At 46.0% G+C, this 129,450-nt stretch overlaps 1 protein-coding gene across 1 annotated transcript; it reads left to right on the top strand.

Annotated features, from left to right (window-relative positions):
- The first annotated feature begins 64,230 nt into the window (after positions 1 to 64,230).
- On the top strand, positions 64,231 to 108,600 carry LOC136573561 (uncharacterized). Its single transcript, XM_066574830.1, has 9 exons — positions 64,231 to 64,316; positions 64,469 to 64,537; positions 70,874 to 70,930; positions 71,401 to 71,481; positions 83,050 to 83,109; positions 85,650 to 85,709; positions 89,724 to 89,753; positions 91,617 to 91,652; positions 108,079 to 108,600. Exons 2-9 carry the CDS (start codon positions 64,481 to 64,483, stop codon positions 108,598 to 108,600), a joined length of 903 nt encoding a protein of 300 aa, XP_066430927.1. The 5' UTR covers positions 64,231 to 64,316; positions 64,469 to 64,480.
- The last annotated feature ends 20,850 nt before the right edge of the window (positions 108,601 to 129,450 follow it).

The following is a 129,450-nucleotide window of genomic DNA, read 5'->3' as shown; positions in this document are numbered from 1 at the left end:
ATTATACAAGATAATTAATACAAAAGAGGACAATATGCGGCTACAAAAAGGACCTAGATGAGCTCGGGGCTTGGGCAGAAAAATGGCGAATGAAGTTCAATATTGATAAATGTAAGGTTATGCACATGGGCAGGAGAAACGGATGTCACCAATATACACTAAATGGAGTACTGCTAGGGAAAAGTGATATGGAAAAAAAACTGGTGGTACTAGTGGACTGTAAACTTAACTGGAGCAATCAATGCCAGTCAGCTGTTGCAAAAGCAAATAAAGTCTTGGCTGCATTAACCCCTTCATGACATGGCCTATTTTGGGCTTAAGGACGCAACAATTTTTGGCGGATTTTCTTCTCCGTTTATCAAAAGCCATAACTTTTTTATTTTTCCGTCGACGCGGCCGTATGAGGGCGTGTTTTTTGCGTGGCGAACTGTAGTTTTTATCGGTGCCACTTTTGGGTACATAGACTATATTGTAAAACTTTTTTTTTTTATGATAGCAGGGAGAGAAAACGCATCAATTCTGCCATAGATTTTTTTTTACAGCGTTAATCATGCAGCATAAATGACACAATCCATTTTTTCTGCGGACCGGTACGGTTACAACGATACCAAAATTCTTATATTTTTTTTAGGTTTTCCCACTTTTCTGCAAAAACCCTTTTTTTGGAAATCTTTTTTCTATTCTAAATCGCTGCATTCAAAGTCCTGTACCTTTTTTATTTTTTGATGTACGGCACTCTGTGAGGGCTAATTTTTTTGCGAGACGAGCTGTAGTTTTTACTGGTACCATTTTGGGGTACATACGGCTTTTTTGATCACTTTTATTGCGTTTTTAGTGAGGCAAAATGCTAAAAAAAATTTCCATGCAGTCAAAAGCATGCACAACTTATTGTACGCGTCGTTACGGACGCGACAATACCCAATATGTGGGGTTTTATTTTTTTTTTAACCTTTCTTATGCTTATCTGAGAAAAAGCATAAAAAAATGGTTTTTAAACTCTTTTTTTTACATTTTTAAATTTTTTAAATTCATTTTTTTAATCTTTGTTTTTTTTACAACATTTGTGTCCCTCTGAGGGACTTTAAAGGGGTTGTCCCGCGAAACAAAGTGGGGGTATACACTTCTGTATGGCCATATTAATGCACTTTGTAATGTTCATTGTGCATTAATTATGAGCCATACAGAAGTTATTCACTTACCTGTTCCGTTGCTAGCATCCCCGTCTCCATGGTGCCGTCTAATCTTCAGCGTCTAATCGCCCGATTAGACGAGCTTGTGCAGTCCGGTCTTCTCCCTTCTGAATGGGGCCGCTCGTGCCGGAGAGCGGCTCCTCGTAGCTCCGCCCCGTCACGTGTGCCGATTCCAGCCAATCAGGAGGCTGGAATCGGCAATGGACCGCACAGAAGACCTGCGGTCCACCGAGGGTGAAGATCCCGGCGGCCATCTTCACAAGGTAAGTCAGAAGTCGCTGGAGCGCGGGGATTCGGGTAAGTACTGGACGGTTTGTTTTTTTTATGCCTGCATCGGGTTTGTCTCGCGCCGAACGGGGGGGGGGGGGCTATTGAAAAAAAAAAAAAACCTTTTCGGCGTGGGACAACCCCTTTAACCACTGCCCTGATGATCACTGTCATAAGGCATGGCAGAGCTACTGCTCTGCCATGCCTTATCGCTTATACAGCAATCATAGGCATAGGCAATACAGGACGCCAGTGTCTAGCGTCCTGTTGCCATGGTGACAGGTCGGGCTCTCGCGATGACATCGCGAGTGCCGGCCGGAGACACAGAGGGAGTCCGCTCCCTCTGTGAACTCTTTCCCTGCCGCGATCTACTTAGATCGCGGCAGGGAAGGGGTTAACAGCGGGGGGCGCATCTGACAGCCGGCTCCCGCTGCGGGATAGCGCGGGATCATATGTGATCCCGCGCTATCTCCAGGATGTAAGTTTATGTCCTGTTGCGGGAAGTACCCTGCTGCCAGGACGTAAACTTACGCCCTGCAGCGGGAAGGTGTTAAAAGAGGCATAGGGGTGAGGGACGAGAACATTATTCTTCCATAAAATAAGGCACTCGTCAGGCCCCACATGGAATACTATGTACAGTTCTGGACACCGGTGCTCAGGAAGGATGTTGCAGTGCTTGAGGTGGTTCAAAAAAGGGCAACTAAATTAATAAACGGAATAAGAGGACTAGAATACCCAGAGAGGCTATTGAAATCGGGTTTATTTACCCTGGAAAAAAGACAGTTAAGGGGCAATCAAATAACTATGTATAAATACATGAGGGGACAATACAAGGATCTCTCCCATGATCTGTTTATTCCTACGACTGCAACGTAACAAGAGGGCATCCGCTATGTCTAGAAGAAAGCAGGTTTCATCGCCAACACAGAAAAGGGTTCTTTACTGTAAGAGCAGTGAGACTGTGGAACTCTCTGCCTGAGGATATTGTGATGGCAAAATCGATAGATAAACTGGCTGAACTACATGGACATTCTAGTCTTTCCTTGTTCAAATGAGAATAGGGGCTGATCCCTCTGCAGTGTGATAATCCTTCAGATATTTGTAGGCTGCTATTAAGTCTCCTCTCAGCATTATTTTTTGCAAGCTAAACATTCCCAGATCCTTTAACCGTTCTTCATAGGACATGATTTGCAGACCGCTCACCATCTTAGTAACTCTTCTCTGAACTTGCTCCAGTTTGTCTATATCTTTTTTAAAGTGGGGTGCCCAGAACTGGACACAGTATTCCAGATGAGATCTGACTAAGGAAGAGTAGAGGGGGATAATGACCTCACTTGATCTAGACTCTATGCTTCTCCTAATACATCCCAGAATTGTGTTTGCCTTTTTGGCTGCTGCATCACATTGTTGGCTCATGTTCAGTCTATGATCTATTAGTATACCCAAGTCTTTTTCACATGTGCTGCTGCTTCGCTCAATTCCTTCCATTCTGTATGTGCTTTTTCCATTTTTCTTGCCCAGATGTAGGACTTTGCATTTCTCCTTTCTGTTAAATACCATTCTAATACCATATTAATAAGACCGTCTTCTAATACTTCAGAATATCCTAATGATGTATTTTAAAAGTGGAATTTCTAATCCCAGTAATGACTATTGGGCTCAAACAGTTAATGACAGAGCTGAAGGTAAGTAATCCCAGCCAGACTGGCTACAACAGGATGAGGACTGTATGCATTACTATTCATCATCAAATGGACCTTGCTGGTGCAGATCACTGTTATATTGCCACCAGATTATGTATATTAAAAACCACTTTTCAACACTTTTAAAGTTTATATGACACTAAGCTCCAACAAATGAAAAGTTCATAATTTACATTCTAGAGAAATTGCGTAACATTGGTCATTAGACTATCCTGACCAAGTATTTGGTACTATTCACTAGACTGACCAGCAAATAATGCAGTGTTACATGTTTTTGAACAATAATTGTAATTCAGATCTGTGGACAACATTGGCCAAGAGTCAAAGGGCTCTAAATCTATCACTTGCTGCTAGAGACTACACACTAATCACCGAGCTCTGTATTCCACATCACTGCTTAATATACAGTATCTGGTTGTTGGCATTGGCTATATGCTTATATCAGTTTATTGAGTACTGATGGTCTGCTCGAGAACTGAACACAGCTAAAATGTATAAATAGGAAGATAATAATAATCAACGCTCTGGGAGAGGAAAATCTGGTGAACGGGCGCACAAATCAAACATTTGTACACCCGAGCTCACCTGGCCATCGCGCATTTCCCCTCCCTCCCCATCGTAGGCTCACCTGTCATTCCTCCCCGCTCATTCTGGGGGAGGGCGGGCACTTAGCCCATAGCCATCAATGGAGGAGGCAGGGAAAACCAGTGCTTAGCTCCGCCCTGTCCTGCCCCCTCCCATTGCACAGAACGAGCAGGGAGGAACGACAGATGAGCCAGCACAGGGGAAGGAGAACAGAGGGAGGGAGTTTAGCAGCCACGCTGCTAAATTCCCTCCCACCTACGGCCGCTGTCATTGGCTCCCATAGGAGCCCATACAGCAGCCGACGTATTCCTGGCCCAAAAGATAGTTCCAGGACTATCTTTTGGACCCGACGTAAAAACGCCCGGCGCAATATTGGCTTGGCCAGGTGTTTTTACGTCTCAGAAATATGCCCACGTGATCTGATGCATTGGAATCCAATGTGTTTTCAAGGCCGGCCGATATGCGCTCATGTGAAAGAAGCCTATTGATGTTTTTCCTTTCCATATCTTCCTCGTTCTATCCGAACGACTTACATGATGCTGCACCCCATGTTGTGAACTGTTTTGTTGGTCTGAAATCAATTGAAGCTGTGCCTGTAATGGCAAACGTGAGCCACTACAAGGGTGTAGGATGTGCCCGCTCAGCTGATTGGCCGGGTTCCCAAGTGGCGAACCCCACCTGATCAAATATTGATGACCTATCTGGTGGATAGGTCATTAATAATATTTCTGCCTGGAAACCGGCAGTTAATCTATCAACTTTACCATGCTGTCCAATCTGCAAGCATCATGTTATACAGCAGGAGCTGAGTAGATTAATTTATATTTTTGGGGGGAAAGAGTCCCTGTATGTACAGTCATACACAATAGTTGTCAATCACTGATAGCTCCGCCCACTGGACTGTTCAGCTCAGAAAGAGCAGAGATATAAATTAATAAAATACAAGTTATACAGAGTCTTTCCCCACAAAACTATATATCAATCTGCTCAGCTCCTCCTGCTCTATAACATGTTGCCTTCAGTTTGTTCAGCATATTCCCTTTAAGGTTCTACCATCTTATAAAGTAATGGCATTTCACTCAGATATTCCATCACCTTATGATCATAAGGGTCCAAGTTTTGGGATGCCCACCGATCCTGAGAATGATTGGCATGCAGCACTGGTTTAGAGCTGCACTAACTTCTTAGTTTTCCCTGCACAGCAGAATTTCTAGCCATCTGGCTGTCCAGGAAGCTTCAGCTAGCTCCATTGACTTGGACGGTGCCACACAGCAAGTGGCCAGGACGCTACTGTTGTGGTGCAGCCGTGTCAGACAGGGGCAGCATGTTTTTACTTTTATGGACAGAACTACAACCAGAGCTCAGTACATGGTGGCAGAGCCACTGTAATCCATAAGGGCTAATGCCCATGGCCAGATTTCTGCCGCGATGTACCTAATAGGTCAAGGATCACGCTGCGGAATTCCACCATGGAATTTCGCAGCGTGAAATAAACCGTGGCATGTTCTAAATGCAGCAGAAATACGCGCAGCTGTCTTCCATTGTAGTCAATGGACGCTGGCCGTCACACTATACTTCCTCTGTAGCACAGTGGAAGTATGGCGTGAATACGTGGCCCTGCCCACTGCCGGCCGCATCATCTGACACGTCATGCCATGCGGGACGCATACAGAGGATCTGGAGTGGTAAATATGGGGTGGCGCCGTGGCAGACTCCGCTACGATATTCCGCTGGCGAAGTCCGTCGTGGGAGTGGGCATGAGCCCTAAGAGAGGGCCATTGTTTTATGAGAAGGGGAAACCTATTTATTTAAATTGTGTGTAAATTCTAGTAGAAACTCACACAGACATATTGCAACTGCAGCACAAAACCATCCAGGTACTTTAAGTCTTAAAGTTATGCAGACTTGGTTAAATGTAAAGTGAACATTTGACCACTTCCTTAATTATAATAATAGATGATTGGCTAGACACATAAAGTGATAATTAGTCTTTTATCCCATTTCCAGACCATTGTTATTGAAGTCTTCATTACATTATCAAGTACTAAGGTCATCTAATGTCATATGTTCCATAGCATGGGTGTCCCTGCTTGTCTTCTGCATCCAGCTGTTCTCCGCTCAGCTTCTCCTGCTCTATAACATGTTGCCTTCAGTTTGGTCAGCATATTCCCTTTAAAGTTCTCCCATCTTATAAAGTAATGGCATTTCACTTTGATATTCCATCACCTTATGATCACAGGGGTCCAACTTTTGGGATGCCCACCGATCTGAGCAAAGGATGCAGAAGACAAGCGGGGTGTCCCCGCTTGTCTTCTGCATCCAGCTGTTTTCTGCATGGAGCGCCTGGCTGTTATTCCGCCGAGCGCTCTGGGGCGGGGTATGGAGAACAGAGCTGGACTGCTCTGTTCTTCATACCCAGGCTGTCATCAAGGAGCAGGATACAGCTGAAACAATAGTATCAGCTGTATCCCGCTGTGAATCCCTGATAAGGCTCATTGTTGTCTTTCTTAAGTGACGGCTTAATGAAAACTGCATGATGTCAGTGCAGTTACACACAACGATTATCGCTCAAAAGCTGTAAATGTCTTTAAAGTAAAGAACTGATATCACATTTTCACAAGTATTTAGACCCTTTCTTCTGTTGAGGCAGTGTTACAGCCATTATAGCCTTAGGTTTTACTTGGTATGACCAGTTTCATTGCGCCATGTGGCTATTATGGGGCAGGGGTATAGGGCCAAATGGTCATGCCCCCAATCACACCGGATGACTCACCATGCCCCTTTAAACTCCCAGTACTGCCAGATGCATTGCAGCTCTAAGCAGAGAATAGCCCAACTCCTTTCCTGTCTCCTGCTCTAAATACAGCATGAGCTCCAGAGAGCTGGGACAGGGGAGGAGTTGGGATATCTTTGCACAAAACTACATGGCGCGTGCCAATTTTTTGAGAACTAAAAATTGTCCTGTTGATGACCAGAGTTTTGGGACTCTGGACTGCACGGAGCCCTATAACTAGTCTTTAGAGTGCCACAAAAGGTCATAATCACTTTGTGCGGCACAAAAGGGGCACTATTACTATTAGTACTATGAAGGGATACTGAGGGGGCAGGGGGGCATTGGGAATAGCAGCAGCACAGATCGATCATGGCTGAAAGAAGTCTTATTATAGTCTGGTCCGAATAGAGAAAAAAAGCAAAAGTGGAGGATTCTAATCACAGAAGACTTCATCACCTGTGATCAATTAAGGTAACTACACACTGCCCTTTCTGGAATTTTTGGGTCAGTATCTAGGCTCTGGCTGGGCTACTTATAACGCGGACTTATGTCAGATCCAACTACTATTGCCTTAGCTGTGTTTAGGGTCATTGCTAGAGATGAGCGAGCACGCTCGGATACAGCAGTTACTCGAGCGAGCATCACTCTTCTCGAGCTACCGCTTACTGGTCCGAGTGTGCTTGGGGGGGCGGGGGTGAGCAGCGGGGGATAGCACGATCTCTCTCCCCCCCCCCTGCTACCTCCTGCCGCCCCCTTGAGCATGCTCAGCCCAATAAGCAGTTACTCGAGAAGAGCGATGCTCGCTCGAGTAACTGCTGTATCCGAGCGTGCTCGCTCATCTGTAGTCATTGCCTTGTTGGAAGATGAATCTGCTCTCCAGTCAGAGGTGCAGAGCACTTTGGAGTAGGTTTTGATCTTTGCCCTATTCAACTTTCCCCTGATCATTTCTAGTTCTTGCTTCTGAAAAAATATATCATCACAGCATGATGTTGCCATATCCGTGCTTGACCATACAGATAGTTTTGGCCAGGTAAAGAACAATAACTGGTTTCCACCAGACATTACACTTGGCATTCAAGCCAAGGAGTTGAAACTTTGTTATATCAAACTAGAGAGCCTGGAGAATCACTTTAATGGGATTCTCCCACTTCTAGCTATTCTCAGCATAGATCATCAATAGCAGATCATCAGGGGTCCACTTGTTGGGACACCTGGCGATAAACTGTTGCACAAAACAGTTTTTCTGCCGGGAGCAGATAGTTCTGTACATTGCACTGTGGTCTTAGCTGGTATTGCAGACTTAGTCCGTTGAAGTCAATGGAACCGAGCATGAGCATTGGTCATCAAAAGCTAAATGTGGGAGAATCCCTTTAGTGGGTTAAAAGATCTATATATTATCTCTAAAGCTACATTCAAACCTCTGGCACTGAAAATCAAATATAATAATTACATGTGTAATAAATGGCTTTAACAGGAAAAAAAAACAAGTGACGAAAGAAAAGGTGGTTAATCTAATGATAATTTACCTTGTAGTGAGTCATGTTAGTTGGACTGCCATTGGTCAATCTATATCTGTCTACAGTTTAAGAGGAACCATCTTATCTTCGCCAGGCATTTTATGTCACTGCCTGGGACCTCTGTACACTAACAAGAAGCCTAAAAGTAAGTAAAGTTTTTTTTACCTGTTTTCTTTAATGGGTTTTTGTTCGTAGGTAGAGAACAGTTAAGTTTAGAAGTTTTGTTATCTGCAAAGTTTTGCTTCTGTAGATGATATTTCATTATCAGCCATTGAATGTTGCATGCCATTAGTTCATTAAAATCTTCATTTATTTATGATTTTTATTTAAAATTTTATTTTTTTGTAATATTTCTAGAAAGAATGAGAAATTATATTTTAGTTTTTCAGCGGTTTAGCTTTATATCACATCAGATTACCTACTGAGTCACATTTACATGAGGCCTAGTGCCGCCGGCCTACCGTGTATACTTACTTCTTGTACTTTAGAATATGACTTTTTGACTATTAGTAATTCTAAGGGTGCGTTCACACGAGCGCATAAACGGCGCGTTTTTGCGCCCAATCGTATAAACGTGACCATCTGAGGCATTAGTTTCCAATGTATTCGTTCGCACGAGCGATTTTACGGCGCGTAAAAACGGCAACCCGAAAAAAAACGGAACATATGCGACCGAAATACGCGCCAACGCATATTCGATGGCCGAAAAGATAGTTTGCAAAGTAGGAACAAATGATAATACGCTTTCTAGCTCTGGTCATGATCGCCGAAAAACGTTCTTTCCGGCGATTAAACGCTGCGCACGTGCGAACGTAAATACGCCTACGCTCGTGTGACCGCGCCCTTAAAGGAAATGTATTACCAAATTTGGTGTTTTGGTTGACAGTAGGATGCATTATATCTGAACCTGAGGGGGCATTCTGATGGCAATGGAGCTGTGGCTTACATTTGAGGACATTGTGGCTGACACTGACAATTGTGGACCGTGACCAGTGTTATGGGAAGCTAATAGCCTGAAGTCCAAAACATAGGAGAGATGGGTTCTAGTTTATTTAGCTTGAAAAGAATTGCTCAGGGGCATAGCCATAGGGGATTCAGAGGTAGCTATAACATCACTATAATAAATGGCACTATCTACCATAGTGCCACTATAATAAGGTGGTGGCCCTATTGCAGATTTTGCACTGGGACCAAGAGCTTCCCGTTAGTCTCCTGCCCTGGTTGAAACACTGTTAGGGCGGATTCAGACAAATGTGGTTTTCTACTGTTATGGGGCCATGATAATCACGACCACATAGCAGGACTAAACAAAACCACTTATCTTTATGTAATTTCAGTGTTTTTTTTCCCATTACCTCTTTTCTCACCCATTAATTGTATGGCTGAGAAAAGATAGGACCTGCCCTACCTTTCCCCCATGTAGTGAATACAGGAAGAAGTTTCCCTGGTTCAGGCACAACTACGCCCCGTGCCAGCAAGCTTAATTGTGCCTACAGCCGTCTGAATCTGCCCTAAGGCCTTATTTACACAGGCGAGTTTCATGTGCGAGTTCCATCTGATAGCAATATTTATGGAACTCGCATGTGAAAAATAAAAATTAACTACTTAGATACTGGTTGACCACAGCATCTTATTAGCTGGCTGGAGGGGGTTTAGTTGTTTTTTTTAAGTATTAAAAAATATTAAAAGTTCAAAAACACCCCTTTTTCCCTTAGGGCTCCAACACACTTGCGTTTTTTTAACGCTGCATTTTTTTTTAACGTGAATGTCAATGGGACTTTTTAATGTTAAAAAATTATCGCACAAAAATTGGAAAGCACAAACTTGCGATGCGTTATTAACATTAGAAAGTCCCATTGACATTCACGTTAAAAAAAACACAGCGTTAAAAAAACGCAAGTGTGTGGGAGCCCTAAGGGAAAAAGGGGTGTTTTTGAACTTTTAACATTTTTTAATACTTGAAAAAAACTTAACTAAACCCCCACCCCTCCAGAAAAAAAAATAATAGTGATCAAAAAGCTGTATACACACAAAAATATTACCAATAAAATTTAAAGGGGTTGTCCCGCGCCGAAACGGGTTTTTTTTTTTTCAATAGCCCCCCCGTTCGGCGCGAGACAAACCCGATGCAGGGGTTTAAAAAAAAAAACCGCATAGTACTTACCCGAATCCCAGCGCTCCGGTGACTTCTTACTTACCTTGCGAAGATGGCCGCCGGGATCTTCTCCCATGGTGCACCGTGGGCTCTGTGCGTTCCATTGCCGATTCCAGCCGCCTGATTGGCTGGAATCGGCACACGTGACGGGGCGGAGCTACGAGGAGCAGCTCTCCAGCACGAGCGGCCCCATTCAGAAGGGAGAAGACCGGACTGCGCAAGCGCATCTAATCGGGAGATTAGACGCTGAAATTAGATGGCACCATGGAGACGAGGACGCTAGCAACGGAACAGGTAAGTGAATAACTTCTGTATGGCTCATAATTAATGCACGATGTATATTACAAAGTGCATTAATATGGCCATACAGAAGTGTATACCCCCACTTGCTTTCGCGGGACAACCCCTTTAAGAATCACCCTACTAAAAACAAGCCCTCACACAGCCATATTGGTGGAAATGTAAAAAAGGTAATGGATCTCAGAATATGGCAACAAAAAGTAGTAAAACATAAAAAACTATATAAAATTGGTATCACCACAATCATACTGACTCCTATAATAAATAAACATGCCTGTTTTACCACATTGTGCATCCGTAGGAAAAAAAAAAAAAAAATGCACAATACTTTTTTTTATACTGCAGCCCAATTACATTTTGTTTTAAAAAGGGCATTTTCAAAACATTTTATGGTACCATTAAGAATTACCATTATCCCTAAAAAATAAGGCCTCCTTTGATTATTTGGATGGAAGAAAATGATGGATCTTAGGGCCTATTCACACGAGCATATATCGGCCGCCGTTTTCACAGTCGGCCGATATACGCTACCACCTGATGCATTGGATTCCAATGCATCAGATCACTCAGACATATTCCCATAGCGTGAAAGCGCCAGGCTAGCCAGTATAGTGACGGGCGCTTTTACGCCGGGCAGCAATGATAATCCTGGAACTATCTTTCTGCCCAGAATACTTGGGCAGACTCCTATGGGAGCCAATGACAGTGGCCGGAGGAGGGAGTTTAGCAGCGTGACTGCTAAAATCCCTCCCCTTTCTCTCCTCCTCTCTACTCCCCTCTGGCTGTTTGCAATGGGAGGGGACGGGAGCAAGGTGGAGCTAAGCAGCTGACAAGTGGTAGGGAGGGGCGGGAGCTAAGCTCTGCCCTTAACCTGCCCCCTCCCATTGCAAACAGCCAGAGGGGAGGAGAGAGGAGGTGAGCCCGCAAGGGCATTACATCCTCGGTGTATATGCGCCAGGCCCAGGCTGTCTGAACGGGCGCGCAAACGTTAGATTTGTTTGCCCATTAACGTATCTTAACGCGCCAGCGGGCACACATAAAGATGCCTACGACCGTGTGAAGGGGGCCTTAAAAGGGGCGACTATAAAAGCAAAAGGAAAATAAAAAATGGCAAGCCTTTAATGGGTTAAATTATTCTGTTTCAGATAAAAACCTACCTTCTTGTGTTGTAAAAGCTGCAGTTTCCACTTCTGACACAAAATATTCTCCCCAGATATTTTAATGTTCTATATTTCCCAAATCCTATTTCCTTTTGTTATTTGTGTGTATTGATGCACTAATAAGTACTTTGTATTTTCAGGTGTCACTGTAAAATGAAAATTTTAGCAATCGTTGTTTGCCTCTTTGGAGCATCTCATGCTATTCCAGTAAGTGTATACAAAGTATATGGCCTCCGAGTCTGCCATGCTACGGTGGCCTATGAGGTATAGCAGTGCATTATAAAGCCTCAAAGGCCACTGTAGCTGGCAGACCCAGAGGTTTGAAGTATAGTAGTAAGAATAATAGAAGATAGTGTTATTCAAGTCCCCTAGTGGGACAAAAATAAAAAATGTAAGTATAAAAAATTACTGTAGTAAAAAAAAAGAGAAACGTCAAAACCCCCCCTTTTCCCCTTTATAATGTAAAAAAGTATGTGTAATCTTGTAGCATTAACTTATTCCGCAGCACTTTCAGTTAATTTATCTGTTACCCCCCCCCCCCAAGATGGGTGCTCATTTTGCCAACTTCGGAAGGATGAGTCAACCTTGAGCCGGCTACCTGACCCAAGCGGGGATTGAACCCATAACCTTCAGGTCATGAGTGAGAGCTTAGTACTGCATTTCTGCTGCCTTTACACTTTGCACCACACAAGGCATAAATCAGATATTGCTGCCTTCATAATAACCCAGAGATAAAAGTTAGGGCATTATTTAACCTGCAGATGCACACCAAGAAAAACAAAACGCAAAAATAGTTATTTTGCCTTACAAAAATGGAAAAAAAGCTATAAAATGTTGTTTGAATTAACAAATGATACCATTAAAGGTACAACTTGTCCTGCAAAAAAAACCAAAACCTTCACACAGCACTGTTGACATAAAACGAAAAATGTGAGGACTCTCAATGCAGTCATAAAAAAATACTTTTTTTTTAATTTGTGAAAAAGTTGCAAAAAAAAACTATAGAAATTTGGTATTGACCTACTCGCACTGGGTTGCAGAATTAATTTAAGATATAATTTATACTGCACGGCGAACACAGTTAAAAATAAAAAAACATGCCAGAATTCCAGATTTTGTTGATCTTGCCTCTAGAACAAAATGGAATAAAAAGCAATCAAAATGTTACTAAACATTGGATAAATGAAGACTAGAGTTCATCCCAGAAAAAGACATGCCTCCATAGCGCTCCGTTGCTGGAAAAATAAAAATGTTATGGCTCTTGGAATACGGCAACACAAAAGCAAATGTTTTAAAAAAATGTTTTTTAGTGTACAAAAATAGCAAAAAGAACTGTATAAACTTGGTATCGGTGGAATCATGCTGACCCAGAGAATAATGTTATGTTATTTATTTTGCATGCTGTGTGCCATAAAAATTATATCCAAAAACCAAATAGGAGAATTAATTTTTTTCCCACAATCCTCCTAAAAAATAATTAAAAGTCATACAATATATTATATGTAACCAAAAATGATGTAATTAAAAAATACAATTTGTGCCACAAAAAACAAGCCCTCGTATGGCTGTCGACGGAAAAATTAAAAAAATCATGGATCTAAGAATGCGATGATGTAAAAAAAAGACAAATTAGGTGGTCATTAAGGCGTAAACAGAAATCACAGTGGTATTTCAAATCTATATAGTCATAGGAACGCCCTTCACAGATATAGATAAAATTAAAATGAATAACTTTTATTAACAACTGATTAAAATTAGGGCCACATAAATCATATAACAAAACAAAAACAAACGTGGACTAACAACATGGATCGTGCTAAATGACACAGTGACCGGGTGGTATGAGGGTATCGATTCCCCTCTAATAGTCAGTCAGGTTAAACCCTATCCACAATATTAGGGGACTGGGTCACTGGTTTATAGCGGCACGTCACAATACGTGAAATAGTCAGAAAGTATCAAGTTTCCAGTCTAAGGTGACAGAATAACTTAATTTATGATTCAGAACTGGAAACCAGCTGACTATTTTTGTCGCCGCTTTCAATACACCTTTATACAGTAGGGATTTATATAACTGGTCAGATATATGTGTTTCACCATACAAAGGTAAGTAATTGCTCAGATGTGTTCGTGTGTTTCAACGTTGCCAGTAGAGACATTACTTCACAAGGTAAGCAGTCACTCAAGTGTTTTTCACGTATTTCAACGTTGACAATAGAGTAATTACTTCGAAGATAAGCAATCGCTCAGACGTCTTAACGTCTTTCAACGTTCAGGAGTAAGATGGTTACTCCAATGGTAGGCAATTGCTCAGGTGTCTTTTCGTGTTTCAGTTTTTAGGAGTAGGGTGCTTGCTCAACGCGTTTCTAGACTATCTTGTACAGGCTATAGGCTGTAATAGGACATTGGTCCAGAACCCATGGGCTTGGACCAATGGGTCTTTCTGAATAGCCCTTTATCACATCTGGGCGAGATATATAATGCGCTATAGGAGAGAAATCTCTGCCCTCTGATTTTCCTCCTGTGGGGAGCGAGCTGGGACATCCAACTCCCACCTACTCGCTTTGAGACCAATGTACGCCAACCGGTCTCGATGCGACTAGAGATGGTCTCAGACTAATACTTCTAGGCTATAATTGGTCTCTTTGCGGATCTATCTAGCAAAGTGACCTCCTACACCAAGTTTCTGAGCCAAGGCAGGGGGAGGAGCAATAGGAGAACATTGTTTAATTCTTTTTTATATATTTAAAAAAAAAAAGGACTATTAACAAGGGTCTGAATCACCACGATAGGATTAATAGGGATAATTACATATACCTTAGGGCGATCCTCGGCCATGCTCCTGAGGAACCGCCCCAGACAGGGATGGAGAAACGCGTCGAGCAAGCACCCTACTCCTAAAAACTGAAACACGAAAAGACACCTGAGCAATTGCCTACCATTGGAGTAACCATCTTACTCCTGAACGTTGAAAGACGTTAAGACGTCAGAGCGATTGCTTATCTTCGAAGTAATTACTCTATTGTCAACGTTGAAATACGTGAAAAACACTTGAGTGACTGCTTACCTTGTGAAGTAATGTCTCTACTGGCAACGTTGAAACACACGAACACATCTGAGCAATTACTTACCTTTGTATGGTGAAACACATATATCTGACCAGTTATATAAATCCCTACTGTATAAAGGTGTATTGAAAGCGGCGACAAAAATAGTCAGCTGGTTTCCAGTTCTGAATCATAAATTAAGTTATTCTGTCACCTTAGACTGGAAACTTGATACTTTCTGACTATTTCACGTATTGTGACGTGCCGCTATAAACCAGTGACCCAGTCCCCTAATATTGTGGATAGGGTTTAACCTGACTGACTATTAGAGGGGAATCGATACCCTCATACCACCCGGTCACTGTGTCATTTAGCACGATCCATGTTGTTAGTCCACGTTTGTTTTTGTTTTGTTATATGATTTATGTGGCCCTAATTTTAATCAGTTGTTAATAAAAGTTATTCATTTTAATTTTATCTATATCTGTTAAGGCGTAAACAGGCTTCGTCACTACTGGGTTAAATTGTCCTTGTTTTATATTAAATTCATTTTGATGATCTTATAAGTATGTCAAATAAGCAAAACTAGAAGAAATCCGCAAAGAATTCTTTACTGTACATGCAGTAGATATAAATATGTTTTTGTCTTTGTCTCTACAACTTTACTAAATGTGATTTTTTTGGGTTTCTGCAGTTGATTGCACAGCGTCTTCTCTCAGCAAGCAATAGCAACGAGGTTTGTCTAAGTCATACTTTTGTTTTTTCTTTTAGCATTTTAGGTATTTTAGGTAATATGTTAATATTCTCGTGAAAAATAAACTAATGACTACTGCTCTGAATTATATTTTAGGTGCTACTTGGGGTGGTAAATCCTAACATTCCTCAGGTAATGTAAAATACAACCCTTATCCTTTTGATGGTTTATATATAAAATGCATGTGCAGTTACCGAGGCTCAGGGCTCACAGCTGAGGAGACGATGGGATAGCTGTTAGGGATGTCACGGTGGCACTACTATCTCCTCCCCTGAGGGACGCGTGCAACCCTTTCCCAAGGCGCTGACAGGCATCTCCAGGCAACGATGGTAGTGCGGTTACCTGTATAAAACTCTGTAGTGAAACTTCAGTATATATCATGGGTGACGCCACTGTTCCATCCACTGCTGTGAACTCCGATGATGGTGCAATAAATAGTCCACACACACAGGGCTATACTTTAAATAGACTGAACCAGGAACGGTCGGTAAAGTCTTTCTTTACTGGTTCATCCAACAAGGATAATATACAAAAGTTCTTGCAAAGGAGGATTGGCTTTAGGACACCTTCTATTGAGGAGGCAGGGAGGCTACTCAGGGCATCTTGATACATACAGTCCTGGTTATCTGTAGGATCACTCTCCCGGATGACTTCTCTCATTCTTACTCTCTTTACCGGCCAACACTCACTGTTTGGTTGTGTGTTACGGCACTCTCTCAAGCCTTCCATGGTAACTTCTGAACTCTATACCAACTGGGGATAAGACAGGGTATTCTCCATTCATAATTGATGGAAATATCGCTCTGCTTCTTCCATATTGGATAGGCCTATGTGGGGATGTCTCCTGTCCATGTGTAAACTTGCAGACTCACTCGCTGTCTGGCGGACTGACTACACTGACTGACCACTTGACTGGATTAATGAATCCTAGATAACTGACTGATTGCTTGACTACCACTCTTGCACACCTTGCAAACACATATATCTTTCATACTCACTTGACAACATTGGATACACACAAGTTGTTACATTTTCCAGACCCACCCAGACATTAACCTCTTGTGCGCTGCAGCTGTGCAATACACATTGAAGACAGTACAGACAGTTAAGGACATATATATATATAAACAGTTATGGAGGGGCCAGATAGGTATACTTCAGGCCACTACACGTGTACTTATATGTTACAACCAGTAAGACCTCATGCACACGGCAGGTCCGAAATCCCACACAGTATCTGGCCCTGACCGCGGAGGGTGACCGTGTATATCAGTTGTCTTCTTTGCCGGCATCCGCGTGGACCTGTCTTCTTTGGGCTTCTTTGTACTGCGGATGGTCCACATGGCTCGCCGTCGGACATGAACAGTACAGGGTTTGGTTTTTTTTTTAAACTCCTACTTTTCCCGTGTCATTCCGGACGGGTCAGACAGCTTCCATTGACTTCAATAGAAGCGATTCATGCGAGAGCCCCAGGAAAATGGAGCATACTGCGATTTTTCATCCGCAAGCGAAAGCTTGGTTTCCCCTTGTGAGCATGAAGAATCATTTTTCTATAGTATGCCATGGAGGGTTATTGCTGGCAAACTTGGAGGCTCTATTCAGTGCTTTTTTTTTGCATCATGCAGTACCATTTTACAGTTCACAAATACAATTATTCTATGCAGAAAGTTGAAAAACCTATTATAGCCCATATTATAGTCCATATTATAGTCCAGAGCTGCATTCACATGGGTTGGAATCTTATGCGAGTTTTGTGTGTTGTGAGAATTTCACTGGAAATGTGGAGTAATGTAGAAGATACAGAATTGCTCTTTTATATGACACTCTTGATAGTTTTCCTGCCACATATATTTATAGGATAACTTGTGGAGAAAATGAAATTATCAGTAAATATATCTTTATACTTTTTCACAGGGTGGTGCCATGAATCTCTTTGTGCCTGGTATGTATCAGCCACAATTCCAGCAAAGGATAGCAGGTCTGCCACAGATCCCATTTAATGCACGCACTGGACTGAACGCTCAACCTCCAAATCAGGTAGCTTTCTTGATCAACTCCAGCCAGTGCTAGGCACTAATATAGGATCTCTCCTACTACATCCTTCATTGTATGAATGCAACATTTCATAAAATGGTATATTGTGGACAGTTTTGGGCACTGGTACTCAAGAAGAACATATCAGAGCTTCAGCAGGTACAAAGGCAGGCAACTATAGTAATAAACAGAATGGGCGAACTACAATACTCAGAGAGGTTATCAAAATTAGGATTATTAAGTTTAGAAAAAAGATGCCTGAGGGACAACCTAATAACTATGTATAATACATCAGGGGACAATACAGAGATCTCCCCCATCATCTATTTATAGCCAGGACTGTGCCAAGGGGCACTCTATAACTATGTATAGATGTATCAGGGGTCAGTACAGAGATCTCTCCCATCATCTATTATACCCAGGACTGTAACAAGGGGGCGCTCTAATAACTATGTATAAATATATCAAGGGACAATACAGAGATCTTTCCCATAATTTATTTATACACAGGACTGTGACTGTAACAAGGGGGTGCCTTCTACGTCTAGAAGAAAGAAGGTTTCTACACCGACATAGAAGGGGATTCTTTACTGTAAGAGCAGTGAGAAGATGGAACTCTCTGCCTGAGGATGTGGTGGTGGGGACGTTTTGCCTTGATATGTGGACTGAGGTGGACTACAGATATTGCAGCACTTAACCGAGTACTCGTCCAATCAAACCTTGCTATTTGTGTAGCAGGGCCCTCATCACTTTGTATTACACTATACAAATAGTGCAGAGCTGTTTGGGTTCAGACTGCTTCTTCTGTAGGAGTCTGAGTTAGAATCCAGGAAAGAGATTTGTATTGCCGATATACTCCGCTCAAGAATAATTGCTTAGTTTCAGGGGTATAGCTGTAGGAAAAGCAGGGGTAGCAGTAATACCTAGACTATAGTGAAAACTGCAGAATTTAAAACTTTATTTTTATTGAATAAAAACCTCCAAACTTTTTTATTTAAATAATTTCTGTTTATAATTAACACAAGATTTATGCACTTTTATGCTAGTAAATGCTTTTAGGCACATAACATATGTCAGTCATTGCTATGGAAATGTTTCAATATTTACAGGCTGAAATATGATGATTTATTCTAATATAATATTGTGAAAATTAGAAAACTTACCTTTTTTTGTATTTGCAGATGATGTCTTATGTGGTTCCCTACGGAATACCTCAAAAGCAAGGACAGGTAAAAAGCAGAAGAAATAAATAAAACCTTATTTTTTCCAGCTGTTGTGAGGGTTTATATATTAAATTGATCATTTCAATATAATGTGACTTGTGGGTAAATAATATTTGCATAATCAGTACATATTGATGTAGGTGGACAAATGTAAGTATTTTTTGCAGCTGTAATTGGAAGTCCTAGTGGGTGACCCTGGAGATATTCTGTCAGGCAAGGTGGTGTTTTGGGTGATGTATGAGGATATTATACTTCATACTAAGTAGACATACTACAATAATCTAAAATTAGGGATATATCAGAGAGCACACTAGCTGACACTGGAGGGTGTTCTGGCTGGCAATGTTGGTGTAACGTGGAGTTCTTCTAAATCTCCATTGGAAAAAAACAGTTGCAAATCAAAATGAGTTAAGACAAAAAAATTGCTTTATTCCTTCATCACAGTTCCAAGGCACAATATGCTTGCTGGTTACAACTATCATCTAGGGCACTGAAGCTTGGTGGTTGCAGTTCACTTTAGGTGGTACAGTTGCTTAAACCCTCAAAAACACATTTGAACAGCCTTTAGAATGTAACCACTATAACTGTCATTCAGGTCTCTTCGCAAGAGTCTTTTAGGCTAGTGTTGTCTCTACACAAACCTACAGACAAGGTTGACCCAACACTGTTCCTCAGCACTTGCTGAATCTAACCAAAAATGCAAATTCCACTCTATAACACAATTCTCAGTATATATCTCTTATATGCAGTAAGGAGGTTGCTGCTGCTCTGACCTTAACTCTACAAGCACCTCCTCACCAGACCTCACCTTCACACTCATGTTGAGTCCTTTACACTGCACCAATCTGGCAACACAACAGGGCTCAGGAACAGCCAAACTCCCAATATATATTGCTCACCAGCCTTCCTTTAGCCAGTGAATCAATCATCTTTCTCCATACCTTGACTTCCTCCTGGCTGACATCTCGAATAGCCTCCAGTAGACTTCCAAGGAGTGACCACTGCCAAATTGATAAATGTACTCAGCCATGTCGCTCTGTGACAACCCGCACAGAGTTCTGCAAGCTGCTTACTATCACTATGTGGACTGAGATGGACTACAGATGTTGCAGCACTAACCTGAGCACTAATCCGATCAAGCCTTGCAATTTGTGTAGCATGGCCCTCATCACTTTGTATTACGCTATACAAATAGCGTAGAGCTGTTGAGGCTAAGACTACTACTTCTGTAGGAGCCTGAGTTACAATCCAGGAAAGAGATTTGTGTTGCCCGTATATTCAGCTCTATAGTAATTGCTTAATTTCAGGGGTATAACTATAGTAAAAGCATGGGTAGCAGAGATAACTAGACTACAGTGCCTAAGGGGACTAAGGTCACTCCACAACGTAAAATGACAATACTATAAATAGTGAATAAAGATTCGTTCCAAGAGGCAAACTTTAAATTATTATTGTGAAAGTATTGAATTATATTTTATGCAGTAGTGCCGTGTGCATAGCAAGAAGAACGTGTACAAAAGACACGCATTGTAGTGAAATTTTGCTAGCAGGGTCTCAGATGCTGAGCATGCAGCTTTGTCATAATCAACCGTTGTAATGTTTTACTAAGATAGAAGTAGCACACATACTATAGGCTTTGAATTGTTTAGTTTGTGGGGAATGCCACACTATATAACCTCTTGCATTGAAACAATTAAACAGAAGAGCTTGGAAACTCACCTGTTTCTTATTGTTTTCTTCTCCAAAACATTGAATTGTAATTAGGCATTCCTATTTGATAAGGCTACGATACCCCTTGAGTATCACCTAAATTAAGTGATTACTTTAACATTACCTGTTATATACCTATATAGGTATGTTATAATGTTAATGCAAGTTGTATAAGGTGTACGTAAGCAGTTTTCAGGTTTGATACTTCAAACAAAAATAAATGCTACCTACATTTCCAAAGCAATACCAGACGTACTGAATTGTACATTTCTTTTTGTCCTTTTTATACAGGTGCAGGTCCTTCCTTTATATCCAGCACAACAGCAACCTGCCCAAGCTTTACCAAAACAATTAGGCAATGAGGCTCCTATAGAACAGGTAATCAGTGCACTTTAATAATATAACGGCAACAGTCCGTCAGGTTACTTTATAAATAAGAGGTGATTTAAAACTAATGTAGAAACTGCCCAAAGTAACATGCTGAAATAGAGTTACACATTCAGGGCTTAAACACATGAACGCATTTTTCTCCCATTAGGAGGCCTTGATAATCATGGACGCATACAGGATAAAACAAAACCACTAGAGATGAGCGAGCATACTCGTCCGAGCTTGATGCTCGTTCGAGTATTAGGGTGCTCGAGATGCTCGTTACTTGAGACGAGCACCACGCGGTACTCGTCTCAATTAAACGAGCACTGACCATTGAATTCAATGGAGCCGGCAATACAGCCGGCTCCATTGAAAGCAATGGGCTGCCGGCGAGCGCGGGATGAATTTTCGGGAAGGGCTTAGAAATATAAGCCCTTACCTGAAAATCATCCTAAAATGTGTAAAAATTTAAAAAAAATGTATACTCACCTTTCCGCTGCAGCCGGAATTCAGCCGCGTCTGGCCGGCAGTTCTCCTGAACTGCTCTGAGTAGTATTCAGCAGCCGGGGATTTAAAATCCCCGCCTGCTGAATGAGCTGCCTCTGATTGGTCACAGCCTCACCAATCAGAAGCAGCTCTCACTCACACCCATTCATGAATTCATGAATGGGTGAGTGCTGCCTCTGATTGGCTCAGCGCAGGGACCAATCAGGGGCAGCTCTCAGCTGTCATTCAGCTGAGAGCTGCCCCTGATTGGTCCCTGCGCTGAGTCAATCAGAGACAGCACTCACTCACCCATTCATGAATTCATGAATGGGTGTGAGTGAGAGCTGCCTCTGATTGGTGAGGCTGTGACTAGAGATGAGCGAACGTACTCGTCCGAGCTTGATACTCGTTCGAGTATTAGCGTGTTCGAGATGCTCGTTACTAGAGGCGAGTACCACGCGATGTTCGAGTTACTTTTACTTTAATCTCTGAGACGTTATCGCGCTTTTCTGGCCAAGAGAAAGACAGGGAAGGCATTACAACTTCCCCCTGCGACGTTCAAGCCCTATACCACCCCCCTGCAGTGAGTGGCTGGCGAGATCAGGTGTCACCCGAGTATATAAATCGGCCCCTCCCACGGCTCGCCACAGATGCATTCTGACAGAGATCAGGGAAAGTGCTGCTGGTGCCGGAGCTGCTATAGGGAGAGCGTTAGGAGTTATTTTAGGCTTCAAGAACCCCAACGGTCCTTCTTAGGGCCACATCTGACCGTGTGCAGTACTGTTGAGGCTGCTTTTAGCAGTGTTGCACAATTTTTTTTTTTTGTATATCGGCCATGCAGAGCATTGCGTCCGCAGTCTGCAGTCATTGTACAGAGTATAGGGCCAGTACTGGTGAGGCAGGGAAAGAGATATTCAGGCTATATAGGCAGTGGGCTTTTTCCCAAAAATTGATCGCCGTCATCCCGCCAGAGGGAAACAGTATACATAATATTATACGCTGCCTACAGTATCTATCTGCTGGGGGTAGTAGTCGTAATTAATACGCAGCTAAGCATTACAGCAGGCTTGCGCAAAATTGTTTCCTGGATCTGCTGTCTCTGTTATATGATCGCCGTCATCCCGCCAGAGGGAAACAGTATACATAATATGATACGCTGCCTATAGTATCTATCTGCTGGGGGTAGTAGTCGTAATTAATACGCAGCTAAGCGTTACAGCAGGCTTGCGCAATATTGTTTCCTGGATCTGCTGTCTCTGTTACATGATCGCCGTCATCCCGCCAGAGGGAAACAGTATACATAATATTATACGCTGCCTACAGTATCTATCTGCTGGGGGTAGTAGTCGTAATTAATACGCAGCTAAGCGTTACAGCAGGCTTGCGCAAAATTGTTTCCTGGATCTGCTGTCTCTGTTACATGATCGCCGTCATCCCGCCAGAGGGAAACAGTATACATAATATACGCTGCCTACAGTATCTGTCTGCTGTATCAGCTCAGCATTTAAAAAAAATAGAAGCAAAATACTTAAGGCCTGCTACTGGCCTTTGGCCACTTGACTGCTTCTGCGCTGTGAATTCCACTAGCTCATTCATACGCACCTACGTCTCACTACAGGCGTGCGCAAAATTGTTTCCTGGCTCTGCTGTGCGTTCCGTAAGAGAAGTCAGCCTCCAACCACAGGCCAATAAGCGGCACATTTAATTACAGCGTTCTGTTTCTGCACTACTGGTAATACAGCATGCTGAGGGGTAGGGGTAGGCTTAGAGGACGTGGACGCGGGCGAGGACGCGGAGGCCCAAGTCAGGGTGTGGGCACAGGCCGAGCTCCTGATCCAGGTGTATCGCAGCCGACTGCTGCGGGATTAGGAGAGAGGCACGTTTCTGGCGTCCCCACATTCATCTCACAATTAATGGGTCCACGCGGTAGACCTTTATTAGAAACTGAGCAGTGTGAGCAGGTCCTGTCGTGGATGGCAGAAAGTGCATCTATCGACCACCCAGAGTTCTGCGCCGTCCACTGCTGCAACTCTGAATCCTCTGGCTGCTGCTCCTCCTTCCTCCCAGCCTCCTCACTCCATTACAATGACACATTCTGAGGAGCAGGCAGACTCCCAGGAACTGTTCCCGGACCCCTGCCCAGAATGGTAGTAGTAATTGGAGTAAGTCCGAGGGAGGAGCGCACAGAGGATTCGGAGGAAGAGCAGCAGGACGATGAGGTGACTGACCCCACCTGGTTTGCTACGCCTACTGAGGACAGGTCTTCAGAGGGGGAGGCAAGTGCAGCAGCAGGGCAGGTTGGAAGAGGCAGTGCGGTGGCCAGGGGTAGAGGCAGGGCCGGACCAAATAATCCACCAACTGTTTCCCAAAGCGCCCCCTCGCGCCATGCCACCCTGCAGAGGCCGAGGTGCTCAAAGGTCTGGCAGTTTTTCACTGAGAGTGCAGACGACCGACGAACAGTGGTGTGCAACCTTTGTCGCACCAAGATCAGCCGGGGAGCCACCACCACCAGCCTCAGCACCACCAGCATGCGCAGACATATGATGGCCAAGCACCCCACAAGGTGGGACGAAGGCCGTTCACCGCCTCCGGTTTGCACCGCTGCCTCTCCCCCTGTGCCCCAACCTGCCACTGAGATCCAACCCCCCTCTCAGGACACAGGCACTACCGTCTCCTGGCCTGCACCCACACCCTCACCTCCGCTGTGCTCGGCCCCATCCACCAATGTCTCTCAGCGCACCGTCCAGCCGTCGCTAGCGCAAGTGTTGGAGCGCAAGCGCAAGTACGCCACCACGCACCCGCACGCTCAAGCGTTAAACGTGAACATAGCCAAATTTATCAGCCTGGAGATGCTGCCGTATAGGGTTTTGGAAACAGAGGCTTTCAAAGGTATGATGGCGGCGGCGGCCCCGCGCTACTTGGGTGAATTTAGTGGAGGCTGGGACAGAGTCAGAGCCTGGGACCGCTCACGTCCTACCCACCCCCAGAATTGCGGGCCCCAGCTCGGTGGTGGTATCTGCGGCGGTGTATGCTTCCTCCACTAAACCACCCTCCTTCTCCTCCTACGCAACCTCTGTCTCGCAATCAAGATGTGTCAGCAGCAGCATGTCGCCAGCAGTCCGTGTCGCGCGGCGTGGCAGCACAGCGGTGGGCAAGCGTCAGCAGGCCGTGCTGAAACTACTCAGCATAGGAGAGAAGAGGCACACGGCCCACGAACTGCTGCAGGGTCTGACAGAGCAGACCGTCCGCTGGCTTTCGCCGCTGAGCCTCCAACCAGGCATGGTCGTGTGTGACAACAGCCGTAACCTGGTGGCGGCTCTGCAGCTCGGCAGCCTCACGCACGTGCCATGCCTGGCTCACGTCTTTAATTTGGTGGTTCAGCGGTTTCTGAAAAGCTACCCACGCTTGTCAGACCTGCTCGGAAAGGTGCGCCGGCTCTGCGCACATTTCCGCAAGTCCCACACGGACGCTGCCACCCTGCGCACCCTGCAACATCGGTTTCATCTGCCAGTGCACCGACTGCTGTGCGACGTGCCCACACGGTGGAACTCTACGCTCCACATGTTGGCCAGGCTCTATGAGCAGCGTAGAGCTATAGTGAAATACCAACTCCAACATGGGCGGCGCAGTGGGAGTCAGCCTCCTCAATTCTTTACAGAAGAGTGGGCCTGGTTGGCAGACATCTGCCAGGTCTTTGGAAACTTTGAGGAGTCTACCCAGATGGTGAGCGGCGATGCTGCAATCATTAGCGTCACCATTCCTCTGCTATGCCTCTTGAGAAGTTAAATGTTAAAATGTTAAAATCGCGATCACGCGAAATCGCGGTAAATTGCGATTTTGCGCGATCGCGATTTTAACATTACAAGTTCCATAGACCTTGCAGGAAAAAAAATGCAGCAAATTTCGCAGGGAAAAAGAAACTCCAGTGGGTAGGCACCCTAAAACAGAGATTAAACCTACCTGCTATTTCAATTCCCTTTGTGAATACAATGGAGGAAAAATGTTTTATAAATTCGCTTGCTCCAAAAATCCTCCACAATTTCTCCCATATTACTTTTTAAAGAACCAAGACTTTCAATTTTAACCTTTTTTACTACATATTTACCCAGTTTCTCCCAAAATATGACCTACGCTGAAAATAAGCTCTACCTTGATTTTTTTGGAATTTTCGGGGAGGCTTAAAATACAAGCCCTACTTTGAAACTAAGCCCAAGCTGCATTACATAAAAAAAAGAAATACATTATCTAGCAGGCTTGGTCCACGTCCCTCCTGCTGTTCTTTGGAGCGCATATTGTGGAGATGGGATTTATGAATTAGCCAATCAATGCCGCGGCTCTGCCAATTCATAAATCTCGCCTTCACAACGAGATGGCTGTGATTGGTTCTTCATTCGCTGCTCAGCTAATCAATGCAGTGTTCGATGAACCAATCACAGCCAGCGCATTGGTTCATCGAGTGCTGCATTAATTGGCTGAGCGGCGCTCGAGAACCAATCAGAGCCATCACTTCCTGGAGGTGGGATTTATGAATCCCGAAACCAGGAAATTATCTTCTGTCGGCGTCTGAGGACTGCAAGAACTGAATGGGAGCTCCAGAGAGCAGTGGGAGGGACAGAGCTTGCTAGGTAAGTATAATAAGACATCCCCTGAAAATAAGACATATTGCCTCTTTTGGAAAAAAAAGAAATATAAGACAGGGTCTTATTTTTAGGAAAACATGGTATTTGAAGAATCTTTTAGGATTTTTCATACTCTCTTTAGCAGTGAGTCTCCTTGCTGACTTTATCTGTTTTTTTTTACATGCAGTAATTTTTTTTCTCTTAGGCTTTATTTACTGCTTCTTCACTGCCCTCCTGTTTAAGTAATTTAAATGTTTCTTTTTGTTATGCATCCCTGCTTTTATTCTTAGTTTTGAGAACCTTCTCTCAGTCAATGAGTTTAAAACTGTGAAAGTCTAATCGAATTTCGCCTACCTGAATTTTATTGACAAAAACATGTCTGTCAGTGTCTGAAAACTACTAGTAATTATTAGGAAATTATAGTACCAGTGTTTCTGGTGGCACATCAAATACACAGTAGCTTGATAATTTGATTACCACACAAAACAAACACAGTTTGGCTCCTCCCACAGCAGTGACATCACCACAGGTCCTTCAGCCTACCGAATCTCTGTGGTGGAGGGAGGTCAGTGTGTTTTGTCAGGACTGCTAAGTTGTGTCTGATATAATAGTAGTTTAGTTGTATCCTCATTTTGTTATTTTTGTCCTGCCCTTTTCAAGAGCCCTAAGGGCGCCCACCCACTGGCGTTTTTTTCCCCTGCGAAATTAGCAGCATTCTTTTCTCTGCAGGGGTCTATGGGACTTGTAATGTTAAAATCGCGATCGCGCAAAATCGCAATTTACCGCGAAATCGCGATTTTGCGCGATCGCGATTTTAACATTACAAGTCCCATAGACCCCTGCAGAGAAAAAATGCTGCGAATTTCGCAGGGAAAAAAAACGCCAGTGGGTGGGCGCCCTTAGGGCGAGCACCCACTGGCGTTTGCGTTTTCCGCGGGGAAAAAACGCAGCGTTTTCGCCGCGTTTCCCGCGATTTTTCCGCGCGTTTTTCGCGGCGTTTTCGCGGCTTTTCCATTAATTTCCATTGACTTTCATGGGTGCATTAGGAGAAAAATAAGGACACATATGCAACTGACAGTTCCTATGTTAAAAACGCAAACGCAACGCAAAAAAAAACGCCAGTGGACAGGAACACATGTTATCTCTATGCCTGTGCAGGAAAAACGCAAAACGCAGGTAAAAAAACGCCAGTGGGTGCTCGCCCTAACTGTGTTGTTCTTTTGTCGGTCAGATGCTGTATTTTATATATGTTGTAGGACCTTCAATGACGTCACCAGGGGGCACAGCAATGACATCACCAGGGGTGGAGCATAAGAATCACACACACATACATACATACTCACAGACAAGTGGTTGCTAGTAGTTTAATTAAAAGGGTTGTCTTAAAAATAAGCTCCTGTTGATATGTCCTATCAAGACAAATAAACATCTCATGCTTAGGACCCTCTCCGTGGGCCAAAACGTAGAGGTACTCTTTGAGAGCAGCTCTTGTTCTGGCAAACTTGGATTACGTGGATGGCCATTCATCTAAAGAGTTAATATTGTGTGCTCGGAAGATATAGTAATCAGAAATTAATACTTTCTTAAGAGACTATGTACAATCATTGGAAGGCATTGCTTAGCAGCACATACAAAAACACTCTCTACTCATAATTATTTGAAAATGACCAATTTTTATCCTCTAGGTCTTTGGATGTGTTGTTCCTCAGGTCAATGGAGAAGTGGTCATACCTTCAAGTGGTCTTCAGCTTCCAACAAGGAATCCAGTTGACCCTTTGTTTGTTGATGAGAATCCTACACCAGTGCCAAGCACTCAGGAAGATAAGGTAGATGTCATTGGCGTGAACAGAACCTAATCTGAATAAAGGAAAATTATCATTTAGCATCATCTCTTCCAATACATACATGGGTCTTCTGATTATCTAATACTTATGTTCTTTTGTTAGATTACCCCTGAAGTTATGAGAGCTCCATAAATATAATCTAAATTGGAGTCTGCTATTTTCTTGGTAAGTTAGAGTCTTTGCGAACTTGTTTAACTGCACTTTGATAACATTCATATACTGGATATAACATATCTGAAATGTGAATATGTAAAACCACCAGTTGGACTAATAATATAGCCACAAGGATTTTCAATAAATGGATTGATATGGACAAGAACATTTGAAAGTATAATTTCTCAACAATTAAATGAAAGTGGTGGTTCCAATATGGTGAATGCCTTGCTAGAATGAAGAAGCATTGGCAATAAGCGGCTTAGGCCTCTCTTCTCTAACAAGAAGAAACCAGAGGCTACAAGAAGCTGTGATGGCTACAAGAAAGATGAAGCATTATCTGGCACCCACTGAAATAAATGGGCAACCATTAATGGTTATTTAGGCTCCAGCATAACAGGAACTGCACTTTGCAATGGCTGTCTCCGCTCTGACTCATAAGTGGCGATCTCTTATAAGAATATGGAAAGGGGCTTTCCTGGTGTGCCAATACCTTAGGGTTCCTTCACACAAGTGTATGTCCAATTGTGCATGCCTCACTGCTGTGTTTTGTTTTGCACAACCAAAATATGCAGGGAAAATACGTGCATGTGAATGAAGTAATTGAAATCCATACGTTCCATTCTCCGCTTATTGAGTATAAATAAGCCTGTGTGAAGGAGCCTTAAAGGGGTTGTCCCGCGCCGAAACGGGTTTTTTTTTTTTTCAACCCCCCCCCCCCGTTCGGCGCGAGACAACCCCGATGCAGGGAAGTAAAGAAAGTTTACCGGAGCGCTTACCTTAATCCCCGCGCTCCGGTGACTTCAATACTTACCGCTGAAGATGGCCGCCGGGATCCTCTGTCTTCGTGGACCGCAGCTCTTCTGTGCGGTCCACTGCCGATTCCAGCCTCCTGATTGGCTGGAATCGGCACGTGACGGGGCGGAGCTACACGGAGCCGCTCTCTGGCACGAGCGGCTCCATAGAAGACTGCTGAAGACCCGGACTGCGCAAGCGCGGCTAATTTGGCCATCGGAGGCCAAAAATTAGTCGGCACCATGGAGACGAGGACGCTAGCAACGGAGCAGGTAAGTAAAAAACTTTTTATAACTTCTGTATAGCTCATAATTAATGCACAATGTATATTACAAAGTGCATTATTATGGCCATACAGAAGTGTATAGACCCACTTGCTGCCTCGGGACAACCCCTTTAAGTTTGTATTTATATTTCACTGAAATTCTATAATTAGGGTGGCTTCAAATGAGTGTATGCACAAATACCCTAACCTCGGTGCAATGTATTTGCGCAGTGAACTAGTTTGATTTGCGCATGTATTGTACTTTCTTGCGAATGCAGGCCCTGTTCACATGCACGTGCAACACCCCCCCCCCAACCCTCATTTAAAACACTATTAGCCTGATAACAATTAGATGTATTCTCTTCTTCGCTGAATTGCACAATGTATTGTGCATGTTTTGCATTTTGCGTAACTTCTATGGGGGCCTTGGTGCACAAATACGCATGAAAAAAGAGCATGACCTATTTTTTGCATGTGCAAAGTAGGAAATGGTAACAAACCCATTTAAATTAATTGGCTCTATTTTCTGTGTTTTGTGCATGTAAGTTTTGCGTGCGCAAAAATGAACGCAAATTCGTCTGTGTGAAGACAACTTTAGGAAAATCCTGTGTGAAATTGCAAGACAAAATTAAAATTCTGTTCACATTTCCTTATTTTATTCCATTGGAGGCGAACGTTGTTGATACATTTATAGAAATGGTTAATTTTAGTTCTGTCTGGATTTCATATGGTGGATATAAAGAGAGTTGTGGATACTTTAATCCATAAATAATGTAGTATTTACAGGATATATATTTTACAGGAAAGAAGACAAGTAGCTTCCGCTCAAGGTTTCATGTATCATCACCAAGCAAGAATTTATTTAGCTAATCTACTTTAATCTCACGTTACAGGAACCGTAATCATGGTGTTATTACCCTATTATCATAGTTTATTTCTCGAAATATTTCCTTTATCAAGTATTTTTTCTCTATCCCTCCTTGTGTAATTAAATGAATGTTTGAGCAAATTGATCACTGTGGTTTTCATTCATCCAGAAATATATATGTATATATATATATGTATATATATATATATCGATTAATACTGCCTTAATCTGCTTTTGTACATGTTAATGGTAAATATACACAATATTTAACCCCTTAGTGATGGCCAATATGTCTGATTGACCTCACTAATGGACTTTAAACCTGCTTAGATCCTGGCAGCTTAATCCCTTACATGCCACAATCAATGAAAACTGCAGCATAGTGCAATCGCAAGGTACCAATGGGTTCCCATGGCAGCCCGTAGCCTGGCAAAGGCCTCTATGTTTGCCATGTAACTAAGCCTATTAGACCCCACCTCTTGCTTAGTCCAATAGGCTTCTGACGTTGGCTTAGTAGAATACACTACATAAGTAATGCAGCATACTATACTAGCGATTGAGCAATTGCTTCTTCAAGTCCCCTTAAGGCGCTTTTACACGACAGTTTTTATGTTCAGTTTTTTTGTGAGCCAAAACCAGGAGTGGGTCCAAAATATGTAGGACATGCAAATCTTTTCATTATACTTTCTCTCCACTCCTAGTTTTGGCTCACAAAAAAACATAAAAACTGTCATGTGAAAGCACCCTTAGGGCTCTTTCCCACAAGCAGTTTTTATCACAGGCCGGCTGATATACGCTGTGATCTAAGGCATTGGAATCCAATGCCTCAGATCACATGGACGTATTCCTGAGACGTAAAAGCGCCTGGCCAGCTAATATAGCACCGGGCGTTTTTACGTTGGGCCCAAAAGATAGTCCTGGAACTATCTTTTGGGCCGGAATACGTCGGCCGCTGCATGGGCTCTTATGGGTGGCCATGGCAGCGGCGGGGTTGGGGGGGGGAGTTTAGCAGCATAGCTGCTAAACTCGCTCCCTCTGCTCTACTCCCTCCATGCAGGCTCACCTGTCCTCTCCTTCACGCTGATTCTTTGCAATTGATGGGGGTTGGGTGGTGCTAAGCGCTGTCCCGCCCCGCCTCCTCCCATGTTGGCTGTGGCCAGGGGACGAAACGTGGGTAGAGCTAAGCTCCATCCTCTCCCCACCCCTTGCCCATAGCCATCAATGGGAGGAGGCAGGATGGGGCGGCACTTAGCTCCGCCCCATCCTGCCCCCTCTCATTGCAAAGAACAAGCGGGGAGGAGAGGACAGGTGAGCCTGCGATGGGGAGGGAGGGAAAAGGGGTTGATGGCATGGTAGTCTCAGTGTATATGCACCGGGACCCCTGCTGTCTGAATGGGTGCACAAATATTTGATTTGTGCGCCTGTTTACCAGTTTTATCTCTTCCAACGTAGCGTATATCAGCCGGCCGTCAAAACAGCGGCCGATATACGCTCATGTGAAAGAAGCCCAAAGGAGATAATAAATAGCATCAAAATAGTTCAATAAACTTTAATAGAAAAAAAATCAGAAAAAATATACATTTTCTCCACAAAAAAAACTTTTTCAAATGGATAAAATACCTCCAAAAATTTAAAAAAGCAACACATAACAAGCATTACTACATTTGTAATTATCCAGACAAAGAAAATACTTTGTTTTTTTTTATCCTGCCTGGGGACACAGTAAAAAAACTTTTTAAAAAGTAATGTCAAAATTGTTATTTTTCTTTTGTCTGCCTCCCAAAAAATGCAATTAAAAGGAATCCAAAGTCACATGTACAGCAAACTGGTAATAATAAAAATGACAACTCTTACCTAGTAGTAGCATAGTATGTTAGGCTGAATGAAGACAATGTCCATCTAGTGCAGCATGTTTCAATCCCCCCCCCCCCCCCCCCTTGTTGATTCAGAGGAATGCAAAAAAAAAAACAAGCATCCATTTAGCTCATTCGGAGGAAAAAAATTCCTTCCTGACTCCATAATAGCAGCCAAAAAAAAGTCCCCACATATTTAGTAAAAGTTATATAACTAGAGATGAGCGAGCACCAAAATGCTCGGGTGCTTGTTACTCGGGACGAAATTTCCGCGATGCTCGAGGGTTCGTTTCGAGTAACGAACCCCATTGAAGTCAATGGGCGACCCGAGCATTTTTGTATATCGCCGATGTTCGCTAAGGTTTTCATTTGTGAAAATCTGGGCAATTCAAGAAAGTGATGGGAACGACACAGCAACGGATAGGGCAGGCGAGGGGCTACATGTTGGGCTGCATCTCAAGTTCACAGGTCCCACTATTAAGCCACAATAGCGGCAAGAGTGCCCCCCCCCCCCCCACACTGTCAGCATAAAGATCGTTCTTCTCTGCCGCAGCAGTAACAGCTGTGGCAGAGAAGAACGATGTTAGCCCATTGAATTCAATGGAGCCAGCAATACAGCCGACTCCATTGAAAGCAATGGGCTGCCGACGATCCCGGGATGAATTGCAGGGAAGGGCTTATATATTTAAGCCCTTCCCGACAATTCATCCCGCGATCGTCGGCAGCCCATTGCTTTCAATGCAGTCGGCTGTATTGCTGGCTCCATTGAATTCAATGGGCTAACATCGTTCTTCTCTGCCACAGCTGTTACAGCTGTGGCAGAGAAGAATGATTTCTCTTCTATATGTTCTCAATGGGGTTGGCGCTGCTGCCGCCGGCCCCATTGAGCGCATATAGAGAAGAGAACAGGAATCGCAGATCGCAGATAGGTGCGATCTGCGATTTCTGTTCTATAATTTATCGGACGAGCGCATAAAAAGCGCTCATGTGTCCGATAAAAATTCGCCGGACACATGCGCAAATCGCGCGAAAAACTCCCGTCTGACTAAGGCCTTAGTCAGACGGGCGTTTTTTCGCGCGATTTGCGGATCGCATGACGGATGCGTATCCGCAAATCGCGTGACCGGTGCTCGAAAATCGGGCGGAGCTGTCCAGCGCATTGCATTCAATGGAGCCGGCAATACAGCCCGCTCCATTGAAAGCAATGCGCTGCGGGCGAGTGTGGGATGAATTGTCGGGAAGGGCTTAAATATATAAGCCCTTCCCTGCAATTCATCCAGAAAAGTGTTAAACTAAAAAATATATATATACTGACCTGCTCCCGGCAGCCGGAGTTCCGCGCGGCCGTCCTGCAGTGGGTGTGAAGGGGGTGTGAGTCAGACCTGCCCCCTGATTGGCTCAGCGCTGAGCCAATCAGGGGGCAGGTCTGACTCACACCCCCTTCACACCCACTGAATGGGTGTGAGTGAGACCTGCCTCTGATTGGCTCAGCGCTGAGCCAATCAGGGGGCAGGTCTGACTCACACCCCCTTCACACCCACTGCAGGACGGCCGCGCTGAACTCCGGCTGCCGGTAGCAGGTCAGTATATATATATTTTTTAGTTTAACACTTTTCTGGATGAATTGCAGGGAAGGGCTTATATATTTAAGCCCTTCCCGACAATTCATCCCGCGATCGTCGGCAGCCCATTGATTTCAATGGAGTCGACTGTATTGCCGGCTCCATTGAATTCAATGGGCAAACATCGTTCTTCTTACAGCTGTGGCAGAGAAGAATGATTTGTCTTCTATATGTTCTCAATGGGGTCGGTGCTGCTGCCGCCGGCCCCATTGAGCGCATATAGAGAAGAAGGACCGTTGGGGTTCTTGAAGCCTAAAATCACTCCTAACACTCTCCCTATAGCAGCCCCGGCATCAACAGCACTTTCCCTCAGCTAAGTGAGAACGCATCTGTGGCGAGCCGTGGGCCGGCAGATTTTAATACTCGGGTGACACCTAATCTCACCAGCCACTCACTGCAGGGGGGTGGTATAGGGCTTGAAGGTTGCAGGGGGAAGTTGTAATGCCTTCCCTGTCTTTCTATTGGCCAGAAAAGCGCGCAAATTTCTCAGGGAAGAAAATGAAAGTAACTCGAACACCGCGTGGTACTCGTTACGAGTAACGAGCATCTCGAACACCCTAATACTCGAACGAGTATCAAGCTCGGACGAGTATGCTCGCTCATCTCTATATATAACACATTATATGTGTGTAATTAAAAAATACAACTAGTCCCCCAAAAAACAAGCCTCATACGGTTATGTCAAAGAGTTCTGGCTCTTGCAATGCAATGATGAAAATTGCTTGGTCCTTAAGGCAAACAAATAAGATGGTCTCTAAGGAGTTAAAGCAAATCTATATTATTTTAACTATTAGGAATATTATTTTCACTATTACAATGAATTAAATTAATACTTTAGGAATTCTTTAGTAATTCATAGGCTTCCATTGCTCAGAGACCAATAAGGTCTCCGTTTGAGCAGGTTTCCGTTTGTTTTCAGCAATTGTGCCAGACAATATGCAGTGGTAGCGTGCCTACATGACCTCTGCTCCATTCAACTGGAGTCCTGTTTTCAGGATAGGTAGGGACTAGAGATGAGCGAGCACCAAAATGCTCGGGTGCTCGTTGCTTGAGTCGAACTTTCCGCGATACTCGAGCGTTCGTTTCGAGTAACGAACCTCATTGAAGTCAATGGGCGACTCGAGCATTTTTGTATATCAGCCATGCTGGTGAAAATCTGCAAAACCCAAGAAAGTGATGGAAACGACACAGAAACGGATAGGGCAGGCGAGGGGCAACATGCTGGGCTGCATTTCAGGTTCCCAGGTCCCACTATTAAGCCGCAATAGCGGCAAGAGTGGCCCCCCCCTAACAATGTTTACTTTGGACAAACCCTCATTAGTAAGCCACACCTCAGCTAAGCACCACACTACCTCCAACTAAGCACAAGCACTGCCTGCGTGACACACCGCTGCCTCTTCTCCTGGGTTACATGCTGCCCAACCCCCCCGCATGACCCAGTGTCCACAGCGCACACCAAAGTGTCCCTGCGCAGCCTTCAGCTGCCCTCATACCACACGCTGGCCTCACAGCCACACCACCCTCATGTCTATTTATAAGTGCGTCTGCCATGAGGAGGAACCAGAGGCACACACTGCAGAGGGTTGACAGGGCCAGGCAGCGACCCTCTTTAAAAGGGGCGGGGCGATAGCCCACAATGCTGTACAGAAGCAATGAGAAATCCAATCCTGTGCCACCTCCATCAGGAGCTGCAAACGTTGGCATAGCAATGGGGAATCCATGTGCCACACAGTATTCATTCTGTCAAGGTGTCGCATAGCTCAATCCACACTGCAAGGGGAAAGCCATCTGCGCTCTGCCCCCATACGCAAGTCAGTCAGTGTCTTTGTGCCAGACAGGTCAAACACCGCGATGGGAACTAAGTTTGCACCAACAGCATAGGTGGGTCCTAGGAAATCCAAGACATGAACAAAAAATTGATCTGAGCGGCCAAACATGGCAGACTTGCACCGCGCCCACGACATAGGCCTCGGCCCACAGTTTCAACAATCCTAGGCAGGAAGCGGACTTTCACTGCACCCATGACATAGGCCTCTGCACAAACCCTCAGCAATCGCGGGCCTACAGCGGACTCCAATGCTAGCGTAGCTGTGCATGTCTCATTAGCGCTGTATTGCTCCTGTAGTTTGTTCCAATGCAGTGCTCCGGATAGTAGAGCTAACGTCAGATTAAATACAGGTGGGCTTCGGCCCACACTGCATGCCCCAGTCTGACCGGGGTTTTTTATAAATAGTCACAGGCAGGTACAACTCCGCAATGGGAATTCCATGTGCACCCACACCATGGGTGGCTCCCTGGAACCCACCGGCGGTACATAAATATATCCCATTGCAGTGCCCTGGACAGCAGAGCTAACGTCAGATTAAATGCAGGTGTGCTTCGGCCCACACTGCATGCCCCAGTCAGACTGTTTTTTTTTTTATAAGTATACACAGGCAGGTACAACTCTCTAATGTTAAGTCCGTGTGGACCGACAGCATGGGAGGGTCCCAGGAAGCCACCGGCGGTACATAAATATATCCCATTGCATTGCCCAGCACAGCTGAGGTAACGTCAGATTAAATGCAGGTGGGCTTCGGCCCACACTGCATGCCCCAGTCTGACCGGGGTTTTTAATACATAGACACAGGCAGGTACAAATCCCCTATGTGAAGTCCGTGTGGACCGACAGCATGGGTGGCTCCCTGGAACCCACCGGCAGTACATAAATATATCCCATTGCAGTGCCCTGGACAGCAGAGCTAACGACAGATGAAATACAAGTGGGCTTCAGCCAAGTATGTTTTCATTGTTGGAGGAGGAGGACGGGGTAGTTTTTGAGGCAGTACGTGTCCTTTCCCCGTGTCCGTGGTTATATGCACCTTCCCAGTGACCGCGTCGCTGAAAAGTTGTCGCGCCTGTGGAACCTAGTAGCGCGGCCTCACCATCATGTCTTTGGGAAGCCTCCGTTTCCACTACCCTGTAACATTGCAGTAGCAGCAGTATAGGCAGAGCCGAGAATTAGTAACATTTCAGCGGTAAGAGTATGCACAAACCCCTGTAACATTTCATTGGCAGCAGTGAGGACAGACCCCACTAACATTTCATTTGCAGCAGTATACACAGACCCCAGTAACATTTCAGTAATATCAGTATAGACAGACCCCAGTAACAGTTCAGTAGTATAAGTCTAGACAGACCCCAGAAACATTTCAGTTCCAGCAGTATTGACAGACCCCAGTAACATTTCAGTAGTATCAGTTGCGACATGCCCCAGTCACATTTCAGTTCCAGAAGTGCAGACAGACCCCAGTAACAGTAACGTTGAAGCCGTATGGGCAAAGCAGCAGATTTACATTTCCCTTGCAGCAGTGTACTGAGAGCGCTGCATTTGTAACATTTCAGTAGTAGCAGTATAGTCAGACCCCAGTAACACTTACGTAGAAGCAGTATGGGCAAAGCAGCAGATTCACATTTTCCTGGCAGCAGTGTAGGGAGAGCAAAGTATTTGTAACATTTCAGTAGTAGCAGTGTAGTCAGACCGCTGTAACAGTTACGTAGAAGCAGTATGGGCAAAGCAGCAGATAAACATTTCCCTGGCAGCAGTGTAGGGAGAGCATAGTATTGGTAAGATTTCAGTAGTAGCAGTATAGACAGGCCCCAGTAAGATTTACGTCAAAGCAGTATGGGCAAAGCAGCAGATTCACATTTCCCTGGCAGGAGTGTAGGGAGAGCATTGTATTGGTAAGATTTCAGTAGTAGCAGTATAGACAGGCCCCAGTAACATTAACGTAGAAGCAGTAGGGACAAAGCAGTAGATTCACATTTCCCTGGCAGCAGTGTAGGGAGAGCACAGCATTTGTAACATTTCAGTAGTAGCAGTATAGTCAGACCCCAGTAACAGTAACGTAGAAGCAGTATGGGCAAAGCAGCAGATTCACATTTCCCTGGCAGCAGCATAGGAAGAGCATAGTATTGATAAGATTTCAGTAGTAGCAGTATAGACAGGCCCAAGTAACATTAACGTAGAAGCAGTATGGGCAGAGCCCACTATTAGTTATATTTCTGTTATAGCAGTATAGACCTGCCCCAGTAACATTTCCGTTGAAGCATTATGGGCAGAGCCCAGTATATACACCAACCAAGGTAACATTTCAGGAGCAGAAGTATCGGCAGACCGAAGTAACATTTCTGTTGCTGAAGTATAGTCAGACCCCTGTAGCATTACTGTGGCAGAAGTATAGGCAGACAGAACAGAGTTACATTTCTGTAGCAAAAGTGTAGGCCAACCCCAGACACAGTGGTGTACCATGAGTGCAGGCGAAGCCCATAAAAATTACTTAGATTACATTGTAGGCGAGGGCCCGAAAAATTGGTGTACCGACAGTACAAATGTACCCCAGAAAAATTGCCCATGCCCAACCCAGAGGGCAGGTGAAACCCATTAATCGCTTAGCGTACTGTGGCTTAATTTTTAACTAGGCCTGGAGGCAGCCCAGTCTAAAAAACAATTGGTTCAGGTGGAAGTTTCACTGCTTTAATGAGAATTGAAACAGATAAATATTTTTTAGAAAAGTTATATGAGCCTTTTGGCCCATAGAAAAATTGCCCGTTCGCGGTAATTACGAGAGGTTTCAGGAGGAGGAGCCGAAGGAGGAGGACGAAAGTCATACACAGATTGACAAAGGTCTTTAGGTAGCGCTGCTGTCCGCTGGTGGAGAAGAGAAGTCTGGGGAAATCCAGGCTTTGTTCATCTTTATGAGCGTAAGCCTGTCGGCGCTGTCAGTTGACAGGCGGGTACGCTTGTCCGTGATGATTCCCCCAGCTGCACTAAACACCCTCTCTGACAAGACGCTAGCCGCAGGGCATGCCAACACCTCTAGGGCATACAGCGCGAGTTCGGGCCACGTGTCTAGCTTTGACACCCAGTAGTTGTACGGAGCAGAGGCGTCACGGAGGACGGTGGTATGATCTGCTGCGTACTCCCTCACCATCTTCTTACAGTGCTCCCTCCGACTCAGCCTGGAGTGGGGAGGTGTGAGACAGTCTTGCTGGGGAGCCATAAAGCTGGCAAAGGCCTTGGAGAGTGTTCCCCTGCCAGCGTTGAACATGCTGCCTGATCTCCGCGCCTCCCCTTCTACTTGGCCCTTGGAACTGCGCCTTCTGCCACTAACGCTGTCAGATGGGAAGTTTACCATCAGTTTGTCCACCAGGGCCCTGTGGAATTGCATCACTCTCAAACCCCTTTCCTCTGCGGGAATGAGAGTGGAAAGGTTTTCCTTATACCGTAGGTCAAGCAGTGTGTACACCCAGTAATCCGTAGTGGCCAGAATGCGTCTAACACGAGGGTCACGAGAAAGGCATGCAGAACCGCCACCAGGTTACAGCCGTTGTCACACATGACCATGCCCAGTTGGAGGCTCAGTGGCGAAAGCCAGCAGTCGGTTTGCTCTGTCAGACCGTGCAACAGTTCGTGGGCCGTGTGCCTCTGCCCTCCTAAGCTGAGTAGTTTCAGCACGGCCTGCTGACGCTTGCCCACCGCTGTGCTGCCGCGCCGCATGACACCGACTGCTGGCGACGTGCTGCTGCTGACAAGTCTTGCTTGCGAGGTAGAGGTTGTGTTGGAGGAGGAGGAGGAAGAAGGTTTAGTGGAGGTGGCATACACCGCCGCAGATACCAGCACCGATCTGGGGCCCGTAATTCTGGGGGTGGGTAGTACATGAGCGGTCCCAGGCTCTGACTCGGTCCCAGCCTCCACTAAATTCACCCAATGTGCCGTCAGGGAGATATAGTGGCCCTGCCCACCTGTGCTTGTCCACGTGTCCATTGTTAAGTGGACCTTGCCAGTAACCATGTTGGTGAGGGCGCGTACGATGTTGCGTGAGACGTGGTCGTGCAGGGCTGGGACGGCAAACCATGAAAAACAGTGGCGACTGGGGACAGAGTGGCACGGGGCTGCCGCCGCCATCATGTTTTTGAACGCCTCAGTTTCCACCAGCCTGTAGGGGAGCATCACCAGGCTGATCAATTTGGCTATGTGGACATTTAAAGCTTGAGCATGCGGGTGCGTGGCGGCGTATTTCCGCTTTCGCTCCAACGATTCTCTTAGCGATAGCTGGACGCTGCGCTGAGAGACATTGCTTGATGGGGCCGAGGACAGCGGAGGTGAGGGTGTGGGTCCAGGCCGGGAGATGGTCGTGCCTGTGTCGTGAGAGGTGGGTTGGATCTCAGTGGCAGGTTGGGGCCCAGGGGAAGAGGCAGTGGCGCAAGCTGGAGGCGGTGAACGGCCTTCGTCCCACCTTGTGGGGTGCTTGGCCATCATATGCCTGCGCATACTGGTGGTGGTGAGGCTGCTGGTGGTGGCTCCCCGGCTGATCTTGGCACAACAAAGGTTGCACACCACTGTTCGTCGGTCATCCGCCATCTCAGTGAAAAACTGCCACACCTTAGAGCACCTGGCCTCTGCACGGTGGCTTGGTGCGAGGGGTTGCTTTGGGAAACAGCTGGTGGATTATTCGCTCTTGCCCTGCCTCTACCCCTGGCCACCCCACTGCCTCTTCCAACCTGTCCTGCGGCTGCAATTGCCCCCCCCTCTGAAGACTTGTCCTCAGTTGGCTTATCACACCAGGTGGGGTCAGTCACCTCATCGTCCAGCGGCCCTTCCTCCGAATCCTCTGTGTGCTCCTCCCTCGGACTTACTGCCCTCACTACTTCCTCACTGATAGACAACTGTGTCTCATCGTCATCGTCCTCCTCACCCACTGAAAGCTCTTGAGACAGTTGCCGGAAGTCCCCAGTCTCATCCCCCGGACCCCGCGAACTTTCCAAAGGTTGGGCATCGGTGACGACAAACTCCTCCAGTGGGAGAGGAACCATTGCTGCCCAATGTGGGCAGGGGCCCGAGAACAGTTCCTGGGAGTCTGCCTGCTCCTCAGAATGTGTCATTTTCATGGAGTGAGGAGGCTGGGAGGAAGGAGCAGCAGCCAGAGGATTCAGAGTTGCAGCTGTGGACGGCGTAGAAGACTGGGTGGTCGATAGATTGCTGGATGCACTTTCTGCCATCCATGACAGGACCTGCTCACACTGCTCATTTTTTAATAAAGGTCTACGACATGGACCCAAAAATTGCGATATGAAGCTGAAACTGTCCTCTCTCCTACTTCCGCAGCAGCCGGCTGCGATTCACCTGGACCAGGAACTCGTCCTATGCCCATACCCTCACTTGGGACTCCGCGTCCTCGACCGCGTCCACATCGTCTGCCCCTACCCCTACCCCTCAGCATGCTGGATTAAGAATCGAGCAGAGACAGAGCGGTGTAAAAATGTTTGTGAATTATTGCCGCGCAGTTGGTGGCTGCCAGCGGTAATGTAACGCAAAATGAAGCCAGAGATAAATTATAAAGAAGGCTGCACTTAGGCCTGTGTATTGGACTTTCAATCTATGGGCGTCGGGCAGACCGTGCACTTGTGAGACAGCACACGTATAACACAGAGCGTTGTAGAAAATGTGTGGTTTCTTGGCGTACACTTAGAGGCAGACTGAACTGACGCAACGCAAAGTGCGGACAGAAAAATGTTTAAATGAAGGCTGCACTTAGGCCTAGCTGTGAACTATGCAGTTTGGATGGACGTGAAGTCCCACAGGCCACGCAGGCAAATGCACTTGGTCACCGGTAGCCGTAGAAAGGAATTTTTAAAAAAATCTCCTTATTTTTCTATGTAATGCAGGCTGAGGCTATGCAGTGTGTATTGCACTTTCAATCTATGGGTGTCGGGCACACCGTGCACTTGTGAGACAGCACACGTATAACACAGAGCGTTGTAGAAAATGTGTGGTTTCTTGGCGTACACTTAAAGGCAGACTGAACTGAGGCAACGCAAAGTGCAGACAGAAAAATGTTTAAATGAAGGCTGCTCGCAGGCTCTGCTGTGCAATACAGAGGTACTACAACTCCCAGCAACCACGGAGTTAAATGCACATGGTCACAGGTTGCCCTAAGAAGAACCGTTGGGGTTCTTGTAGACAGGATTCTACACTACCACTGTCCCTGCCTGACCAATACTGCCCCTATACTCAAGTACAGACTGCAGCCTGAGAACGCTACAGCCTGCACGCCCGATATACATAAAAAAAAAAAATAGTGCAAAAGTGCTCACAGCAGCCACTACAGGTACTACAACTCCCAGCAACCACGGAGTTGAATGCAAACGGTCACAGGTTCCCCCAAGAAGAACCGTTGGGGTTCTTGTAGACAGGATTCTACACTACCACTGTCCCTGCCTGACCAATACTGCCCCTATACTCAAGTACAGACTGCAGCCTGAGAACGCTACAGCCTGCACGCCCGATATACATAAAAAAAAAAATTGTGCAAAAATGCTCACAGCAGCCACAACAGTAATGCACTAGGTGAGCTGTGGCCCTAAGAAGGACCGTTGTGGTTCTTGAAGTCGCTAACACTGTCCCTATAGCAGCAGCAGCATCAGCAGCACTTTCCCTGATCTCTCTTAGCGTGTGTCTGTGGCGAGCCGCGGGTGGGGCAGATTTAAATACTCGGGGGTCACTTGATCTCACCAGCCACTCACTGCAGGGGGGTGGGATAGGGCTGGAACGTCACAGGAGGAAGTTGCAATGCCTTCCCTGTCCTTCTATTGGCCAGAAAAGGGCGCAAATTTCTCAGGGAAGGAAATGTAATGGAGTCGAGTGCCGCGTGGTGCTCGTCTCGAGTAACGAGCATCTCGAACACCCTAAGGCTCGAACGAGCATCAAGCTCGGACGAGTGCGCTCGCTCATCTCTAGTAGGGACCCCCAATATTCATAACGTTATCCCATATCCTGTGGATAGGGTTAACTTTATAACTTGGTATAATCCCTTTAAAGCTCATGTTCCTGCAATCTAGCAGAAGTAGTGAGGTCATTGATGTCACAGACAGTCGGGGACCCACAGAGAAATCAAAAGCGGTTTAAGTAGCTTCTGTCTTACAGTATCAGTATCGTTATTTCAACAAATGCTGTGTAGGGAATAGAAGCAGCAGCAGCACTGCCATTGCCTCTATTGGAGCTGGTGATCAGGTGATATTTGGGTGCTACCCTGGTATGGCAGACCAGTTGCGTATTAGCAGCCTCCTATGAATTCTCCAGTTACAGTGAAAAACTATATAAAAAGCAAATGCATAATGTGTGAGTGTACCCTATGGGACTTTTATGAGCTCATCGGGGACATTATACAACAAAATTAAGAAGTAAAATACAAATAAAACTCTAAACACACATTGCTTGTGCCCAACTAAAATCATGAACACAGCCATTGCCGGGACTTGAACCTCGGAACTCCTGCACTCCAGGGGGTTTCGCTCCCCAGTGAAGTTCTCCTGATTACCTTAGCCTTGTTCCCAGATCCTGCAACCCAGTCCCTGCTCTAGCTTTGCCCGGTTCCTGATTAGGATCCCTATAAAAGCCTGGCCCTGCCACTCCTTCAGTGCGTGATTATTTGGCTCCACAGCATTGATCAGCTCCACCTTTGCCTGCTTCTCTGCTATTGTAACAAGACCTCCTGATACTGACTCCTGGCTTTCCATCTAACTACATTACCCACCTCACCCATTGTAATGCAAACCAAGACTTCCCATTGCTTACCCTTAGCTTTCCATCTGACAACATTACCCGCCTCATCCAGTGTACTGCATACCGAGACTTCTCGTTGCTCATTCCTCGCTCCTACCTGACTACTCTTCAGACCAGCGGCTACTACATCTGGGGCTCCATCCTAGTGCATGAACCACCACAGACGTCCAATTACCTGAGACTATATAGCTATCAAATTTACTGACATAAAATAAGGAGTCTATTGTAACACTTTACTTTAGTACAAATTTGTACAATTTACTACTAATAATATTGAAAAAAGAAAAAAATTGCAGTAAAGAAGCGATGACAAATTACGCAAAAATTAATGTGGTAGCCCAACAAATGGAAAACTTAAGGCCATTAAATGATCACACGCCCAAAATAGCTAAAAAGTGGTAATTTAGGAATTTAAAACATTCTATTATTAAAGGGTTAATAAAAAAAATTGCTGAGTAGGGTATCACAAAAAGGTGCTACTAAAGTGTGGATGAAGTACTGTATAAATTCCCTATTTCCCTTCACGCAGCCATAGAATTCCATAATGAAATTCTGGCTTTGTGTATCCAAAACTAGGGGGAGCTCACTGGATTTAGATTTTTAAAGCTCTCGTTCATTTCAATACTGTGTAGCTGTTACATCAGCTTAGTGTGGGAAATAACTGCAAACCAAAATATATTCTCTCTGGGTATAAGTGTATCTTGACGCCACCTGAAGCTAGGGGTTTGACAGGAGGAACGCCCCTCTCACCCCCCCAGCTTCAGATTGACTCAAGAGCTGAAGGTGCTAGTACCCTGGATTAGTGGCAGAAGGCGGCGAGGCTCAGCGAAATAGGCTATGTTCTGTTCCCCCCACTCCTCTGTCTTTGCTCCCTTCTCAATGCTCACCTCCCTCTGCTGCGCTGCGGGCTACAGTGCTGCACTTAAAGGCTTATGTCCCCCTGTCTGAGCTCCGTGTGCTCTGCTTCCGCAATCACTACTACCGTACTCAGCGGCTGTGGTCCACCACGGTTAATGTGACATCCATGCCGGGCACTCCATTGCTAATAGCTGCGGCCCTCTGCGCTTGTGGTCAGCCGCCGGGAAAACCGCATCAGGTGGGGGTGGAGGGTGGGCGTTGTGTGCCCCTGCACTCTGCGGCCGGCGCATTATATCTCTTTCCCCCCAGTCCTGTCGCCTCTCTGCTGCTGCCGCTCTGTTCAACTCACATCGCGTGTGGGTGGGGGTGTCGCTTGTGAAGCGCCCATGCCGGCTCAGTAATACGCACTTCAACACTATTAAGCCTCTGTGCTCCAGCTTTTAGCCAGCCTGCCCGTTTGCACGATGGGCCGCAGGAAAGCATGTTACCACTTATTTTAGTGGGCTTCCAGGACCTATTTGGCAGCCTAATATTCAGCCAATCAGGTACAGGGGGTGTCACCCCCCTGTCAGTCTTGAATCCCCCAGGACTTCCTGGTGGTGTCAAGATACAGTAATACCTTCTCTCTGGTAATGTTCACACGACACTACCAAGAACCCCCTGCAGTACCAGGAAATAATAAAGGAAGGAAACTTTCCCTAAGGGGAACAAGTGGGTGACAACCACTGCCTACTAGTGGATGACCCGCCCTGATAAGGGTGCATCCACCCTCGTGCCTGTGTCACTCACTAACCATTATAAAGGACAAAAGAAAAACCACCAAAAGAGTAAACCAAAACCTCCAAGAATAAATCTCAGTACTAAATCTCAGAAACGTATCTGAAGAGCCACTGAGAGAATCACGGACACCAGATCCAGAGATGTCAATACTTCACAGCAGAAGGAGACTGCAATGAAATTGACCAGCACAGAACTCAGGCCAGGATGGAACAACCCCCTCCCCCCTCTAAATGCCCCCAAGTATACACCAACAGCTGACACCCATCAGAGTGAAAGAAGACAAAATGCGCAGTCAAGCTCAAACTGACACAACAGTAACTTTGTTTCCATTGAATAGAGGGAGACCTAGGCCTCCCTCACACAGGCATTTTTGTAGAGCGTTTAGCGCTTTGTTTTCAAAGCTGCGCTAAACGCTGTACGACACTCCCATTCATTTCAATGGCGCTGCTCACACAAGGCTTAAAACGCAGCATTTTCAACGCTGCGTTTTGAAAGCGTTGCATGTTCTATTCTTGGCCGTTTTCAGCTGTGTGTCTCCCGTTGAAATGAATGGGCTGTGTTTTCAGCATTGCTAAAAATGCGGCACAACTTTGTACTGTGTTTTTATAGCGTTAAACGCAGGTTGCTATGCCAGCAAGTCTAAAAAAAAGTTTCCAGCTTTCTAGGCTGCTTTTTCAGCTGAGCTGAAAACGCAGCCAAAGGGGTGTCAAAACACGTGCCAGCGCTGCTGAAAAATGCAGTAAACACAGAATTGAAAAACGCAGCCTTTTTGCAAACACCTGTGTGAGGGAGGCCTTAGACTCTTTTTTTCATAATTACATCATGTTTGAGAGGGTTATCCCATGGATCAGAGGATTAGCGCATCCTCAATTCCCTCGAGAATAAAGCAGTGGTGCGTATACATGACCAATACGCCTTTTACTTCAATAGGCTTTCTGTGACTCTCTTCTTTTCGGTATAGTCAGAAGACCTGTGCGTCGCGAGCACGCCAGAGCGGGACAGAAGAGGGCAGACTGCGCACGCGCGTCTAATCCAGGCAGGAGAAGGCTTCGGTCGGTGCCATGGAGACGGGGACGCCAACACCGTAGGGGGTAAGTATATAACTTCTGTATGGCCAATATTTAATGCACGATGTATATTACAAAGTGCATTAATATGGCCATACAGAAGTGCTTAACCCCACTTGCTTTCACTGGACAACCCCTTTAAGACAATTTGCGAACATACTGGCTGGATATTTGGTCACATATGTGGGCATAGTAACATTGTACCCAGAAGCGTAACTTGAAGCTCCTGGCCTCCAATACAAAATATGTAACAGGGCCCCCAACTATAATGCTTTATTCATACTACTAGGCTCCCTATATGGAGAAGAGAGGCCTTGTAGGCCCCCTAAGGGTCCTGAGCCCAGGAGCAACCGCATCTCCTGCTTCCCCTATAGTTATGCCTCTGATTGTACAACACAATCCTGTGAGTAAGGACATGTTATATTAGGAGGTTACATACAACAATTCAGGGAGTAGTTAGAGGGAAAACAGAAGAGTAGCACTTACTACAAAGGTGCAAAACCCGGGAAAAAGTAGCACACAGAGAAGTGTTGCACCTCTCTAGTTAGACTTTTGTGAGACTCTAGGGCTGTAGAATATTGGTGTATGCTGTACTACCCTGAGGAGCGGCTTTGTAGATTGTTACTGGTGGAAGACCAAGTCCAGAGAGAGAAGGACAGAAACAGGTGATGGATCCCGTAGGCTGTGGACCATTGCCCAGAGAGTCTCTGGGTGATTTACAAAACACACCCTGTAAGTGTGACCTGAGCTGTATTGATTAGCTAGTTTGCCATCCTGAGAACACTTGTGGTTAGTGTCGGACTAGGATGCCTAGGGCCCACCATTAAAATTCCCCACCCACTGTGCAAGTGCAGTACTGTACATGCAAATATTATCTGATTTACAGCCCTGTTTCCATCAATGAATATGGGAATTGCTGGACTCCTGTTTACACAATAGGTGTACATCCCTGAAATGGCATTTATGGCATATTCTGTAAAAGGAGAGATCACAAACACAATGGCCACAGCATGACTGAAAAGTGCACTCTCATGCGGTCTTATTACAAAGTGGAACAGTTTTGTCATAGATTTTAATGGTTGTGTAGTGGCTCCCAAGGTCACACAGGGTATTTGGGGGTTAGTAAGTCCCTGGGGATCCTCCTCTATATTCCTCCTGGGTCAGTGTAGGTGTGCTGGGGGAGAAACCCCCTGGCTTCTCCCACTATCAGGTTTTCCTAGGCTTAGTGGCCGTTCTGAGCTTGAGATGAGCGGAGTCTGGTGACATGAAAGTCAGGGAGTGGTGTCTAGTAACGTCACGGACAGAGGGAGCAAGAGTGGAAGTGCGCAGAAGAAATTGCCGAGTAGGAAGTGACTGTGAGTGGGGTCGGAGCACGTCAGCTGAAGCAGAAGGGGACGGAGAGTGACAGAAGAAGAAGAGAAGAACCAGTGTGGAGAGTGACAGCTGAGAAGAAGAGAAGAACTGGAGACAGAGAAGAACAGCTGACAGAGAAGGAGAAAAGAAGAAGTCAGAGAGTGACAGTTGAGAGAAGAACAGCCAGCTAACACCGAAACATGAAAAACCATCCGCGCTCCTTCAAACGAAAGTGCTTTCCATATACCGCTCCGAGATGTAAAAGCACAGTTTTCCTTTATTGTACAACGCGTTTCATCTCTCAAACGAGACTTTTTCAAGTACTTGAAAAAGTCTCGTTTGAGAGATGAAACGCGTTGTACAATAAAGGAAAACTGTGCTTTTACATCTCGGAGCAGTATATGGAAAGCACTTTCGTTTGAAGGAGCGCGGATGGTTTTTCATGTTTCGGTGTTAGCTGGCTGTTCTTTCGTCTGGTTTCCTTATGGGAACAAGAAACATCTGCTAGCTCTCCTGCTTCTAGCTCAGCGGGATCTTAGCAATAGCTGCAGTTTTATTCAAGGCTTTCCAGGATTTCTGTGTGCTAGTGGAGGTCCTGACTATCAGGACTCCACAGCACACTGGGTGAGTTTACACCTTGTTATAAGTGCATATTTGGTGTGTTTATCCGTTGAGCGCTATTCTCATTAGTTTTATCTTTCAGTTGAGAGAAGAAGACAGTTGAGGGATCAGAGAAGTCGTTAGAAGTGGTAAAAGTTTGGTTGGTGGCCGGCAGCGTGGCTCAATAAAGACATCAGCTGAGTAGGAGACTGTTAGTGCAGTGGGGTGATGATAGGAAGTCAGGTGGTTGCCGGCAGCAAGGTGAAATCACTTATAGGTCCGCCCATTTACAGTGTAGACACTTATCGGTCCATTCACAGTACAGTCAGTAAATAGAAAAGGAGTCTAGTAGAGTAGTGTAGTGCAGTGCCTTCATCCCTTTCATACTTTCCCGATTAGGGATCCTCCAGTTCCCTAAAATGATTTAAAGTCTTCCCCTCTGGATCTGCAGCGCTGGGCGGTGATGTGATTTTCCACAATACTTTTGCTGTGCTCACAGCTCACAGCATGGAGAATCGCAGGATGGACCGCTTCCAGTGACTGCAATGGAAGCCATCCTCACGATTTTCCGCAATAAATAGGACATTGCTGCGGGATTCGTGGTGGGTGTCTGACCACGAATCCCGCAGCAATTATCCGTCCATGGGCATTTGGCCTTACGAGGTTCCATATGGGATGCAGTCTGTGGAGAAAATTACAACACCTTGCTGGAACCTGAATGTCTGCAGCTGTCAGGATATGCTATGATTAGAGATGAGCGAACGTACTCGGATAAGCACTACTCGTCCGAGTAATGTGCCTTATCCGAGTACCGCTGTACTCGTGCTGAAAGATTCGGGGCGCTCCGCTGCTGACAGGTGAGTCGCAGCGGGGAGCGGGGCAGAGCGGGCGGGAGAGAAGGAGAGAAAGATCTCCCCTCCGTTCCTCCCCGCTCTCCCCTGCAGCTCCCCGCTCCGCAGCGCGTCCCGAATCTTTCAGCACGAGTACAGCGGTACTCGGATAAGGCACATTACTCGGACGAGTAGTGCTTATCCGAGTACGTTCGCTCATCTCTAGCTATGAGGATAGGAGGGGCTCCCACAATATTATCAAGAAGGGGGGATACACCCTAAAATTCAACTGCATTCAAGAATGCTCCTGACAAATTTCTTGTTTGCACAACATCGACAAGTTAGAGAATTAGATTTGGTACATGACACAGGGGCACCAATACTTTTGTACTTAGCATTGAATTTTCGAATTGTGACCCCTTCCCTTTTCCTATTAAGGAACCTAAAGAATGCTCCTGCCAAATTTCTTTTTTGTACAACATTGGGGTGCAGAGAAACCCTGCAGAGGCATTCCTTCTTTCCCTGCTATAGGACAGCTGAACAGCACATTTTAAATGTCTCACTGTGAACTCCTCTGAGTACCCTCATTCCCGCAGGGACTAACAGGAGCTTACTGCGGGACATTTAAAATGTGCTTCTGTGTTTAGCGGAGCAGCAGTGCTCCCTCTCCCCTTATTTCCTTGCATCCCCCATTCCCATTGTTTAGAAGTTTAAACTAAACAATCAGAATAATGAGCTAATCTCCCTCCCCCTCTCTCGTTATCCAGCTCCCATAGGAGTCTTGCACATCACGCACCAAAGATAATCCAGGTCCTTTCTTTTCACGCAGCAGGAAATTTAAGTTGCAGGATTTCTGTCACACATATTATTTTAGGCGCAATTTTTTTACGTGCTTACAATTCTCCCATCTGCACATTTTCATAGCAATGCATTGGTTCTATTAGCAGCGATTTTTTTGTGCGGCTAATACGGAGTGTGTTTAACGCTTGTGTGAATCAGGCCAAACACTTTCTTGTGGACTACAAATTGTAATGCAACTAATTTTAAACATCCCTAACTCCTATTCGGCACACAACAAAAAAATTGAATATCCTTCCAAAAGTTGGGAAAAAATCCCTATACTCTGTCTAATTCGAAACAAATATAGACTCCTTATAGAACAGATCTTCAAAACAATCTTTCTATAGAAACATTTCTCAAAGACAATTAAATTAAAGAAATACTGAGAAACACTCATTCTTTTTCTATATGAAACAAAATTCAGGAAATGAGTTACAAAATAATATTAAGATGCTATAAAACTGCAGCAGTATTCCCCAGAACAGATAGAAATAACCCATCAGAGTTCTTGAGGTGTGGAATAAAAGTGGGAAATATTTTAAAAATTTGGTTTAACTGTGAGAAGATAAGACTAGAGATGAGTCGAACTTCCCGCGATGCTCGAGGGTTCGTTTCGAGTAACGAACCCCCTTGAAGTCAATGGGCGACCCGAGCATTTTTGTATATCGCCGATGCTTGCTAAGGTATTCGTTTGTGAAAATCTGGGAAATTCAAGAAAGTGATGGGAACGACACAGAAACGGATAGGGCAGGCGAGGGGCTACATGTTGGGCTGCATCTCAAGTTCCCAGGTCCCACTATTAAGCCACAATAGCGGCAAGAGTGCCCCCCCCCCAACAATTTTTACTTCTGAAAAACCCTCATTAGCAAGGCATACCTTAGCTAAGCACCACACTACCTCCAACAAAGCACAATCACTGCCTGCATGACACTCCGCTGCCACTTCTCCTGGGTTACATGCTGCCCAACACCCCTGCACGACCCAGTGTCCACAGCGCACACCAAAGTGTCCCTGCGCAGCCTTCAGCTGCCCTCATGCCACACGCTGGCCTCATAGCCACACCACCCTCATGTCTATTTATAAGTGCGTCTGCGATGAGGAGGAACCAGAGGCACACACTGCAGAGAGTTGGCAGGGCCAGGCAGCGACCCTCTTTAAAAGGGGCGGGGTGATAGCCCACAATGCTGTACAGAAGCAATGAGAACTCCAATCCTGTGCCACCTCCGTCAGGAGCTGCAAACGTGGGCATAGCAATGGGGAATCCATGTGCCACACAGTATTCATTCTGTCAAGGTGTCGCATAGCTCAATCCACACTGCAAGGGGAAAGCCGTCAGCGCTCTGCCCCCTACCCAAGTCAGTCAGTGTCTTTGTGCCAGACAGGTCAAACACCGCAATGGGAACTAAGTTTGCACCAACAGCATAGGTGGGTCCTAGGAAACCCAAGACATGAACAAAAAATTGATCTGAGCGGCCAAACATGGCAGACTTGCACCGCGCCCACGGCATAGGCCTCGGCCCACAGATTCAGCAATCCTAGGCTGGAAGCGGACTTTCACTGCACCCACGACATAGGCCTCTGCACAAACCCTCAGCAATCGCGTGCCTACAGTGGACTCCAATGCTAGCGTAGCTGTGCACGTCTCATTAGCGCTGTATTGCTCCTGTAGTTTGTCCCAATGCAGTGCCCCGGATAGTAGAGCTAACGTCAGATTAAATACAGGTGGGCTTTGGCCCACACTGCATGCCCCAGTCAGACTGGGGTTCTTTATAAGTAGACACAGGCAGGTACAACTCCGTGTGGACCGACAGCATGGGTGGCTCCCTGGAACCCATCGGTGGTACATAAATGTATCCCATTGCAGTGCCCTGCTCAGCAGAGCTAACGTCAGATACAATACAGGTGGGCTTCGGCCCACAGTGCATGCCCCAGTCAGACTGGTAATATGTACCTTAACAGTAACCGCGTTGGTGGGAATGTGGTCGCGACTGCAGACCTAGTAGCGCGGTTTTATTTAGTTGGTTTTCGGAATGTGGCCATGATTAAGTGGGCTGTGGCGGGGGGTGGTGGGGGTGCTCTTTTGTTGTGTCGTTAAAGGTGAAATTCTTGGACTGCCACCAGACGGACCAATGCAAAGGTATTTGCCAAGAATGTTTTCATTGCTGGAGGAGGAGGGAGATGTTTTTGAGGCACTACGTGTCCTCTCCACGTGTCCATGGTTATATGCACCTTAACAGTAACTGCGTTGGTGGGAAATGGCCTCGCCGCCATCATGTCTTTGGGAATCCTCCGTTTCCACACCCCAGTGACATAGCATTAGCAGCGGTATAGCCAGAGCCCAGAATTAGTAACATTTCAGCGGTAGCATTAGGGACAGGCCCCAGTAACATATCACTAGCAGCAGTATAGGGGGAGCACAGTATTAGTTCCATTTCAGTAATAGTAGCAGTCTAGACAGGCCCCAGTAACATATCACTAGCAGCAGTATAGGGGGAGCACAGTATTAGTTCCATTTCAGTAATAGTAGCAGTCAAGACAGGCCCCAGTAACATATCACTAGCAGCAGTATAGGGGGAGCACAGTATTAGTTCCATTTCAGGAGTAGTAGCAGTCAAGACAGGCCACAGTAACATTCCCGTTGCAGCAGTTTAGGGAGATAACAGTCTCTTTCACATTTCAGTAGTTGCAGTATAGACAAGGCCCCAGTTACATTTATGTAGCAAAAGTGTAGGCCAACCCCACACACCTTGCTGTACCATGAGTGCAGGCGAAGCCCATAAAAATTACTAGGATTACACTGTAGGCGAGGGCCCAAAAAAATTGGTGTACGAACAGTACTAATGTACCTCAGAAAATTTGCCCATGCCCAACCAAGAGGGCAGGTGAAACCCATTAATCGCTTTGGTCACTGTGGCTTAATTTGTAACTAGGCCTGGAGGCAGCCCGGTTAAAATAAAAATTGGTTCAGGTGCAAGTTTCAACGCTTTAATGAGAATTGAAACGTAAAAACATTGTTTACAAAAGTAATATGACTGAGTCTTGTGGGCCTAAGAAAAATTGCCCGTTCGGCGTGATTACGTGAGGTTTCCGGAGGAGGAGCAGGAGGAGGAGGATGAATATAATACACAGATTGATGAAGCTAAAAGGTCCCCGTTTTTTATGGTGATAGAGAACGATGCTTCCATCCACGGGTGCAGCCTACGTATTGTTTAGGTACCGCTGCTGTCCGCTGGTGAAGAAGAGAAGTCTGGGGAAATCCAGGCTTTGTTCATCTTTATGAGTGTAAGCCTGTCGGCACTGTCAGTTGACAGGCGGGTATGCTTAACCGTGATGATTCCCCCAGCCGCACTAAACACCCTCTCTGACAAGACGCTAGCCACAGGGCAAGCAAGCACCTCCAGGGCATACAGCACGAGTTCAGGCCACGTGTCCAGCTTCGACACCCAGTAGTTGTAGGGAGCAGAGGCGTCACGGAGGATGGTCGTGCGATCGACTACGTACTCCCTCACCATCCTTTTACAGTGCTCCCGCCGACTCAGCCTTGACTGGGGAGCAGTGACACAGTCTTGCTGGGGAGCCATAAAGCTGGCAAAGGCCTTGGAGAGTGTTCCCCTGCCTGCTCTGTACATGCTGCCTGATCTCCGCGCCTCCCCTGCTACCTGGCCCTCGGAACTGCGCCTTCTGCCACTAGCGCTGTCGGATGGGAATTTTACCATCAGTTTGCCTGCCAGGGTCCTGTGGTATAGCATCACTCTCGAACCCCTTTCCTCTTCGGGTATGAGAGTAGAAAGGTTCTCCTTATACCGTGGGTCGAGCAGTGTGTACACCCAGTAATCCGTAGTGGCCAGAATGCGTGTAACGCGAGGGTCACGAGAAAGGCATCCTAGCATGAAGTCCGCCATGTGTGCCAGGGTACCTGTACGCAACACATGGCTGTCCTCACTAGGAAGATCACTTTCAGGATCCTCCTCCTCAGGCCATACACGCTGAAAGGATGACAGGCAAGCAGCATGGGTACCCTCAGCAGTGGGCCAAGCGGTCTCTTCCCCCTCCTCCTCATGCTCCTCCCCCTCCTCCTCCTCCTCCAAAACGCGCTGAGATAGACATGAGGGTGCTCTAACTATCCAGCAACATACTGTCTTCCCCCGCCTCCGTTTCCGAGCGCAAAGCGTCTGCCTTAATGCTTTGCAGGGAACTTCTCAAGAGGCATAGCAGAGGAATGGTGACGCTAATGATTGCAGCATCGCCGCTCACCATCTGGGTGGACTCCTCAAAGTTTCCAAGGACCTGGCAGATGTCTGCCAACCAGGCCCACTCTTCTGTAAAGAATTGAGGAGGCTGACTCCCACTACGCCACCCATGTTGGAGTTGGTATTCCACTATAGCTCTACGCTGCTCATAGAGCCTGGCCAACATGTGGAGCGTAGAGTTCCACCGTGTGGGCACGTCGCACAGCAGTCGGTGCACTGGCAGATTAAACCGATGTTGCAGGGTCCGCAGGGTGGCAGCGTCCGTGTTGGACTTGCCGGCTTAGCGCACATTTCCGAGCAGGTCTGACAAGCGTGGGTAGCTTTTCAGAAACCGCTAAACCACCAAATTAAAGACATGGGCCAGGCATGGCACGTGCGTGAGGCTGCCCAGCTGCAGAGCCGCCACCAGGTTACGGCTGTTGTCACACACGACCATGCCCGGTTGGAGGCTCAGCGGCGAAAGCCAGTGGTCAGTCTGCTTGTCAGACCCTGCAGCAGTTCGTGGGCCGTGTGCCTCTTCTTTCCTAAGCTGAGTAGTTTCAGTACAGCCTGCTGATGCTTGCCCACCGCTGTGCTGCCACGCCGCGCGACACCGACTGCTGGTGACGTGCTGCTGCTGACACATCTTGATTGCAAGACAGAGGTTGCGTAGGAGGAGGAGGAGGGTGGTTTAGTGGAGGAAGCATACACCGCCGCAGATACCACCACCGAGCTGGGGCCCGCAATTCTGGGGGTGGGTAGGACGTGAGCGGTCCCAGGCTCTGACTCTGTCCCAGCCTCCACTAAATTCACCCAATGTGCCGTCAGGGAGATATAGTGGCCCTGCCCGCCTGTGCTTGTCCACGTGTCCGTTGTTAAGTGGACCTTGGCAGTAACCGCGTTGGTGAGGGCGCGTACAATGTTGCGGGAGACGTAGTCGTGCAGGGCTGGGACGGCACATCGGGAAAAGTAGTGGCGACTGGGAACCGAGTAGCGCGTGGCCGCCGCCGCCATCATGTTTTTGAAAGCCTCTGTTTCCACAAGCCTATACGGCAGCATCTCCAGGCTGATCAATTTGGCTATGTGCACGTTTAATGCTTGAGCGTGCGGGTGCGTGGCGGCGTATTTGCGCTTGCGCTCAAACAGTTGCGCTAGCGACGGCTGGACGCTGCGCTGAGAGACATTGCTGGATGGGGCCGAGGACAGCGGAGGTGAGGGTGTGGGTGCAGGCCGGGAGACGGTTGCGCCTGTGTCCTGAGAGGGGGGTTGGATCTCAGTGGCAGGTTGGGGCACAAGGGGAGAGTCAGTGGTGCAAACCGGAGGCGGTGAACGGCCTTCGTCCCACCTTGTGGGGTGCTTTGCCATCATATGCCTGCGCATGCTGGTGGTGGTGGCTCCCCGGCTGATCTTGGCGCGACAAACCTTGCACACCACAGTTCGTCGGTCGTCTGCACTTTCAGTGAAAAACTGCCACACCTTTGAGCACCTCGGCCTCTGCAGGGTGGCATGGCGCGAGGGGGCGCTTTGGGAAATACTTGGTGGATTATTCGGTCTGGCCCTGCCTCTACTCCTGTCCACCGCACTGACTCTTCCAACCTGCCCTGCTGCTGCACTTGCCTCCCCCTCTGAAGACCTGTCCTCAGTAGGCTTAGCAAACCAAGTGGGGTCAGTCACCTCATCGTCCAGCTGCTCTTCCTCCGAATCCTCTGTGCGCTCCTCCCTCGGACTTACTGCCCTTACTACTACCTCACTGATAGACAACTGTGTCTCATCGTCATCGTCCTCCTCACCCACTGAAAGCTCTTGAGACAGTTGCCGGAAGTCCCCAGCCTCATCCCTCGGACCCCGGGAACTTTCCAAAGGTTGGGCATCGGTCACGACAAACTCCTCCGGTGGGAGAGGAACCATTGCTGCCCAATGTGGGCAGGGGCCCGAGAACAGTTCCTGGGAGTCTGCCTGCTCCTCAGAATGTGTCATTTTCATGGAGTGAGGAGGCTGGGAGGAAGGAGGAGCAGCAGCCAGAGGATTCAGAGTTGCAGCTGTGGACGGCGTAGAAGACTGGGTGGTCGATAGATTGCTGGATGCACTTTCTGCCATCCATGACAGGACCTGCTCACACTGCTCAGTTTCTAATAAAGGTCTACCGCGTGGACCCATTAATTGTGAGATGAATCTGGGGACCCCAGAAACTTGCCTCTCTCCTAATCCCGCAGCAGTCGGCTGCGATACACCTGGACCAGGAGCTCGGCCTGTGCCCACACCCTGACTTGGGCCTCCACGTCCTCGCCCCCGTCCACGTCCTCTAGGCCTACCCCTACCCCTCAGCATGGTGTATTACGAGTAGAGCAGAAACAGAACGCTGTAATTAAATGTGCCGCTTATTGGCCTGTGGTTGGAGGTTGACTTCGCTTACGGAACGCACAGCAGAGCCAGAAAACAATTATGCGCAAGCCTGTAGTGAGACCTAGGTGCGTATGACTGAGCTACTGGAATTCACAGGGCAGAACCAGTCAAGTGGCCAAAGGCCAGTGGTAGGCCTTAAGTATTTTGCTTCAATTTTTTCAAATGGTGAGGTGAAAAACCAGACAGACACCGTATGCAGCGTATATATGTATACTCTTTCCCTCTGGCGGGATGACGGCGATCATGTAACGGACACAGCAGAGCCAGAAAACAATTATGCGCAAGGCTGGGTATTAATCAGCGACTACTACCCCCAGCACACACGCCGTAAACTGAAGACGGTCACAGGCAGGCCAAATATAGTATTTTTTTCCACTTTTTGGGAAAAAGACCACTGCCTGTGATATAGCCTGTATATGGATTTCCCTGTTGGAGGATGACTGTGGTTATTAAAAGCACAGTGCAGCCAGAATAAATTATGCGCAAGGCTGGGTATTAATCAGCGGCTACTACCCCCAGCACACACGCCGTAAACTGAAGACGGTCACAGGCAGGCCAAATATAGTATTATTTTCCACTTTTTGGGAAAAAGCCCACTGCCTGTGATATAGCCTGTATATGGATTTCCCTGTTGGAGGATGACTGTGGTTATTGAAAGCGCAGTGCAGCCAGAAAAAATTATGCGCAAGGCTGGGTATTAATCAGCGACTACTACCGCCAGCACACACGCCGTAAACTGAAGACAGTCACAGGCAGGCCAAATATAGTATTTTTTTCCACTTTTTGGGGAAAAGACCACTGCCTGTGATATAGCCTGTATATGGATTTCCCTGTTGGAGGATGACTGTGGTTATTGAAAGCACAGTGCAGCCAGAAAAAAGTATGCGCAAGGCTGGGTATTAATCAGCGACTACTACCCCCAGCACACACGCCGTAAACTGAAGACGGTCACAGGCAGGCCAAATATAGTATTTTTTTTCCACTTTTTGGGAAAAAGACCACTGCCTGTGATATAGTCTGTATATGGATTTCCCTGTTGGAGGATGACTGTGGTTATTGAAAGCACAGTGCAGCCAGAAAAAATTATGCGCAAGGCTGGGTATTAATCAGCGACTACTACCCCCAGCAGACACGTAGTAAACTGAAGACGGTCACAGGCAGCCCAAATATAGTATTTTTTTCCAATTTTTTTGAAAAAGCCCACTGCCTATATAGCCAGTATATCTCTTTCCCTGTACCACTGTCCTTGCCTCACCAGTACTGCCCCTATACTCTGTAAAATGACTGCAGACTGAGGACGCTATGGTCTGCACGCCCGATATATCAAAAAAAAAAAATTGTGCAAAACTGCTAAAAGCAGCCTCAACAGTACTGCACACGGTTGGATGTGGCCCTAAGAAGGACCGTTGGGGTTCTTAAAGACTAAAATAACACCTAACACTCTCCCTATAGCAGCTACAGCAAGACAGCACTTTCCCTGATCTCTCTTAGCTTGTGTCTGTGGGGAGCCACGGGCGGGGCAGATTTAAATACTCAGGTGTCATCTGATCTCCCCAGTCACTCACTGCAGGGTGGTGGGATAGGGCTGGAATGTCACAGGAGGAAGTTGTAATGCCTTCCCTGTGTTTCTATTGTCCAGAAAAGCGCGCAAATTTCTCAGGGAAGGAAATGTAATGGAGTCGAGCACCGCGTGGTGCTCGTCTTGAGTAACGAGCATCTCAAACACCCTAATACTCGAACGAGCATCAAGCTTGGACGAGTACGCTCGCTCATCTCTAGATAAGACCTTTTTGGGATGAGATTTATAGAATTATATGATCGCGCAGAACAGGCTCCATTGATCATAATGGGGTCCGCTCACTTTCTGCTCAGCTGCCCACCATTTTACCGAAAGAAAAAGTCCTGCATGCAGTGCTATTTCTTCTGGCTTTTTGAGCCAGATATGCAACAGAATCTCTAAACTAACTTGCCCCTGATATTAATTATAGTGGAGTAGGATTTAAAGGAGATGTCCCGCGCCGAAACGGGTTTTTTTTTTTAAACCCCCCCCCGTTCGGCGCGAGACAACCCCGATGCAGGGGTTAAAAAAACCACCCGCACAGCGCTTACCTGAATCCCGGCGGTCCGGTGACTTCAATACTTACCGCTGAAGATGGCCGCCGGGATCTTCTACCTTCGTGGACCGCAGCTCTTCTGTGCGGTCCACTGCCGATTCCAGCCTCCTGATTGGCTGGAATCGGCACGTGACGGGGCGGAGCTACACGGAGCCGCTCTCTGGCACGAGCGGCTCCATAGAAGAAAGCAGAAGACCCGGACTGCGCAAGCGCGGCTAATTTGGCCATCGGAGGGCGAAAATTAGTCGGCACCATGGAGACGAGGACGCTAGCAACGGAGCAGGTAAGTATAAAACTTTTTATAACTTCTGTATGGCTCATAATTAATGCACAATGTACATTACAAAGTGCATTATTATGGCCATACAGAAGTGTATAGACCCACTTGCTGCCTCGGGACATCTCCTTTAATTCCACGCTATAATATAGAGCCCCATGCTTCTTTATACCTGTGATTTCCAGCCTCACTCCACAGCACCTTGCAGAAGGAGAAGGAAAGGTGCAGATGGAAAAACTTTGGTCCTATGTTCACCTGATCCTATGTTCCCCTGTTTTTGATCCCATGTTCACCTGATCCTTATCCTATGTTCCCCTGATCCTGCATATTAGCAGAAGGAGACTTGAAAAATGTTTAGGAGAACAGATTGATGCTAAGTACTCCGCCATCCAACAATCTGTTATCTGTAGTCATGTTCATGGTTCCCTGCTTCCATAGTAATAAGCAAAGCCATCCAAATTTCCAGAAGAGACTTGGACAACAGAAGTCTGCGGTCAATGTGACCCCCCCCCCCCCCTCCCCCCCCGACGTCATCGGCACTCCATGGTATTTTTGCCTTCATTTTATAGCAAAAAGATGCTACAGATACTTTAAAAGTTCTGTCTGAACTTTTGATACTAAACATCATGTAAGTATATGGAGTTTCATGATTGCAGCATTATTCATCAGAAAAGGTTAGACTTTTAAGTTGGGTATGTCAGACTTTATATTCAACTCCAAGCCACAAATAAGAGCTTCAGACGTTTAATTTAACGTCTCAGACAAGGATTTAAGAAGATTGTGTGCGGTGAAGCTGTTTTCTTAGTCACACTTACAGTACTAATTAAAAGTAGGATCAACCTTCAGTTTCTATTTCCGACTTTATCCCAATGTCTAGAACAGTCAATTTATGCTTACTCACCACTGAAGGTGAATGAGAATAGATAACCTCTTGCCTTGCAAAACAGAACGCAAATAATACAATATGTACTGTAGCAGGTTTAGCTTTGGGATCCCGAGCTCACATTAAGAGAATTTTATTTATTCTGTGTTCTTCTCATGCTATAAACCTGTAAGAATTGTTCACCTTTAGAGATGAGCGAGCATACTCGTCCGAGCTTGATGCTCGTTCGAGTATTAGGCCTCATGTCCACGGGCAAAATAAGAATTAAAATCCGCAGCGGATTTTAACTCTTCTCCTCCCCGCGGATCCGCACCCCATAGGGATGCATTGACCACCCGCAGGGTAGATAAATACCCGCGGATCGTCAATAAAAGGGATTTTTAAAAAAATGGAGCATGAAAAAATCTGGACCATGCTCCATTTTCATGCGGGTCTCCCGCGGGGACGGCTCCCGCGGGCTTCTATTGAAGCCTATGGAAGCCGTCCGGATCCGCGGGAGACAAAATTCGGAATTTACTCACACGCTCCGTTTCTTCTCTTCGCCGCGGCGCCATCTTCTCTCCGTCGCGGCCGGATCTTTTTTCTTCGGGACGGCGCATGCGCGGGGCACGTCACCGACGTCATCATGCACATCCGCCGAGCCGAAGAAAGAAGATCCGGCCGCGACGCAGAGAAGATGACGCCGCGGCGAAGAGAAGAAACGGAGCGGATGGGAGGTGAGTTTATTCTCATTTATTCTTATTTTCAGCCCTCATGTCCGCGGGGCAGGAGGGACCCGCTGCAGATTCTCCATGGAGAATCCGGAGCGGGCCTGATTTTCCCCGTGGACATGAGGCCTTAGGGTGCTCGAGATGCTCGTTACTCGAGACGAGCACCACGCGGTACTCGTCTCGATTAAACGAGCACTGACCATTGAATTCAATGGAGCCGGCAATACAGCCAGCTCCATGGAAAGCAATGGGCTGCCGGCAATCACGGGATGAATTGTCGGGAAGGGCTTAAATATATAAGCCTTTCCCTGCAATTCATCCAGAAATGTGTAAAAATAAAAAAATATATATACTCACCTGGTCCCAGCAGATGGAGGCAGATCTCACTCACACACCTATTCATGAATTCATGAATGGGTGAGTGACTGCTGCCTCTCATCTGATTGGTCCCGCTGAGCCAATGAGAGGCAGCAGTCACTCACCCATTCATAAATTCATGAATGGGTGTGTGAGTGAGATCTGCCTCTGATTGGTCAGGCTGTGACCAATTAGAGGCAGCTCATTCAGCAGGCGGGGATTTTAAATCCCTGGCTGCTGAATACTACTCACAGCTGTTCAGAGCAGTTCAGGAGGACTGCCGCTGGCCGCGCTGAACTCCGTCTGCCGGGACCAGGTGAGTATATATATATTTTTTATTTTTACACATTTCTGGATGAATTGCAGGGAAGGGCTTATATATTTAACCCCTTCCCAACAATTCATCCCGCGATCGCCGGCAGCCCATTGCTTTCAATGGAGCCGGCTGTATTGCCAGCTCCATTGAATTCAATGGGCTAACATCGTTCTTCTCTGCCACAGCTGTTACAGCTGTGGCAGAGGAGAACGATCTTTATGCTGACAGTGCGGGGGGGGGGGGGGGTCTCACTCTTGCCACTATTGTGGCTTAATAGTGGGACCTGGGAACTTGAGATGCAGCCCAATATGTAGCCCCTCGCCTGCACTATCCGTTTCTGTGTCGTTCCCATCACTTTCTTGAATTTCCCAGGTTTTCACAAATGAAAACCTTAGCGAGCATCGGCAATATACAAAAATGCTCGAGTCGCCCATTGACTTCAATGGGGTTCGTTACTCGAAACGAACTCTCGAGCATCACTGAAAGTTCGACTCGAGTAACGAGCACCCGAGCATTTTGGTGCTCGCTCATCTTTATTCACCTTTCATCATCATAAAAGAAAAGGGCTGCCATTATATCAGCAGAGACGTTCTCTGTTTATCACTAAATGCACTCAGTTTGTCTCCTTGGACCTAAACCGATTCATAGCTCAATTACTAATGCCTAGGGTACATATTGCTTGTAAGTGAGGATCATCTCTGCAAGCAGTGATGACATGAAGTCATAAAATTCTGACCTAAACATTGATGTCAATCACTCAGATAGGAAGGAGCAGTTTACCATGCGGCGGGTCGCATGGATAGCCGCCGACTCCTCTCACTTTCTGAATATGAGTTCTACATATTATTGTGGCTGCTATACTTCTTCTACTTCCTACAGGCTGAACTAGATGGACACTGTCTTCATTCAACCTAACCTACTATGATACTCACATTTTTATCATCTTATGCCCCACTTTGTGAATTTAGATATATATCATGATTTACTATGTATTTTGCATTTGCATTTTATCATTTTGGTTTTCTGCCCTTCTTGTGATAAGAACATTGACAGTGCAAGAAACTGTCAAAGTCAGACACTCGCCCGAAAGGGTAGGAACTTTTTTTAAAGACTATTTGCCTTCTTAACACAAATACACAAATCTTAGGGTAAGTTCACACATCACGGAATTGCTGCAGAATTTCATTATGTAGCAATGTACAGTACAATGTAAGTGAATGCGGACGCAACTCGAATTGTGTGGTATCCGATGTGCTGAACACCGCATATTTTATATTAGGCTGCAAATCGGACAAGAGTATGACATGCTGTAATTTTTTTACTCTGACAATTTGTCCTCCTGAAAAAATGACTCATACATGAATGAATGGGTGCTATTGAAAATCGGATGGAAAACAAGCTCCTGTGTATGTGCAGAAGAGAGCCATGCTGTGGATTTTTAAATCTGCAGTATGCTCTACTTGTTGAAAATTTTGGCCACGGAATTAATTCATCCTGTGGTTAATATCTGCACCGAAATTCAGTGCAAATTTTGTTGATGATTTTCTCCCGGATGTGTTCCCTAAGGCCAGCTGCACAAAGACACATTTTGAGGGCGCAATATGTAGAGAATAGAATTAATTGATTTAAATGGGTTCGTACACATTTCCATATTTTGCACACACATTTCGGTCACGCAAAATAAACAGAACATGCTCTATTTTTCTACGGATTTCTGCTTCAAAGGTCTTCATAGAAGTTAATAGGGGTGCACAATATGCAAGGACATGTATGAAACACTGCATAATTCCTCTGGAAAAAGAACACATCTGGAACTCATTAGCCAAATTAGCCATTGCAATCGGTACATTTTTGTGTCCTGCACACAAATAAACATGCTTTATGGAAAGAAAAAGTACAATAAAATACGCTGTTATATATGCACCAAAAAGTTATAGCCCTTTAACCAGAATCTGAGAAAAATCATTATAGGGAACTTATCATGTTATACATTCAGTAAAGAGCAGGAGGAGCTATTGAGACTGATATACAGTTTTATGGAAAAAGATTCACTATAACTTGCATTTCATTGATTGATATCCCTCCTCTTTTTATACTTAGGAGTCAAATGGGCTGTACTATTCGGTGATTGGCAGCCTTCCCTGTACAACACTGCATACAGACACAGCTGTCAATCTGCAACGGGCAACAAGCCAGAAGAGGCCTGCACTCTCTGAGTGGTTTCTAAGATGTGGCTGAGGAACTGTGTCATGGCGTCAATGAGTGCAGCACACTCTTTGTAATCTTGTGCATCAGTAAAGGTATACAACAGGATCTGGATGACTAATGGAATTAGGTGATCGTGATGCCAGTGCCTGGATTAAAAGTGCTTGATAGCGAAATACGACTAACACACATATGTAGGTAAACGACAGGCACACCATTTGCTTTCAGGCCTGTGGTTGTCTGCATTAATCTTAAGCACCAGAAATTGCATATACAACTTGCATGTACACTGTTTAACACTTTATACATGGATAAACAAACTTTGAGGGGGCAGCATCTGAGCTAAGGAAGAGCTATATAGAGAGAGACTGACAAGAAAATACGCCTTTCTCCCAACTAATAGTAACTTACCCCCCATGAAACACTACGCTCCAGTTTTCTTTTAGTACTCACACAATTCCTATGAAGATTCTCTACTGCTTGGCTGAAGCTTGTGGCTGTCAATTGGATGCCATTGCAGGAAAAGTGTAGTATTACAAACTGGACATTTAAATGAATTGGGGGGATGTAATACACAAATGGGCCAATAGCCTTCAATAGGACTTCTATATCCATCCTCAGGATAGGTCATTAACAGTTGATCAGCTCGGGTCTACCACTCAGGACCCCGGCCGATCAGCTGATCAGCTCTCGGTGCCACAACACACAGAGGTATGGAGCGGAAGCAGTTAGCTCCCATCCTGTGTAGTGGCCGGCACTGGTAATTGCAGGTGCATCTCTTTTTAAAATCCATGACAGCTGCACCTGTTATTATGAGCATCAGCTACTACACAGGGGTCGGAGTGATCTACTTCTGCTCTATACCCCTGTGTACTGTGGTGCTGACAGAGGCCCCCGATTGGCCAGGGTCCTGAGTGGTGGACACCGGCTGATCAACTATTGATGACCTATCCTGAGAACAGATCATCAATAGTAATTCCCATAAAACTCCTTTAAGACATATAGAAATAGGTTGTTGTCTTAAGACAACCCCTTTAAAGCCCACAATAATCCTGGTAGTTTAAAAAAAAGCCATCACAGGCAACTGTGATGAAGAAGTGGGAATATGTATTACAAAAGATGTATCCTGTACTTATAGCAATCTTATGTTGATGGCCAGCAATATATTGAATGGCATTGTGATGTGCAGAGAACACTTGATACATTGAAATTCTGTATCCACTTGCAAAATGCTTCTAGATGCCTTTTGTGTTTGGCTTCCTCTTATGTAAGTATTTCTTTCTCTTTGAGGGACAAAGCAATGTACTGAGACTGAAGGACTGAATGACATCATTTTATCTAGGATTTCCTTCTGTGCGACCTGATATTTAGGAGAGACAAAGTTCTAGAATGTCTACTAAGAGAGCTAATGAAATGTTGGGCTAATGTGTAACCACATGACATCACATTGCAAACTAAGTCCTGGTTGGTCAGTGGTCTCCAGAAAAACATATTAACATTCATTTTAACAGCTCCTACCTTGCCAAATAAAAGAGTTATCATCCTGAACTTACTGTATCATCTGAACTTGGAGCCCGACTATAGGAGAACGACAGGTTAGTTCCAAGCGTTTTATTGAATGCATTTAACACAATAAGTAAGAAGCTATGTTGTAATATTGGAATGGGCAATTATTAGAAGTGTGGGTTGTGGACTAGTCGTATCTTAAGAATATGTGTTTAATGAAAATGCGCATGTATTCCACCAGGGACTTGTGACCATGAAGACAACTTTGGTACTGTTGTTTTGTATCACAAAATACAGTTCTGCATATCCAGTAAGTATTGCATGCCTTTCCAGTATATTATATACTGTACTTGTCACTTATAAAGCCCCATCTGTACATATCAATTTATTGTTCTGCTACTTCATAATCTCCATATGTTTCTCTGCTGTATATTTAGATATAGCTATGGCCATAGCACATCTTCTTATTATCTCTCCAAAAGCAAAACAAAAGTTAGTTACTTAGTGGCTGCAAAGTGTTGGCCTCAAGGGTATTTGTGCGATGCCGGCAAGAAGAGCCCAATTAGAGCTACCAAATCATTCTTTGCTTGATCTTGCCTACTTACACGGATCTAAGGGAAGTGAAAAATGGCTGTAAAATCTGAACCTGAGTTACAGCTCTTACCATATCTGGCCATTATATGACTTGTATATTGCATTCTCCCCAGTTTTTTTTTTCTACTGGCAGTATTTCTAGTTTTCGTTTTTTTCTGAGCTGGTGGGAAGAGCTTGCTGTTATGATGTCTTCTATATACTGTACATGGAAAAAACTGCAGATTCCTCACCCTAACAGTCTATAGCACACATGCATAAATAACATCAGCATGGAGGACAATAGAGGAGTACTGAGCAGTGTAGATGTGTTTCCAGTAGTTGTTACAAAGTAAATAACTCACAAATAGTTCCAGCAACACACCTGTGTCAATATCTCTTCCTCCATATGATTCTACTAGCTGATATACCCGGCTTCACCCGAGTTAATTTGGTACTGGTGTTTATCTGGTGTTCACACGGAAAATCTTATGAAGTCGTGGTTACTTTAGAGATACTGAGGAAAAACATATGTTCACCATTTTGCATAGTTCTCTGCGTTACCCAGGAAACACCACGTGGAGGCAACCATGCGACGTTTCCTTTATATAAAATGACATCAGGAAGTGAGAGAATTAGATTACGTACATAAAATTTGGACACTAATTATTTTGCGCTTAGAATTGAATAATCGAGTTGGGACCCATTAGCTTTTCCTATTTATGACATAATCAATGCTTGTGCCAAATTTCCTGTTTCTATGACATTGGGAAGTGAGAGTTTTAGATTATGTACGTAAAATTTGGACGCTAATTCTTTTGCGCATAGAATTGAATAATGGAGTTGGGACCCATTAGCTTTTCCTATTTATGACATAATCAATGCTCGTGCCAAATTTCCCGTTTCTATGACACCGGAAAGTGAGAAAATTACATTCCGCGCGTAAAATTTGGACGCTAATACTTTTGCGCATAGAATTGAATAATGGAGTTGGGACCCATTAGCTTTTCCTATTTATAACATAATCAATGCTCGTGTCAAATTTCCCGTTTCTATGACACCGGAAAGTGAGAAAATTACATTGCGCACGTAAAATTTGGACGCTAATTCTTTTGCGCATAGAATTGAATAATGGAGTTGGGACCCATTAGCTTTTCCTATTTATGACATAATCAATGCTCGCGCCAAATTTCATGTTTCTATGACATTGGGAAGTGAGAGATTTAAATTATGTACGTAAAATTTGGACGCTAATTCTTTTGCGCATAGAATTGAATAATGGAGTTGGGACCAATTAGCTTTTCCTATTTATGACATAATCAATGCTCGTGCCAAATTTCCCGTTTCTATGACACCGGAAAGTGAAAAAATTACATTCCGCACGTAAAATTTCGACGCCAATTCTTTTGCACTACAATTGAATAATGGAGTTGGGACCCATTCGCTTTTCCTATTTATGACATAATCAATGCTCGTGCCAAATTTCCCGTTTCTATGACACCAGAAAGTGAGAAAATTACATTCCGTACGTAAAATTTGGACGCTAATTCTTTTGTGCATAGAATTGAATAATCAAGTTGGGACCCATTAACTTTTCCTATTTATGACATAATCAATGCTCGTGCCAAATTTCACGTTTCTGTGACATTGAGAAGTGAGATTTAGATTATGTACGTTAAATTTCGACGCCAATTCTTTTGCGCTAGAATTGAATAATCAAGTTGGGACCCAATTACTTTTCCTATTTTGGAGATAATCTATGCTTCTGCCAAATTTCATGTTTCTACGACATTGGGAAGTTGGAGAACTTTTGACGAGTCAATCAGTCAGTCAGTGAGTCAGTCAGTCAGTCAGTGAGTCAGTGAGGGCTTTCGGCTTTATATATATAGATAGCTGTCTACAAATATCTGAAGGGCTGTCACAGTGTAGAGGGATCAGCCATATTTTCATCTTCACAAGGAAAGACTTGAAGCAATGGGATGAAACTGAAATGGAGGAGACACAAATTAGATATTAGAAAAAACTTTCTGAAATTGAGGGGGATCAATGAGTGGAACAGGTTACCACGGGAGGTGGTGAGTTCTCCTTCAATGGAAGTGTTCAAACAAAGGCTGGACACACATCTCTCTGGGATGATTTAGTGAATTCTGCACTGAGCAGGGGGTTGGACCCGATGACCCTGGAGGTCCCTTCCAACTCTACCATTCTATGATTCATACACGTCCATGAGTAGCAGGAGTCATCATCCTCCACTTCCTGTTCTTTGTTGTGTTATCTCTGTTACTAGAGGGGCAACACTTGACAACAGGCAGTGGTCAGTAAAATTAGAAGGAAGGGAAATCCCTAGTGGCCAGTATTTTAGAGGAAATTTTCAGCACAAATACATTATTTTAGGTAAATTAATTGATTTGCACTTTTGCTAATTATCACATTGGCTATCATATAAGCAAAGGTAGTTTGAAAAATCAGGGACCATTTAAAGCTATGGGTGTGTGAATGGTAAAAAGGTATTTCGGGCTTTGTATTAGGCCTCTTTCACACGGGGACCTTCATGCGCAAAAATCTTGCGCGTAAAAAATTTGCGGCTATTAGAACCAGTAGTTTCCTATGGGAACATTCAGATGAAGGAATTTTAGATGCACAAAAAACATCTGTATGTTCCCATAGGAAACCATTGGTTCTAATAACAACACGTTGTTTACGCGCATGATTTTTGTGCGCGTAGGTCTCCGTTTGAAAGAGGTCTTAGTGAGGGGTTTATTGTGTTATTAATCAGCACAGACTATGGACCTAGTATATATTTTTTAAATGCTGCTGGATAATCACTTTAAATAAACTCATATTTCAAAAAGATCAAATTTTGACATTGTTGGCATTTGCACTGATTAAACATTGATTTGTCTTCAAATTAAAAAAGTACAATTCTGTGTGTTAAAAGGTGCAGAAGTGCATGGATGCATTGAAAAAAGACATACTTCCATCTAGTTCATTTTTTTCTGCAGGAAAATCTCCTTACCACAGGGGAAAACAGTACAGATATGGCAAGAGAAATTACTAGAGCAAATACCCATCTAAGCAGCCTGAGGCCTTTTTCACACGAGGACCAACGCATGCAAAAATCACACACGTAAAAAAAACTTGCAGCTATTAGAACCAATGGTTTCCTATGGCAACATTCAGAAGTTTTTTGCGCATCTAAATTTTTTTCCTCTGAATGTTTCCATAGGAAACCATTGGTTCTAATAGCCACAAGTTTTTTATGCGAAAGATTTTTGCGATTCTTGCGCGCGTAGGTTCTCGTGTGAAAGAGGCATAATACAAATACCCTGCAAGGCTCTGGATAGTCAGAACATATTTAGTTCCCTTTTAAATTTACCTAGTTAATAGATAGCTGGATGGATAGATAGATAGATAGATAGATAGATAGATAGATAGATAGATAGATAGATAGATAGATAGATAGATAGATAGATAGATAGATAGATAGATAGATAGATAGATAGATAGATAGATAGATTTGATATGAAATAGATAGATATGAGATAGATAGATAGATATGAGATAGATAGATAGATATGAGATAGATAGATAGATAGATAGATAGATAGATAGATAGATAGATATGAGATAGACAGATAGATTTGATATGAAATAGATAGATATGAGATAGATAGATAGATAGATAGATTAAGATAGATAGATATAAGATAGATAGATATGAGATAGATGGATTAGATATGAGATAGATAGATTAGATATGAGATAGATAGATAGATAGATATGAGACAGATAGATATGAGATAGATATGAGACAGATAGATATAAGATAGATAGATATGAGATATATAGATAGATATTAGATAGATAGATAGATAGATAGATAGATAGATAGATAGATAGATAGATAGATAGATTTGATATGAAATAGATAGATAGATAGATAGATAGATATGAGATAGATAGATAGATATAAGATAGATAGATATGAGATAGATATAAGATAGATAGATAGATAGATAGATATGAGATAGATAGACAGATTTGATATGAAATAGATAGATAGATATGAGATAGATAGATAGATATTAGATAGATATGAGATAGATAGATTAGATATGAGATAGATTAGATATGAGATAGATAGATAGATAGATAGATAGATATGAGACAGATAGATATAAGATAGATAGATATGAGAGAGATAGATAGATATGAGACAGATAGATATAAGATAGATAGATATGAGATATATAGATAGATATAAGACAGATAGATATGAGACAGATAGATATAAGATAGATAGATATGAGATATATAGATAGATATAAGACAGATAGATATGAGATAGATAGATAGATAGATATGAGATAGATAGATAGATAGATAGATAGATAGATAGATAGATAGATATAAGATAGATAGATATGAGATAGATAGATAGATAGATAGATAGATAGATAGATAGATAGATAGATAGATAGATATGAGATAGATAGATAGATAGATATAAGATAGATAGATATGAGATAGATAGATATGAGATAGATAGATAGATAGATAGATAGATAGATAGATAGATAGATAGATAGATATGAGATAGATAGATAGATAGATAGATAGATAGATAGATATAAGATAGATAGATATGAGATAGATAGATATGAGATAGATAGATAGATAGATAGATAGATAGATAGATAGATAGAGATACTATTTAATGTAAGGGTGAGATAGGTGTATAGATATTATGAGATAGATAGAGTATGAGATTATGGATGGATAGACAGATAGATAGACTTATTCCAGAACTCTGTAGTGTATATTGCAGTTGAAATCCACTAGAGGGCACCTGAATGAAAAGAAACGATCTAGTCCATGTTACAGGTGTTGCAGCTATCTATATACAGTATGTGATAGCAGATTGTGCTGAAAATTACTTTTTATCATGTAGCTTACAATACCTACACTTGTACAAATGACTGGAAAGCTTCACACATAATTGTATTGGTGCTTTATTTTGGGCAACATGGGAGTTCAGTGGTTCCTTTCATTAATAAGGTAAGTACCTCCATTTCATTTGTAGGTCTCCTCTCATACTTCACCACCCTACTGATAGCTAGGAAATGGCATCACTTTATGATTAGTGGGGGGCTGGACCTCTGGAGGATCCACGGATTCTGAGAATGAAGGATCTGCAATGCATTGCTGAAAACGAGAGTTAGTAGTGCATTTGGCACGGGGGGTCATCTTCAGCAAGAGCATCACCAAGCTGGTCCCTTCTGAAGGACTTTCTGTATTACCATGTTGATCAGTGTTAGTAGAGAAAACCAGTTTACAGCAAGCATGTGGTCACATAATGACTTGATGCGGAAATTGAAGGAGCTGCAACTATGCAGCAGACCAGGTAGGATGACCTATCACCCTACCACAGCCTCCATGCTGGACTCCAGTCTAGAGCGTTTCCTAATGAAGACCTCCAGAGAACCTCCCCTGTGTGTAATGATGACTGACTGGGCTGAGGAGGCCCTCTGACTAGAAGCCTCCAGGGACCTTTGGCCCTACCACAGCCTCCATGCTGGACTCCAGTCTAGAGCATTCCCTCATGAAGACCTCCAGAGAACCTCCCCTGTGTGTAGTGATAACTGATTGAGCTGAGGAGGCCCTCCGACTAGAAGCCTCCAGGGACCTATGGCCCTGCCACAGCCTCCATGCTGGACTCCAGGCTAACCGTTCCCTCGTGAAGCCCTCCAGAGAACCTCCCTTGTGTGTAGTGATGACTGATTGGGCTTAGGAGGCCTTCTACCTAGGAGCCTCAGCCACACTTCTTCTGAACTTTTCACAGACCCTTCATTCTCAGGACAGTTGTAGATGTTAAAGGTCATATAGGTCATACAGAGCTAGAACCTTCTTTGGACAGGGATGGATGAGGCTGAGTACATTCTATAGAGTGCTGTAAAACATAATGTTGCTATATAAAAAATGGAAAATTATTTATTTTCTATTTAAAGAGGTTTTGACCTTGAGATGATTTAAAGAACTTTAATTTTCCTGTCTTATGTTGCAATTATCCTTTCAGCTATGGCATATAATGCAGCTGTACAACACCATCGGGAAGATTCCACAGCAACCTCAGGTAATGCATTATATTATATGGATACACTGTAGCACTGAATTCATCAATCTGAGCGTGTTGTGCATATAATACACTATGAGGGAAATTTACAAAGCATGGCATTTCCTGCGCTGGACTTAGTATGATTATCCCCGGCACACGGTGCACTGAACACATGAAGTGGTGCACGCTTCTTCATCTATTCAGCGCATCCCTGGCTCCTTCATGCACCTTCTGAGAAATACGCACCAACTCCGACCTTGTGTACATTTCTGATATAATTTATGCCATTTACTAGCATAAATTATACATTAATCTGTTGGTTCTGGGTGGCAACACCTCCTTACGTTAAGCCCAACCAGCTTTTTAAAAAGTGGCAGGGCGGCGCAGAAGGGAAAAAAGTTACGCAAATATGTGTGTCTTTTATACGCCAGTTATTCTGGTGTACAGCTTTTTATAAATGTACCCATATATATTTTATTTTCTAGCAGGTTAATCCGGGCCTTGTGATGACACCCACCCAAGTCCTACAGAATCAGATTTCACAGATATTACCAATATATCCATACCAGGTAAGTATGAAAAGTAAATGCTGCTGTAAATACCGCAAACAGGAGCTCACGGGGAGTGCGGTGGTGTCCACAAGGACAGCAGACAATCACTAAGGGGAACCAACGTCACATCAGGTTTTGTATCAGATAAAATAGAATTGAGGAGCATTTTCCCAAAATGAGTCAAGTCCCAAGGAATTGTAAATGTTTTTACTAAGCTACAGTCTGCAGATATGACTCCTATTAAATAAAATTGTTATTCACTTTGCTTAAATATCACCTTGTAGACCTGTAAATGGAAGCAAAGGGATTCATACTACATAAAAAGGCGAAAATCTTTAAAAATGGGCTTGACTCATTTTTGAAAAATGCTTCTCAATTATTGTGCATTGCATGCAGTCAGACATGTACTGGCCTAAAGGTAAGGCCTGGCAATGATATCTGATCTAGTGGAAGTATTTAAATGGGTTTTCTACTTAAAGGTACATTCACACGGGCAAGTGTGATATCGTTCTGAGAAACTCAGACTAATACACATTCTTAAACTTGCGATTCTGGGTGCGAGTGCCATGCATGTTTGCTTAAAAACTACTTGTATACTTGAAAAAATCACAAGTGCTTCCAATAGTTTTAGTGGTAAAAATCGTATCAGACTTGCTTGCCAATCACATGGCATACAAGTGCAATGCAAATGTTTAAAAGATCCAATAGGAAATAATGGTCGATTCCTTGCTCCATTACCTCAATGTGCCTTACTTAACCCATTAAGGACCAAGCACCATAAATTTACGGCACTATAATCTTGGATGATAGTAAAACTACAGCGTGGGATTAAAGTTCCTGCAACGTGGAAGGAGCAGGTTGGGTCCTTGGCTGCTAGTCACAATGAGCGCTATTTAGTGAAAAGAGAAAGCAGGAGTGTCACTTCTTATATTCGACTCGGCGATCACGAGACTGACGGGTGCCCCCTGCCACAGCAGAGTTGCAGGGTCCTAGCAAAATCAGATCAGCTCTGTCAATGATTACCATCTCTACAGGGGGATGTTTTCCCCTGTAACTGAGGCTCCTATGGATGCCCCAGTTACAGTGGGAAAGTGTGAAATTAAAAAAACAGACAATGTGAATGACCCGCAGAGGTCTTCTATGATGTCATGAGGGACATAGATGTAAAAAAAAATTACAAAAAAAATATAGATAGATAGATATTTATTAGAGATGAGCGAGCACACTCAGTAAAGGCAGATATTCGAGTGAGCATCGCTCTTCTTGAGTAACCGCATACTCGTCCGAGCAAATGCGGGGGGGGCAGCGGGGATGGCGGGTGGGAATAGGGGGGAGAGAGAGATCTCTTTCACTCTCCCCCTCACTGCCCCCCCGCATTTGTTTGGATGAGTATGCAGTTACTCGAGAAGAGAGATGCTCGCTTGAGTATCTGCCTTTACCGAGTGTGCTCGCTCATCTTTAATCTATATATATAAAATTGAATGTATGCGTGTGTGTGTGTCTGTCTGTCTGTGTGCGTGTCTGTTTGTCCTTTATGCGCTACTACACCATTCATCCGATCGCCATGAAACTTTGGGAAGTTGTTGAGTACACTCCTGGGAAGATTATAGGCATAGTACATTTATGCTACGATAAATGGCGTGCGTGTGTCGTCGACAGTTACGACCCCCCCACGTAGATCGTTCTATTTCCATCATTGCCACTAATTCTCTCACTTCCCGATGTCCCAACTCGATTATTCAATTCTAAGCGCCAAAAAATTTGCGTCCAAATTTTACGTACGGAATCTAATTTTCTCGCTTCCCAATGTCATAGAAACTTGAAATTTGGCACAAGCATTGATTATGTCATAAATAGAAAAGCTAATGGGTCCCAACTCGATTATTCAATTGTAAGCGTCAAAGAATTAGCGTCCAAATTTTACGTACGGAATCTAATTTTCTCGCTTCCCAATGTCATAGAAACTTGAAATTTGGCACAAGCATTGATTATGTCATAAATAGAAAAGCTAATGGGTCCCAACTCGATTATTCAATTGTAAGCGTCAAAGAATTAGCGTCCAAATTTTACGTACGGAATCTAATTTTCTCGCTTCCCAATGTCATAGAAACTTGAAATTTGGCACGAGCATTGATTATGTTATAAATAGGAAAAGCTAATAGGTCCCAACTCGATTATTCAATTCTATGTGCAAAAGAATTGGCGTCCAAATTTTACGTACGGAATGTAATTTTCTCACTTTCCGGTCTCATAGAAACGTGAAATTTGGCACGAGCATTGATTATGTCATAAATAGGAAAAGTTAATAGGTCCCAACTCGATTATTCAATTCTATGCGCAAAAAAGTTAGCGTCCAAATTTTGCGTACTGAATGTAATTTTCTCACATAGAAACTTGAAATTTGGCACGGGCATTCAATATGTCATAAATAGGAAAAGCTAATGGGTCCCAACTCGATTATTCAATTCTATGTGCCAAAGAATTAGCGTCCAAATTTTGCGTACTGAATGTAATTTTCTCACATAGAAACTTGAAATTTGGCACGAGCATTGATTATGTCATAAATAGGAAAAGCTAATGGGTCCCAACTCGATTATTCAATTCTAAGCGCCAAAAAATTTGCGTCCAAATTTTACGTACGGAATCTAATTTTCTCGCTTCCCAATGTCATAGAAACTTGAAATTTGGCACGAGCATTGATTATGTTATAAATAGGAAAAGCTAATAGGTCCCAACTCGATTATTCAATTCTATGTGCAAAAGAATTGGCGTCCAAATTTTACGTACGGAATGTAATTTTCTCACTTTCCGGTCTCATAGAAACGTGAAATTTGGCACGAGCATTGATTATGTCATAAATAGGAAAAGTTAATAGGTCCCAACTCGATTATTCAATTCTATGCGCAAAAAAGTTAGCGTCCAAATTTTGCGTACTGAATGTAATTTTCTCACATAGAAACTTGAAATTTGGCACGGGCATTCAATATGTCATAAATAGGAAAAGCTAATGGGTCCCAACTCGATTATTCAATTCTATGTGCCAAAGAATTAGCGTCCAAATTTTACGTACGGAATGTAATTTTCTCACATAGAAACTTGAAATTTGGCACGGGCATTGAATATGTCATAAATAGGAAACGCTATAGGGTCCCAACTCGATTATTCAATTCTATGCGCAAAAGAATTAGCATCCAAATTTTACGTACGGAATCTAATTTTCTCGCTTCCCAATGTCATAGCAACTTGAAATTTGGCACGAGCATTGAATATGTCATAAATAGGAAAAGCTAATCAGTCCCAACTCGATTATTCAATTCTATGCGCAAAAGAATTAGCGTCCAAATTTTACGTACGTAATCGAATTCTCTCGCTTCCCAATGTAATCCAAACTTGAAATTTGACATGAGCATTGATTATGTTATAAATAGGAAAAGTTAATGGGTCCCAACTCGATTATTCAATTCTAGGTGCAAAAGAATTGGCGTCCAAATTTTACGTACGGAATCTAATTTTCTCACTTCCCAATGTCATAGAAACTTGAAATTCGGCACGAGCATTGATTATGTCATAAATAGGAAAAGTTAATGGGTCCCAACTCGATTATTCAATTCTAAGCGCCAAAGAATTAGCGTCCAAATTTTACGCTAATAGAAACGTGAAATTTTTAAAATAAAAATTGGTTCAGGTGAAAGTTTCAACGCTTTAATGAGCATTGAAACGTATAAAAATTGTTTACAAAAATTATATGACTGAGCCTTGTGGGCCTAAGAAAAATTGCCCGTTCGGCGTGATTACGTCAGGTTTCAGGAGGAGGAGCAGGATGAATATTATACACAGATTGATAAAGCTAAAAGGTCCACGTTTTTGATGGTGATAGAGAACAATGCTTCCATCCGCGGGTGCAGCCTACATATTGTTTAGGTATCGCTGCTGTCCGCTGGTGGAGAAGAGAAGTCTGGGGAAATCCAGGCTTTGTTCATCTTGATGAGTGTAAGCCTGTCGGCACTGTCGGTTGACAGGCGGGTACGCTTATCTGTGATGATTCCCCCAGCCGCACTAAACACCCTCTCTGACAAGACGCTAGCCGCAGGACAAGCAAGCACCTCCAGGGCATACAGCGCGAGTTCAGGCCACGTGTCCAGCTTCGACACCCAGTAGTTGTAGGGGGCAGAGGCGTCATGGAGGACGGTCGTGCGATCGGCTACGTACTCCCTCACCATCCTTTTACAGTGCTCCCGCCGACTCAGCCTTGACTGGGGAGCGGTGACACAGTCTTGCTGGGAAGCCAGAAAGCTGTCAAAGGCCTTAGAGAGTGTTCCCCTGCCTGTGCTGTAGATGCTGCCTGATCTCTGCGCCTCCCCTGCTACCTAGCCCTCGGAACTGCGCCTTCCGCCACTAGCGCTGTCGGATGGGAATTTTACCATCAGTTTGTCCGCCAGGGTCCTGTGGTATAGCATCACTCTCGAACCCCTTTCCTCTTCGGGTATGAGAGTGGAAAGGTTCTCCTTATACCGTGGGTCGAGCAGTGTGTACACCCAGTAATCCGTAGTGGCCAGAATGCGTGTAACGCGAGGGTCACGAGAAAGGCATCCTAACATGAAGTCAGCCATGTGTGCCAGGGTACCTGTACGCAACACATGGCTGTCCTCACTAGGAAGATCACTTTCAGGATCCTCCTCCTCAGGCCATACACGCTGAAAGGATGACAGGCAAGCAGCATGGGTACCCTCAGCAGTGTGCCAAGCTGTCTCTTCCCCCTCCTCCTCATCCTCCTCATGCTCCTCCTCCTCCTCAACGCGCTGAGATATAGACAGGAGGGTGCTCTGACTATCCAGCGACATACTGTCTTCCCCCGCCTCTGTTTCCGAGCGCAAAGCGTCTGCCTTTATGCTTTGCAGGGAACTTCTCAAGAGGCATAGCAGAGGAATGGTGACGCTAATGATTGCAGCATCGCCGCTCACCATCTGGGTAGACTCCTCAAAGTTTCCAAGGACCTGGCAGATGTCTGCCAACCAGGCCCACTCTTCTGTAAAGAATTGAGGAGGCTGACTCCCATTGCGCCGCCCATGTTGGAGTTGGTATTCCACTATAGCTCTACGCTGCTCATAGAGCCTGGCCAACATGTGTAAGCGTAGAGTTCCACCGTGTGGGCACGTCGCACAGCAGTCGGTGCACTGGCAGATGAAACCGAGGTTGCAGGGTGCGCAGGGTGGCAGCGTCCGTGTGGGACTTGCGGAAATGTGCGCAGAGCCGGCGCATCTTTCCGAGCAGGTCTGACAAGCATGGGTAGCTTTTCAGAAAGCGCTGAACCACCAAATTAAAGACGTGGGCCAGGCATGGCACGTGCGTGAGGCTGCCAAGCTGCAGAGCCGCCACCAGGTTACGGCTGTTGTCACACACGACCATGCCCGGTTGGAGGCTCAGCGGCGCAAGCCAGCGGTTGGTCTGCTCTGTCAGACCCTGCAGCAGTTCGTGGGCCGTGTGCCTCTTATCTCCTAAGCTGAGTAGTTTCAGCACGGCCTGCTGACGCTTGCACACCGCTGTGCTGCCGTGCCGCGCGACACCGACTGCTGGCGACGTGCTGCTGCTGACACATCTTGATTGCGAGACAGAGGTTGTGTAGGAGGAGGAGGGTGGTTTAGTGTAGGAAGCATACACCGCCGCAGATACCACCACCGAGCTGGGGCCCGCAATTCTGGGGGTGGGTAGGACGTGAGCGGTCCCAGGCTCTGACTCTGTCCCAGCCTCCACTAAATTCACCCAATGTGCCGTCAGGGAGATATAGTGGCCCTGCCCACCTGTGCTTGTCCACGTGTCTATTGTTAAGTGGACCTTGGCAGTAACCGCGTTGGTGAGGGCGCGTACAATGTTGCGGGAGACGTGGTCGTGCAGGGCTGGGACGGCACATCGGGAAAAGTAGTGGCGACTGGGAACTGAGTAGCGCGGGGCCGCCGCCGCCATCATTCCTTTGAAAGCCTCCTTTTCCACAACCCTATACGGCAGCATCTCCAGGCTGATAAATTTGGCTATGTGCACGTTTAACGCTTGAGCGTGCGGGTGCGTGGCGGCGTACTTGCGCTTGCGCTCCAACACTTGCGCTAGCGACGGCTGGACGGTGCGCTGACAGACATTGGTGGATGGGGCCGAGGACAGCGGAGGTGAGGGTGTGGGTGCAGGCCAGGAGACGGTAGTGCCTGTATCCTTAAAAGGCGGTTGGATCTCAGTGGCAGGTTGGGGCACAGGGGGAGAGGCAGCGGTGCAAACCGGAGGCGGTGAACGGACTTCGTCCCACCTTGTGGGGTGCTTGGCCATCATATGTCTGCGCATGCTGGTGGTGGTGAGGCTGGTGGTGGTGGCTCCCCGGCTGATCTTGGCGCGACACAGGATGCACACCACTGTTCGTCGGTCGTCTGCACTCTCAGTGAAAAACTGCCAGACCTTTGAGCACCTCGGCCTCTGCAGGGTGGCATAGTGCGAGGGGGCGCTTTGGGAAACAGTTGGTGGATTATTCGGTCTGGCCCTGCCTCTACCCCTGGCCACCGCACTGCCTCTTCCAACCTGCCCTGCTGCTGCACTTGCCTCCCCCTCTGAAGACCTGTCCTCAGTAGGCGTAGCAAACCAGGTGGGGTCAGTCACCTCATCGTCCTGCTGCTCTTCCTCCGAATCCTCTGTGCGCTCCTCCCTCGGAATTACTGCCCTTACTACTACCTCACTGATAGACAACTGTGTCTCATCGTCATCGTCCTCCTCACCCACTGAAGGGTCTTGAGACAGTTGCCGGAAGTCCCCAGCCTCATACCCCAGACCCTGGGAACTTTCCAAAGGTTGGGCATCGGTCACGACAAACTCCTCCAGTGGGAGAGGATTCGGAAACCTTGCTGCCCATTCTGGGCAGGGGCCCGGGAACAGTTCCTGGGAGTCTGCCTGCTCCTCAGAATGTGTCATGGTAATGGAGTGAGGAGGCTGGGAGGAAGGAGGAGCAGCAGCCAGAGGATTCAGAGTTGCAGCAGTGGACGGCGCAGAACTCTGGGTGTTCGATAGATTGCTGGATGCACTTTCTGCCATCCACGACAGGACCTGCTCACACTGCTCATTTTCTAATAAAGGTCTACCGCGTGGACCCATTAATTGTGAGATGAATGTGGGGACGCCAGAAACGTGCCTCTCTCCTAATCCCGCAGCAGTCGGCTGCGATACACCTGGATCAGGAGCTTGGCCTGTGCCCACACCCTGACTTGGGCCTCCGCGTCCTCGCCCGCGTCCACGTCCTCTAGGCCTACCCCTACCCCTCAGCATGGTGTATTACCAGTAGTGCAGAAACAGAACGCTGTAATTAAATGTGCCGCTTATTGGCCTGTGGTTGGAGGCTGACTTCGTTTACGGAACGCCAGGAAATAATTTTGCGCAAGCCTGCTGTAACACTTAGCTGGCTGCGTATGAATTAGGAGGACAACTACACCCAGCACAGACCCAGTACACTGAGGACAGTCACAGGCAGCCCAAATAGATTTTTTTTCCCAAATGTTTTTGGAAAGGCCCACTGCCTATATTCAATAAATATATGTCTTCTGTCCCTGCCTCACCGCTACTGGCCCTGGAGTATGTAAAATAACTGCAGACTGTTGCACTGTGGACAGGAATACAGCGGTGATGTAACAGCCAACACAGAGCCAGGAAATAATTTTGCGCAAACCTGCTGTAACACTTAGCTGGCTGCGTATGAATTAGGAGGACAACTACAACCAGCACAGACCCAGTACACTGAGGACAGTCACAGGCAGCCCAAATAGATTTTTTTTCCAAAATGTTTTTGGAAAGGCCCACTGCCTATATTCAATAAATATATGTCTTCTGTCCCTGCCTCACCGCTACTGGCCCTGGAGTATGTAAAATAACTGCAGACTGTTGCACTGTGGACAGGAATACAGCGGTGATGTAACAGCCAACACAGAGCCAGGAAATAATTTTGCGCAAGCCTGCGTAACACTTAGCTGGCTGCGTATGAATTAGGAGGACAACTACACCCAACACAGACCCAGTACACTGAGGACAGTCACAGGCAGCCCAAATAGATTTTTTTTCCCAAATGTTTTTGGAAAGGCCCACTGCCTATATTCAATAAATATATGTCTTCTGTCCCTGCCTCACCACCACTACTGGCCCTGGAGTATGTATAATTACTGCAGGGCGCAATGCTCTGCACGGCCGATATACAAAAAAAAAAAAAAGTGCAACACTGCAAAAAGCAGCCTCCACACTACTGCACACGGTTAGATGTGGCCCTAAGAAGGACCGTTGGGGTTCTTGAAGCCTAAAATACTCCTAACACTCTCCCTATAGCAGCTCCGACACCAACAGCACTTTCCCTCCTCTATGTCAGAATAAATCTGTGCCGAGCCGCGGGAGGGGCCAATTTTTATACTCGGGTGACACCTGATCTCGCCAGCCACTCACTGCAGGGGGGTGGTATAGGGCTTCAACGTCGCAGGGGGGATTTGTAATGCCTTCCCTGTCTTTCTATTGGCCAGAAAAGCGCGCTAACGTCTCAGAAATGAAAGTGAAAATAACTCGAACATCGCGTGGTACTCGTTACGAGTAACGAGCATCTCGAACACGCTAATACTCGAACGAGTATCAAGCTCGGACGAGTACGTTCGCTCATCTCTATTCTTAACCCTTTTACCTATAAACAATCTATATATATAAAATTGAATGTATGCGTGTGTCTGTCTGCGTGTCTGTCTGTCTGTCTGTTTGTCCTTTATGCACTACTACACCATTCATCCGATCGCCATGAAACTTTGGGAAGTTGTTGAGTACACTCCTGGGAAGATTATAGGCATAGTACAACTATCCTACGATAAAAGGCGCGCGTGCGAGCGTCGTCAACAGTTACGCCCCCCCCACGTAGATCGTTTGATTTCCATCACTGCCACTAATTCTCTCACTTCACATTGTCGTAAAAACATGAAATTTGGCACGAGCATTGATTATGTCATAAATAGGAAAAGTTCAAGGGTCCCAACTATTCAATTCTAAGCGGCAAAGAATTAGCGTCCAAATTTTACGTACAGAATCTAATTTTCTCACTTCCCAATGTCATAGAAACGTGAAATTTGGCAGGAGTATTGATTATGTCATAAATAGGAAAAGATAATAGAACCCAACTCGATTATTCAATTCTAAGCGCAAAAGAATTAGCGTCCAAATCTTACGTACGGAATCTAATTTTCTCACTTCCCAATGTCATAGAAACTTGAAATTTGGCATGAGCATTGATTATGTCATAAATAGGAAAAGTTCAAGGGTCCCATCTCGATTATTCAATTCTAAGCGCCAAAGAATTAGCGTCCAAATTTTACGTGCGGAATCTAATTTTCTCACTTCCCAATGTCATAGAAACTTGAAATTTGGCACGAGCATTTATTATGTCATAATTAGGAAAAGCTAATGGGTCCCAACTCGATTATTCAATTCTAAGTGCCAAAGAATTAGCGTCCAAATTTTACGTACGGAATCTAATTTTCACACTTCCCAACGTCATAGAAACTTGAAATTTGGCACGAGCATTTATTATGTCATAAATAGGAAAAGCTAATGGGTCCCAACTCGATTATTCAATTCTAAGCGCCAAACAATTAGCATCCAAATTTTACGTACAGAATCTAATTTTCTCACTTCCCAATGTAATTTGGCACGAGCATTGATTATATCATAAATAGGAAAAGGTAATGAGTCCCAACCCAATTATTCAATTCTAAGCACCAAAGAATTAGCGTCCAAATTTCATGTATGGAATCTAATTCTCTCACTTCCCAATGTCATAGAAACTTGAAATTTGGCACGAGCATTGATTATGTCATAAATAGGAAAATTTAATGGGTCCCAACTCGATTATTCAAGTCTAAGCGCCAAAGAATTAGCGTCCAAATTTTATGTACGGAATCTAATTTTCTCACTTCGCAATGTCCTAGAAACTTGAAATTTGGCACGAGCATGGATTATGTCATAAATAGAGAAAGCTAATGGGTCCCAACTCGATTATTCAATTCTAAGCGCAAAATAATTAGCATCCAAATTTTACGTACGGAATCTAATTTCCTCGCTTCCCAATGTCATAGAAACTTGAAATTTGGCACGAGCATTGATTATGTCATAATTAGGAAAAGCTAATGGGTCCCAACTCGATTATTCAAGTCTAAGCGCCAAAGAATTAGCGTCCAAATTTTATGTACGGAATCTAATTTTCTCACTTCGCAATGTCCTAGAAACTTGAAATTTGGCACGAGCATGGATTATGTCATAAATAGAGAAAGCTAATGAGTCCCAACCCAATTATTCAATTCTAAGCGCCAAAGAATTAGCGTCCAAATTTCATGTATGGAATCTAATTCTCTCACTTCCCAATGTCATAGAAACTTGAAATTTGGCATGAGCATTGATTATGTCATAAATAGGAAAATTTAATGGGTCCCAACTCGATTATTCAAGTCTAAGCGCCAAAGAATTAGCGTCCAAATTTTATGTACGGAATCTAATTTTCTCACTTCGCAATGTCCTAGAAACTTGAAATTTGGCACGAGCATTGATTATGTCATAATTAGGAACAGCTAATGGGTCCCAACTCGATTATTCAATTCTAAGCGCCAAAGAATTAGCGTCCAAATTTTACGTACGAAATCTACTTTTCTCACTTCCCAATGTCATAGAAACTTGAAATTTGGCACGACCATTGATTATGTTATAAATAGGAAAAGTTCAAGGGTCCCAACTCGATTATTCAATTCTAAGCGCCGAAGAATTAGCGTCCAAATTTTATGTACGGAATCTAATTTTCACACTTCCCAATGTCATAGAAACTTGAAATTTGGCATGAGCATTGATTATGTCATAAATAGGAAAATTTAATGGGTCCCAACTCGATTATTCAAGTCTAAGCGCCAAAGAATTGGCATCCAAATTTTATGTACGGAATCTAATTTTCTCACTTCGCAATGTCATAGAAACTTGAAATCTGGCACGAGCATGGATTATGTCATAAATAGGAAAAGCTAATGGGTCCCAACTCGATTATTCAATTCTAAGCGCCAAACAATTAGCGTCCAAATTTTACGTACGGAATCTAATTTTCTCACTTCCCAATGTAATTTGGCACGAGCATTGATTATATCATAAATAGGAAAAGGTAATGAGTCCCAACCCAATTATTTAATTCTAAGCGCCAAAGAATTAGCGTCCAAATTTCATGTATGGAATCTCATTTTCTCACTTCCGAATGTCATAGAAACTTGAAATTTGGCACGAGCATGGATTATATCATAAATAGGAAAAGCTAACGGGTCCCAACTTGATTATTCAATTCTAAGCGCCAAAGAATTAGCGTCCAAATTCTCTCACTTCCTGATGTCATCTATATATATATAAATGAATGTATGTCTGTCTGTCTGTCCTTTATGCATTACTACACTAGATATATAAAAACGAATGTATGTATGTATGTATGTATGTCTTCGCAGCAACGCGCGACAGGTAAGCTAGTATTTAATAATATATTACATGAAATGTAACTCTGTCTCTTTGTAATAGATTCTATCACGTTATCTTCTGGCCAATCAACTCATGCAGCCGGGAACTTCCCAGACACAGGTAATATGGAGAAAGAGAAATCATTATATGCTGGATTTTTCATGTCTTATTGTACCCACTGGCATAACTATAGGGGATGCTGAGGATGCGGTTGCACCCCGGCCCAGAACCCATAAGTCCTCTCTTCTCCATATAGGGAGCCCAGTACTATGAATAAAGCATTATAGTTGGGGACTCTGTTACAAGTTTTGCATTGGGTCCCAGGAGCTTCAAGTTACGCCTCTGCGTTAAGGGGTTAAGAGAAGTTGGGGGGCCCAAACCTTTGCACCCTGGCCTATGAGCCTTTAGCTACACCCCTGATTGTACCTTATTTTAATTATTTGTTTCACTAAAGGGCCTGATCCATACCTTATACCTAGTCTTATCTATATCCAGATGCTACTGATGTCTATAGAACCATATCTACAATGTATTCACAGAACCAGAGGCGTAACGTGAAGCTTCTGGGCCCCAATGCAAAACCTGTAACAGGGCCCCCAACTACAATGCTTTATCCATAGTACTGGGCTCGCTATATAGAGAAGAGAGGCCTTATGTGCCCCCTGAGGCTCCTGGGCCCGGGTGCAACCGCACCCCCTATTGTTACGCCCCTGCGACAAAACACCAAGCTTAGAAATCAGAAATACATGATGTCTATGGAACTAAACACAAATTGCTCCTCCTAGTGGTTACCACAGTTTGTAGGTTTCTTCTAAATAGTTCTGGTAGATGGGACATTGGAGGTCATCAAGTGGACAGAGCTTTGTTTCTTGACAATATAAATTTTACTTAGAATTGCTTAATAACTTCTTGAGCCAAATGTTAAAACATATTCATTTTTGAAGATATTGAATGGTTCAAAAGGCAGTTTTGATGCAGCATTTTTAATCAAAACCAGTAGTGGATACCAAGAAAAAGTCTAAAAGAAAAACTTATACATCTCCTCTTTTTTATCCACTGTTTATCTCAGAAGCCTGCATGAATCTGATCTTGCTTTTTCTGGTACTTTCTCTATTAATGGGAGTGTTTTTGACCATAGCTTTTACTCATAGTATATAACGGTGTTGTATTTTGATCCTAGAATTATACTAGAACATGTTAGATCTATTAATGAAGTAACAACACTCTTTGTAATAAAAAATCAAGCACCTGAAGAAGTTGTCATATGCAAATCATTAGAGTTGTGGCGTGATTAGATGAATGGTCTTGCCACCCTTGGTCAATAAAAAGGCTCTTAGAGGATACCTGTGTGTAGTGACCTCTTTTCCTCTTGTGTAGAGCTTGTTGATAACTAGACACCTCTACGATGCAATTGGAAAGATTTTGCACAGTTAAAAGAGTTTGAGAGGGGAGCATTTTTGGAATCTCAGAAGCTGGATGGTCATAAATTGCCCACCACCTGGGCCATTCTGACCAAAGTGTTAGGAAGTGTTAAAGACCAGTGGATGCATAGGGGTAACGCAAACAAGGTGACCGGGCTCAAGACGCCCTTGACAGACCACCAGTAAGAGAGGATCGTCTGATCATCCGAGAAGCATGAGCAGCACCAATTGTTTTGTTGACCACAATCTAGAAACAGGTGGCAACATTGTTGCACCCCTGTGTCTGTTAGAACCATTTCCAAGATTTGACTGAGGACATTTGGTCTTAGTGTCCATTATATGTTATGCCTTTGACACCCACCATTGCCTCAGTTTGCAGTGGTGTTGTAAACAATAAAACTGGACTGCTATGTTGTGGAACTGGGTTGTCTTCAACAACTAATCCAGATTTCATTTGGGAACTGATGACAGCTGTGTTCATGTCTAGAGACCTTGGGGTGAGAACCTTAATCCTGCCTTTGCTGTGGAGTGGCACACTGCCCTCACAGCTTGTGTCATGGTCTGGGGGTCCATCACATACGACCGTCGATCACCCCTAGTAGTGGTACAAGGAACAATGACAGCTCAGCGATATGTTCAGGACATCCTGCAGCCACATGTGTTCCTCTCATGGCGGCTTCGAAGAGGCATTTTCCAGCAGGATAATGTTTGGCCGCACACACAAGGGGGTCACAGGAATGCCTCCACAACATTTTCACACTTTTGTGCCTGCCTGGTCTCCAAATTTATTGCCAATAGAACATGTATGGGACCATCTGGAATGCCAACTTAGACAGACCATGATTTAGAGGCTCAGTTGCAGCAAATGTGGACTGACATGCTGCAGGATACCATATGCAACCTGTATGCCTCCATGCCCGCCTGTATTTCATCTTTTATTCAAGCTAGAGGCAGTACAACAGGGTACTAGAGCCTCCATGTCCCCCCATGTCACATCTTGTATCCAAGCTAGAGGCAGTACAACAGGGTACTAAAGCCTGCCTCCAAGTGTTCAGTTTCCTGCAATAAACTATACTTTTGCTCTGATATTGTAATCACTTAGTTATATCAACGTTACAATCACACATAGAAAGTTTCATTGGATTCCGACAACTCCTTCTAGGACAGGGATTTATTTTACAATGAATGTATTTCCTTATGTGGATTTATATTTTTTTCTTTATCTCTTTTGATTTCCAGATTTCCCCAACATATCCAATGTTTGGAAACATGCTTCCAATGTCTGTTCCAAGCACACAGGTACTATACTGTATTTCCCAATGAAAAGGGAGGAAATGCTAATCATTCTGTATGTTAAGGCCCATTTACACTGGACGAATGTGTCCCCATGTGTACTCGCTCCTGTGCTACTGCACGGGAGCTAGTATCTCTGGCTCACTCATGGAGTGGCGAGCAGGGGGCCGGGACAGCTGGAGGAGATTTTTCTCCACGTTCTCCCCTGAATATACCAGCAGGAAATTGTTCTCTGTGTTCCTTGCAAGACAAATTGTTTGCTGATCATACAGAAAATCCTGCAGACTTAGAAATGTGGGCACAATATCATCTCGTTTTCTCATTTTTTCTTTTGGTTGAGGGTTTGGATACACGAGGTGGATATTCACAGCGTATAATCCACAGCGAACCTGTAGAAAACCCACCCACAGCAAAAGCCACACTAAATAGTGTGTGTAGTCATGGATTCTGGTGTAGAAAAGCTGTGGATTTGCAGCAGATGACATCTTTTGCATTGTAACAGATGATATCAGTGCTGAGAATCCACAGCATAAGTTGACATGTTTAAGATTTTAATTCACATCATAGGTCAATTCTGCTGTTAGTTGTGGGTATATTTTTTCCACAGTTTGTCATAGACATTTGGTTAAATCTTATCCACTTTGCTGCTACTCAAATACTGCAGATTTTTCATAGGAAAATTCTGTATAGAATTTCCAGTGTTTGCTCCTTGTGTGGTCATGTTTCTTTATTGGGCTTTCCAAAGGGTTGGGATGCTGTGTAAAATGTAAATATATGTAAAAAAAATGCAATAATCTTATATAACCATATTTTATTCACAATAGAACACATATCCGAAGGTGAAAGTGAGACATTTTTACATTTCACTTTCAAAAAATAACACATTTAGAAATTGATGGGAACAGCACATCTCACAAAAGTTGGAACAAGGTAAAAAAAATGCTGAAAAAGTAATTGGTGCTTATGAAAAACAGATGGAGAGTCAATTTTTCTACTAAGTCACATGACTGTATAAAAAAAGCATGTTAGAGAAGCAGAGTCTCTAAGAAGCAAACAAGGTCAGAGGTCAGAGGTCACTAATCTGTAAAAACTGCATCTAAAAATTGTGGACCAATTTAAGAAAAATGTTCCTTAATTTAAAATTGCAAAGACTTTGTATATCCACCAGCTACAGTACATAATATTATCAAAAGATGCAGAGAATCTGAAAAAATTCATGTGCAGAAGGGACAAGGCCGATGGTCAATACTAGATGCTCAGAGCACTCAGCCGGTACTGCATTAAAACGGACATGATTCTGTAATGCAAATCACCGCATGGGCTCAAGAATACTTCCAGAAATCATTGTGAACACGGCCGTGCAATCCACAAATGCAAGTTAAAGCTGTATCATGCAGGAAGCCGTATATTAACACAATCCAGAAGTGCCGGCATCTTCTCTGGGCCAAAGGTTATTTAAAATGGACTGAGGCAAAATTGAAAACTGTTCTGTTGTCAGATGAGTCAAAAATTGAAATTCTTTTTGGAAACCACAGATGCCGTGTTCTGCGGACTCAAGAGAAGATGGACCATCCAGTTTTTTCTCAGTACAGAGTTCAAAAGCCTGCATCTCTGATATCATGGGGTTGCATTAGTACCTATGGCACGGGCAACTTACACATCTTGCTATCAATGATGAGCAGTATATAGAGGTTGTAGAACAACATCTGCTCCCATCCAATGTTCCTTTCAGGAAAGGCCTTGTCTATTTCAGCAAGACAATACTAAACAGAATGGCTTTGCATAAGAAGATTTCGGGGGCTGAACCTGCAGTCCAGACCTTTCACCAATAGAAAACATTTGGAGCATTATGAATCAAAAAATCAGACAGAGAAGCCCCAGGACTGCTGAGCAGCTAGAGTCCTACATCAGCCAGGAAGGGGACAACAATCCTCTCTCAAAACTCCAGCAATTGGTCTCCTCACTTCCCAGAAGTTTACAGACTAGTAAAAAGAAGAGAGGCTGCTACACAATGGTAGACATGGCCCTGGCCCAACTTTTTTGAGATGCGTTGCTGCCATTAATTTCTAAATGAGTTAGTTTTTTTTAGATGAAAAGGAAAAATGTCTCCCTTTTCCCCCTTTTGATATGTGTTCTATGTTCTATTGTGAATAAAACATGGTTATATGAGATTTCCGAATTATTGCACTTTTTTTTTTTAAATCTATTTACATTTTACACAGCATCCCAACTTTTTTAGAATTGGGATTGCACACTACAGTTTGTTGTATGGCTTTATGGGCATATCATCATATGGGGGTAGCAGGTGGGGGGGATTGGTAGAGAGTGATGACACTGGAGTAAATATATATATATATATATATATATATATATATATATTTTTTTTTATTTTTTTTTTACTTTTACGTGTTTCCGTTTTTGAGCTATGCAATGTAATTTACAAGTGCCCAGTAAATTTCTTTAATGGCAATGTCCTATGCTCTAGGCAAGTTTTTATTTTAAAATCTTCCAGTAAATGGATTATAAGATTACTGCACATACATTAATGAGGAAGATCTAGAGTCCTTTTTTGATTAAATGTATTAACATTAACTCATAGTCAATTTATTTTCCACTGGCTTCTTTTGAATTCTATTAAACTATTGTGAAATATGGGGTCCTCCCTATTGACTGACATAAACCTATGTGAGAGACTATCTGTACTTACTAATGATGAAAAATGGCAAACAATGAAGAACAAGACAATAGGTGACTGTCTGCTGCACAATGGGTATATTGTCAGGCATGGGGTCAGGTGTTTGTCTGACATCAGCAAATGGAAATAGATGGCCTTTATATTCTTGTAGAACTTTACATCCTGTCTACAGAGATTGGAAAGGTAACCTCAAATTATAAAGGAACTGTAAATCCTAAATTAGTTTCTAATGGTATTTAGTCAAAATAAACTAAAGAGAAACCTCTAGAATAAACAAAAAATTAATTACCTGAGAATTGGAACTTGTCATGTTCAACGTCTTATTCCACATCCTGTTACAGGGTGAGAATCAATATGACTGTCGTTACATCTTCCAACCCAACTGTCAATGAGCGTTATTGTACTGCACCAAAATACTAGGCATATCAATAAGATTCACTGAGCTCTGTTACTTGCTGTGGTCCCTGTGATGTCCCGTAAACCGGACAGGACAGCAGCTGTAAACAGAGACCGGAGCGGGGGATCAGGCACTGTCATGGAACACAACGGGAACGGGGAGAGGTGAGGATATGACAATTTGTTATGTTACTCAATGGGGAAGGGGTTGTACGAAAATGATACAACTCGGACAACCCCTTTAACTTGTCATTAAATCTATTAACAGAATTTATTTTTTCTAACATATACTATAGTCACATTACTTGAGGATTATATGCATTTGTAAGCGAGCATATTGTAAGAGATTATAAAGCAAATATGCTAAATAATCGTCTGCCCAAATGTCAGGCCATGTGTAAGAAAAATGGAAGTGATTTCTTGTAGTAAATACATCACAGATGATGGCAAGAGGATTAAGCAGACTCTGTCACCTACTTTTTGGTCTATGAGCTAAGCTTATAGGCTAAAAGTAGGTGAACTGCTGAGTCCAGGGATGTAAGTGTTATACTTACCTCTCCCGTTGTTCCCCCAGTGTCAGTGATGGAAGCCGCCACTCAAGACATTGAGCAGTCCAGCTATTGTCTTGAGTGGCGGACTACTTAGCAACACCACTCAACGCATTGCGGTTTCCAGGACTGACACCGGGAAAGCAACGGAGGAGGTAAGTATAACATTTACATCCCCAGACTCAGCAGGTCACCTACTTTAACCCATAAATTTAACTCATAGAACTAAAAGTAGGTGACCGATCCCCTTTAACATGTCTAAATAAATATGCAAAAACAATAGTTAGCACTATACTGTGGGAAGTTCCTTCAATGTCGTTGTTATTCACCTTATTCTATATAAAATATTTCCCATTTACTTATTGGTATTTGACATTACAGATGCTTCCTGTTGTATTCGCAGGACAGCGGGTAAGTAATGATCATCACTGCCTAGTCAAAACATTTCTCTATGATGTTGTCATCTGTTACTTTATTGGAACTAATTCATTTGAAACTAGTGAAGAGCACTTACACAATGCCAAGGTTGGAATCCGCCACCAGTATACCAAGCATTGCTTCATGTGCCCAGGTTCTGAGAATGCTTCATTAACACTAGTACTATGCCTGTTATAACGGATCTGTTTCACACAGTTCTTAAAGGGACTAGATAATCAACATTTTTTCATATTAATTAAAACCAGATAGAGAAACATTTTCTCTTTTTCTAATCTGCTTTTGTTTTCTGATTGTAGTTTTTTTTATTCTGTTGTCTATATATGACTATGGGGGCAACCATCTTTTCTGAGCCACATTTAACTGAGATATGCTTTACAGCAGCTTAATGGGCCATTCACACAATGGACAAGAGGAGACCCATTGACTTGTATGGAGACTGTTCTAGACATACTCTAGAACAGTGCAGAGGTCAGGAAAGGGGAGTAGATAGTAGATGTGAATGGTGTGTTATCTACTTATGGCCTCCTGCAGACGGTTGGGTCGGATCCGATACCTATAGGCCTCCTGCACACAGGCAGAAAATCCACGGCGGGATTTCATGTCTGTGTGCAGGAGGCCTATAGGTATCACCTATCTGCCTGTGATGATAGTGAGATGACTGCTGCAAAACTTTCTCTACAGATCAGGAAGTGACAGACTAGTATTCTAGTAGTCTATTAGGCTCTGTGGTCAGTGTGAAAAATGCTGGATTTTAGGATTTTTAAAAAATAAATAATGAAAGTTTAAAAGAAAATCAAAAATTCCTTAAAAATATGTTTAACACAAAAATGTGATTTATATAATAGGTAATTTTCTGATGACACATTCTCTTTAATGGTTTTTGACAATCCCATTACCTTGTAATGGGATTTACCTTTTTTCTTCTTTCCTTTTTTATTGTCAAAAAACTAAGGAAATAAAATGGACAGCAGTGCTAACAGTGAACATAGCCGTATGATCTTCTACTGTAGCATGGGGCTCAGCAGTGGAGAACCCTGTTTGCAGATCAATGTTTGCTAGAAGTTATCCTTTTTTTGAGTTATTTTGTACTGTTTTATTGATGTTCTTATTAGCACTGTTAAGTATAAAAAGTTGCTTAAGGCAGTTCCGTTAAGTAGGGGTGGGAACACTGACTCAGTCTTTGCACGGGCACAGGAAATGGGCAGAGAGAGGGAGAAAGACTGCATGCAGTGCTAGGAGTGCAGGAGCTAGGGATACTCCCTGGAGTAGCCTTTGTTTCTACGGGCATTTGTGGAGTGCTGTATTGGCTTAGTGGCATTCGTTACTGAAATAGCATGGTTGAAAAACCCGGGAAGAGACTGAATTTACAACACTTCCCTCCAGCACCAATTTCAGCAAAAAGGGATATTTTCATCAGTAACCGCCATTTCTTTATGAGCCCAGAAGCCGGAACAAAGACTATTGGGAGTACTCATTCTCGGAAAGCAGGATAGCAAAAGGACATTTTTCGCCACACTGGGATACACAAAACCTGACAAATAGGGATGAACTATATACTATTATTCCAGAGACCAGATTTGAGTTCTTGTATTTTTTTTCTGGTTGACTTGTTTATTAAATGTTTATTAAGCAGGAAGATGACGTCCTGTAACTATAAATTGTACAACTGGTCTCCAGTTTCTTGCTAGACCACAAACTGACCAGCCTGAATAGTCCACCTATCAATATACATCTTGTGTTACTGCATTCATTTTCACATTTCACACACAGTCTTGTACAGCTAATGGCAAGAGCTTTACACAAATGTTAACTGTTTTATTTTCTTTATTTATATAGGGACTGTTATCAGGTTCTGATTCTGAAGAAGGCGGAGTAAGTACCACTTATAGTTCAGTATTGTACCATGTTGTCAAAACTGTTGAAATCCCCAGCGATCACCTGATCGCCCTGCCTGGCAATCAATCTAGCAGGCCAGAAGTGTGTTATAAGAGATGGGATCAAAAGTGGCCTAGCTGGCTTCACCCCCTTTGAAAACACTGGGAGCTGAAGCAGGCATTGAACTTGCGCGCCCTTTCCTGTTTTAGGAGGTGGAAGTGCCAAAAGTGTAATAGTTGCTTCAACTCCCATTGATTTCAATAGAAGTAAAGCAAGCAAGCCACTTCTGTTCCTGTCTCCTCTGATGCACGTCCAGCATGCTGCACTGGCAGTTTGGCCAGGTGAGTAGGTGTTTGCCAGGGATCCCGTGCGGCAGATCCCAGGTGATTAACTATTGATGACCTATCCAGTGGATAGGTCATCAATAGTTATTGCCTAGAAAAACCTTTTAAGTCGTTAAGACACTTTTACTCTACATTAGACACTTTTGTAAAGCGTCTAGAAAAGGGGAGTGGCTTAGTTGATTTGCAAATTGCGCCAAATTTATAAATGACATGCTCCACAATTTTCACACACAAATCTACTCTAAAGTAAACGGACTAAAAGTTGGTTTAAGTAAAAGAAAAGTGCCAAACTTCTTGCAAGATGTGTCAAATCTAGAGATGAGCGAACACCAAAATGTTCGGGTGTTCGTTATTCGTAACGAACTTCCCGTGATGCTCGAGGGTTCGTTTCGAACAACGAACCCCATTGAAGTCAATGGGCGACCAGAACATTTTTGTATTTCGCCGATGCTCGCTAAGGTTTTCATGTGTGAAAATCTGGGCAATTCAGGAAAGTGATGGGAATGACACAGTGACGGATAGGGCAGGCGAGGGGCTACATGTTGGGCTGCATCTCAAGTTCCCAGGTCCCACTATTAAGCCACAATACCGGCAAGAGTGGGCCCCCCCCTCCCAACAACTTTTACTTCTGAAAAGCCCTCATTAGCATGGCATACCTTTGCTAAGCACCACACTACCTCCAACAAAGCACAATCACTGCCTGCATGACACTCCACTGACACTTCTCCTGGGTTACATGCTGCCCAACCGCCCCCCCTCCCCCCCACAGCGCACACCAAAGTGTCCCTGCGCAGCCTTCAGCTGCCCTCATGCCACACCACGCTCATGTCTATTTAGAATTGCGTCTGCCATGACGAGGAACCGCAGGCACACACTGCAGAGGTTGGCACGGCTAGGCAGCGACCCTCTTTAAAAGGGACGGGGCGATAGCCCACAATGCTGTACAGAAGCAATGAGAAATAGAATCCTGTGCCACCGCCATCAGGAGCTGCACACGTGGGCATAGCAATGGGGAACCTATGTGCCACACACTATTCATTCTGTCAAGGTGTCTGCATGCCCCAGTCAGACCGGGCTTTTTAATTCATAGACACAGGCAGGTACAACTCCCTATTGTGAAGTCCCTGTCGACCCACAGCATGGGTGGCTCCCTGGAACCCACCGGCGGTACACAGAAATATCCCATTGCATTGCCCAACACAGCTGAGGTAGTAATGTCGTGCTTAATGCAGGTGGGCTTCGGCCCACACTGCATGCCCCAGTCTGACTGGGGTTCTTTATAAGTGTACAGATGTAGTAAAAACTCCGTGTGCACCTACAGCATGGGTGGGTGCCAGGAAGCCACCGGCGGTACATAGAAATATCCCATTGCATTGCCCAACACAGCTGAGGTAGTAATGTTGTGCTTAACCCTTTCCAATCCAATTTGTATATGGTTTTCCTAGGGGGCTTACTCTTTTTCTGCCGTTATACAACGGCGCTATATGCTGGCTAAAGCCAGTACTGCATGAGCTGACACGTAGGATAGGCTCCGACAGCAGAGAGGCTGGCAATATACAGTAAGAGAACCCCGACGGACGTCTACCAACAACGGAGCTGTACAGCCTTAAACCCTAATGTCTTCACAGGTCACACAGTGGACTGGAAAGGGTTAATGCAGGTGGGTTTCGGCCCACACTGCATGCCCCAGTCAGACTGGGGTTCTTTACAAGTGGACACATGTAGGTTTAACTCCCTGTGGACCCACTGCCTGGGTGGGTGCCAGGAAGCCACCGGCGGTACATAGAAATATCCCATTGCATTGCCCAACACAGCTGAGGTAGTAATGTCGTGCGTAATACAGGTGGGCTTCGGCCCACACTGCATGCCCCAGTCAGACTGGGGTTCTTTACAAGTGGACACATGTAGGTTTAACTCCCTGTGGACCCACTGCCTGGGTGGGTGCCAGGAAGCCACCGGCGGTACATAGAAATATCCCATTGCATTGCCCAACACAGCTGAGGTAGTAATGTCGTGCGTAATACAGGTGGGCTTCGGCCCACACTGCATGCCCCAGTCAGACTGGGGTTCTTTACAAGTGGACACATGTAGGTTTAACTCCCTGTGGACCCACTGCCTGGGTGGGTGCCAGGAAGCCACCGGCGGTACATAGAAATATCCCATTGCATTGCCCAACACAGCTGAGGTAGTAATGTCGTGCGTAATACAGGTGGGCTTCGGCCCACACTGCATGCCCCAGTCAGACGGGTTCTTTAGAAGTGTACAGATGTATTAAAAACTCAGTGTGCACCTACAGCATGGGTGGCTCCCTGGAACCCACCGGCGGTACACAAAAATATCCCATTGCATTGCCCAACACAGCTGAGGTAGTAATGTCGTGCGTAATACAGGTGGGCTTCGGCCCACACTGCATGCCCCAGTCAGACTGGGGTTCTTTACAAGTGGACACATGTAGGTTTAACTCCCTGTGGACCCACTGACTGGGTGGGTGCCAGGAAGCCACCGGCGGTACATAGAAATATCCCATTGCATTGCCCAACACAGCTGAGGTAACGTCAGCTGTAATGCAGGTGGGCTAAAAATTAATTTGATTACACTGTAGGCGAGGGCCCACAAAAATTGCTGTATCAACAGTACTAATGTACATCCCAAAAATTGGCCATGGCCAGCCAAGAGGGCAGGTGAAACCCATTAATCGCTTTGGTTAATGTGGCTTAAGTGGTAACTAGGCCTGGAGGCAGCCCAGTGTAACGAAAAATTGGTTCAAGTTAAAGTTCCAATGCTTTTAAGCGCATTGAAACTTATAAAAATTGTTCTGAAAAATTATTTGAGTGAGCCTTGTGGCCCTAAGAAAAATTGCCCGTTCAGCGTGATTACGTGAGGTTTCAGGAGGAGGAGCAGGAGGAGGAGGAGGAGGAATATTAGACACAGATTGATGAAGCAGAAATGTCCCCGTTTTGGATGGTGAGAGAGAACGTAGCTTCCATCCGCGGGTGCAGCCTACGTATTGCTTACGTATCGCTGCTGTCCGCTGGTGGAGAACAGAAGTCTGGGGAAATCCAGCCTTTGTTCATCTTGATGAGTGTTAGCCTGTCGGCACTGTCGGTTGACAAGCGGCTACGCTTATCTGTGATGATTCCCCCAGCCGCACTAAACACCCTCTCCGACAACACGCTAGCCGCAGGACAAGCAAGCACCTCAAGGGCATACAGGGCTAGTTCAGGCCACGTGTCCAGCTTCGACACCCAGTAGTTGTAGGGGGCAGAGGCGTCACCAAGGATGGTCGTGCGATCCGCTACGTACTCCCTCACCATCCTTTTTCAGTGCTCCCGCCGACTCAGCCGTGACTGGGGAGCGGTGACACAGTCTTGGTGGGGAGCCATAAAGCTGGCCAGGCCCTTAAAGACTGTTGCACTGCCTGGGATGTACATGCTGCTCGATCTACGCACATCCCCTGCAACATGGCCCTCGGAACTGCGCCTTCTGCCACTAGCGCTGTCGGCTGGGAATTTTACCATCAGCTTGTCCGCAAGGGTCCTGTGGTATAGCAACACTCTCGAACCCCTTTCCTCTTCGGGAATCAGAGTGGGCAGGTTCTCCTTATACCGTGGATCGAGCAGTGTGTACACCCAGTAATCCGTAGTGGCCAGAATGCGTGCAACGCGAGGGTCACGAGAAAGGCATCCTAACATGAAGTCAGCCATGTGTGCCAGGGTACCTGTACGCAACACATGGCTGTCTTCACTAGGAAGATCACTTTCAGGATCCTCCTCCTCCTCCTCCTCCTCCTCCTCCTCCTCCTCAGGCCATACACGCTGAAAGGATGACAGGCAATCAGCCGGTGTACCGTCAGCAGCGGCCCAAGCTGTCTCTTCCCCCTCCTCCTCATCCTCCTCATGCTCCTCCTCCTCCTCCTGTACGCGCTGAGAAATAGACAGGAGGGTGCCCTGACTATCCAGCGGCATACTGTCTTCCCCCGCCCCCGTTTCCGAGCGCAAAGCAGCTGCCTTTATGGTTTGCAGGGAATTTCTCAAGATGCATAGCAGAGGAATGGTGACGCTAATGATTGTAGCATCGCCGCTCACCACCTGGGTAGACTCCTCAAAATTACCAAGGACATGGCAGATGTCTGCCAACCAGGCCCACTCTTCTGAAAGGAATTGAGGAGGCTGACTTCCACTGCGCCGCCCATGTTGGAGTTGGTATTCGACTATAGCTCTACGCTGTTCATAGAGCCTGGCCAACATGTGGAGCGTAGAGTTCCACCGTGTGGGCACGTCGCACAGCAGTCGGTGCACTGGCAGCTTAAAGTGATGTTGCAGGGTGCGCAGGGTGGCAGCGTCCGTGTGGGACTTGCGGAAATGTGCGCAGAGCCGGCGCGCCTTTACGAGCAGGTCTGACAAGCGTGGGTAGCTTTTCAGAAAGCGCTGAACCACCAAATTAAAGACGTGGGCCAGGCATGGCACGTGCGTGAGGCTGCCGAGCTGCAGAGCCGCCACCAGGTTACGGCCGTTGTCACACACGACCATGCCCGGTTGGAGGCTCAGCGGCGCAAGCCAGCGGTCGGTCTGCTGTGTCAGACCCTGCAGCAGTTCGTGGGCCGTGTGCCTCTTATCGCCTAAGCTGAGTAGTTTCAGCACGGCCTGCTGACGCTTGCCCACCGCTGTGCTGCCACACCGCGCGACACCGACTGCTGGCGACATGCTGCTGCTAACACATCTTGATTGTGAGACAGAGGAGGAGGAGGAGGAGGGTGCTTTAGTGGAGGAAGCATACACCTCCGCAGATACCAGCACCGAGCTGGGGCCCGCAATTCTGGGGGTGGGTAGGACGTGAGCGGTCCCAGGCTCTGACTCTGTCCCAGCCTCCACTAAATTCACCCAATGTGCCGTCAGGGAGATGTAGTGGCCCTGCCCGCCTGTGCTTGTCCACGTGTCCGTAGTTAAGTGGACCGTGGCAGTAACCGCGTTGGTGAGGGCGCGCACAATGTTGCGGGAGACGTGGTCGTGCAGGGCTGGGACGGCACATCGGGAAAAGTAGTGGCGACTGGGAACTGAGTAGCGCGGGGCCGCCGCCTCCATGATACTTTTGAAGGACTCCGTTTCCACAACCCTATACGGCAGCATCTCAAGGCTGATGAATTTTGCGATGCGGACGGTTAACGTTTGAGCGTGCGGGTGCGTGGCGGCGTACTTGCGCTTGCGCTCGAACACTTGCGCAAGCGACGGCTGAACGGTGCGCTGAACTACACTGCTGGATGGGGCCGAGGACAGCGGAGATGAGGGTGTGGGTGCAGGCCATGAGGCGGTAGTGCCTGTGTCCTGAGAGGGGGGTTGCATCTCAGTGGCAGGTTGGGGCACAGGGGGAGAGGCAGGGGTGCAAACCGGAGGCGGTGAACGGCCTTTGTCCCACCTTGCGGGGTGCTTGGCCATCATATGTCTGCGCATGGTGGTGGTGGTGAGGCTGTTGGTGTTGGCTCCCCGGCTGAGCTTTGCGCGACAAAGGTTGCACACCACTGTTCGTCGGTCGTCAGGCGTCTCTGTGAAAAACTGCCAGACCTTAGAGCACCTCGGCCTCCGCAGGGTGGCATGGCGCGAGGGGGCGCTTTGGGAAACACTTGGTGGATTATTCGGTCTGGCCCTGCCTCTACCCCTGGCCCTGGACACCGCACTGCCTCTTGCAACCTGCCCTGCTGATGCCCTTGACTCCCCCTCTGAAGACCTGTCCTCCTGAGTAAGCGTTGCACACCAGGTGGGGTCAGTCACCTCATCGTCCTGCTGCTCTTCCTCCGAATCCTCTGTGCGCTGCTCCCTGGGACTTACTGCCCTTACTACTACCTCACTGCAAGACAACTGTGTCTGATCGTCATCGTCCTCCTGACCCACAGAAAGTTGTTGAGACAGTTGGCGGAAGTCCCCAGCCTCTTCCCCCGGACCCCGGGAACTTTCGAAAGGTTGGGCATCAGTGACGATAAACTCCTCTGGTGGGAGAGGAACCGCTGCTGCCCAATCTAAGCAGGGGCCCGAGAACAGTTCCTGGGAGTGCTCCCGCTCCTGAGCAGGTGTTATTGTAGTGGAGTGAGGAGGCTGGGAGGAAGGAGGAGCAGCAGACAGAGGATTCGGATTGGCAGCAGTGGGCGGCGCAGAACTGCGGGTAGACGATAGGTTGCTCGAAGCACTTTCTGCCATCCAGGACAGGACCTGCTCACACTGCTCATTTTCTAATAACCGTCTCCCGCGTGGACCCATTAATTGGGCGATGAATGTGGGGACGCCAGAAACGTGCCTCTCTCCTAATCGCGCAGTAGTCGGCTGCGACACACCTGGATCAGGAGCTTGGCCTGTGCCCACACCCTGACTTGGCCCTCCGCGTCCTCGGCCGCATCCACGTCCTCTAGGCCTACCCCTACCCCTCAGCATGCTGTATTACCAGTGATTTGATTTCACAGGCAGGAAATAAATTGGCGCAAGACTGCAGGCCAAATATAATTTTTGCCCTTTTTGGAAAACGAAAGGCCCCACTGCCTCTAGTGAATGAATTATCTAAGTTTAATAACTGTGCTGTGTCCCTGCTTATGTGTCACAGAACGTGAGGGTAGCAGAGTTATTATAACTCTTGGAGAGCAGGTATTTTTTTCCCAATTAAGGAAAGCAAATGGCGAAGCCAGCAGTAAAGCGTAGCTGGGTGCGTATGATTTAGCAATGTTTTTCACGCAGCTCACACGTCTCCACAGGCGTAAGGACGGACAGAGGCTGGACAAATAGATTTGTTTTCAGTTTTTTCCCACCAACAGGCAGCACTGCGTATATTCAATGAACATGAGAAGTTTAATAACTGTGCTGTGTCCCTGCTTATGTGTCACAGAACGTGAGGGTAGCAGAGTTATTATAACTCTGGCAGAGCAGGTATTTTTTTCCCAATTAAGGAAAGCAAATGGCGAAGCCAGCAGTAAAGCGTAGCTGGGTGCGTATGATTTAGCAATGTTTTTCACGCAGCTCACACGTCTCCACAGGCGTAAGGACGGACAGAGGCTGGACAAATAGATTTGTTTTCAGTTTTTTCCCACCAACAGGCAGCACTGCGTATATTCAATGAACATGAGAAGTTTAATAACTGTGCTGTGTCCCTGCTTATGTGTCACAGAACGTGAGGGTAGCAGAGTTATTATAACTCTGGCAGAGCAGGTATTTTTTTCCCAATTAAGGAAAGCAAATGGCGAAGCCAGCAGTAAAGCGTAGCTGGGTGCGTATGATTTAGCAATGTTTTTCACGCAGCTCACACGTCTCCACAGGCGTAAGGACGGACAGAGGCTGGACAAATAGATTTGTTTTCAGTTTTTTCCCACCAACAGGCAGCACTGTGTATATTCAATGAACATGAGAAGTTTAATAACTGTGCTGTGTCCCTGCTTATGTGTCACAGAACGTGAGGGTAGCAGAGTTATTATAACTCTGGCAGAGCAGGTATTTTTTTCCCAATTAAGGAAAGCAAATGGCGAAGCCAGCAGTAAAGCGTAGCTGGGTGCGTATGATTTAGCAATGTTTTTCACGCAGCTCACACGTCTCCACAGGCGTAAGGACGGACAGAGGCTGGACAAATAGATTTGTTTTCAGTTTTTTCACACCAACAGGCAGCACTGCGTATATTCAATGAACATGAGAAGTTTAATAACTGTGCTGTGTCCCTGCTTATGTGTCACAGAACGTGAGGGTAGCAGAGTTATTATAACTCTGGCAGAGCAGGTATTTTTTTCCCAATTAAGGAAAGCAAATGGCGAAGCCAGCAGTAAAGCGTAGCTGGGTGCGTATGATTTAGCAATGTTTTTCACGCAGCTCACACGTCTCCACAGGCGTAAGGACGGACAGAGGCTGGACAAATAGATTTGTTTTCAGTTTTTTCACACCAACAGGCAGCACTGCGTATATTCAATGAACATGAGAAGTTTAATAACTGTGCTGTGTCCCTGCTTATGTGTCACAGAACGTGAGGGTAGCAGAGTTATTATAACTCTGGCAGAGCAGGTATTTTTTTCCCAATTAAGGAAAGCAAATGGCGAAGCCAGCAGTAAAGCGTAGCTGGGTGCGTATGATTTAGCAATGTTTTTCACGCAGCTCACACGTCTCCACAGGCGTAAGGACGGACAGAGGCTGGACAAATAGATTTGTTTTCAGTTTTTTCACACCAACAGGCAGCACTGCGTATATTCAATGAACATGAGAAGTTTAATAACTGTGCTGTGTCCCTGCTTATGTGTCACAGAACGTGAGGGTAGCAGAGTTATTATAACTCTGGCAGAGCAGGTATTTTTTTCCCAATTAAGGAAAGCAAATGGCGAAGCCAGCAGTAAAGCGTAGCTGGGTGCGTATGATTTAGCAATGTTTTTCACGCAGCTCACACGTGTCCACAGGCGTTAGGACGGACAGAGGCTGGACAAATAGATTTGTTTTCAGTTTTTTCCCACCAACAGGCAGCACTGCGTATATTCTATGAATAATAACTGTGTTCTGGCCCTGCCTATACAATTCTTTCCCTGCAGTATCAATGGAGGGTGCAATGCTCTGCAGAGGCGATTTTGAGAAGCCCAAAAAAAATGCAGCACAGCTAACAGCAGCCTGGACAGTACTGCACACGGATAAATATGGCCCTAGAAAGGACCGTTGAGGTTCTTGAAGGCTACACTCACTCCTAACACTCTCCCTGCCTATGCAGCACTTCTGTCCCTAATGCCAGGTGCAACGGTCTGCAGAGGCGATTTTGAGGAAAAAAAAAATGCCACTGCTAACAGCAGCCAACACACAGCTATCAGTGGCCCTAATAAGGACCTTTGGGGGGTCTTGAAGCCTACACTAACTACCAATTCTTTCCCTACAGCAGCTCCGGTATAAACAGCACTGTCCCTCATCTAACTCACACCGCATCTGAGGCGAGCCGCGGGAGGGGCCGACTTTTATATTAGGCGAACACCTGATCTCGCCAGCCACTCACAGCAGGGGGGTGGTATAGGGCTTAAACGTTGCAGGGGGAAGTTGTAATGCCTTCCCTGTCTTTCAATTGGCCAGAAAAGCGCGCTAACGTCTCAGGGAAGGAAGTGAAAGTAACCAGAACACCGCATGGTGTTCGTTACGAATAACGAACATCCCGAACACCCTAATATTCGCACGAATATCAAGCTCGGACGAACGCGTTCGCTCATCTCTAGTCAAATCATACAGCATGAGCAACTCTGATAAATTTGGTGAATATTCTGATTGCCTCATCTAAGTTTAGGTTGTCTAAATATTTGACAGGATTAGTAAATCTGCTACACTCTGTACTATTCATAGGGCCCCATAACAATTCTCAAAAAAAGACACACTGGCAAAAATACTATGCTTTTATTACAGTTGATGTCGTCCATTATGATTTCAGGCCCAAAATTCTTCGCAATTCATTTCACAGTAACTGCTACAGCAGCGTTTCCCAAACTGTGCTCCGCGGAGCCCTTGGGACTTCGCCAGTGACAGTCAGGGGCTCTGAGCAAGGGTCTAGGTTTCCTAGTACTACTCACTGTTGTAGCTGTGTTCAGACAGGCTTTAGTGAAGAACAGGACCTGCGGTGGCATATCAAGGCAGATCATATGATCCGGCTCCAGGGCGGATTTGCTGTGGAATTCACAGTAGCTGTAGCAGCAAAGCGGATGAGATTTTGAAAATCTCATCCATACGCTGTGGAAAAAATCTGCACAAAACCCGTGTGGATATTGACATGTGGTGCGGGATTTAATTCCACAACATGTTAATTTTAAATATAGTGTACATCAATTGCCCAGCCAGTGCTCCAGCGTTCCTCCCTGTATTTTTATTTTTTTTAAACAGCCCTGTCCTTTTTATAATGATGGAGGTAAAAATATGTTGTGATAAGCCACGCCCCCTAACCCCTCCCTTGACCACACCCTCTGTCCCACTTTGGGGTTCCACAGGAAAATTTTGCGTCAAAAAGGGCTTCATGGCTAAAAATGTTTTGAGAACCACTGCTCTACAGTATCGTTTTTTTTACCTCGGTAAATGATGATATTCTGGCTGCATGCACTCACAAGGAGATAACTTTATAGGGATTTAGGCAATCAGGTATTTCATAAAACATGCACTGTAATATGGCAGCTGAGACCCAACCCTTGAAGAGTAAAACCCAATTTACACGCCAAGATGGTCGTTCAAAACATAGGATGACTGACAGTTTGAATGATCATTCGGCATAAGCTGCTAATGGGCACTAATGCCTATTAGTGGCTTATTAGCTTCATTTGCATGTAAATTAACCTCCCTTTGCTTTATGCAGATAACAGCAGGTGGTCTGTTCTCTGCATCCAGCCCCTTTGTTCTCCCCTGAGACTGCAGCTGAATACAATGTTATCAGTGTTTCCTTGGAGAATCACAGCATGCGGTCCCTGGTATCAGCTGCCCAGCCAAACAATGTATTTTAACCCCTTAGTGACGAAGCCTGTTTGCACCTTAGTGACTGAGCCAAATTTTGGAAATCTGACATGCGTCGTTCAACGTGGCATAACTCCGTAAAGGCTTTATATATCCCAGTGATTCTGACATTGTTTTTTCGCCACATGTTGTACTTCATTTAGATTGTAAAAAGAGACCGATATAATTTGTGTATATTTATTAAAAGTGCCAATATTGGAAAAAGTTTTTAAAAATTGTCATTTTTTCACATTTTCAACCGTAATATCTCAAATATGTCCAAACATACTGTACAAATTTTTGATAAGATATGTATTTCCATCTGTTTACTTTATTCTGAATGCACACTTGAAAAACTTTTGTGTTTTTTTTTAACCATTTAGAGGACGTACAAATTTAACATTACTTTTCAGCATTTTGAGGAGCACTTTGTTTTCCTGCACCAAGCCAAGTTTGCAAAGGCTCATAAGTGTCAGAATAATAGATACACCCACAAATGACCCCATTTTAAAAACTACACCCCTAAGTGTATTCACTGAGGGGGGTCATGAGTATTTTGACCCCACCAGTTTTTTTCAGGAATTAGTTCAATTTAGGGGAGAAAACATAAAATTTCATATTTTTGCAAATATGTCATTTTAAAGACATATTTTTTTCCTATAGAGCCCATGAAAATGAGGATTTACACATCAAAATGGATACCCCCGTTTCTCCCGTGTTCAGAAATATACCCATTGTGGCCCTAATCTTATGTCTGGATGCATAACGGGAGCCAAAATGAAAGGAGTAGTCAGTGTCTTTCAGAACATAAATTTTGCTTGAAGGCGTTTTAGGCCCCATAGCACTTTTGTAGAGCTCTTGAGTGGCCAAAACCAAAGAAAACCCCCACAAGTGACCCCATTTTGAAAACTAGACCCCTTAACGAATTTATCTAGGGGTGTACTGCCCATTTTGACCCCACAGTTTTTGAATGAATTCAAGCCAAGCAAAAGGAAAAAATTGTGACTTTCGTTTTTTGTCAATTCTGTCATTTTTAAAACAGCTTTTTTTGTACAGCACACGCATGAATGAAGCCTTTCACCCCAAAATGGATACCCCTGTGTCTCCCCTGTTCAGAGACATACCCATTGTGGCCCTAATCTCATGTCTGGATGCACAATGGGGCCCAAAACGAAAGGCGTAGTCGGTGTCTTTCAGAACATAGATTTTGCTTGAAGGCGTTTTAGGCCCCATAGCACATTTGTAGAGCTCTTGAGCGGCCAAAATCAAAGAGAACCCCCACAAGTGACCCCATTTTGAAAACTAGACCCCTTAACGAATAGATACAGGGGTTTACTGACCATTTTGTTCCCACAGTTTTTGAATGTATTGAAGCAAAGCAAAAGGAAAAAATTGTGATTTTCGTTTTTTTGGCAATTCTGTCGTTTTAAAAACAGCTTTTTTGGTACGGCACACACATGAATGAAGACTTGCACCCCAAAGTGGATACCCCTGTTTCTCCCGTGTTCAGAGACATACCCATTGTGGCCCTAATCTTTTGTCTGGATGCACAACGGGGTCCAAAATGAAAGGAGTAGTCGGTGGCTTTCAGAACAGAAATTTAGCATGAAGGCGATTTCGGCCCCATTGCCCACTTGTAGAGCCCTTGAGCGGCCAAAACGACAGAGAACCCCCACAAATGATCCCATTTTGAAAACTAGACCCCCTAACGAATTTATCTAGGGGTGTACTGTGTATTTTTACCCTACATTTTTTGAATAAATCTAAGCAAAGCAGTAGGAAAAAAATTACAATTTTCATTTTTTTGGCAGTTGTATCAATTTAAAAACTGTTTTTTTTTGTACAGCACACATAGGAATGAAGACTTTCACCCCAAAATTGATACCCCTGTTTGTCCCGTGTTCAGAACCATACCCCTTGTGGCTCTAATCTACTTAAAGGACGCATGGCTAGGCCTATAATGGAAGGAGCACCCGTTGGATTTTAGGGCACAACGGAATAAATTCCAGGCCCCATTGCCCACTTATAGAGCCATTGAGCGTCCAAAACGATAAGGAACCCCCACAAATGTCCCCATTTTAAAAACTAGACCCCTTAACGAATTCATCTAGGAGTGTACTGCTTATTTTGACCCCACAGTATGCTTATTTTGACCCCACAGTATTTGAATAAATTTCAGTAAAGCAGAAGGAAAAAAATTATGATTTTCATTTTTTTGGCAATTTTGTCAATTTAAAAACTTTTTTTTTTGTACAGTGTACATAGGAACGAAGACGTTCACCCCCAAATGGATCCCCCCGTTTGTCCCGTGTTCAAAAACATTCCCATTGTGGCCCTAATCTACTTACAGGAAACATGGCAAGGCCTGTAATGGAGGGAACACCCGTTGGATTGCAGGGCACAACTGAATAAATTCCAGGCCCCATTGCTAATTTGTACGGAATAAAAATTGACTCCCTAAAAATCCCCCCCCCCCCCCTCCACGCCCTTTTCGGCGTTCCCCAAATCTTAGATAAAAGTAATAATGTGAACTGTGTAGTATTTCCAAAGACGGGTAATTATGGAGGCTGGTTGGGATGGGCACATAGGGCAATAAAATCGGGTATCCCCCCTCCTCTCATGCTTTTTGGGGGTCATTTTTTGACCTCAGTGGCGGGGATGGGGTGTAAAAAGTGGCGTTCCGTGAGTCTCTGTAAGCTTGATGAGGTGCGGCGGTCTCACACAGAAGGCGCTCAAGAAGGTGCTCCTGGAACTGCAGGAAGGCGAGCGTTCCCGGGGCTTCTTGTAAATTGCGTATTACAGGTAGCGGTCTGAATAACACCGGGCTTATGCAGCCGTAGGTGGATCCCGGCTGTGAGCCCGGCTGTGACCCTGCGTACGGCCGCGTAATGTACTGCGTATAACTGCGTACTTACACGGGCAGTCATGCGCAGTACACTTTTTTTTTTTTTTTTTTGTATTTCCCGCACCGTCGCTTAGTGATGACGCGGGTACCCGCAGCCCGTATACAACGTAGTTGCGTATGGGCTGCGGGTATATCCGCGACCATGGAGCACAATGGGCTCTATGTTGCCGATATCCGCGGTAAAATAGAACCTGCTGCGTTCTGTTTTCTGCGAGTGGATTACACAATTCCGACCCGCTAATGTGAGCGGCATTGTGTAATCCAATGCGATTGATCTGCGTATTACCGCTAATCAAACGCATGTGGAATCCGTAATTCCTATCCGGTCATGTGAGACCGGCCAAAGGTAGATCGCTACCTTTTTTTCACGTGACCGGGGACCGCTCAACGAGGCCACCGGTCACTGCTCCAGGCTCTCGGTGACCGTTGGGCGCCGAGAGCAAGGAGATATTAAGTTTCCTGGGCTCCCCGACTCCTGCGCATGTGTGCGGTGTTTTGCCGGCAGTCGCATGCGCAGAATACGGGAAAGTTCACGGAAGAAGATTGCGTCGGGGTGCAAATATGGAGGCCTCCGGTAAAAAGTTTCATCTCCTCTCACCGATCGCATCGGTGAGGGGAGATGAACCTTCCCCTTTTTTTAACTTTTACGTGATCCAAAGAATAATGGCGAACACGTGATCAGAAACCGCTCACCGCGGCTCTCCGTGAAATCTCCAGGCTCTCGGCTAAGTTTTGTAGCCAGGAGCAGGGAGATTTTAAAAAACCACGGCTTTCGCGCATGCGCCTGCCACATTGGCGACGGGCGCGTGCACAGAAGCTGGGGTGAGGTCCGCGGATAAATCCGCAGGCCTTAGGTACGTCATTTCATCCTCCCTCACGGATATGATCCGTGGGGGGAGATGAAACGCAAGGTTTTTTTTAAACTTTTTAAAACTTTTTTTTTACTTTTTGCACTTTGTTTTTTTACCTTTTACCCCTTTTTTTTTTTTTTTTTTACTTTCCATGATCACTGTCATCCATTGGATGACAGTGATCATGTCCCTGGTGACATCCCTCTGCTCTTGGCTACACATGGCAGCCAGGAGCAGAGCAATTTTGAATTTCCCGGGGCTCGAGCCCCTCTGTGCACGCGCCCGATGTCAATCATCGGGCGCGCATGCGCAGACGGGGATTTCGGGTCCCGGGACATCGCAGAGGACCGGGGGTGAGTATCTTCACCTCCCCTCATGGATCCGATCCATGAGGGGAGGTGAAACTTTACTTTTGTTCTACTTTTTCAACTTTTTCGCGATCACCGCTATCGAAATGGATAGCGGTGATCGCGGGCCCGGGGACCGCTCACAGTGGTCCCCGGTAACACCTCCTGGTTCCCGGCTACCTTCAGGAGCCGGGAGCCAGGAGATTTTAAATTTGCCGGGGACACCCGGGCTTCTGCGCGTGCGCGCCAGGCGATGACGTCACGCGCACGCGCAGAAGGCCGCCGGCGGGTCCGGGAGGACCAGATCTCCGGGGAACACCGCCGACAAGCCCTGTGAGTATTTTCAGCTGCCGTGATGGATCCGATCCATCATAGCAGCTGAATTACTACTTTTTTACACTGTTTTATTTACTTTTTTGCGATCGGCGCTATTCATTTTATAGCGCCGATCGCAATGCCGGGGGGGACTGCCCGCATCCTGGGATGACAGCTCCATGGTGTCGGCTACCTGCGGGCACCGACAGCATGGAGCTGTCACGTCCTCAGGCCAGTGGGCATCAATCCAAAGAGGATGCATAAAACTACGTCCTCTAGGTTTAAAGCCCACTTTCTGAGGATGTAGTTTCCCGATGGGGCGGTCGTTAAGGGGTTAAACTCAACCTAAAATTATCGTTTCGCTGAAAAGCAAACAACGGTATTATTTACATGCAACGATTATTGCTCAAGATACATCGTTTGAGCGAATTTTAAGCGAGTTGTCTCCTTATGTAGTGACAACTCTTATATATATATATATATATATATATATATATATATATATATATATACATATATATATATATATATATATATATATATATATATATATATATATATATATATGTCAGGACTATTTGTTTGTAACAAAGCTCCAGATCCTCTGCAAACACTTAGCGGGGAGTAGAGGTGTAACTTAAAGCTCCTGGGCCCCAATGCAAAATCTGTAACAGGACCCCAACTATAAGGCTTTATTCATAGTACTGGGCTCCCTATGTGGAGAAGAGAGACGTTATGGGGCCCCTAAGGCTCCTGGGCCCTGGTGCAACCTCACCCCCTGCATCCCCTATAGATACCCCAGTGTATGAGTATATGAGAGCTATTGCCATCTATTTCTGCATGTAGGAAGGAGCGGGGTCAGAGCCTAATGCCACACTGTTTGTTCTGGCTAGGCTTACCATTCTCCCTTCAGTCTACAGATGCATTCTCCTGTCATAGGATGAGTTTCTACAGACTGCAGTGACAGCAGCTATTTTTTCTGAACAACCCCATTAAATATTAGAGGTCTACCACCTCAAATCAGCACAATAATAGGGTTGCGGCACTTCTGTGAGTGTCATGTCCATTTTAATGCCACTGGCCATACTAAGGATAGACCATCACTATTTAAATTCTGAAAAAACGCTTTAATGTTTCATATAATATTATTTGTCTAAAATCTATATAAGAACATGCACTTTTATTATTGCAACTTCTGTTCTTTCTACAGATTGTGTCAGGAGTTCTCATGGTACCTGTAGATCCTGGACTACAAGGAAATGTAATCATACATCAGGCTGGAGTCAGCATTAGTGGTCCTGATAGTGCAATATTAACGGGGCTACCAGCTCTAAATCCTGTAGGCCAGCAAGGAATTAATATAACTATCCAAACCAATGAAACTGTATTAGTAGGAGGTGAATTACCAGGAGTTAAGCAGCAGGAATGGGTTAGAGATGATTCACCTGGATCAGGTATCATAAAACCAACTTATTCACCCCCAGCTGGATATTTTAGAACGCCATCCTATGTCAATCCTACTGTGCCATTAGATAAAGCCAGAGTGGATATAACAGAGAGTCCAAGTCCGACAACAGAAAACTGGATACTCTGTAATTCCTACTTACCAGACCATGAAGAATTCCAAGGCCTGACAAGAGGAGATGGCCACATCCCGGTACTGGCTCCAGAATATGTTGTCATTGAAAATATATATGGTAGTCAGAACCAAGTGGAAGGAACCGCCAAGTAGATTTCTGTGTTTTTTACTTCAATTAAAATATTGCTTATGTTGTTAATGTTTTAGTATATGTTTACCTGGTGATATATGTTGGTTTGACTGTTTTGGGATGCACACTGGGCTACACTTTTCAATACAAGTACATGGAACTGTATTATGTGGTATGCATGTAATAGTAGTTGTATGCTACTATATTTCCAAGTATAAAACCACACCTATCAATATGTGTCTTCAAAATCCAATACGTATAGTATATACCTCTAAACAAATTGTATGGCTGGGGTCACAGGGAACGGAATTTCAGCGGAATTTTTGCGGAATGACCTCACTGAAAAACCGTGAGATTTCTGTGGTATAAGCGCAGTTTCAAAAACCCGCGGAGTTTCACAATTGGCATAGAGAGGAGAAAGGCCACTGCGGAAACGAGAAAAGAATTGACATGCTGCGGAATTGAATTCCGCGCTGCATTTCAGTTTTCGTGCGACTTTCTGCACGGAAATTCCGCTGCAATTCCGCTCCGTGTGAACCCAGCCTATATCTCCTATAAAAAGGTATAAACTAGATCAATTGTAAACAAAATATATTATTTATTATATCCATCACGTGAAATCACATAAAACACCCACAGAAATAAAGGGAGCCGACTGAGTTGGTAGTAAGATTTACCAATGTAATGACAATACACTATAACTAGAGATGAGCGAACGCGTTCGTCCGAGCTTGATATTCGTGCGAATATTAGGGTGTTCGGGATGTTCGTTATTCGTAACGAACACCATGCGGTGTTCTGGTTACTTTCACTTCCTTCCCTGAGACGTTAGCGCGCTTTTCTGGCCAATTGAAAGACAGGGAAGGCATTACAACTTCCCCCTGCAACGTTTAAGCCCTATACCACCCCCCTGCTGTGAGTAGCTGGCGAGATCAGGTGTTCGCCTAATATAAAAGTCGGCCCCTCCCGCGGCTCGCCTCAGATACGGTGTGAGTTAGATGAGGGACAGTGCTGTTTATACCGGAGCTGCTGTAGGGAAAGAATTGGTAGTTAGTGTAGGCTTCAAGACCCCCCAAAGGTCCTTATTAGGGCCACTGATAGCTGTGTGTTGGCTGCTGTTAGCAGTGGGATTTTTTTTTTTCTCAAAATCGCCTCTGCAGACCGTTGCACCTGGCATTAGGGACAGAAGTGCTGCATAGGCAGGGAGAGTGTTAGGAGTGAGTGTAGCCTTCAAGAACCTCAACGGTCCTTTCTAGGGCCATATTTATCCGTGTGCAGTACTGTCCAGGCTGCTGTTGGCTGTGCTGCATTTTTTTTGGGCTTCTCAAAATCGCCTCTGCAGAGCATTCCACCCTCCATTGATACTGCAGGGAAAGAATTGTATAGGCAGGGCCACAACACAGTTATTATTCATAGAATATACGCAGTGCTGCCTGTTGGTGGGAAAAAACTGAAAACAAATCTATTTGTCCAGCCTCTGTCCGTCCTAACGCCTGTGGACACGTGTGAGCTGCGTGAAAAACATTGCTAAATCATACGCACCCAGCTACGCTTTACTGCTAGCTTCGCCATTTGCTTTCCTTAATTGGGAAAAAAATACCTGCTCTGCCAGAGTTATAATAACTCTGCTACCCTCACGTTCTGTGACACATAAGCAGGGACACAGCACAGTTATTAAACTTCTCATGTTCATTGAATATACGCAGTGCTGCCTGTTGGTGGGAAAAAACTGAAAACAAATCTATTTGTCCAGCCTCTGTCCGTCCTTACGCCTGTGGAGACGTGTGAGCTGCGTGAAAAACATTGCTAAATCATACGCACCCAGCTACGCTTTACTGCTGGCTTCGCCATTTGCTTTCCTTAATTGGGAAAAAAATACCTGCTCTGCCAGAGTTATAATAACTCTGCTACCCTCACGTTCTGTGACACATAAGCAGGGACACAGCACAGTTATTAAACTTCTCATGTTCATTGAATATACGCAGTGCTGCCTGTTGGTGGGAAAAAACTGAAAACAAATCTATTTGTCCAGCCTCTGTCCGTCCTTACGCCTGTGGAGACTTGTGAGCTGCGTGAAAAACATTGCTAAATCATACGCACCCAGCTACGCTTTACTGCTGGCTTCGCCATTTGCTTTCCTTAATTGGGAAAAAAATACCTGCTCTGCCAGAGTTATAATAACTCTGCTACCCTCACGTTCTGTGACACATAAGCAGGGACACAGCACAGTTATTAAACTTCTCATGTTCATTGAATATACGCAGTGCTGCCTGTTGGTGGGAAAAAACTGAAAACAAATCTATTTGTCCAGCCTCTGTCCGTCCTTACGCCTGTGGAGACGTGTGAGCTGCGTGAAAAACATTGCTAAATCATACGCACCCAGCTACGCTTTACTGCTGGCTTCGCCATTTGCTTTCCTTAATTGGGAAAAAAATACCTGCTCTGCCAGAGTTATAATAACTCTGCTACCCTCACGTTCTGTGACACATAAGCAGGGACACAGCACAGTTATTAAACTTAGATAATTCATTCACTAGAGGCAGTGGGGCCTTTCGTTTTCCAAAAAGGGCAAAAATTATATTTGGCCTGCAGTCTTGCGCCAATTTATTTCCTGCCTGTGAAATCAAATCACTGGTAATACAGCATGCTGAGGGGTAGGGGTAGGCCTAGAGGACGTGGACGCGGCCGAGGACGCGGAGGGCCAAGTCAGGGTGTGGGCACAGGCCAAGCTCCTGATCCAGGTGTGTCGCAGCCGACTGCTGCGCGATTAGGAGAGAGGCACGTTTCTGGCGTCCCCACATTCATCGCCCAATTAATGGGTCCACGCGGGAGACGGTTATTAGAAAATGAGCAGTGTGAGCAGGTCCTGTCCTGGATGGCAGAAAGTGCTTCGAGCAACCTATCGTCTACCCGCAGTTCTGCGCCGTCCACTGCTGCCAATCCGAATCCTCTGTCTGCTGCTCCTCCTTCCTCCCAGCCTCCTCACTCCACTACAATAACACCTGCTCAGGAGCGGGAGCACTCCCAGGAACTGTTCTCGGGCCCCTGCTTAGATTGGGCAGCAGCGGTTCCTCTCCCACCAGAGGAGTTTATCGTCACTGATGCCCAACCATTCGAAAGTTCCCGGGGTCCGGGGGAAGAGGCTGGGGACTTCCGCCAACTGTCTCAACAACTTTCTGTGGGTCAGGAGGACGATGACGATCAGACACAGTTGTCTTGCAGTGAGGTAGTAGTAAGGGCAGTAAGTCCCAGGGAGCAGCGCACAGAGGATTCGGAGGAAGAGCAGCAGGACGATGAGGTGACTGACCCCACCTGGTGTGCAACGCTTACTCAGGAGGACAGGTCTTCAGAGGGGGAGTCAAGGGCATCAGCAGGGCAGGTTGCAAGAGGCAGTGCGGTGTCCAGGGCCAGGGGTAGAGGCAGGGCCAGACCGAATAATCCACCAAGTGTTTCCCAAAGCGCCCCCTCGCGTCATGCCACCCTGCGGAGGCCGAGGTGCTCTAAGGTCTGGCAGTTTTTCACAGAGACGCCTGACGACCGACGAACAGTGGTGTGCAACCTTTGTCGCGCAAAGCTCAGCCGGGGAGCCAACACCAACAGCCTCACCACCACCACCATGCGCAGACATATGATGGCCAAGCACCCCGCAAGGTGGGACAAAGGCCGTTCACCGCCTCCGGTTTGCACCCCTGCCTCTCCCCCTGTGCCCCAACCTGCCACTGAGATGCAACCCCCCTCTCAGGACACAGGCACTACCGCCTCATGGCCTGCACCCACACCCTCATCTCCGCTGTCCTCGGCCCCATCCAGCAGTGTAGTTCAGCGCACCGTTCAGCCGTCGCTTGCGCAAGTGTTCGAGCGCAAGCGCAAGTACGCCGCCACGCACCCGCACGCTCAAACGTTAACCGTCCGCATCGCAAAATTCATCAGCCTTGAGATGCTGCCGTATAGGGTTGTGGAAACGGAGTCCTTCAAAAGTATCATGGAGGCGGCGGCCCCGCGCTACTCAGTTCCCAGTCGCCACTACTTTTCCCGATGTGCCGTCCCAGCCCTGCACGACCACGTCTCCCGCAACATTGTGCGCGCCCTCACCAACGCGGTTACTCCCACGGTCCACTTAACTACGGACACGTGGACAAGCACAGGCGGGCAGGGCCACTACATCTCCCTGACGGCACATTGGGTGAATTTAGTGGAGGCTGGGACAGAGTCAGAGCCTGGGACCGCTCACGTCCTACCCACCCCCAGAATTGCGGGCCCCAGTTCGGTGCTGGTATCTGCGGAGGTGTATGCTTCCTCCACTAAAGCACCCTCCTCCTCCTCCTCCTCCTCCTCTGTCTCACAATCAAGATGTGTTAGCAGCAGCATGTCGCCAGCAGTCGGTGTCGCGCGGTGTGGCAGCACAGCGGTGGGCAAGCGTCAGCAGGCCGTGCTGAAACTACTCAGCTTAGGCGATAAGAGGCACACGGCCCACGAACTGCTGCAGGGTCTGACACAGCAGACCGACCGCTGGCTTGCGCCGCTGAGCCTCCAACCGGGCATGGTCGTGTGTGACAACGGCCGTAACCTGGTGGCGGCTCTGCAGCTCGGCAGCCTCACGCACGTGCCATGCCTGGCCCACGTCTTTAATTTGGTGGTTCAGCGCTTTCTGAAAAGCTACCCACGCTTGTCAGACCTGCTCGTAAAGGCGCGCCGGCTCTGCGCACATTTCCGCAAGTCCCACACGGACGCTGCCACCCTGCGCACCCTGCAACATCACTTTAAGCTGCCAGTGCACCGACTGCTGTGCGACGTGCCCACACGGTGGAACTCTACGCTCCACATGTTGGCCAGGCTCTATGAACAGCGTAGAGCTATAGTCGAATACCAACTCCAACATGGGCGGCGCAGTGGGAGTCAGCCTCCTCAATTCCTTTCAGAAGAGTGGGCCTGGTTGGCAGACATCTGCCATGTCCTTGGTAATTTTGAGGAGTCTACCCAGGTGGTGAGCGGCGATGCTACAATCATTAGCGTCACCATTCCTCTGCTATGCATCTTGAGAAATTCCCTGCAAACCATAAAGGCAGCTGCTTTGCGCTCGGAAACGGGGGCGGTGGAAGACAGTATGCCGCTGGATAGTCAGGGCACCCTCCTGTCTATTTCTCAGCGCGTACAGGAGGAGGAGGAGCATGAGGAGGATGAGGAGGAGGGGGAAGAGACAGCTTGGCCCGCTGCTGACGGTACACCGGCTGATTGCCTGTCATCCTTTCAGCGTGTATGGCCTGAGGAGGAGGAGGAGGATCCTGAAAGTGATCTTCCTAGTGAAGACAGCCATGTGTTGCGTACAGGTACCCTGGCACACATGGCTGACTTCATGTTAGGATGCCTTTCTCGTGACCCTCGCGTTGCACGCATTCTGGCCACTACGGATTACTGGGTGTACACACTGCTCGATCCACGGTATAAGGAGAACCTGCCCACTCTGATTCCCGAAGAGGAAAGGGGTTCGAGAGTGTTGCTATACCACAGGACCCTTGCGGACAAGCTGATGGTAAAATTCCCAGCCGACAGCGCTAGTGGCAGAAGGCGCAGTTCCGAGGGCCATGTTGCAGGGGATGTGCGTAGATCGAGCAGCATGTACATCCCAGGCAGTGCAACAGTCTTTAAGGGCCTGGCCAGCTTTATGGCTCCCCACCAAGACTGTGTCACCGCTCCCCAGTCACGGCTGAGTCGGCGGGAGCACTGCAAAAGGATGGTGAGGGAGTACGTAGCGGATCGCACGACCATCCTTGGTGACGCCTCTGCCCCCTACAACTACTGGGTGTCGAAGCTGGACACGTGGCCTGAACTAGCCCTGTATGCCCTTGAGGTGCTTGCTTGTCCTGCGGCTAGCGTCTTGTCGGAAAGGGTGTTTAGTGCGGCTGGGGGAATCATCACAGATAAGCGTAGCCGCTTGTCAACCGACAGTGCCGACAGGCTAACACTCATCAAGATGAACAAAGGCTGGATTTCCCCAGACTTCTGTTCTCCACCAGCGGACAGCAGCGATACGTAAGCAATACGTAGGCTGCACCCGCGGATGGAAGCTACGTTCTCTCTCACCATCCAAAACGGGGACATTTCTGCTTCATCAATCTGTGTCTAATATTCCTCCTCCTCCTCCTCCTGCTCCTCCTCCTGAAACCTCACGTAATCACGCTGAACGGGCAATTTTTCTTAGGGCCACAAGGCTCACTCAAATAATTTTTCAGAACAATTTTTATAAGTTTCAATGCGCTTAAAAGCATTGGAACTTTAACTTGAACCAATTTTTCGTTACACTGGGCTGCCTCCAGGCCTAGTTACCACTTAAGCCACATTAACCAAAGCGATTAATGGGTTTCACCTGCCCTCTTGGCTGGCCATGGCCAATTTTTGGGATGTACATTAGTACTGTTGATACAGCAATTTTTGTGGGCCCTCGCCTACAGTGTAATCAAATTAATTTTTAGCCCACCTGCATTACAGCTGACGTTACCTCAGCTGTGTTGGGCAATGCAATGGGATATTTCTATGTACCGCCGGTGGCTTCCTGGCACCCACCCAGGCAGTGGGTCCACAGGGAGTTAAACCTACATGTGTCCACTTGTAAAGAACCCCAGTCTGACTGGGGCATGCAGTGTGGGCCGAAGCCCACCTGTATTACGCACGACATTACTACCTCAGCTGTGTTGGGCAATGCAATGGGATATTTCTATGTACCGCCGGTGGCTTCCTGGCACCCACCCAGGCAGTGGGTCCACAGGGAGTTAAACCTACATGTGTCCACTTGTAAAGAACCCCAGTCTGACTGGGGCATGCAGTTTGGGCCGAAGCCCACCTGTATTACGCACGACATTACTACCTCAGCTGTGTTGGGCAATGCAATGGGATATTTCTATGTACCGCCGGTGGCTTCCTGGCACCCACCCAGGCAGTGGGTCCACAGGGAGTTAAACCTACATGTGTCCACTTGTAAAGAACCCCAGTCTGACTGGGGCATGCAGTGTGGGCCGAAACCCACCTGCATTAACCCTTTCCAGTCCACTGTGTGACCTGTGAAGACATTAGGGTTTAAGGCTGTACAGCTCCGTTGTTGGTAGACGTCCGTCGGGGTTCTCTTACTGTATATTGCCAGCCTCTCTGCTGTCGGAGCCTATCCTACGTGTCAGCTCATGCAGTACTGGCTTTAGCCAGCATATAGCGCCGTTGTATAACAGCAGAAAAAGAGTAAGCCCCCTAGGAAAACCATATACAAATTGGATTGGAAAGGGTTAAGCACAACATTACTACCTCAGCTGTGTTGGGCAATGCAATGGGATATTTCTATGTACCGCCGGTGGCTTCCTGGCACCCACCCATGCTGTAGGTGCACACGGACTTTTTACTACATCTGTACACTTATAAAGAACCCCAGTCAGACTGGGGCATGCAGTGTGGGCCGAAGCCCACCTGCATTAAGCACGACATTACTACCTCAGCTGTGTTGGGCAATGCAATGGGATATTTCTGTGTACCGCCGGTGGGTTCCAGGGAGCCACCCATGCTGTGGGTCGACAGGGACTTCACAATAGGGAGTTGTACCTGCCTGTGTCTATGAATTAAAAAGCCCGGTCTGACTGGGGCATGCAGACACCTTGACAGAATGAATAGTGTGTGGCACATAGGTTCCCCATTGCTATGCCCACGTGTGCAGCTCCTGATGGCGGTGGCACAGGATTCTATTTCTCATTGCTTCTGTACAGCATTGTGGGCTATCGCTCCGCCACTTTTAAAGAGGGTCGCTGCCTAGCCGTGCCAACCTCTGCAGTGTGTGCCTGCGGTTCCTCCTCATGGCAGACGCAATTCTAAATAGACATGAGCGTGGTGTGGCATGAGGGCAGCTGAAGGCTGCCCAGGGACACTTTGGTGTGCCCTGTGGGGGGGGGGAGGGGGGGCGGTTGGGCAGCATGTAACCCAGGAGAAGTGTCAGTGGAGTGTCATGCAGGCAGTGATTGTGCTTTGTTGGAGGTAGTGTGGTGCTTAGCAAAGGTATGCCATGCTAATGAGCGCTTTTCAGAAGTAAAAGTTGTTGGGAGGGGGGGGGGCCCACTCTTGCCGCTATTGTGGCTTAATAGTGGGACCTGTGAACTTAGGATGCAGCCCAACATGTAGCCCCTCGCCTGCCCTATCCGTCACTGTGTCATTCCCATCACTTTCCTGAATTGCCCAGATTTTCACACATGAAAACCTTAGCGAGCATCGGCGAAATACAAAAATGTTCTGGTCGCCCATTGACTTCAATGGGGTTCGTTGTTCGAAACGAACCCTCGAGCATCACGGGAAGTTCGTTACGAATAACGAACACCCGAACATTTTGGTGTTCGCTCATCTCTAACTATAACAGATTGTGGGGGCATGTTGCAAACATCAACATTTTCCATGGTCTGGCTGATTACGATGCCTAAACCTGGAAAGTACTTAAGGCCCATTTATACACAATGATGATTGCTCAAAAGATGGCTTTTGAGCGATCGTTTTGCATGAACTAATACTTGGTACTAATGCCTATTAGTATTAATTAGTAGTGTGTGAGCTGCAGAGGGAGCTGTACTCTGAGAACAGCAGGTGGTCTGTTCTCTGAATACATTCGCTTTGTTCTGCCTTGGGACTAAGAGCTGGGACAATGTAATCAGCGCTCCCTGGGCAGAACACAGCGTGCAGTCCGTCTAATCATCTCTTCTGCTGAACAATGGATTTAATGCTGAACTGAAAATCATTGTTGGCAGAAAAGTGAAAGATGGCTTTTGAGTGATAATCGTTGTGTGTAAAAGGGCTTTTAGCCTTCAGCGCACCACCAGGAGACAAACATAATGGGTGAAATTTATCATCAAGGGACTTTTTGACTCCACTTTTCTAACAGCTTTTTTAAACTTTTTCAGTTTAAAGATGCAACAAATGTATTAAATGTTGCGCAATGTTGATAAATTTGTCGCATTTTTAAGTATGTCTGGAGATGTGGAGTCACTTTGTACTCCACCGGGCTACTGGAGTGAGATTGTGAAAAAAATTTGCAATTTCTTAAAAAGTCAAATGTCGACAGGACTACGACATTCATAACAGGGACTTTTACAAATACCTACAGCTTAGGCATGCTATACAGGCAGAGAAGAGCTCGGCAGAGATTACAGTGTCAATAAACATAGTGGCGGAAATAATAGGGAAGGCTACCACCACAGCAGGGAAAATATCTGTATTATATTCCTATATACAAGATACGGTCAATGCACACAACCCGATACCAACAAAAGCAAAATGGGAGGCAGATATAGGCCCCATTGAGGAGTCGCACTGGGAGGAGATCCTACAAATGACACCCAAACTATCTCTAAGCGAAGCACACAGAATATCACAAATATTCCTAATACATAGAGTTTACCGTACTCCGGCTTTCCTGCATAACATAGGTATAAGAACCTCTCCGATATGTGTAAGGTGCAAAACCCACACGGCGGACCTAATCCACATGCTATGGAGATGCCCGAAACTGCATAGATACTGGGCGGAAATACGAGATACAATAAATGCAGCATTCGGCATAAACATAGACTTCACACCATACGTATGCATTCTAGGATATACGCATGATCTTGCGTTAGATGATAATGAAAAACTGGCGGTATCCAGACTATTGTATATAGCTAGAAAGACAATAGCTCAACACTGGCTAGATGAAGAACCGCCTACGCTAGGGGAATTCAAAAACAAGGTCAACCAAATTTTACCATGGGAAAAAAGTATATATACTAAACGCAAGACCAGCCAAAAATACTATGACATATGGCTGAGATGGATACACGCCCAGAGCCAGACAAGGAATGACAGAACCTATAGATAGGGGGGGTGAGCCGTGTGGGTTGGCACCAACGGGTTGGGGACCTGACCCAGGAGAGGAGTAGACGTAAATAAGACACAGTAAAACAAGTATCTGCCATATACAAAGTTTATTAAATAAAATAGAAACATCTACAAGATTGGTATACCGAAAAATAAACCAGAAAGAATGGAGAGGGCAGGATAAGATAAGATAGAGGGGAGAGAGAGAGACCAGACAATGGGCAAAGGCATACCGCTGCCCCCTGTAAGCAGCAAAAATAAGCACTGCACTAATAAGATGACAAGAGAAGGAAATAAAAGAAGACAAAGAGCACGAAGACGGAAGAACAAACGACGACAAGGGAAACTGTTACTACCGCCTATGACGGAAGACTGAAGATATACAGAGACCTGTCATTTAAAGGACTAAATGTTGAGAGAGAGACCTTAAAGGGGTTGTCTCGCGGCAGCAAGTGGGGTTATACACTTCTGTATGGCCATATTAATGCACTTTGTAATATACATCGTGCATTAAATATGAGCCATACAGAAGTTATTCACTTACCTGCTCCGTTGCTAGCGTCCCCGTCGCCATGGTTCCGTCTAATTTCGGTGTCTTCTTGCCTTTTTAGACGCGCTTGCGCAGATCCGTCTTCTCCCTTCTTCTCCCTTCGGCTCCGCTCGGCAGCATCGGCATTTTGGCTCCGCCCCTTTGAACGCATCATCGCGTAGCTCCGCCCCATGATGTGTGCCGGTTCCAGCCTCCTGGTTGGCTGGAATCGGCACGTGACGGGGGCGGAGCTACGCGATGATGCGTTCAAGGGGGCGGAGCCAAAATGCCGATGCTGCCGAGCGGAGCCGAAGAGAGAAGAAGGGAGAAGACGGATCTGCGCAAGCGCGTCTAAAAAGGCAAGAAGACACCGAAATTAGACGGAACCATGGCGACGGGGACGCTAGCAACGGAGCAGGTAAGTGAATAACTTCTGTATGGCTCATATTTAATGCACGATGTATATTACAAAGTGCATTAATATGGCCATACAGGAGTGTATAACCCCACTTGATTTCGCGAGACAACCCCTTTAAGGGGGGGGGGAGGGGATGGGAGGGGAATAGGGGAAACAGTTATATATATAAAAATGTTATAAAGATATGTAAAAGATGAAAAGTTGAATAAAAATACTTTCAATTAAAAAAAAAAAAAAAAAGGCAAATGTCATAAATGTCTCTAAAAGCCTCACTCGACTCAAAACATGACCCCTTTTCTCAATACTTTGGAAAAGTGGGATGAGAAGTGTAATATCTGTTATTTTTGGTGCAAATCAACTGCAAATTTGTCTTAATTGATTTGCACCAAAAAAAGGCGTAACCTGTGGATACGTGATAACATATAATTGTGGTACAACCACTTTAATTTTCATGTTTATTTTTTTGTATTATGAGTTAATGTTATGGTTAATGTTGTTAAAGGGGTTTTCCAGACAAAAACTATTAATGACCTATTCTCAGGATAGGATATCAATAGTTAATTGCTGGGGACCCACCACTTGGGATTCCTGGCGATTACCTGATCCATAGCTGGCTTCATTCCAATTGACATCAAGGGAAACTGCAACCAGCTATTACACTTTTGGTATTTTCACCTCCAACTCGGGTGTGAAAGTGTAATAGCCTCTTCAGCTCCCATTGATTTCAACAGGAATGAATCCAGTTCCCGTATCCTATGACGCATGTCTGAGCCGCAGCACTTACAATTAGGCTGAGCGATCAGGTGATCACCAAGGATCCTATGCGGTGGGCTCCTGGTGATTAAATATTGCTGAACTATCCCGGGGATAGTTTGCCCAGAGAACTCCTTTAATAACCATAGAAATAATCCTGTAACATATAATAACTTTTTGATACTGATAATATCACCAATGTAACTAATGCCGTATTTTATTGTAAGTGAATCAGTTCCTGTTTATAAAAGGTAATAATTAGAGATGAGCGAGCACCAAAATGCTCGGGTGCTCGTTACTCGAGACGAACTTTTCGCGATGCTCGAGGGTTCGTTTCGAGTAATGAACCCCATTGAAGTCAATGGGCGACCCGAGCATTTTTGTATATCGCCGATGCTCGCTAAGGTTTTCATTTGTGAAAATCTGGGCAATTCAAGAAAGTGATGGGAACGACACAGCAATGGATAGGGCAGGCGAGGGGCTACATGTTGAGCTGCATCTCAAGTTCACAGGTCCCACTATTAAGCCACAATAGCGGCAAGAGTGCCCCCCCCCCCAACAACTTTTACTTCTGAAAAGCCCTCATTAACAATGGATACCTTAGCTAAGCACCACACTACCTCCAACAAAGCACAATCACTGCCTGCATGACACTCCGCTGCCACTTCTCCTGGGTTACATGCTGACCAACCACCCCCCCCCCACGACCCAGTGTCCACAGCGCACACCAAAGTGTCCCTGGGCAGCCTTCAGCTGCCCTCATGCCACAACACGCTCATGTCTATTTAGAATTGCGTCTGCCATGACGAGGGACCGCAGGCACACACTGCAGAGGTTGGCACGGCTAGGCAGCGACCCTCTTTAAAAGTGGCGGAGCGATAGCCCACAATGCTGTACAGAAGCAATGAGAAATAGAATCCTGTGCCACCGCCATCAGGAGCTGCACACGTGGGCATAGCAATGGGGAACCTATGTGCCACACACTATTCATTCTGTCAAGGTGTCTGCATGCCCCAGTCAGACCGCGTTTTTTTATAAATAGTCACAGGCAGGTACAACTGGGAATCCCCAACTCCGCAATGGGAATGCCGTGTGCACCCACAGCATGGGGGGGTGCCAGGAAGCCACCGGCGGTACATAAATATATCCCATGGCATTGCCCATCACAGCTGAGGTAATAATGTCATGTTTAATGCAGGTGGGCTTCGGCCCACACTGCATGCCCCAGTCAGACTGGGGTTCTTTAGAAGTGGACACATGTAGTTACAACTCCGTGTGGACCCACAGCATGGGTGGCTCCCTGGAACCCACCGGCGGTACATAAAAATATCCCATTGCATTGCCCATCACAGCTGAGGTAATAATGTCATGTTTAATGCAGGTGGGCTTCGGCCCACACTGCATGCCCCAGTCAGACTGGGGTTCTTTAGAAGTGGACACATGTAGTTACAACTCCGTGTGGACCCACAGCATGGGTGGCTCCCTGGAACCCACCGGCGGTACATAAAAATATCCCATTGCATTGCCCATCACAGCTGATGTTACGTCAGCTGTAATGCAGGTGGGCAAAAAATTAATTGGATTACACTGTAGGCAAGGGCCCCAAAAATTGGTGTACCAACAGTACTAATGTACCTGAGAAAAATTGCCCATGCCCAACCGAGAGGGCAGGTGAAACCCATTAATCGCTTTGGTTAATGTGGCTTAATTGGTAACTAGGCCTGGAGGCAGCCCAGTAAAAATTAAAATTGGTTCAGGTGAAAGTTTCAACGCTTTAATGAGCATTGAAACGTATAAAAATTGTTTAGAAAAATTATATGACTGAGCCTTGTGGGCCTAAAAAAAATTGCACGTTCGGCGTGATTACGTCAGGTTTCAGGAGGAGGAGCAGGAGGAGGAGGATGAATATTATACACAGATTGATGAAGCAAAAAGGTCCCCGTTTTGGATGGTGATAGAGAACGATGCTTCCATCCGCGGGTGCAGCCTACGTATTGTTTAGGTATCGCTGCTGTCCGCTGGTGGAGAAGAGAAGTCTGGGGAAATCCAGGCTTTGTTCATCTTGATGAGTGTAAGCTTGTCGGTACTGTCGGTTGACAGGCGGGTATGCTTATCTGTGATGATTCCCCCAGCCGCACTAAACACACTCTCTGAAAAGACGCTAGCCGCAGGACAAGCAAGCACCTCCAGGGCATACAGCGCGAGTTCAGGCCACGTGTCCATCTTCAACACCCAGTAGTTGTAGGGGGCAGAGGCGTCACCGAGGACGGTCGTGCGATCGGCTACGTACTCCCTCACCATCCTTTTACAGTGCTCCCGCCAACTCAGCCTTGACTGGGGACCGGTGACACAGTCTTGCTGGGGAGCCATAAAGCTGTCAAAGGCCTTAGAGAGTGTTCCCCTGCCTGCGCTGTACATGCTGCCTGATCTCTGCGCCTCCCCTGCTACCTGGGCCGTGGAAATGCGCCTTCGGCCACTAGCGCTGTCGGATGGGAAGTTTACCATCAGTTTGTGCACCAGCGCCCTGTGGTATAGCATCATTCTCGAACCCCTTTCCTCTTCGGGAATGAGAGTGGAAAGGCTCTCCTTATACCGTGGGTCGAGCAGTGTGTACACCCAGTAATCCGTAGTGGCCAGAATGCGTGTAATGCGAGGGTCACGAGAAAGGCATCCTAACATGAAGTCAGCCATGTGTGCCGGGGTACCTGTACGCAACACATGGCTGTCCTCACTAGGAAGATCACTTTCAGGATCCTCCTCCTCCTCCTCAGGCCATACATGCTGAAAGGATGACAGGCAAGCTGCATCTGTACCCTCAGCAGTGGGCCAAGCTGTCTCTTCCCCCTCCTCCTCATGCTCCTCCCCCTCCTCCTCCTCTGGCCATACACGCTGAAAGGATGACAGGCAAGCAGCATCTGTCCCCTCAGCAGTGGGCCAAGCTGTCTCTTCCCCCTCCTACTCACGCTCCTCCCCCTCCTCCTCAACACGATATAGACATGAGGTTGCTCTGACTATCCAGCGACATACTGTCTTCCCCCGCCTCCGTTTCTGATTCCAAAGCGTCTGCCTTTATGCTTTGCAGGGAACTTCTCAAGAGGCATAGCAGAGGAATGGTTACGCTAATGATTGCAGCATCCCCGCTCACCATCTGGGTAGACTCCTCAAAGTTTCCAAGGACCTGACAGATGGCTGCCAACCAGGCCCACTCTTCTGTAAATAATTGAGGAGGCTGACTCCCACTGCGCCGCCCATGTTGGAGTTGGTATTCCACTATAGCTCTACGCTGCTCATAGAGTCTGGCCAACATGTGGAGCGTAGAGTTCCACTGTGTGGGCACGTCGCACAGCAGTCGGTGCACTGGCAGATTAAACCGATGTTGCAGTGTCCACAGGGTGGCAGCGTGCGTGTGGGATTTGCGGAAATCTGCGTAAAGCTGGCGCACCTTTCCGAGCAGGTATGACAAGTGGGGGTAGCTTTTCAGAAAGCGCCGAACCACCAAATTAAAGACATGGGCCAGGCATGGCACGTGCGTGAGGCTGGCGAGCTGCAGAGCCGCCATCAGGTTACGGCCGTTGTCACACACGACCATGCCCGGTTGGAGGCTCAGCGGCGCAAGCCAGCGGTCGGTCTGCTCTGTCAGACCCTGCAGCAGTTCGTGGGCCGTGTGCCTCTTCTCTCCTAAGCTGAGTAGTTTTCGCACGGCCTGCTGACGCTTGCCCACCGCTGAGCTGCCACGCTCCGTGACACCGACTGCTGGCGACGTGCTGCTGCTGACACATCTTGATTGCGAGACATAGGTTGCGTAGGAGGAGGAGGAGGGTGGTTTAGTGGAGGAAGCATACACCCCCGCAGATACTACCACCGAGCTGGGGCACGCAATTCGGGGGGTGGGTAGGACGTGAGCGGTCCCAGGCTCTGACTCTGTCCCAGCCTCCACTAAATTCACCCAATGTGCCGTCAGGGAGATATAGTGGCCCTGCCCGCCTGTGCTTGTTCACGTGTCTGTTGTTAAGTGGACCTTGGCAGTAACCGCGTTGGTGAGGGCGCGTACAATGTTGCGGGAGACGTGGTCGTGCAGGCCTGGGACGGCACATCGGGAAAAGTAGAGGCGACTGGGAACCGAGTAGCGCGGGGCCGCCACCGCCATCATGCTTTTGAAAGCCTCCGTTTCCACAAGCCTATACGGCAGCATCTCTAGGCTGATCGATTTTGCAATGTGCACGTTTAATGCTTGAGCGTGGGGGTGCGTGGCATCGTACTTGCGCTTGCGCTCAAACAGTGGCGCTAGCAACGTCTGGACGCTACGCTGAGAGACATTGCTGGATGGGGCAGAGGACAGCGGAGGTGAGGGTGTGGCTGCAGGCCAGGAGACGGTACTGCCTGTGTCCTCAGAGGGGGGTTGGATCTCAGTGGCAGGTTGGGGCACAGGGGGAGAGGCAGTGGTGCAAACCGGAGGCGGTGAACGGGCATCGTCCCACCTTGTGGGGTGCTTGGCCATCATATGCCTGCGCATGCTGGTGGTGGTGCCTCCCCAGCTGATCTTGGCGCGACAAAGGTTGCACACCACTGTTCGTCGGTCGTCAGGCGTCTCTGTGAAAAACTGCCACACCGTAGAGCACCTTGACCTCTGCAGGGTGGCATGGCGCGAGGGGGCGCTTTGGGAACCAGTTGGTGGATTATTCAGTCTGGCCCTGCCTCTACCCCTGGCCACCGCACTGGCTCGGCCTGTGCCCACACCCTGACTTGGGCCTCCGCGTCCTCGCCCGCGTCCACGTCCTATAGGCCTACCCCTACCCCTCAGCATGGTGTATTTGCAGTAGTGCAGAAACAGAACGCTGTAATTAAATGTGCCGCTTATTGGCCTGTGGTTGGAGGCTGACTTCGTTTACGGAACGCCAGGAAATAATTTGGCGCAAGCCTGCTGTAACACTTAGCTGGCTGCGTATGATTTTGTAGAACTACTACACCCAGCACACACGGACCCAGAACAATGAGCACAGTGACAGGCAGGCTAAATAAATTTTTTTCCAATATTTTTTAGAAAAGGCCCACTGCCTATATTCAATCAATAATATATGTCTTCTGTCCCTGGAGTGTGTCACAGAACTGCAGAGTGTTGCACTGTTATTAACTGCAACAGAGCGGTGATTTCAGAGCCCAGACAGAGCCAGGAAATAATTTGGCGCAAGCCTGCTGTAACACTTAGCTGCTGCGTATGATTTTGTAGAACTACTACACCCAGCATACACAGACTCAGAACACTGAGCACAGTGACAGGCAGGCCAAATTAATTTTTTTCCAATATTTTTTAGAAAAGGCCCACTGCCTATATTGAATCAATAATATATGTCTTCTGTCCCTGGAGTGTGTCACAGAACTGCAGAGTGTTGCACTGTTATTAACTGCAACAGAGCGGTGATTTCAGAGCCCAGACAGAGCCAGGAAATAATTTGGCGCAAGCCTGCTGTAACACTTAGCTGGCTGCGTATGATTTTGTAGAACTAGTACACCCAGCACACACAGACCCAGAACACTGAGCACAGTGACAGGCAGGCCAAATAAATTTTTTTCCAATATTTTTTAGAAAAGGCCCACTGCCACAGCCTATATTCAATCAATAATATATGTCTTCTGTCCCTGGAGTGTGTCACGGAACTGCAGAGTGTTGCACTGTTATTAACTGCAACAGAGCGGTGATTTCAGAGCCCAGACAGAGCCAGGAAATAATTTGGCGCAAGCCTGCTGTAACACTTAGCTCGCTGCGTATGATTTTGTAGAACTACTACACCCAGCACAGACGGACCCAGAACACTGAGCACAGTGACAGGCAGGCCAAATAGATTTTTTGCCCAATATTTTTTAGAAAAGGCCCACTGTGTATATTCAATCAATAATATATGTCTTCTGTCCCTGCCTACACACTTCTGTCCCTGGAGTATTACTGCAGGGCGCAATGCTCTGCACGGCCGATATACCAAAAAAAAAAAAAGTGCAACACTGCAAAAAACAGCCTCCACACTACTGCACACGGTTAGATGTGGCCCTAAGAAGGACCGTTGGGGTTCTTGAAGCCTACACTAACTCCTAACACTCTCCCTACAGCAGCTCCAACACAATAGCACTGTCCCTCAGCTATGTAACAACGCATCTGAGGCGAGCCGCGGGAGGGGCCGATTTTTATACTCGGGTGACACCTGATCTCGCCAGCCACTCACTGCAGGGGGGTGGTATAGGGCTTGAACGTCGCAGGGGAAAGTTGTAATGCCTTCCCTGTCTTTCTATTGGCCAGAAAAGCGTGCTAACGTCTCAGAGATGAAAGTGAAAGTAACTCGAACATCGCGTGGTACTCGTTACGAGTAACAAGCATCTCGAACACGCTAATACTCGAACAAGTATCAAGCTCGGACGAGTACGTTCGCTCATCTCTAGTAATAATATGTTTTTTTCTCTGTATATGTGTATGAACAAATAAATTAATCTGAGAGGTCTTCACACAATAAAATCATCAGACCAAATGAAATAGATGACTATATTGCAATGCATCTTTTCAATACCCTTATTACAAGGCCAGTAAGTATGGAGTAATTTATTGGGGCCCCAAGATAAAGGCTCTCCACCACTTATCGGGGGACATTTATCAAAGAAACGCATCACAGTTGCAGAAAATAGGACATCATTTTGGAGTAGAAAGGGTCATCAGGAAAATGACTGCACTCATCTTTCATTGCATGGTTGTTACTAGAGATGAGCGAACGTACTCGTCCGAGCTTGATACTCGTTCGAGTATTAGCGTGTTCGAGATGCTCGTTACTCGTAACGAGTACCACGCGATGTTCGAGTTACTTTCACTTTCATCTCTGAGACGTTAGCGCGCTTTTCTGGCCAATTGAAAGACAGGGAAGGCATTACAACTTCCCCCTGCGACATTCAAGCCCTATACCACCCCCCTGCAGTGAGTGGCTGGCGAGATCAGGTGTCACCCGAGTATAAAAATCGGCCCCTCCCGTGGCTCGCCTCAGATGCGTTGTGACATAGCTGAGGGACAGTGCTATTGTGTTGGAGCTGCTGTAGGGAGAGTGTTAGGAGTTAGTGTAGGCTTCAAGAACCCCAACGGTCCTTCTTAGGGCCACATCTAACCGTGTGCAGTAGTGTGGAGGCTGCTTTTTGCAGTGTTGCACTTTTTTTTTTTTTTTGGTATATCGGCCGTGCAGAGCATTGCGCCCTGCAGTAATACTCCAGGGACAGAAGTGTGTAGGCAGGGCCAGAAGACATATATTATTGATTGAATATACACAGTGGGCCTTTTCTAAAAAATGTTGGGCAAAAAATCTATTTGGCCTGCCTGTCACTGTGCTCAGTGTTCTGGGTCCGTGTGTGCTGGGTGTAGTAGTTCTACAAAATCATACGCAGCCAGCTAAGTGTTACAGCAGGCTTGCGCCAAATTATTTCCTGGCTCTGTCTGGGCTCTGAAATCACCGCTCTGTTGCAGTTAATAACAGTGCAACACTCTGCAGTTCAGTGACACACTCCAGGGACAGAAGACATATATTATTGATTAAATATAGGCTGTGGCAGTGGGCCTTTTCTAAAAAATATTGGAAAAAAATTTATTTGGCCTGCCTGTCACTGTGCTCAGTGTTCTGGGTCTGTGTGTGCTGGGTGTACTAGTTCTACAAAATCATACGCAGCCAGCTAAGTGTTACAGCAGGCTTGCGCCAAATTATTTCCTGGCTCTGTCTGGGCTCTGAAATCACCGCTCTGTTGCAGTTAATAACAGTGCAACACTCTGCAGTTCTGTGACACACTCCAGGGACAGAAGACATATATTATTGATTGAATATAGGCAGTGGGCCTTTTCTAAAAAATATTGGAAAAAAATTTATTTGGCCTGCCTGTCACTGTGCTCAGTGTTCTGGGTCTGTGTATGCTGGGTGTAGTAGTTCTACAAAATCATACGCAGCCAGCTAAGTGTTACAGCAGGCTTGCGCCAAATTATTTCCTGGCTCTGAAATCACCGCTCTGTTGCAGTTAATAACAGTGCAACACTCTGCAGTTCTGTGACACACTCCAGGGACAGAAGACATATATTATTGATTGAATATAGGCAGCGGCAGTGGGCCTTTTCTAAAAAATATTGGAAAAAAATTTATTTGGCCTGCCTATCACTGTGCTCAGTGTTCTGGGTCCGTGTGTGCTGGGTGTAGTAGTTCTACAAAATCATACGCAGCCAACTAAGTGTTACAGCAGGCTTGTGCCAAATTATTTCCTGGCGTTCCGTAAACGAAATCAGCCTCCAACCACAGGCCAATAAGCGGCACATTTAATTACAGCGTTCTGTTTCTGCACTACTGGTAATACACCATGCTGAGGGGTAGGGGTAGGCCTATAGGACGTGGACGCGGGCGAGGACGCGGAGGCCCAAGTCAGGGTGTGGGCACAGGCCGAGCCAGTGCGGTGGCCAGGGGTAGAGGCAGGGCCAGACCGAATAATCCACCAACTGGTTCCCAAAGCGCCCCCTCGCGCCATACCACCTTGCAGAGGTCAAGGTGCTCTACGGTGTGGCAGTTTTTCACAGAGACGCCTGACGACCGACGAACAGTGGTGTGCAACCTTTGTCGCGCCAAGATCAGCTGGGGAGGCACCACCACCAGCATGCGCAGGCATATGATGGCCAAGCACCCCACAAGGTGGGACGATGCCCGTTCACCGCCTCCGGTTTGCACCACTGCCTCTCCCCCTGTGCCCCAACCTGCCACTGAGATCCAACCCCCCTCTGAGGACACAGGCAGTACCGTCTCCTGGCCTGCACCCACACCCGCACCTCCGCTGTCCTCGGCCCCATCCAGCAATGTCTCTCAGCGTAGCGTCCAGACGTTGCTAGTGCCACTGTTTGAGCGCAAGCGCAAGTACGACGCCACGCACCCGCACGCTCAAGCGTTAAACGTGCACATTGCAAAATTGATCAGCCTAGAGATGCTGCCGTATTGGCTTGTGGAAACGGAGGCTTTCAAAAGCATGATGGCAGCGGCGGCCCCGCGCTACTCGGTTCCCAGTCGCCACTACTTTTCCCAATGTGCCGTCCCAGGCCTGCATGACCACGTCTCTCGCAACATTGTACGCGCCCTCACCAACGCAGTTACTGCCAAGGTCCACTTAACAACAGACACGTGGACAAGCACAGGCGGGCAGGGCCACTATATCTCCCTGATGGCACATTGGGTGAATTTAGTGGAGGCTGGGACAGAGTCAGAGCCTGGGACCGCTCACGTCCTACCCACCCCCCGAATTGCGTGCCCCAGC

This window comes from Eleutherodactylus coqui, chromosome 7 (assembly GCF_035609145.1).
Source record: "Eleutherodactylus coqui strain aEleCoq1 chromosome 7, aEleCoq1.hap1, whole genome shotgun sequence".
NCBI classification, from domain to species: Eukaryota; Metazoa; Chordata; class Amphibia; order Anura; family Eleutherodactylidae; genus Eleutherodactylus; species Eleutherodactylus coqui.
This window is presented reverse-complemented; position numbering and strand designations above follow the sequence as displayed.

What these genes read in the sequence shown, in the direction of transcription:
- LOC136573561 (XM_066574830.1), top strand. Translation starts at nt 64,481, where the DNA reads ATGAAGACAACTTTGGTACTGTTGTTTTGTATCACAAAATACAGTTCT. An exon ending in TACCAATATATCCATACCAG is followed by an intron (nt 71,482 to 83,049) that starts GTAAGTATGAAA and finishes TCTTTGTAATAG; the next exon opens with ATTCTATCACGTTATCTTCT. An exon ending in CTGATTCTGAAGAAGGCGGA is followed by an intron (nt 91,653 to 108,078) that starts GTAAGTACCACT and finishes TTCTTTCTACAG; the next exon opens with ATTGTGTCAGGAGTTCTCAT.